Source organism: Arvicanthis niloticus, chromosome X (genome assembly GCF_011762505.2).
Source record: "Arvicanthis niloticus isolate mArvNil1 chromosome X, mArvNil1.pat.X, whole genome shotgun sequence".
NCBI classification, from domain to species: Eukaryota; Metazoa; Chordata; class Mammalia; order Rodentia; family Muridae; genus Arvicanthis; species Arvicanthis niloticus.
The window spans coordinates 62,417,532-62,561,710 of NC_047679.1; the positions used below are offsets into that span (position 1 = coordinate 62,417,532).

Below are 144,179 nucleotides of genomic sequence, written 5' to 3' on the forward strand. Positions count from 1 at the left end.
ATATAGTACCATATACTATATATTTATTTCTAGAGTTATTTTTAAATGCCAAAAGGAATTCTGTCAATATTCAATATGTTTGCATCAGATCTTCTGTGGCTGTTTGGATAAAAATGGCCTCCATAGGCTCATATATTTGCATATAGTCCCCAGTTGATAAACTGTATTGAAAGGATTAGAGTGGGCAGCCTAATTGAAGAAGGTATGGTCATATTGTGGGGGAGATGTATCATTGAGAGTGGGCTTTGAGATTTCAAAAGCTTAGGCCATGCTTATCGTCTTTCTCTTGCTACTTGTGGATCAAGATGTTAAAGCTATCAGCAACTGCCTCAGCTCTGTTCCTTGTCTACTTTTGGCCACAATGACAAAGGTTGTACTCTCTGACATGATAAGCTAGCCCCCAAATAAATGTTCTCTTTTTAAAGAGTTGCTTTGTTCATGGAACCTCTTTATAGCAATAGAACAGTAACATAGATAGCTCATAAAATTGAATTTTTTTATTTCAAACTCCCCTTTTTCAGTCTTAAATTTTAAATAATTTCTAAAATATTTACTCTTGTGAATACTTTCTTATATTTTGTGCTTATCATAATTCTTATATCATCAATGCTCAATACTACAAGTCAGTATTCAGCTTGGGAGGGATCCATAATGCCAGATACATATCTAGCAGAGGATGAGCTTATCTGACAGCAATGAAAGGGATGGCCCTTGGTCCTATGGAGGTTTGATTCCCCAGCGTACAGAGATACTAAAGTGGTGGGACAGGAGACGGTGGGTGTGGGGGAGTACCCTCATACAGGCAAAGATGGGGGCAGATATGGGATGGTGGGTTGGTGGAGGGGTAACTGGGGAGTGGGATATTATTTGAGATATAAACAAATGGAATGATTAATTAAAAAAAAAAAAAAACACCTCTTCAGGTGAGTCCTAAGACCCACCACTCTCTGTTCTTGTTTTTTCTCTCTTTATTCAGATCATTGTTAAAACTAAAATTGACTTAAAATATCTTGACTTTCATCTCTGTGTCTTCACTTTATATTACATGCTACCACTAAAGACAAGGCAACCTAGCTAGGGGAAAGTGATCCAAAGGCAAGCAACAGAGTCTAAGTCAGAGAAGGCTCCCAGTCCAATTGTTAGGGTACACACATGAAGACCAAGCTATACATCTGCTATATATGTATAGGGGACTATACAGTCTAGTTATGCTCTTTGGTTGGTGGTTCACTCTCTATAAGCCCCGATGTGTCCAGTTTATTTGGTTCTGTAGGTCTTCTTGTGGAATACTTGATTCTTATGACTCCCTCAATCCTTCCTCCGACTCTTCCACAAGACTCTTTGAGTTCAGCTAGGGTCTCTTTGTATCTGTTTTTCTAAGCTTATGAAACCTCTCAAATGACAATTATGCTAAGCTCCTGTCTGCAAGCATAACAGTGTATCATTAATAATGTCAGGGGCTGGCTCTCTCTCATGAGATAGATCTCAAATTGAGCCAGTCTTTGGTTGGCCAATCCCTCAATTTCTGCTCCATCTTTATTCCTGTACATGTTATAGGGAGGACAAACATTAGGTCGAAGGTTTTGTGGAAATATTTATGTCCATTTTCCTCCAATGAAAGTCCTGCCTGCCTACAGGAAGTGGCCACTTCAGTCTCCATACCTATCACTGCTAAACATCTCAGCTAGGTTCACTTCCATATCCTCCCAGGAACCTCCCTGTCCCAGGTCTCTGGCTTGTCCCAGAGATATCCTCCTGATTTGTCTCCCAGCTTTCTCACTCCACCCATGTTTTCTCCACACCTGATCCCCACTGTGGTTCCACTCTTTGCCCTATTCCCCACCCACTTTTCTCTCTCAACCCGTTTCTGATGTCTATTTTATTTCCCCTTCTCATTAAGAGTCAAGCATCTTCTCTTGGGCTCACTTGTTGCTTAGCTTCTTTGGGTCTGTGGATTGTAGCATGGTTGTCCTATACTTATGGCTAATATCTATTTATAAGTGACTATGTACCATGTGTATTTATGAAGCTGGGTTATCTACCTCACTCACAATGATATTTTCTAGTTTCATCCAACTGCCTACAAATTTCATGATGTCATTGTTTTTAATCGCTGTGGTACATTATGTAAATTTACCACATTCTCCTTATCCATTCTTTGAGAGACATCTGAGTTGCTTCCAGTTTCTGGCTACTATGAACAAATCTGCTATGATCACATTTTAGCAAGTATCCTTGTAGTATGGTGAAGAATTTTTTTGGGTATGTGTCCAAGAGTGGTAAAGCTGAGTTGTTAGGTCAAAGTATCACAATTTTTTTGAGAAATCACCAAATTGAGTTCCAAAGTGATTGTATGAGTTTGTCCTCCAACTAGCAATGCAGGAGTGTTCCCCTGGTACCAGACATGCTGTCACACCATGATCGTTTAGCAGAATAATGGTAGTAGGTAGTTTTCATGTATAAGCTATGGCCTCTTAGCCATAAGTTCTTGGCTTTGATAAAAGTGCAGACAAAGCCTATTGTAAGACTCAGTGTTCAAAGTTTTGGTTAGTACTTTTTGACAATGTGCAATGATGACAAATGCTCACATGGATGTGGGAAAAGGGGAAAACTTTCTTAATGATGGTAAGAGTGTAAACTGGTATAGCTGCTATGAAACCGTGTTAGATCCTCAAAAAGCAGAAATTGGTCTACCACAGAATTCAAATTTTCTGTTCTTGGGAAATTGAGTTAATAAATTCTATATTTTACTATAGAAATTGCTGCTTATCCATGTGCAGTGCTCCTTTAATTACAATAGCCATGGAATGCAAAATTTGGTACATTTGTACAATGGAGTATTACTTGGCTGCTAAGAGGAATAAATGTTCCTCCTCTCCAAAAGCTATAAACTATTTAATAATGATAATCATGAAAAATCTTCCCTTGAATTTATACAATGGAATATTATATACATCTAAAGAAATATAAAATTAAAATATCATAGGTAAATAGATGGAGCCACTGTCATTTTCAGTGAGGTTGCTCAAACCTATAAACATTAGATGTTTTCTCTCATTTGCAAATGTTACCTTTGAATTTTCTGACAGATGTGCTTCACATGGAATATTCATAGAGGACAGTGAATTAATGATGGGTAATTGGGAAGAATCAAAGGAGGGGTAGATAGAACATAGTGTTATAAAGGGTAAAGGGGATTAATGGAACAAAAAGTGTATAATAGTATGAGCAGATAGAAGAGCAGGGTAAAAGAAGGAATATGAGGAAGAATAGATGTTCTTGAAAAGGTCATATAGAAACCTACTGCCATAGAAGATTTCTAAAATATATACATATGTAAAAAGAATTTCAATTGAGTCATTTAATAATAGAACAAGAAAGACCCTGGTAGACACCATACACTAACAACTAAAATGCCTACTGCCAGGAATATATTACCTCTTGGAATTCCCATCTAGTCCCCTAGACTTCCAAACATTATAGGATCTTGCTAATATTCTTAGTTATCATGTATAACATGATGGTAATACTGTATAGCCAAAGACATCACATACATCACAAACAGTTATGTAATGCTCAGAAATCAAGCTTGTATTGATTTGGAAGCTTCATCTCTAGTGACTAGCTTTCATTGTGCTGGAAGCTGCCAAAGTTACTTTCTTTACTAAAATCCTGTGCAACCTTCCTCTGTTGCCCAATAAGGCTCTGCTTTTTCATGGCATTCAAATCTCTATATTCTCATTATGTTCTCCTTCATCATTCCTTTTATCCAACTAAATTGGGCTATTTGCTACTTTTTAAACAATCATATGTCAGCATTACTCTTTCCAGAATAAATGTACATTTTCCATTATTTATGTCTAAATTCTCCCAAATTTTCAAAGTTTTACTCATTATATTCTTCTGGATTAAGAATTATTTTTTCTGGCCCACTTTTAAATCTCTTGATCTTTTTACTGTTTTGATAGTGACTGATTTTATAGAAGTTACTATTTCTTACTGATGTAGCTATTCTTGTATTTGTTCTGTTCTACTTTGCTAATAGAATGTAAATGCCTTAGAAAGTACAAACAAGCTATCATGCATCTTTGTATATCAAAATACAGAAACTAAAGCATTTTGTGTTTAAAATTTGATATTTTGGTCTCTGGCTTAATAATCATACCTGAGTAATTTCTGTTGTATATATTCTTCCATGCATTTGTAGAACAGGAGAAATATTTTTGCTTTCTGCATTGTGGTTTTCTTAACTAAATTCCTCCCTCAGATAAATTATTTCTACTTTCTGGATTTAAAAGTTTCTTTAAACAACATATAATTATGATAAATTTTCTTACTAATTTACTTTGTTCTCTACTTAAAACAATATGAATATCTTCTTTTTTTCTATTTAAGCTTATTTCCTGCAAAATGCTCATCTGAGAGTGAGAATTTCAAAAGTAAAACTAGTTATGGATGCAAATTTTTTCTGTCATATGAAAATCTGAACCTTTTTTTTAACATTGGGAAGTTGAGTGAAAAATGTGAAAGTTTAATTTTAGCTTCCTATTTATATACTCTTTCCAGACTAAAGTATATAGCATTCTGTCAGTGTATCAGGCCATTTACCATCATGAATTATTTCATAATAAGAATACAAGGCTTTTTTTAATCACCCACAGAAAATAAAACATTTATTTATGATGTTTTTTTCCTGTCAACTGTGTACTTCATAGTATTTTTATAGTAATCCAAGGAAGTAAAGACTCCACTTTATTATTTCTAGTTTGCAGTTACTTTCTGCATTTTTCACAGCGAAATTAAACCAAGTCTTCCCCACTTTGCATGTGCCTAATCTTCGGGGCTTATTTACAATTCATTGCAATGTGACAGCGGGGGGGGGGGGTGGGGGGAATGCAGCCAGATGTAAAAGGGCTCAGCCACATTGTCAAGCAGAAGGTTTGACTTACATTTTTAAAAATGAGAGAAGAAATGAGAGGAAGAAAGAGAAATGGAAAATATTTCTTCCTCCTAAAACAAGCAGAATTCTACAAGTTAATATTTTAAAAGAATGGGGTGTTTTAGTGTAAATGTTCATCTATCTAAAAGACAGTCTTATTTTAAATTTAAATCCCTCTGAAACCTAGAGCAGTGTGTTTATAATAGAAGAACAGCGGACAGACTTGCCCTTCACTGGAGGGCATGTCATATAGTCCTCGCCTTCTCTGCAAACCCATCAGGCTGGCAGTAGTGACAGATGAACAGCTTACCATTAATTTCCCCTCTTTCATGCCTTCAATCCAAACGGTGAATATTCTCCATGGGGAAGCATCAAGGTCTTTGCCTTTATTTCTCTTGCATACTCACAGTGACTTATAAATCAAGTGCAGATAAGAAGAGAGGGCAAATATCAATCTTTATTTTTTTTTCCTGGCCTGTGCCCACTGGCACGATACTGAGCTTTGACTGAAAGGTTCTTCAAATCATCCTGTGATTCATAAGCTAGGCAGCTCTCAGGGAGGAAAAAAACAAAGAAAATGTGTGAGAGAAATTTTGTATCCCTTGGCTTGGAAGTGAGTGGCTCTGCTCATGCGGTATTGTCTCTATTCATTGCAGAAAAAAAAAAAAAAAAAAAAAAAACTGGAAAATCATCTGCATTATTTTAACATGGTTCAGAGAAAAGCAATCATTAAAATGCATTTTTAGTCTTAATATAGAGAACTAGTTAAGAAATAAAGTTTAAAAGCATTGTGTAATGCAGACTGTCCATTATGACTGGTTTATTTTATTTTAATCACTTTATTTTACATTACTGTCTTAAGAGAAATATTTCACAGAATATATTAGAAGTTGAGGTTGAGGCTTGACTGTATTCAGATTATTTTGAACAGTTTCTATTACTTTGTGTAGTATATATGTGTGTATGTGTGTGTATGTACATGCATATATATATGTATATATATATATATATATTGTATTGACACATATATTTCATATTTTGCATGGTACCTGCACCTTGTCTGTTGTATTTTCTGCTTCTCTGAAGCCACAATAGCACTTAAGTTTTAGTCGCATTGGTTACTTTATGAGTATATTTTTAAAAATATTTGAATTTAACAATATTCTTTGAAGAAAGTAGATCATGTTCCCTTTAAAAAGGAATATTTACAGTTTTGTTAGTGCATTAAAAGGAGAGAATCTTTGACATGGAACAAACCACATTAACGTCTTTAAACTTATAACAAATGGAATTACAGTTAAGAATATTTAAAAGCATCGAGTGATATGGTATGATTTTTATACTGAAAAAGCTGATATTATGATTATTAGAAAATTACAATATTATTTTCTAGCTAAGCACGAAGTGTTAATTCTGTTAAATGACTGCAAGTGTTGATGTTCAAGGCTGCCTGCTGGCCTTTTGCAGGTGACATATCTAGGGATCAGAGCTATTTCATTTTCTATCTTTTTTTTAAGGCTTCAGGCCTCAACTATAAATTACAACTGATGACAAAAGTGGAAGCTAACAGTGGCAAAATTAGGCCCAAAGGCAAAATAATTATATATACAGCCTTCAGCAGTGAGGGAGAGAGCCATCAATCAGCCCCCAATTATTCACTAGTTAATCAGCTCTGCCCTTCCTTTATTGAAGGGTTACAGTGTAATTAAGTTGGCAGCATCCTTTTAATTCATCAAACATACAACACATGGCGGTGTTTGCTGCAATTGAGGGACAGCACCTTTGTGAGTTTGACCCCTAGCACTGCTGCTGTAGATGAGGAAAACTTCAGAGGTAAGAGAGAATATTTATGCGACAGCACGGCACCAGGGTGGTGGTGTCTTCATACACAGCCTTAAGCTTAAAACAACTAACTGAACAGAACATTACTGAACACATTCAAATCCATATTCCATGAGGCATGTGGTAAATACTCACAATGCTAACCTTGAATATGTAAATGATGTGCATGACTGTGTATATTTATGGATGTGTGTGTAAATGACACATATAAAAGAAGTGATTATAAAGAGGTATAGTTGATTTCTGACATGCAAATGAGCACTGACACCTTCAGAATAGCAGCTTCTGGAGGATACCCACTTATCCCAGTGAGACTACCACAGCCCATACTGTTTTGGAGGCAATCCTGTAAACTTTCCCTGAGAGCCATTTATGTGGCACACAAGAAAATGAGACAAGTATCATTATAGCCACATCTTGTTGAAATGGCTTCATTTTATTTTTGTATTTGTTGCTGAAAATGATGCTGTTCTGTTTGTCCAGTGAATTTCAAAATGAATGTGGCCTTTTACAAAGACTATCTTGCAAAATGCACCTCTATTGAAAATGTTTTTTTTTTTTTAAGTTCAAAAACGAGCTATAATGACTACAATTAGCTTGCTATTGTCCACATGTAGATTAATCTATTGACGACTACAAAAAAAATAGTATTGGGATACTTAAGATATAATGCTGTTTCTTTACTTGGTCTCCATTATTTTCTCATGTGGTTCAAATGCTATATATACAGAATTCATAGATTCCATATCATTGTGCATAAAATACACATTTAACGAAAAATAGCATTTTGTAACTGAACAGTATCATAAATCTGAGAAATTCAACATGAAAAGATGTGGATATGTATCAAAACATTGCCATGTTTGTACTAAGGACATATAAAACACATATTTAACTTCCACATACATAATATGAGAATGCTGGAATTGCTTATTGAATAAATTGCCGGAATCATCATGAACAACATACAGTAGATGCTGCAACTTCTCTATAACTTATTTTCAGATCAATATTTTATACTTCTTATTTATGCTCACTTTTATGTGAATTTGTTGAATACTGCAATCAGATTAGTTATATTTCCTTTCATTAGCGGCATTTTAAGAAACTTGAAGACAGAATGTTCATGAGGCCCTTTCCTGACTGTCAGTTACTAGCATGAGAGCCTGTACATAATAGGGAGCCAAAAGCTTCTGTGATGAATGGACATAAATAATGCATGCAAAACTATCAGTACAGCGGCCACTAATAATAACCTAAAGATTCACTTAGGTCAGTGCTTATGTGGCAGATGTACATAATCTAAAACTAAATTAAAATCAGATATCTACAAAATTACTTAAGCTAGCAGCAAAGATATCACCGATCCCAATAATTCCTTCTCTTTTAAAAACAGCTACATCACATTTTGATTCTAAACTTTGTAGTAATCTTGAATTTTAAATACATAAATAACACAACCTGGCTTTGTCTCTAAACAATTTAATATAATTGCAATTTGCTTAACTTGGCCAGCAATATCTGCTTTTATCTTTCTAATTCATTTTATAATAATTTCTCTATACTTTTGAAGATATACAAATTGCATGTTTAGGTACTTGGTTATTTTTTAAATTGTGATAGAGTGAATATTATTCCCCCTATTTAATGTATTGGAATAATTTCTCCTTGACTTTTGATTCTCTGCTTTTCTCCTGTCCTTTGTGTTGTCTTTTATAGTTCATAGTTGTTTTTCTTTCTTCTCTGTTAAGACAGAGATTTAAAAAAAATAAACATTACAATCTATTTCCTTTTGGGAATCATGTATTATGAACTTGCCCTTATCATTTAAAGGGCAACCTTTTCTCTGATCTTTGTCTTGGTCCTGATAATTTCAAAGAAGTTTTCCATACTGATGATGTTCTGCAAGTAGCAACTTAGTTGTAGTTTTTATTTTTGTGACAATTCTGGCCTTCACAGTATATCTTGATAGGTTAAACAAAGTGCAGAATACAGTATAGGCATATATGTACATATACAATTAATATTATATATGTTATAGTATGTATATATAATGTTTTATGTTATAGTATGTATATATAATGTTAATTGTCTTTTAATATATTATTCATCATATGTACTATAATTCTGTATATGTGTGTGTATGTGTGAGTGTGTGTATGTGTGCATCCTCCAAAAATTTTGTATAGGAACCTTAAAAATATTTATATGATACTTAAAATGATTTTATCTTTTACCCAGACATATCAAGTTCCTAGGTTTTATTATATTCCCAAATTCCTATAAGTTTGCTTTAACAGTATCTCAATAAAACATAGTGGTACAAAGATGAAAGATGAACTATGAGGATGTCTCAAGAGAAAATATAACAAAAAGCAACACCTACTTTTACCTGGGTAATTCACAATAAAGGAGACTTAAGTTCTTTCTTGTCTGAGGAGTATCCATAGAACGAGCAGAGCTGATTTCTTCACTTGACAGTTGGAGTCTAGCAAAGCTAGTTTTTTTTTTTTTTAATTTGTCAGACTTGTAGCAAAACAAGCACATTTTAAAACATAGTTAATAAAATGAAATATTTGTTCATAAATAGGCAATAATGGGAACACAGTTTTACATGTTCCTTCCCAGAAGCATAAATTGGTTATTAACATAAGCTCCTTTGCGATATTGGTTTTGTTAATACAAAAGAAGCTCCAGAACATCCTCCTCCCTGCAACCATTTTCTATCCCTTAAAAGGAATTTTATATTTAATGTTCAGATTAAACTCTGTAAAATTGGTTGCTATGCAGAGGGAACTAAGCAACGAAATGATCTTCCTAAATGAAATGATAATGATTCCTGCAATGCTAAGGGTGAAACAGGTAGCAGTGTGAGGAACACATAATTTTACTGAGTTAATACCTATCTCAGAAAAAAACTGAAGAAGAAATACTGTGTAAGCTATTTCTTCAGCTTACACAGAAGAGAGTTGGACAATATATTATGATGCAGTTTGTAAATACCACCATAGACTCTGTGGATCATTAAGGAGGAATAATTTGTTTCTTTTTCTAGACATTTAATTTTATGTTTATAATGCTTTCTCTTTGCTAGATAACTGTCCTATGCCTGGTTTAATGCTGACTTGAGAGGAACAATTGGACTTGCTTTCCTTAGCCAGATACTTAATGATTTGGATCAATAGAAGACTGTTGTGGCAAGAGATAATTAAATTTGGAAAATCACAAAGAAGTATAATGGCAGATGAAAACATGTTACCATTTATATAATGCCCATGTTTCCTTAAATCCAGAAAGAAAAAGAAACCTTATTCATCCAAACGTTTCCCAAGATTTAAATATACTGTCATTCCGATCTGGTTCTGTAAATCCAACAACTGTAAGCAGCCAAACTTGGGGAAATATGGCAAGTCTATTAATCAGTTCTCATGACCCCAGTATCAGGGAAATAAAGGAGTCTTAAAGTTTTTCTCTCAGGTTTTGTTTTTCTCATTTTATTTGTTCTCTCACAGAGAAACAGTGGTTGCATTTTTGTTTTGAAGATTCATAAATTTTTTATTTCTTTTCCCCCTCTTGGGACTATGAAGTCCAACACCACCTCTTCTGGGGTCTAAGAAAAATAATATTCATATTTTAAGTGTTATAAATGGAGAACAATGAGGTCCTCAATTATTCATGATATTCAATAGTCTGATGAGTCTAACTTTTTAAGAACAAGAGTAATACCATTGGTAAATTCTGATGATTCGATTCAATTATCAAAGAACTCATATAACAATCCTGGTTTTAAACATTATCATAGTCATTTACTCAAAATGTACTCATATCTAATAAATGTATAATTCTTTGACATAGCTATTATTATCTCTCCTGAACAGGTAAATTATCAAAGACACAAAGAAGTCAAATAACATGTCTAAGGTCACAGTGTCAATTCTTACATGGAGGTAGAAATCCAAAGTCAGACATTAGGCTCCAAGATCCTTTATAAGGATTATTCTATTAAACACTTGTGTCCTACTGCCTCTTCAGAGAGGTCTGCTAAGAAACTGCAGATAATCTATATCTATGTTTATATCTATATACCTTTGATTATCTTATTAAAATAACTTTTGGAATTGATTTTCTTTAGTGTCAAAAGAAAATGTTGCTAACATTTTGATTCATATGCCAAAATATTAAATTACCACTTTTATTTATATGATACATACACATATATAGTTTACTTAACTACTTATCTCTCTCTATATATATATATGTGAAGCAATCTATTAAAAGTGAAATAGCAAAATATTGAGTAGCCAAAATCTTGTCTGTTATAGGCTAATCAGCCTCTTCACTAGCCAAATAAAATAATATATTTTTATATGTGCTGAAATGGTAGAGACTAAAATCATCTTCAAAAATGTCTTCAATTTTTTATTACATTGATTTATGCAAAATCCAAAACTGTTATCAGTATCAGCACAAAATTTATGTCAGTAATAGTTTATAGGTAAAGGTAATCATCTATATCAATTAATATAAAATCATGTATTCTTTTAATTAGCACTTAAGTACTGCATTGAGTTAATATGTATAAAACTACCTTGTTAATTGCAAAGTACTATAGAAATGTTTTTGTTAGCTGGAATTATTCTTTATGTTTACCTAATATTTCTTGGTTTTTACATATCTTTTACTTTACAACTTTCATATTGTTATACTAGTAGAATAAAGTATTAAAACAACAGTTTTCAAAAGCTACGGTATTTGGGAAATAAGTAATTATTTTCAGGTCACTGTAAGTTATTACTGATGTACACTAAGTCAGTATTAAAAATGTGTCCTTTTGCGCTATTCTACATCTAATTAATCTCACACAATACCTATATTTTTCTGCAATTCTATTGTTCTTTGATTTTTAAAACTTGTTTCTTTTTCAAATCAAAGAATTAATGTAGCAGAAATATATTGGGAGAGTATAAAACATTGTGGTAACTTAGATATTATTTCAAGAAATACTCTAAAATCATGAGACTTTCATCATTTAGAGTCAAATTTTAGTTTTAACAATAAAATTTTCATCCATATAGCACCCTATCACTATCCACTCAAGTTGCTAAACTCAAAGTAACCTTTGATTCATTATTTTCTTTTTCTTATTCTGTTCTGTCTTAACATTTTTACTTATTGAGTACCTACTATGTGTTAACCAACATTTTTAGAGTCTAAGAAGATAAAGCAGGCAAAAATCCTTCAAACACTAGAGTTGGCACTTTTGTGTTTATGCTTTACATATATTTGCAATTATTAACACATATTAATTCATGAATTAATGAGATTCACTACAATATTTTTATACAGAAATACAATGTGCACTAATTGTGTCCATTCATTCTTTTCCTTTCACTCACAAATGTACCTTTACAATTAACTTGTCAGATATTGTCTACATTCAAATTGACATTAGTTTTAGACTGCTTTTTACATAAACAAGATAATTTAACATACTTCTTTTTCTGTGGCTGGGCATGATTTCTTTATTTAATGTATCTTTTAAATTCATACATATTGCTGCAAATAATAGGATTTCGGTTTTCTTTTAATAATCATTAACTTTTTATTCTTTGAAAATATCATACATACAATGTATTTTGATCATATCTACTCTCCAACTATCCCCAAAGCCCCACCACTGCATTTCCCTCCAACTTTATGTATTCCTTTTAGTCGATTTTTTTCATAACCTACTGAGTCAAATTAGTGATATGCATAAAGCCATGGCTATGGACCTGAATAGAGATTTGTACGATATATCAATGACACAAAAAGAAAAATGACACTCCACTCTACAGAATCCATCAACTTTTAATAAATTCTCAACTAGACATGACTCATGTTAGCTGCTCTCTCACCTATGCTGATAATTTTAAATGGCTGATCTTGTGCAGGTATTGACAGCTACTTTGAGAGCCATTTCATGTCTTGTAAGCAGCATTTCATGGGGCTCTTCCCTATCATTTCACTTTTGGCTGCCTCTTCCCTAATGTTCTGAGAGCCTTGTGTGTATGTGAGGAACTGTTGATACAAATGACCCATCAACGGCTAAACACTCGTAGTCCCTTATTCTTACCACATTGAACAGTTATGAGCCTATACATTAACTACTACTCACCACAAAAAGAACATTTCATAACCAAGGTTGAAAGCAGCACACACACACACACACACACACACACACCACACACATATAAACACATACCAATTTATATATGTATGTATGCATGTATTATATATATTAACAAGAAGTTTGACTAAATTAACTTTTGGCAAGATAACAAAAATAGGTTGGCCTCTATAACTTGTGGCCTCTTTAGATATAGCTGTTATTTTTAAACCACTTTTACAATATCAGACACAAATTTCTTCCTTTAGAGCAGGTACCAAATCAAGTATAAAAGCAGTGGGTTGCCCCTGAAATACTAATGGCACTATTGGACCAACAAGAACATCTTTTTTGACAGATTGGTATTGGAATATGCAGTATCCAATGTGATTTTATAAATTGTATGTTTTAAAATTGTATATTTTAAATAAAAATATAATTATATCACTTTCCCATTTTCTTCAGCTAGGTGCCTCAGTCTTAATATGGGAATATATATATATATATATATATATATATATATATATATATATAGAGAGAGAGAGAGAGAGAGAGATAAATATATAAATGTACCCAAGTATATAAATATAATCTACTAAGTCTGTTTTGTTGTTTATATCTTTATGGTTTCTCTAATTACCACTTTATTTGACCAATTAATTAGGGTTTCATTTTGAGAAAGGTTATTTTTCAGTGGTGGTTTGAATAAGAATGGCCCCCATAGGCTCATGTATTTGAATGATTGGTCTACATTTGGTAGAATTTTTAGGAAGGATAAGAAGATGTGGCCTTGTTGAAATAGGTGTGGCTTTGTTGAAGGAGATGTGTCTCCAAAGATGGGCTTTGGAGTGTTAAAAGCCCCTTCCAGGTCTAGTGTCTCTCTCTTCCTTCTGCCTATGGATCAGGCTGTAAGTGTTCAGCTATTGCTCCAGTGTCATGTCTTCATGTGTGTTGTCATGTTTTCCTGTCATGGACTCAGTCTCAAAAGTTGTAAGCAAACCTCCAGTTGCTTAATGTCTTTTATTAGTTGCCTTAATATTGTTTTTTTTTTTTTTTTTTTTTTTTTTTTTTTTAACAGCAAAGAGTAACTAAGACAGAACTTGGTACCAGGGAGTGTCCAGGAACGTATTTGAATGCTGTAAGCAGAACTTAACTGGCTATCCTAAAAAGAGCATGGAAGACAGTAGTGCTCAGTGAAATGTGGTCTTCTTACAACATTCAACCACTTTCTTAGACAGAAAGAAGACACTTTTGTCAGGAGGTTTTCAGAGAAGAACAAAACAGTCTAAAGATAATTCATGTGGTGTTTTGACAAAGAATGTGTCTTCTTTCTGCTCTCATTCTAAGTCTCCTGGAGGCTAAATTGAAGAGGTAATTTTGGACTACTCTCATTAGAGGAGAGATTTTAAGACAACCTAGTACTGACTGTGTCACATGGTTATTAGTGATCTTTCTTATACAGCTCTACAAGGAAAAGGAACATGTGTAACAAAGAGAACTACAAAATTCAGTTTCAGGAGAAAAAAGAGAACCAGGAAATGCAATGTTGGGAGCCAACTTCTGTGATCAAGGAGATGAGACATCTTAAAGAAAGGTCTGATACTAAATGGCATAAAGGGAGTGTTACACTTGGAACAAGATTCCTTCTGCTTAATAAAGTATCACAAGTAAATTTTATGAAAATTTAATTCAACAAGGGAGATAGGATCCAACTCTAGTAGGTAGAAGAAGTTGGCAACATTGACCATATTGTTCTGGCTTTATCAAGAAAGATACAGTAATAAAGAGGTTGTAGAATCTTCCTCTATGGTTAGGGAAAACCACTGAAGCCAGGGATGTTCCTGCATGAAGTCTCAGAGAAGCCATTTTATAGCCACGATGGTCATGGACTCTCCCTATAAAAATGTAAGCATCTCTCCTATGAAATAGTTTCATTTTAATGCTTTAGTCATGGTGTCTCTTAGTAGGAATGAGAGAGTAACTAAGACTATCTCTCCCACTCACCAGTCATAAATTTTCCTTATTTTATTGCCAAGGGATATGATCCCATGAGATTTTTCCACTTCATGGTTAGCATATCTATAAGATAATACTATGCAGCCATTTCTATAAAAAATTGATTCATAGAAGACTTCCTGGTATTCTGACTCTTACAGTCAATCACTCCAACCCCTTTTTGCCATGTTCCCTGAGCCATAGATGCAGGAGCTGTGATAAGGATATTTACATAGGGGCTGAGCTTCCCATGATCTGCTGTTTCTTGCATTGTATCCAGTTGTAATTATTATGATGCCATTCTTTTGCTATAAAGAGAAACTTCTTTGATGAGGTGTAATAGCTAAATGGATATAAAGGTGTGATGTAGAATAAAAATTATGTTGGTCTAACAATGTGGAAGTATTAGGATTTTTTCTCTAATGTCAATGACTAATGATAGAGGAAGTTTGTCATGACTGTTACTGGAGTTAAATTGAATAATTCATGGCTCTTATGGGAACATTATAATACCAATAATTTCGTTATTATGGCATAACAAATTTCTTTAAAGTATATGTACATACATGTAATCCACATGTTCTCTGCCATGATGACAATGGACTAAACTTCTAAAACTATAAGCAAGCCCTCATTAATTACTTTCTGTTATAACAGTTGTAGTGATTATGGTACCTGTCCACAGAAATATAATAGCAACCAAGATGTACACCATGCTATTTTTGTTATAGTAGGTCTTCAGTATTTTTTAATATAATCTATTTTGATTTCTTTGCCTTTGCTAAGTATCCTAAAGAGATAATATCAATTCTTTATGTAGTTCTATTATTTCTTAAGAATTTTGAGATCATTGGTATTTTGATAGGCATTGCAGTGAATAGATCACCTTAGTTATCTTGGGCACTGTAATAATACTGTTTTTCAATCTAAGAACATAGGAATTCTTTCCATACTTTTGGTGTGGGACTGTGAAAGGATAGCTTGGTTCCTGGTTGAGCACAGGCTCAAACCCCAGACCCTAATGAGACGGTAGGTGTTCAGCCTTACTCCCAGACTCCAGGCTCCTGTCACATGGCAGAAGACCTCCACTGCTCAGTGCCTTTTAGTCATATAGGGCAACCCCCCTACCAGCCCCTACACTGGTAGAAGGTGTGACTACAGGCCACAGAGCCTCAAGAGATCTCCATATTAATGAGATACCTAAAGGCCAGAAGGCATAACCAATTAAGCATTCCTTCCCAGACCCTTCTTACAAACTGTATTTAACTCAGGCCTGCCCTGAGGAATGGGAGAAGTACAGCCACATCCACTTTCCACCATGACAATAAACTTTTTAAAACCATGGACTTCCTCATGTCTTTGGAGCCTGCCATGGGGAACCATGGAGAAGGCCTTTGACTACCGAGCCACTGCTGAATCTCCCTATAGAAGACTTCTCTATGTTCTCAACATGGAGGCCACCAACTCAAGCAAGCTACCTGACCCAGCCAAGCGAGTGCCATAACCATGAGTCTCCTACTCATGGGCCACTGTTGGAGCTTCTCTCTCCCTTGTCCCTTTTGGCTGCAGGCTCGTCCAGCACATATGCCCACTCTATCTCAGTTCTTCTCTGGCTCCCAGCAGCATCTGGGAGCCCAAGGACAGAGACCACTGGTCTCCCTGTTAACCACTTTGGCCCGGAGACCCCCAAACCAGGAGCTCTGGCCCTGCAGGAATTTGACTGGAGCAAACTCAGTCAAATTCCCATGCTTCTGCCTCTCTGAGCTGTGACAGACATGAAGGATCCACAATATAACCCAACAAGACCCACACCCATGCATGGGCACTACAGCCCCACCACAGACTTCTCTACTGTTCTCCAATACAGGAGCCCCAAAGACACAAGGAAGTCCATGGTTTTAAAAGGTTTATTGTCATGGTGGAAAGTGGATCTAGCTGTATCGCCCGCCTCCCATTTCTCAGGGTAGGCTTTAGTTAAATAGGGAGGGAGGAGGGTCTGGGGTAGAATGTTTAATTGGGCATGCCCTCTGGCCCTTAGTTATCTCATTAATATGGAGATCTCTTGAGGCTCTGTGGCCTGTAGTCATGCCCTCAACTTCTGGAGAGGCTGGTAGGGGCGTTGCCCTATGTGACTAAAAGGTGCTGATCAATGGAGGTCTTCAGCCTTGTGTCAAGAGCCTAGAGTCTGGGAACAAGGCCGAAAATCTACTGTCCCATTAGGGTCTGGGGTTCAAGGCCTGTGCTCAACCAAAATCCAAGCTATCCTTTTACATTTTGGTATGTGTTTAATTTCTTTTTAGTGTCCAGCAATTTCAACTTTACACAGTTCATTCATTAATATATTTAAATTTAAACCTAAATCTTTCAGTGTTTGTAGATGTTAAGAAGGGGATGGAGGGTCCATCTGGGACAGCCAGTGAGTGACACATGAGATCCCTGAAGCCCCATTGTCCATATCTGGACTTGTTCCATAGTCTGGGGGAGCCATGTGGGACCCCTAAGACCATCTTGCCTTCCTAAGGAAAACTTCAGGGACACCAAAATTAATGAGCTTGGTACCCTGCCTGACTACATGTCCTAGTTGGATCCATCCACTATTTCAGCTTCATCTGACTGGGACAACGCCTATAGATTGGGGTCTGCCTGAGGCACAGTCAACAGAGTATGGTACCCTGATCTCCACTGTCTGGCCTACAGTTCATTCCACCTTCCCAAGAACTGCTGCCATCAAGGTTATCCAGCCAACACCAAGAAAAAAATAAATGCCAACAGGAAAGTTTAAGAACACAATCAACAAGACTCAGGCCAATATGACATCACCAGGACCCAGCTATCCTTCTTCAATAATCTCTGAATTTGCAAGTGAAATTGAAGCACAAGAAGAGGATCTTAAATCCAATATTATAGAGACGATAGAGGACTTTAAAGAGGACATGAATAAATCCATTAAGGAAACACAGGAAAAAACATTCAAACAGATAGAGGCTTTAAAAGAGGAAACAAATAAATAATAAAATACAATCAAACATGTAAATGATTTGAATAAAACCATCCAAGACCTGAAAAGGGAAATGGAAACAATAAAAACAACACAGACTGATGTAATCCTAGAAATGAAAAACCTAGGAACGAATAGGAATTACAGTCATAAGTATCACAAACAGAATACAGAGGATAAAAGAGAGACTCTCAGGGGCAGAAGATACGATAGAAGAACTAATATATCAGTCAAAGAAAATGCGAAATCTAAAAAGTCCATGACAAAAACCATCCAGGAAATCTGTGACACTTTAAAAAGACCAAACCTAAGGAGGAAGAGGAGGAGGAAGAGGAAGAAGAGGAAGAAGAAGAGGAAGAGGACATTATTCCCAGCTCAAAAGGCCCCTCAAAACTTCAACAAAGTCATAAAAAATTTTTCTAAACTAAAGAAAGAGATGCCCAAAAGGTACAAAATACAGAACACCAAAGAGATTGGACCCCAAAAGAAATCCTCTTTTTGCATAATAATCAAAACACTAAATATACAGTACAATGAAAAACATTTAAAAGCCACAAGGGAAAAAAGCAAGGTAACATGTAAATGCAGACCCTTCAGTATTAGACCCAATATTAATTGAGACTCTAAGAGTGAGAAGGGCCTGGGAAGAGGTCTTGCATATCAGAGACTACACATATCATGCCAAACTACTATACCCAGAAAAACTTTTAATTACCATAGATGGAGATACCATGACAAAACCAAATTGAAACAACACCTTTCCACTAATGCAGCCTTACAGAGGATCGTAAAAGGAAAACTCCAACCCAATGAGGCAAATGATACTCAAGAAATAACAAGAAATAAATAATTTACATCATTAAAGCCAATAGAAGAAAAACAAACACTCATCTGACAGAGGGCTAATGCTAATATCCAAAATATATCAAGGTCATCCTGATAAGCCCTTAGAAACAGTAATCACAGGAGTGTTCAGAGAATTTTATTTATTGCTTTGTTTGTTCTTTGACTGCTTGTGTTTATTGTCTTGTTTATTCCTTGACTATTTTCATCTATTGTATTGATTGACCCTCAACCTAGAACTGACCTTAATACATGCATGTAATTAAAATGGTATAAAACCAAATATGAGGAGGGGGATGAAATGGGGGATCTAGGGAGGGGAAATAGGGAAAGGGGATGACATCTGAAATGTAAATAAATAAAATATCCAATAAAAAAAAGGTAAAGAAAGAAAGGGGAAAAAAGAACTCAAGAAGTTAGACTTCAAAAAACCAAATAACATAATCAAAAAATGAGGTGCAGAACTAAACAGAGAATTCTCAACTGAAGAATCTCTAATGTTCAAGAAGCACTTAAATATTCAACATCCCTAATCATCAGGTAAATGCAAATTAAAATAATGCTAGATTCTACCTTACACCAATCAGAATGGCTAAAACATTCAAACTGCAGCACTTACTGTCAAGGATGTAGAGAAAGGGGAACACTCCTCCTCTGCTAGTGGGAGTGCAAACTTTTAAAACCACTCTGGATATCATTCTGGCAGTTTCTTAGAAAACTGGAAGTAGTTCAACCTGAAAACCCGGCTCTGCTGTTCCTGGGCATATACCCAAAAAATGTTCTACCATATCACAAGGACACATAATCAACTATGTTCACAACATCTTTATTTGTAATAGCCAGAAACTGGAAGCAACCCATATATATGTCCTTCAACTGAAGAACAGATACAGAAAAGAAGGTTCATTTTCACAATGAAATACTGAGCAACTATTAAAACTGAGAACATCATGAATTTTGCATGCAAGTGGATGGAGCATTTTTATTGAATATTTTATTTATTTACATTTCAAATGTTATCTCCTTTCCAGGTTACCCTCTGGAAACCCTCTATCCCATCTTCCCTCCCACTGCTTCTATGACAGTGCTCCTCCACAACACCCACCCACTCCTACCACCCTGCCCTGGTATTCCCTTACACTGGGGCATTGAGTCTTCACAAGACCAATAACCTCTCCTTGCATTGTTGCCCAACAAGGCCATCCTCTGCTACATATGTGGATGGAGCCATGGACCCCTCCATGTGTATACTTTGGGTGGTGGTTTAGTCCCTGGAAGCTCCCCAGGGTCTGGTTGGTTGATATTGTGGTCCTTCCTATGTGGTTTCAAATCATTTCAGCTCCTCCAGTCCTTTCTTTAACTCTTCCATTGGGGATTCTGTGCTCAGTCCAATGGTTAGCTGCAAGCATCTGTCTCTGTATTTTTCAGGCTCAGGCAAAGCCTCTCATGGGATCAGGTTTCTGTCTGCAAGTACCTCTTTGCCATTTGCAATTGTCTGGGTTTGGTGCCTATATATGGGATGGATCCCCGGGTGTAGCAGTCTCTGGATGGCCTTTCCTTCAGTCTCTGCTCCACACTTTGTCTCCTTTGTTCCCCCTTCTATGAAGGACTGAAGCATTCACACTTTGGTCTTCATTCTTTTTGAGTGTCATATGGTCTGTGAATTGTATCTTAGGTATTCCGAGCTTTTGGGCTAATATCCACTTATCAGTGAGTGCCTACTACCACATAAAACCAGATGCACTGAAACTAATAGAAGAGAAAGTGGGGAAGAGCTTCACACACATGGGCACAGGGGAAAATAGAACAGAACACCAATGGTTTATGTTCTAAGATCAAGAATTTACAAATGGGACCTCCCAAAATTGCAAAGCTTCTGTAAGGCAAAGGACACTGTCAATAGGACAAAATGGCAACCAACAGATTGGGAAAAGAGCTTTACCACCTCTACACCCAACAGAGGTCTATTATCAAATATATACAACAAACTCAAGAAGTTAGACTCCAGAGAACCAAATAACCCTATTAAAAATGGAGTACAGAGCTAAACAAAGAAGTCTCAACTGAGGAATATCGAATGGCCAAGAAGCACCTAAAGAAATGCTCAACATCCTTAGTCATCAGGGAAATGCAAATCAAAACAACCCTGAGATTCCACCTCACACCAGTCAGAATGGCTAAGATCAAAAACTCGGGTGACAGCAGATGCTGGCGAGGTTTTAGAGAAAGAGGAACACTCCCCCATAGTTGGTGGGATTGCAAGCTGTTACTACCACTCTGAAAATCAGTCTGGCAGTTCCTCAGAAAATTCGACATAGTATTACTTAAGGACCCAGCTATACCACACTTGGGCATATACCAAAATGATACTCCAACCTATAACTAGCTCACATGCTCTACTATGTTCATAGCAGCTTTATTTATAAAAGGTAGATACTAGAAAGAACCTAGATGTCCTTTAACAGAGGAGTGGATACAGAAAATGTCATACATTTACACAGAGGAGTACCAGTCATGTATTAAAAACAATGAATTCATGAAATTCTTAGGCAAATGAATGGAATTAGAAAATATCATCCTGAGTGAGGTAACCCAGTCACAAAATTGAATGGAACTTAAAAATATCACTCTGAGTGAGGTAACTCAGATCCAAAAAGGTATGTACTCATTGATAAGTGGATATTAAACAAAATGTTCAGAATACCCATGATATACTCTACAAACCCAAAGATCTTGAACTAGAAGGAAGGTCCAAGTGAGGATGTTTCAATTCCCCTTAGGGTAAACAAAAGAATCATGGGAGGCAGAGGGATTGAGGACCTTGTGTGGGAGAGGTGAAGGTAAGAGGAGTAGGGGGCAGGATCATGCTCTGGGAGAGACAGAAGAGAAGCCCAGAGGACCAGGAGAATTAATGGAATTATCCTGCAGTGTGGGAGTAATTCTCTAGAAATTCCCAACTACTCAGAATAAGGGAGGCTCCCAGAAGTCAATGTTTGTGATCTTAACTGAAATGCTAGATGGCAGGGATATGGAACCTGAAGAAACAACCTTCAGTAGCCAGACAGTAACCCCATTGAAAATTAGAGTCACCAACCCACCTACAAAGCTTTTGACCCAAAATTTGATCTATCTAAAAGAACTTCAAGGACAAAGATGGAGCAGAGACTGAAGGAATGGCTGACCAGTGACCTGCCCAAATTGACACCCATCCCATGGACAGGCACTATTTTCTCACACTATTAACGATGTTATGTTGTGCTTGCAGTCAGGAGCCTATCATGGATTTCCTCTAAGAGCTTCTACCCATCAACTGACTAAGACAGATGCGATATCCACTAACAACCTTTGGACAAAGGTCAGGGACTTCTATGGAAGAGTCTATTGAAGTCCCTCAAAAAGAGGGCAACCCCACAGGAAGAACAACAGTGCCAAATAACCTGGACTCCTGGGAGATCCCAGAAACTGAGCCACCAACCAAAGACCATACATGGGCTGGTCTGAGGACCCTGGCACAAATTCAGCAGAGGGCAGTTTTGTCTGGCCTCAGTGAGACAAGGTGTACTTCGTCCTGCACAGGCTTAATGTTCCAAGGTGAGGGGATACCTGGGGAAGTGAGCTACCCTCTTAGAAGCCAGGGGGAGGGGAAGCAGAACTCTGTGAGTTGAGACCAGGAAGGGGCAGCATTTGTGATATAATTAATTAATTGATTAATTACTTACTTAATTAATTTAAAAGGGGGATGGAGACAATGTGTAGAAAATGAGAAACCTTGGAGCCCTCAGCCCTAATTGGGATATTTTTATCAATTCCTACCTCTCAGTACCCAGGGAGCTCTGCAGAAATGGAAGCAAAACCAGTGTAAGAACAAGAGGCGATGGAAGACACCAAGAAAGCAAGTCCTTCACAATTAACATGATCAAAGTTCATATGAATTCACAGAATGAGCCAGTGTGCCTATGAAGACTCCCATACTCAGGAGACCCTTCCTCAAGTCTCAGGAGATTACAAGAAACCATACCTGGATGCAATCAGTAGAGGTTTATTAGGGAAGAAGCCTGGCAGCCAGCAGTCTCAGCACACACACTCCCGCAGGAGTGGGGTTCGGCCCCAACATCCAGTCCGTGGAGCTGGAGCGTTTTAAAGAGAAAAACCACAAACCAGGGGAGTGGGGGGGGGAGGGGGAGGGATTGCCAAGGATACATAACATAAGAATAAGGAAACATTCCAGAGAAACCCACCCTGAATGGTTTACCATGTCACTGTGTCCCACCCTATCATTACCAACTATTTCAGATTAACTATCTTCCGGCTATAGCCCGACCTAGATGGCAGCATCTTTATCTGTAGTCAGGAATGTGTCTTCCTGCCTTGGGCCTCTCCCACCCATAGGTGGGCCTATTGTTTGAGGCTTGATTCAGGGGCAGAGTGTCCTTCACCTGGAATGTGTCCTGGGGTGGGAAAAATCTTACATTCAGTTCGTCATTCTGGAATCTGCACTTCTGCCTAGGTCTAAGGGCAAAGAAAAAGTCTACATATTTCATAAAATGGCCTTTATAATTTTTCACTCTACACACAGAGTCTGGAAAGGTCTAAGTCAAATTGAGTCCCATCACTGAGAGAAGTGTATATGAGCTCTCACTCCTAAATAGCTCCAATTGCTAACCATTTGCACATAAATGTTTAGTTTTCTCATAGGGATTCTCACTGGAGAAATAATCCACTGATCAGGGTAAGCCCCATACCCAACCATAGATGGCCAATATAAATGAACTCAACAGAATTCTTGAAGGTTCATTGTCTCATAATGTATTGCCAAGACTTTTTTTTTTTAAATCATATATTGTAGCTGCCTGCAGCCACGAGTAACCGGGTTCTCCTGAGAGGAAGCCTAGGAATGAACAGGAATGGAGGGCTAGAGAAACGTGGGGCCAAGACAAGTATTCTGATCAAGGCCAGAAGTTTAATAATTTGCTTTCACATATAAAGGGCAAGCCCCCCCCCCCCCAGTCTCTTCTTGGTTCAGCCCAGGGGCTGGGTAAGGAGATTGCAGTCAGGAAGGTATCAAGGCTAGCTCAGCAGGCAGTCCATTCTTCTTAGCTCAGGTAGCAGGCTCCAAGGCGCCAAGGCTGGTAATGCAATGCATCTCCTAGGTCCTACTGTTGCTTTGGTCTATTGGTAAATGACTTTGCAGGCCTGCTCAGGCCTGGGGGAAGGGCACAATATATAAATGTGTGTGTGTGTGTGTGTGTGTGTGTGTGTGTGTGTGTGTGTGTGTGTGTGTCAGGTTTTATGTTTTTATGAGATTCTTATATGTGTGAGCACGTGTCTATGTATCTATCCCTGGCTTTCACTTGTGCTCAGATTAAAGGTTTATGCCATCATATCCATCCTTGGCTGTTGTTTTCCAAAGAGAGGCAGAAAATGTGTGAATCGAAATGGGAAGAGTGGTGAGGAGGAACTGAGGGGTGTTAGAGGAGTGGAAACTATAATCCAAATATATTGTGTGAAAATACTCTATTTTTAATAAAATAAAGAGCTCTTTCCCAAACTGTTATTTTATATCTCTATTATGTTTCTACTGCACAGAATTTATTTATCTGTAGCATCTTTAGGGTTTTATATGCAAAAAAAACTTTGTCTTAAAACACAGCTAAGCAATACTGAGAGTAAGAGAAATAGTCTTCTCCAGGAAAGAGTATACTAATTGACTGTCCAATACAAAATGGTAATCTCTGAATCCAAACATGTAGGTAATTTTACTTAGACTCAGCTGGCTATATTTCTGTGTGTTTGTGTGTGTATGTGTGTGTGTGTGTGTATGTGTGTGTGTGTGTGTTTACCTAACAACAATTAAAGAGGCCATGGATTTGAAAGACAACAAGGAGGGTTATGTGGAGCCAGGAACCACTTGGAGAGTGAATGGGAAAGGGGAAAAATGTAATTATATTATATCTCAAAAATAGAAGAAAAATGAGCTATTGTAATTTTCCTGTTTCCTTTGACAAATAAGAATTTTTCTGTTCCAATTTGTCACTTGTCTATGCACTCTAGCTAAACTTTTAGCTGTCATATTAAGAGTGGAAAAATTAAAGATGGTTGCCTTGCACTTTGTTGAAGAGAAATCACTTTCTGCTCTTAGTCATTTACATAAGATGTTGGTTGTGGCTTGATTATTAATACTTTTTTCATATGGAGTTTCATTTCATGGATTTTTAGTCTTCCATGGCTATTATCATGAAAGTTTGTGAAATTTTATTAAATATATTTTTTGCCTCTATGAACATTATCTTATAATATTTACTATTCATTGTGTTTATTTTATGGACTTATTTTGTGCAATTTTCGTATCTGTGGTATTAAACCTACTTTATTTACAGTATATTCTTTCATTTCTTTCTGTTTTATTTTTTTACCTTCATGAGGTAATGCTGGCCTTGAAGATTAGGTTTTAAGAACCATTACCTCTTTATTACATGAAAGAGTTTGTTAACCATTGATGTTAATTTTGTAAAGCATTTATAAAAACATTTCACCAATATAGCAATTCAAAGATGAGCTTACCATTTATGGGAAATTTTTATTAATTTTAATAAATATCACTGCTTATTGTTGGTATAGCAGTTTTGACTTAAAGTATGCTGTGTGTGTTCAGAAGTTTGTTCATTTTTCTTTTATATTTTCTGATGTGTTATATAACTTTGCTCAGTGATTCCAAATTATGTTCAGTTTTCTGTGATATAAATATAATTAGATGTTTGTTACTTATGTATATATTTTCAATGAATCCACTGTTTCCTCCATTAATACTTTTTAATGATCTTTAGATTCTAATCATTTATTTTTTTCTCAGATGTTTATTATTTATTATCTATTTTCTTCTATTAATTTTGCATTTGGTTCATTTTCTTTGGAGTGATGTTATTGTGTATACCATGACAGTATCAAAATTGAGTTCTTATTGTCTTCACTTACAAAGTTCTGACATGAAATATACACACAATCACATTTACTTTTTGGTTCATAGGACTTTCTGAGATAATGCTACCCTCAATGTTTTAGTCTATATGATCTAATTAAGTTTACATTGGGTACGATAGAACAGCAATTACACTTGATATTTTGCCCTATATTTTTAACTGTTTTGGTATGACATTGTCATTAAAATGCTGATGCCAGCACATTGCTAGTGGGCATGTAAAATGGTACAGCTGTGAAAAGTAGTTTGACAGTAATCAAGTTAAACCTGTAATTACCATATGACCCAGTAATTCCATTTCTGCTTATATATCTAAAAGTATTTAAAAGAAATTATTATTCCCAGGCTTGGTGGCACATGATTATAATCACAGAGCTCAGAATGTTGAGCAGAATATTCAAAAATTTCTCTCAAGCCTTAGTGATATAGTGAGACATGTAACAACTAATGAAAACAGAAGTAACCCATGATAGCAAAGTGATTATAAAAATGTGAATATAAAAATTCTCAGAACATTTGCTTATAATGTTTAATATAGATATAAAACTAAAGTGACTTTTAACCAATAGGTGAATAAGTAAAATATGTTATATCTATATATTAGAGAACTTTTTTAGCTGAGAAGAGGAATGAAAGCCTTATACATGGCATACTATGGACAAATTTTAAAAATATTGTGCTAAGTGAAAGAAGCCATGTGAAAAAATGCTAAATATTTTCTATCATAACCATAAGTTATAAATTCACACAAACATAAAACAGATAAATTATTTCCATAGTCTATTACAAGTTAGAATGGAAAATAACTGATCTGTTGGTATTTGCTTTTTGGGGGGATGATATCAAAATTATATCTTCTGGCCATATAGCATTGTAAACATACTTAATTAAACTTAATTGCAAGCCAAAAGTATTAAAATTGTGACTTTTATGATATATGCATCTAAATTATGGTATACTTCTAAACCTAAAATGACTGCTGATTTATATATGTGTTAGTCTAATACCTCCCATAAACAATATAACTGGCTCTTGGATTCAGAAGTTCAAGTCTGAAGTTGTTTACATTGATTTTGTACCTATGGTTAAAAAAATGCATCATGTTGGTGGAAGTATTTGATATAGCCTGTATGCCTCATGACCAACAGAAGACACAGAGAATACTAGAAATGATAAACCAAGTATTTTCTTCAAAAATGAGGTCAATGACCTATACCCTTTAGACAGCCTCCTAAATTTTCAAACATCTCTGAAAATATCCAGCTAGAGATCAAGCACTTAGCACAAGACACTTTTGGGCTATTCCATGTTGAAAATACAGTGTTCTTTTTTATTAGTATTACTTTTATTCTTTTACAGTCCAATTACCTGGTCTATCCTCTGCCAGTTCATCATCCCATACCTTCTTCCCTGCCTCCAAGAGGATGTCCCTACCCTTTCATCCCCCGCCCTACCTGAGCCAAACCTCTCCACTTCCTAGGGCCTCCAGTCTCTCCAGGGTTAGGAACATCTCTCACCGAGGGCAGACCAGGCAGTCCTCTGCTGTATATGTGTTTGGGACCTCAAATCAGCTAGCTGGTGTATGCTACCTGGTTGGTGACTTAATGTTGGAGTGATCTCAGGGGTGCAAGTTAGTTGAGACTCTGGTCTTTCTATGTGGTCTCCCTCCTCGGCTTCTTCCAGTTTTTCCCAAATTTAGCCACAGGGGTCCCTTACTTAAGTCTAATGGTTGGCTGTAGGTATCCGCACCTGTCTCAGTCAGCTACTTGTTGGGCCTCTCAGAGGACAGCCATTCTAGGCTCCTGTCTGTAAGTACAACACAGCATCAGTATTAGTCTCAGCCCTTGGAGCATCCCCTTGAGATGGATCCCAATTTGGGGCAGTCATTGAATCTCTTTTCCCTCAATTTCTTCTTCATTTTTGTCCCTGTAGTTCTTTTAGACAGGAACAATTCTGAGTCAGAGTTTTTGACAGTGGGATGGCAACCTCATCCTTCCATTTGATGCCCTGTCTTTATACTGGAGGTGGCTTCTACAAGTTCCCTTTCCCTACTGTTGGGTATTTAATCTAAGATCCCTCCCTTTGAGTCCTGAGAGTCTCACCTCCCAGTCCTCTTGGTATAATGAAATGTAAATAAATAAAATAATCAATACAAAATAATGAAAAAGAAATAATGGATCAGATTAAAAATCTAAGATACAATTTTTTTTTTACACCAGCAGCAGTAAGAACTAAACCTGGTGACACATAATTGTTTTAATGTAAAAAACCCATAAGTGTGATGAGATAAAGAGATGGTAGCCCTCATCACACCTGCTCTGTCACACAGGGATTCTGGGCAGGGGGTGAGTGCTAGCACAAAGAAGATGTAGGACACATAATGCCACAGATGGGGACATTCTTCCTTATGCCACCTCACTGGATTCTCATTCTTCCTGATTTTGGCAATGTTCCTATGTGGACTACAAAGTGTGACAATCCACTGTTTGTTTCAATAAGCATTCTACACATATGATACTTCTATTTCTGTTCATTGACAAATTGATATTTAGAATATATATGGTAGATATTCAGCACTAAATGGTCAAATAAGAAGGTATTTGTGGGCTGGAAAATGTGAATGCTGTATGTTTAAAGAATTGCTAACACTTATTTTAAAGGAAAATGGTAAAACTTCTTTGAGACCACTTTGCTCACCCTCCTACAAAAATATTGCTATCTTACATACTATTTGTTAATTTGAACACATGTATTATGCTAGATCTTAATTTATACCTCTTACATTTAAGCATAAAATTGTATAGTATACACTGGGTATTCTTGAGCATTTCTCTGCAGTGTTTTCAAATAGTTATCACTTTCAATTTTTCCTTCAAAAATAAAAGCATATACTGATTTTTTTTTAAAAAAATACAATGTTCTGCTTCTGTTCTCAGAAGGTTTATGACAACATAATAATAAAAAATAATCCCAAAGTTCTCAAAGTCAAAATGTAATACCCTAAGTGTCATCCAATATATAAAAATGTCTTAGTTGTATGTCCTTGTGAAATCAAAGAGAAAACCATGTACATCTTAAATGTAATGTTACAAAATACATACCATCATCTAAAATGAACAAATATGAGAATAGTAAAAAATAATTGGACCTACATAAAATCAAAACCCAGACTAGAAAGTACTGTATCCTACAGTTTCATGGATGGTATGAAGAACATGTGTTGTGATGGCATACAAGACAACAGGGGTCCACACTCTGCTTATGGCTATTCACAGCTTCATTGATTCTCCCTTGTCCTGGCTTTTCCTGTTGTTTTTGACTTTTCTCAACAGAAAAATTCATATACCTGGCATCTTCAACAACCTGGAGTTCTCACTGAATCTTCATCTCACCCTCCCAGCTTCACATATGAATCTCTAAGGGAACTAGCTACAAGCATCATGTCCCTGTCAGGGGATAGGACCTACAGTTTCAGATCCTGACCCTTCTTTGAAAATTTTTTGGATTTATCCATTACTTTATACATTTTTTTCACTTGGCATATTTGCAAAATGAGCTTCATCTGTTAGACATCAAAGTGCTATCAACTTGAGCTGTAACTGGACATTTTGCATACCACTATATTTGCACATGACTGATTGGGCAGGTGAACACATTGAAATGTATACTAGGGAAACAATTTCCTTTGTGATCAGCATTTCTTCTTCTATACTCTGAAACCTGTGATTGGTAGGGACTGGACAACTTCTAAAAGACTCCTATGGCTTTAATGCAAAGAACTTGGTTTCTTTTAAACTGTATTTTAAGTGTCTTTACAAAGCATGATTTTCATAAACCAAACTTCACTCTAGATTTTCTGGAAAAACTGGAACTATTTATAGTTTTTCTCTGGATGGCCTCCAGAGACTGTCCCACCTAGGGATTCATCTCATCTGTAGACACCAAACCCAGAAACTATTGTTGAAGTCAAGAAATGCTTGCTGACAAGGGCTCTGTGAGAGCCGGATCAATAAAGATGCAGATGCTCAAAGCTAACCATTGGACTGAGCACTGGGTCCCCAAAGGAGGAATAAAAGAAAAGACTGACAGGGCTGAAGAGGTTTGTAACCCATGGGACAAACAATAATATCAGCCAACCATACCCACAAAGCTCCAAGGGACTAAACCATCAACCAAAGAGTAAACAGAGGGCCTCAATGCCCCAGTGTAGAGGAATGCTAGGGCAGTAAGGTGGGAATGGTTGGTTAGGTGGGTGGGGTAGCACCTTCATAGAGGAAGGGAAGAGAGGTGGGGGAACCTGGAAAGAGGAAAACATTTGAAATGTAAATAAATAAAATAAGCAATAAAAATAGAAAAAAATCATATTCATCTAAAAAAAAATGTCTTTCTCTTTACTCCAGATTTCCACTATAAAATTGCCTTCTTGTGGCCAGCAGTAAACATGGCACAACATAGATATTGGTTGGGCTGTTTGAAATACTTTTTGCCAAACTAATTAATTCATCACATTTAACACAGCTCATAAACTGTCTCATGTCATGAAGAACATATAGATCTTTCTTGGACTGTAACATGTATGTCTTCTGTATAATCCCAACAAATTACCCTTCTTGCAGTCTAAATCTGAAGAAACATGCTTATAGTTTAGAATATTATAAAAATTTTAGTCTTCTGATCTAATACCAGAACTATTCATTCAGCTCTACTTAACAATTTAAACCTTCTCTATGTTGTTTCTCCAAACTTTTCCATATTAATTCCACAAACAAATGCCAAAAGCTTTTGATCATATGTTTAGGCAGGTACAAGAAAGCCCTCACTACTTTGGTACCTATTTTCTACATTTTCTATATTACTGCCGTGACAGAATGTCTGATACAAACAACTTAAGAGAATAAGGATATTTGGCACTCTTTCTGAGGTTTCAGTGCAAAATTCTTTTCACCACTGATTGTGGCTCTGTGATGAAGCAAAACAAAATGACAATAGGAACATGTGTCAGACAGGATCCACGTCTTGGCAGACAAGTTGCAAATAGAAAGCAGCCAGAGTCTGATATGATCTAAAAGGCATTGCCTTATTTTTCTATTTCGTTTTTCTATTCTGCGCCTCCTAAGGCTTCCATTATATTCCAAATGAGACCCACGTAGCAAATACAAGCTCTCTTAAGAAACACTCCAAATTTGAGCTATACATGTGTGTAGGTGCCCAAAGATGCCAGAAGTGAGTGCCAAATATGTTAGAGCTGGTGATACGCAGCTGTGACCCTTATCATGCTTTGCCCCATTGAGATTTGGGTGAAACCCCAGTCCTCTTGAAGAACAAGTACACACACACACACACACACACACACACACACACACACACACACTCATATACACACACATAGAGAGAGAGGAAGAGAGGGCAGGATTTTGGATCCTTAACTTATCAACAAAATTTGAAATTCCGCTAATTGGTATTTCATGAAAAATTTGGATTGAAATGCTTTCATAGATAAATTGATAAACAAGAAGAAAAGACTAAAAGGTGACATGTGTTTCATAAATTTAGAATAAAACCCCAATATACAAATTTCCAAGTTTTATTATCAAAATAACCACATTTATGTTAAATTTGTTCAACTATTCTATCTCATTGAGGAGAATTGTCTTCAATTTTTTTTTATTTAGGCCATGGAATGCTTACTTACTTATTTATTTAAATATCATCATTTTGCATGTGTGTAAATCATATATGTATGGGAAGGTATGGTCACCCTTGCCTCATGCTATTGTGTGTAGAAGTCAGAGGACCACTCTATGGAGTCAGTTCTCTCCTTTAATATGGGTCCGAGGGGTTGAATTCAGCTTGCCAGGTCTGTTCAAGATTCACCTTTACTTACTTTCTTTGACTAAGGATAGTGATCTTTATCAAGATGTCAAGTAACATTCAAATGTTAAAACCTTGATTTAAGTTCAATTTGGTTATGATTTACAAAGTCTTGTACATGATCACATTCTGTTCTCTAATATAAAAAACATATATGCTAATATCTCTAAATTCTTAAATATTTTTAATGTTTTTGAAATTAAAATATAATTACATCATTTTCCCTTTTCTCCTTCTAGAGCTTGTTGTTCTTCCCCTTTCCTTTCTTTCTGATTCATGGCCTGTATTTTTCAATTATGTGTGTATGTGTGTGTGTGTGTGTGTGTGTGTGTGTGTATGTGTGTGTATGTGTATGTGTGTGTGTATGTGTGTGTGATTATATAGTATATGTTATTATTATAAATAAATTATTTTATAAAATACATAAATTCTCAGTTCATATATAACTTGTATATTTCTGATTTCAAGGGCTGACTTCTTGGTGTTAGATAACAAATTTGGTGACGCTTCTCTTGTAAAAACAATCTCTTCCACGATCAGAATTCCTTAGTTTTTTATATTTATTTCTTTGTCTAGAATTGAGGTCCTATGAGAGACTTTCCCCATTCCTTGTTAGCATGTCAATTGGCATCATCCTTGTTCTGGTCTTGTTTATGCAGCCATGTTGTTGAGATTTCATGGATGTAGTTCCCTGACTTTTCTAAAGGACATAACCACAGAGCAAACTCTGTTCTCCTCTGGCTCTTACAATCTTTCATCTCTTCCACTATGATCCCTTCAATGTAGGTACAGGAATTGTATTGTGGATGAATCAGTTGGGGTTAGACAACATATGGCCACTTATTCTCTGTATTTTCATTGGTTGTGGCATTTTGTAATGGACTCAATGCAAGATGTTTCTTTGATGAAAGGTGAGCCTATACTAAATAATTAGAATGTAGTTAAGAATTATGCTGGTATATTAAAGTGGCAATTGGCAGTTCTCCTTCAAGATTCATTACCTCACCGGTCCTAATTGGCTAAGATCTCTTTCCCTTACATAAGAAAATGTTGAGACAGCCGACTGGAACTCTTGATAATAAAAATTGCTTTGTACCTATCTCTATATTGGGACCCAGTTATTAACATCCATGTGTTTCAGTACCAAGTATGATTTACCTCTTCTTGAATAGTCCTTAAGTTCAAGTTCTACTAATAATTTTTACTGTTTTCATATTATGGTAATAATTCTACTCTGAAAAATATATTTTGTTTATTTCTTTATTTACATTACAAATGCTGCCTATTCCTGGTGCCACCCTCACAAAGACCTTCCCCGACGCCCTTCCCTCATACCTTTCTCTTCTGAGAGATATAATAGTTATTCATTGGATAACTATTAACAAATGGTCTTTTCTCTTTTACTTTAGTAAAGTAATTAACTTGTACTATGCTTGTTACTTCTCCCTGAAATGTGATATATAGTTACCTAATAAAATCATGAAGATCTGAAAAAACACGTATTTGGGGCACTTTTAATAATTCAATTTCTTTAGTTATTAATGGAAAAATGAATTATTTGTTATATCATTAGTGGAGATTCATAATCTGGTTTTAAAAGCTGTATTTTGTTATTTATTTATGTGCATGTGTTTGTGTCTGTATTCATGTATGAGCATATGTGTTCTGGTACTCACAGACGCCAGAAGAGGGAGCTGTGATTACAGGTGGTTGTGGTTCTCATATTTGGGTGAAACTTCAGACTCCTCAAAGAGCAGCATGCCATAACCTCTGAACCATCTCTCCATCTGCAGAAAGGCTTATTTTAATTAAATTTGACTAGTGCATTTTTACCTTGATATACCTTGGTATTTGTAACTTTCTTTGGGTATTCTTAGAATAAGATTAACCTTCCCACAGCATTTTTTAATTCCTTATCAAAGCTCAATAACTTACATTTTCTATTTTGTTTTCTATTTTGAAGCTTTTGAAAAGCTTCTGTAAACTTTTCCTGTTCCTCATTATCTTTCTTTCCCCATCTAACTGTAGAGATGTGTTTATCCTCACTAATTTGCTGTGATACTTTGTGTTCAAAGACGTTCCTTTTACTGAATATACTTTTTGGCTAAAAGGTTTGTTTCAGTTTTTTTTTTTAATTTCTTCCATTTATGACGTTTCTTTGGGAAAATATAAAAATATCTCTTTGTTTTCTTCTAGCTTATTAAATTTCCTTAAAAGACCATTTAAAATTTTGTCAGTAGGTTTACCAACATCTGGCACTTAATTTAGGTGTGGACATTGCTTTATAAAAGCATTTTTGCTCATTGGAATAACTTCAAAGAATGGAATTTTTAGTTATTTATTCTGTTCTCCTGAGTATTTGTTGGCTTATACCGATTCTTCAGAAAATTATATGATGGTTGTATATGAACCTATAGTTGCTTCTATTATTTCAACACTAGATAATCAAATTTGACTTATTGCTGAAATATGCTCAGTTCCCAAGCCACATCTCAGCAATAATAGGTTGTACTAGATATAATAGACTAGGCATGCTTCTAACTTACTGACCCTTGAACTCTACCAGAGATTTTATCCCAACTCAGAAATGGATATATAAGTAAAAAGAGTTTCCATAATATTAATTGCTACATGTACAACCCAATTTCTATGTAAGATTCTTTTGATAGCTGCCTTAATGTCTTAATGGCAGGCATGATATCTTGCACTATGCTATGTTTTATGCCTTTTGGCTCATATTAAAGAAGGAAGTTTCTTGTGCCCTAGACTAACAGTAAGCTCTGTTAATCCTTGGGTACAGAAGCATGGATATGTATTTAGGAGAAATGTGCCAAGATCCATGCATAGCAGGTAGTAGTACTGCCTAACACATAAGTGTATTCCATTGATATGAAAACTTTTGCCTTATTCTAGAAATTTTCTGTATCTCTTCCTGCATGCATTGCCTTTCTACATTTAGATGGAGAACAGAGTAGGGAGACAGTCATTTTGACCATCATGGATGGTAATAACCTGGGTTGTGCCCAAGTCTCAGAGATTCAGGAGACCATCTCTCAAGAAGAGAAGATATGTTTCTAAGTTCTACTGCTAGGCAATGATATAGGCTGAAACTTGACTCCAACCTACCAGTGCATAGGTGTCCCTTGATGCTATGATCAGTGTGGCCTCTGGCTTCAATATGAACCTTCTCTTTATACCATATACTGAATCTCTCTGAAGATGAGATTGTCTGACCACAACATTCAATATATCATATTGTTTTGATCCATATTATCAAGCAAATAGATAATTGCTCAACCCTAAGACAGCCAAAGTTGGAAGAAGGATGGTATTTGTAGTCACTAATCTGGCCTACAACATTTCATCAGGTTAACATTTGTATATTATAACAATGTCAGTGAGGTTTTCTCTAGCAATTTAAATGTTTTTAGTTTTTAACTTGATGAAATGTATAAACCTAGAATCAACTCTCTCTTCTTTTTTAACACTGTGAGCAACTTCTTTAGTATTCCTTAATTTTTTGTTTCTTATATGAAAAGTAAGACCTATGATCTCTCACTTGATTTCCTTGAGTCCTGTAAAGGAGATTTGGTGAGTAAATAAGTATTCAGCCCATTATTTAAAGAAAAATTTCAATATTCTTATTGGTTCACCAGCTTCATTGATAATTTTGAAAACGAGCCCCTGTGACATTGAATTTGTTTTGTTGCTATCATTTTTCTTACAGTTTCATTGTTTTGTTCATTTTTATTTCATTTTAGTTTTTTAGTTGTATCTAAAGTTGTATAATTTAGATTAGTGACTTTATTTTTTAGTATTTTGTGTGTTATATTGGGATTATAAGATTGATTATTGCCTAATTGTTACTGAAACAACTAGTGGGGATAACACTCTGACTCACATAGCCTCAGATTTTAACTTTCACTCTGATATTTGGTTAATAATTACAAAAAAAGTAAACAAAAATAATCAAGACTGAGTGTCATGTCTGACAAATTCAAATTTTATAAACTTTAAAGTAAATACTACTATTACAAAAAGTCTCTTTGTCAAAGATATACATGGTAAATGAGTTGAATAACATAAAATTAAAAAAAGAATTTTCCCAAACTCTGAGCATAGACTCTTCCACAGACTATTCTGGTTGAACAGACTTCTGATGCATGAACATGGTGTAGCTTGTGCCAATGGCCTGTTCCTATTAGCAGTCTTTCAACACTGCTCCCACAATAAATTGCTTAAACATCAGCTACTGTTTAAACTTTGTAATACATATGTGCCAAAGAAGAAAAGTTATGTCTAGAAAATATGTTTATTAAACTAAGACCACTATGTCCAGAAAAAAAAGGTAGAGGATATTGCACCCTAAAATATGGCCATTTAATGTTTAAATTTCTTAATACATCTTTTAGAAGGTTTCTATTTAGTTGAGTTTTACATATGAATATTTAATTAATATGAATTAAATCAATTGTATTATAGTTTTTCTAAGGGTTTAAAGCTTTTCCCTATTGCTTTTCTAACTCATTTGCAGTTTTATTACATCAAAACTATCAATGAAAGTTATAAGTTCAGTTATTTTGAAAGTTTTAGAGATTTATTTTATAGCATCATGAATAATTAAGATTCGTAGATGCTCCATGAATATATAAAATAAGAATTCTACAGAATATTTTTGAAGAATTTTTTTATATTGTTAGCTTATGATTTTGTTGATTTTCTATGTGTTTTGGCTTTCTGCATAAATTTTCTATTAGCTTGCTACTAGAAATAGAAAGAATTCATTTTATTCTTCTATATTTACCTGTTTCTCCTTTCATAATTATCACTTTATTTTATATATTCTCAGATTCTTTTGCTCTGTACACAAATTTTTAATTATATAAGATCATATCTTGACCGCAGTAATTTCTTTCATCTATACTTTAAGTTATTAATGGAGCATTACTTGTTCATGAGTATTTATATGGTATATAACCTAAATCATTTTTTATTTATTGACTATTTTTTCTTTTATTAATTAAAAAAATTCCATACAGTATATTTTGTTCATATTTTTTTCTACCCTAGCGTCTCCCAGATACCTCCAACCCAAATAGGAGATATAAAGAAGAACCAGAAAGGGTAGGGAAGGAACAGAAAGGTGACTGGAGGGAAAGTAAGGGGAGGTAATGGGAGGGGAATGGAGGAGAGGGGAGAGGAGGGGAGAGGAGGCAAGTGGAAAAAATCAGAGGCAAGGGAGGGGAGAGAAGAGGAGGGGGATAAAAGGAATGGGAGGGAAGGGATTTGGATGGGAGAGAAAGGGAGGATAGGAAAGAGAAAGAAAGGGGAGGGGAGAAAAGGGGAGAAAAGGCGAGGAGGAAGGAAGAAATAAAGAAGGAATAGAGAGAGTGTAGGAGGGAGAAGAAATTACATAGATTAGTATGGAAGCAAGAACACTATCTCTACTCATGGTGACATGATCAACTTGTGTGACTAATAAAACTGATGTGCAAATTAGAGTTATCTAAAAGGAGGGAACCTCAACTGAGAAAATGTCTTCATTAGATTGAGCTGTAAGACATTTACTTAGTAAGTGTTTTATGGCCATTGTGCGTAGTGCCATAGTAAACAACACCTCACTATGGCCTCTGCATCAGCTTCTGCCTCCAAGTTTCTGTCTTGTTTGAGTTCCTGTCCTGACTTACTTCTATGATGAACAGTAATATGGAAGTGCAAGCCAAATAAATTCTTTCCTCTCCAACATGCTTTTCTTGTTTTAATGTTTAATTGTAGCAATAAAAACCACAGCTAAGACATAATTATATAAGAATTCCCAACATATTGGCAAGATTTCTACAGTAATTCTGGAAATCTGCTATAACAAAGAAGTCAATCCATATTTTAAAAAATCAGATAGGATCTCTGTGCTATATTATTAATTCTGTTGAAAGCAGTATTAAAATCCAGAAATTATAATAATAAACCCTTTCAGTCCCTCTTGAATAGAGGACTAAAATAGTAAAGATTTCAACTCTTTATATGTTATTCTATATGAATAACTAAATTCATATCAATTTTTAAAATATGGACATTGAAAACGTTGCAAAATTTATATAAAATTTATACAGAAAGCATAAGATGTCAAACTAAAAGAACCTTCTAAACAAGACTATATTAGAGAGATGATATGAGACTTTTATTATTTTTCCATCAGGTTGAAGACATTAATCATAAACTCTGAGCCACCAATAACGAATGAGTGTCACATTAAAGAAGTAAACCAAATCTCTTCTTTCATGTCATTTAAGCAAGAGTGAGCTTATATTTGATTTCTCTATTTCATTTTTCCTGTGTTTTCTCTTGTTCATGTCTGTCTGTTCTATGAGTCTGTATCTGTGACTGCATGAAGACTGACCTGTAAATATGTCCTTGTGTCTGTGCTTTCCCTAATGAAGGACTTACCTCTACCTTTTGTTCAACACAGAAATTATCACACAGGGAAGAAATGAAATACAGAAAAATTTAACTGAGTTTTACAAGAGATTAAATCATTGGCTCCAACTGATCCCAACTGATGACAATAGCAAATAAACAAACAAATACTATCAAGCAATACCCAAATGCCACTTTCAGCAGTTGTAGATATTCATTTTATAAAATTGTGTTCAATCTATATTTGCTGATTTCAGCAAACAATCATCATAACATACACACAAACCCAGATGCATTATTCTTGGGCTAGTGAAATCAAGGTATTTAAAATATAAGGATATTGCAGCTATATATTAGCTTAGATTGTAAATGTTGATTACATGTGACATCCAAGGCAAATAAAGTTGGTTGTTACATTTTCTCTTAAAGTCATACAAACAAACAGGCTGGGTAAACAATAGGACAATAGTCTTAAGACTTAAATAACCTCAATGTGTAATATTAACTCTGGCTATGAGGTCCAACACAACATTTAAAATGTAAGAAATATTTTTTTATATCATAAAGTACTGCCACAGCATTAAAAAACAAATTATTTTAAAGGTACTGGTGGAAGGACAGATACATACAGGTTAATAAAATGAATAAAGAACTAAGAATCAGATTGTTATCTACATGATTTTTGACAACTATGTGGAAACAATTCTAGGAAATTAGATTGTTAATAATGCTAGAATAATTAAGGACTTATAAGTCTAAAGATAATTTCAATCCATTTCTTATCTCTTATGCAAAATTATCTGAAAATAGGACAGAGATAAATGTATATGATATATTAATAACACCTTTAGAAAGTAAAATCATCAGGAGCTAAACACAATTGAGAAACATGTCTTTGACAGATATATATCCTATTTTTTTTTTTAAAAGGTGGTTGCCACTCATGTCTCGGGACCTCGGTACAATTCTTAGAAGCCATGTAAAGATGAAAGAACCAACTTCATAGAGCTGTCATCTCACCTCCACACATGGCATGAAAGCCCAATCTTTCCTACACATAATAAATAAAAAGATACAAGTCCTAGCACTAAGTTTCAGTAAAAGTAAAACAATTCTGCTTTTAAAAAAGTAATAACATGAAAATTAAAATGTCTACCCTATGATCTAGGTTAAAATATTTCTAAAATATATAATATAAAATATCCAATACAAGAATATATAATGAACTCTTACAACAAACCAGAAAATAAGAAGAAGCCAATTGACTTATAAAATGAGAAAGATGAATTACAAACATTTTTATGAAAATGTTACACAAATTCCAAATAAGAATATAAAACTTTTGAACACTGGAACATCTAAAAATACAAATTTCAATGATACTATATAGCATCACATATTTAAAACTGACTGCCATTTTAAAGTACTAATGCCAAATGCCAAGCATGCAGAAAAATGTATCTACTGATAGAATATTTATGAGCATATAAAGTAGCATGTTTTATTTTATAATTTAGATTAAAGTTATTTATTAAAACTAAGTATTTATAAAAACTTACCATGCAACATGAGAACTCTGCTTTTGATCAATCATCATGTAGCAATGAAAAAATATAAATTCACAGGAAAAAAAACTGTACATAAATATAAGCAAATAATAGAATCTCCTCTTTCATCTATTATAAATGCATATGAATCAGAAATCATCCTAAAATAAAAACTTTTAGAACTTACACTATATATAAAAATATAATATATATATAGTGCATAGTTAATAATATAAATATATTATTTCTAATGATTCCTAATCAAAGATTTTATATTCTTTGAAGGCTTGAATTTGATGGCAAGTACACTTTTGTTTACTCCAACTGGAATAACATTAGTAGGTGTTTAAATAACAGTTAGTGAAGATATGATATAATTAAGAATTTCTTCACATTAAATATTTAAGTTGACATTGAATGCCTATATTATGACAGATATTGTAATTATAGAAATGTGTAAGCAAATCATTGAGTTTCTATTCATATTTCACAATCCAGTACAGGAGACAGTCATACAAACAATAATTTAAGCAATGTAAAAAGTCAAAATAGAGGTATACATTTAATGCTGATGGAACTTGTTTAGTGAAAACTGTATGGGATATTAGAAAAACCATAGAAACACAATACAAAGAAAAACAAAAGATTAATAGAAATGTTTCAGCAAAAGAAAAAAGGAAAAATAATCTTTGACTTTAGGAACCGTAAAGGCATATGAACAAATTATGAAATGCGTAACTATAAACTGGACAATAAATAACAAGAGTGAGTGAGCCTGCCTGAGAGAAACCTATATACACAGAAGTGATCAGAAAGCATATTGTATTCTCTATGATTCTGTATTTCAGGACACAGAAATTGAGTTTTCATCTTGCAAAGCCTAGTAATCATGAAAGTGTATTAGCATGACAAACAACAGAGAGGGGTGAGGAGGGACTCCACTTGTTTCAACACTGGCATTTTCATGTTCTAGAAAAGTTTTTCATCTTAATAAAAGATAAACAGAATTGCTTACTTAATATGACTATGCAAGAATCATATGTTAAAAGGATAATGTTCTGTTGATTTAAAGTCAGCCATGATGTGAGAAGGTGGGAAGTTGAACTGGGAGAGAACCAGATGCAAATGCAATGTACCACTATTTCCTTAATGACAATATGAGAATAATACATAGTTTACAAGCTGGCTCATAGTGAAGCTACCTGTGTTCTTTTAGATCCATGAGGCCTCTCATATATTTTATATTTGCATAGTTGAGGAATTTTATATTTTTTAAAATTTGTGTTTTCAGAGTTCCTATCCATAGCCTTAAGAGCTTTCCTGAAGATCAGAGCATTTACTATTTTGCTAAGACACAGATACACCCTTGCTTCCTGGACTTGTGCTATCTTTGATTATCATGGAGTCATTAACTTTGGCAGAATGGATGTTCCCAGACAACCTTAGCAGGGAGAACATCTCTTGAAGGAGGAAAATAAAGTAAATTATGTACATTATTATACAAACAAGCCCCATACCCACAGCAACCACCAGCACTTGTGGAGGCCCACATCCTGCTGGCATTGCTCCAGATGTGGGAAATCCTATCACACAGTCCCTTCCAGGCCATGCACAACTCAGCATTTGTGAGTAAGGCTGTACATGCCATGACACACATGTGGAAGTTAGAGGAAAAATTCAGATATCAGTGCTTCCTTTCTACTTTGTTTGAGAGAGAGAGCCTCATTCTTATTTTTGTGATGTGTACAACAGGGTAGTTAGACTGTGAATTCCTGAGTGATTGTCTTCCCTATACCTCCAATCTCTCCTTAGGGTTGCTGGAATTGAAGATACTAGTATAAACATGTTTGGCTTTATGTGGATTCTGAGTATTCAAGCTCAATTCTTTACACTTCTTTACTTTTGCCCTGAGAGCCTTCTCTGTAATTCTGTATCTATCTATATAATATATAGATATATTTGTAATATATATAATTATTTTATATAATTATGTAGTTTTATTTTACATTTATCCATTAGTATAGTTTAGTTTTCTTTATTATAAATTTAATAAATTTGAAAATGTTTTAATAAATATAAAATAAAATGTAAATATTATAAAACATTTTAAAATATAGCACAGATATAAACAGTAAGATGTTAAAAAGTTATTAACAATATTGTCATTGGTGAAGGACAATAATATAGACCCATGCTTTCACTTGTAGCTGGCTGAAAAATTCCCCTGGAAGTTAGGGACCGTATTCAGGCCAAACTTGAATTTGTAGCTATAAGGCTGAAATGAATTTCAAAACTAACTGCTACCATGAAGCACAGTTGGAAACTTTATTGAAGATATAGTACGAAAAATAAAAGAGAAAAAGCAGTGCTCAGAAGAAAGTATGACACAATCCAGTATGTGCTTTTCCAGGAATCATACAGGAAAGAAAGAGGTACTTAGTGTGGGTACAGGCTCCTCAGGAGAGAGTAATTAATTGTCTTAACCTTTGTCAGGCACACCCTTTAAGTAAGTAGAGTTACATCTCAAAAGGTTGCTAAGAAACATTCCCTGCTACCTGTCTTCTCTCTCTTTTGAGAAGAGATGCCTTAGGTAGCTCCACAGATGCTTTGAATGGAAGTATAATATGATAAAATAAAACCAGAAGCTACAAGGAGTTTTTTCTCTGTAAGTGAAGTTTCTGGTTTGGTTCCTAGAAAGTTGTTAGTTACCTCTGGAAAATGTGAAAGGCCACATTGGTAATTATGATAAAATTGCTCTAATGTTACTGAAGTCTTCAGCCAGAGTTTGACTAAGGGACTTCTGTACTATGTCTTCTGTCTCCAAGACTTCCCCTGCCTTTTTCTCCTGCCTACATATCTTTCCCCTTTTCCTCCTTTCCTGAAAATACATTTTTCTTATATAATAAATCCCAATTATGTTTTCTCCTCCTACTCTATCTATTTCCTCCCCATCTCCCCTCCCATTTGGGTCAACCCCCTTTCTGTCTCACATTAAAAAACAACAAGATACTGAGGGATAATATTAAAATAAATAAAATAAAGTAAAATAAACTATAGTAAGATTTTAAAACATCTAAAATACCAGAATTGGACAAAACCAACAGCCAGAAGGGAAATGTCCAAAAGAATACACAAAAATAAACAGAGACCTATTCGTTAGTATACTTAGAAATCCACCCCCTCAAAAATAACCCCACTAAACCAGAAGCATATATGTAAAAGACCTGTTGTAGACTCATGCAGGTCCTGTGCATGTTGCCTCAGTCTGTGGCATCTGATATGTTGATCGTACTGATTTAGAGAGCCTTGTGTTCTTGGTGTTCTCCAATACCTCTGACTCTTACATTCTATCTCATCTTCTTCGGGGTTCTTTAATCTCCACTGAAAGTGAATCCATGGAGACATCCCATTTAGATCTGACTGTTCCAAGGTCTCTCATACTCTACATAATGTCTGTCTGTGGGTCTCTACATTTGTTCTCATCTGCTGCAGAAGGGAGTTACTTAGACTGATAGCTGAGCAAGGCACTCATTATTTATTATAATAGAATGTCATTAGGAGCCATTTATTGCTCCCTTTTAGTTTTTAAAACAGTAATATTTTGTTTTGTCATAGGTCCCTGGTTTTATCTGGTCTTGTTTTTTTGGTCACCCAAGCACTGTTGAATATAGATTTTATCCGATTGATTGGGTCTTAACTCATATTCATTGCTTATTCCCACAAGTTTTGTGCCACAGTTGTACTAGCATATCTTATAGCCAGGACACAACTGTAGATCGAAGGGTTTATGGCTGGGTCCATGTATGTTTCTTCATTGGTAGCTTGCAGACTACCTTCCTGCATCAAAACTGCTAGCAGATTGCTGTGAAGGCTCTGTGTAGTCACCAGCTTGACTTCTACATGTTCCAAGAGCTGTGTGGGTGTTCAGTGATTTCTCTTGCCATCAGTTTGTGGAGAGCAACCTATAACCTTGGAGCAGCTTAGGTGGTTTGGGGATTCTATAGGCTGGGATAAGGCAGTGAGTGGCAGGGGAGGGAAGTTAGGAGGGGAAGATCTGTGTTATCCACAAGACATGGGTAGGACCAGGCTTTAACCAGATGGTCTCTTGTAGAGCTGGGGCTGAGACTAGGGAATTGGATTTGGAGTGGGGAGGTATCTTATATGTGGCACTTAAGACCCTGAGATTAGAATTAACCACTCATCCATTCATGTATGTACATTTATTCAAAAAAAATTTAAGATTAATATTGGTCAACAAAATCCTGTCTCAAAAAATCAGCAAAAAATTAATTTTGGTTAATTTATTGTGAGTATGTATGTGTGTGTATGTGTGTATGATGTTTGTATGTATGTATTATATATACATATGTATGTATGTATGTACATGTATTGATAGTGGTTGAGGGTGTGTGTGTGTGTGTGTGTGTGTGTGTGTGTGTGTGTGTGTGTGATTATATCCCTGTCATACACATGGAGCTAGAGCACTAATTTCTGGGGACAGTGACCTCCTTTCATTATGTGGGTTCTTAGGTCACTGGACTTAGTGACAAGTGACATAACTTCAGCCCTAAATTACACTTTTAAATTAGATTTAAATTAGATACACTGTAAATTAGATTTTATTTTATTTATAACTCTAAATTTATTTATAGACTTAGACTTTCAAATAATCTTCTGTGTGTCTGTGCTTTATGGTGTACAAGGGAACCCAGAGAGAAAAATTGACTTTAATCGAATTTAAAATCTCAGAACTAACCACACAACTCTCAGGAAACTCCTCCACGGTAAACATTAGGTAGACAGATGGCTACACCACTCAACAGTTTTACAATGGTGTTGGCTTGCCAATTTCATTCCGCCTAACACCATTTTTTTCACTGAAGAAATATTCAGAAAAACCTAGTAATGTGAACAAATAAGTTAAAATTCTTTTTAAAATTATCACTATTGGCATTTGTATGTATGTAATATGGTAGTATGTACAAGAATGCATGCACATATGTGTGTTTGTGTAAATTAGATTTTAAAGCAGAGGGTTTCTCTGTGACTCTTTTATACATATGCAGTTTAGATTAATCTTCCTTGTTTACACTATGTTATCTCACATTGTCCACCCTCATGCCTTGCTACATTGGCTATTTGTATCCTGTATTTTTATAATACATGTGTTTTGGCATATCCACCACCTAAAGAATACTTTTCTGCCTGCTAATGCGTACCATAATTTCTTTTTAACTTATAAGATTCTATAGACACTCTAAGAAAACAAATCTAAAAATTAGAAGCTTTCCACAGGTATGTTGGTGCAAATTTTAAATCTCTGCATTTAATAGGCAGAAGTAGGTGGATCTCTTTGAATATGAGGCCAGTCTGGTCTACATAGTGAGTTCAGGGTCAGCCAAAGCTGCACAGTGAAAACATGTCTCCATATATGAATGACAACACACAATATCCATCTGTCTGGAATACCTAGTTTTTGTTTTTATTTTAGTTTAAGTATATGTGTGTGTCTCTGTGTGTGTAAGTTTTAAATTTTTTCTTCATGAGCTTTATGTGGTCTGTGAGTTGAATCTTGGCTATTTCAAGCTTTTGTGCTTAAGTGGTGGTGGGAATGGGGTAAGGGGATAAAATCTGAAATGTAAATACAATATCCAATAAAAAAAGAAAAAAGTTTTAATTTTTTCTAGTATCATTAATTTGCCTGCAAATTCATTTTCTATCATAGGTGAAAAAATTTTCTTTGTGCTTACTAACTCTATTACTAACTTTATTATCCATATATATGTTGATGTGTATGCAGCTTGATTTTATTTCTTAACCATTGTGGAGATTATTGAATGTGATTAAGAACGTACCACTGCAGTAGCAAGTCTACTGAGTGACTACCAAGGGTTTGTGCCTAGAGGTGGTATAGTGAGATTATATGGTAGTACAATTTTTTAGTTTCCTGGGATAACCTTAGATAGGTTTCCAAAGTGGCTGCATAGGATTACACTTAAACCCAAAGGGTATAAAAGTTTCCCTTTTGCATATTCATAGCAGCTTTTGTTGTCATTTGTGTTCTTTTTTTTCATGTCTCATGAAGCATAGTTTATTTATTCATTACAACTCATAAACATTCAAACAAGTCTTCTACACTTTCCATACAAGACTAGGCCTTTTCTTCTATGTGTTATCAGCACCTTGTAACATGGTATTCTAGTTCTCAGCACAGAACATCCTGATCATGGCTACTACACTCTTAGCAGGTACATCAGTATTTCACATAGTAAGTTCCCAGCATAATATGATTCTTGGGCTAGTACACAGATGTTATTTTAAATCACAGCATACATTGTCTACAAAAAGTAATCATTCATGGAAAATAATTCTGACTTGAAATTCCAAATAGGGGATTGTGTGTGTTACTCTCTTCTTTGTGAATGGTAGGAACAGGTCCACCTGAGTGTGGAACTCCCAATGGTGACTTCAAAGTCATAGGAAGCTAGAGCCAGTACAGTATAAGTAGTTGTATATTGTTGAATATGTCCTAATTGTGTTGCTTTTGATTGCTTAATTCATGCCACCATTCAGCACTTGTCATTATTTTTTATTGGATATTTTATTCATTTACATTTCAGATGTCATTCTCTCTCCACATTTCCTCACTCTGGAAACCCCCTATCCCATTCCCTCTCGTCCTTTTTGCTTACATACCATTTTAATTACATGAAAGTATTAAGTTAAGTTCTAGGTTAAGGAATTATCAATACAATAGATGCAAATAGTCAAGGGACAAGCAAGACAATAAACACAAATATTTGAAGACAAGTATGGCAATAAACAAAGTTCCATGTTCACTCCCATGATCACTATTTCTAAAGGCTTATTAGGATGACCAAAATATCTGAGCCTACTTCCCTGTCTTAGCCCAAAGTCATTTTCCTGTTTGAAGCCTACTTCATTATTCTAACTTAAGATTTAGATTCCTGCCTGAAATTATTTCTTTGTTCTAGCCTAATAATTTATTTTCTATCTTGACATTGTAGTTATAACTTCAGTCACTACATTGAATAGAAACAGAGTGTCCTATTCCTTACTTTATTCCTTTGATTTAGAGCTAAAAACTTTCTTGTTAGGAGTACCTTCGCTGCATACCACAAATTTTGATTTGTTGTTTTAATTTTTATTCAATTTGGAGAACTTATTTCCTTTAACTTCTTCAATAGATTATCATGATTCAATATTTTTTCATCTACATAAGGATATGTTTTCTTGGTTTCTTTTATTACAAATATCTTGCACACTGTTATCAGATAAACTACAAAAAATTGTTTCAGTTTTGCTATAGCTGCTGAAAATTGTTTTCCTTCCCAATGTATGGTATATGTCACAGAAAGTTCCAGAGACTGATATGAAAAATGTATATTCTCTGGTGTTTCAGTAGAATATTTTGTAGATATATTATTAGGTGTATTTGATGTATAATGTTGCTTAACTCCCATGTTCTATGTCTTTCATCTAGGTTATCTGTCCATTGATGATAGTAAGTTATTGAGGTTACCTACGATTAATGTGTTTAGGGTGCATATACATTGGTAACTATAATGATATTTTGATAGATTGTTCTATTTTTCACTATGGGGTTACCATCTTTAATTTTGTTCTTTTGGGGATTTTAAAAAATATTCTTTCAATATTTTTAGTTTATTTTGGGGATTATAATATGATTATATTTATTCATTTTCATTTCTCTCTTACCTTTACTCCATCAAAATATTCTCCTTGCTCTCTTAATGCTCTCTTGATGCTCCAACGTTCGGTAGTATAGGGGCTTTTCAGGTGTTCAGAGGTCTCTATAAATTGGCTAAGTTTTAGAAGCTATGTTTAGTGCTTCACATAACTTCAGTTAACTCAGTCATTCTGGATTTCTGACGGGGTTGAAGACCTATAGTCTCATAGCCAATCCTGGCTATTTACTTTGAGAGAAAAGATCTGAGTAGATAGTTTTCAGGTGACATTCATTCTAAAGCCAAAAAGCCAGGATCAAAAGTAAGTGTTTTAGTTAGAAGAGATGACAGAGGTTCTGGTTAGTCAACAGAATGATGGACTGGGTATTAGGACTATCTTGTACCTCACTGGTACAATTAGGAATAAGTATGCTCTAATTGTATTTTGAGAGAAAAGTTTTACTTTAACAGGAAGAGAGATATGTAGGAGAAGCTAAGTGGGAAGGAGTACTGAGAGGAAGAGATGGAGTAAGGAGAGAAGATGAAGAAGAGGAGAAGCTAGGTGATGAGAGAGAGAAAGAGAGAGGGGGCATGGAGGCAGATGTTCACATGTCTCCACCAGTCAAAAATAATTTTTATATCTAGGTTGGGTATTGGGTTACACTATTGATTGAGCATCACCAAACTTATAAATCCTTTGATTAACATTTTAAAAAATTGTATAAAAGCAAAAAGGAAAGGGAGAGGCATGGGACAGGGGTTTTCTAGGGAGGAGAAATGGGGAAAGGGGATGGCATCTTAAATGTAAATAAAATATAAAATAAAAATAAATAAATAAATAATAAAAATAAAGAAGTCAAATCAACTAGAACTCAGGAAATAAAGCCTATTTCTAAGCTTTGAGGCCATTTACACGAATCAGGTAGTTGCAGACTATTTTCCATTGTATCTGTTGGGAAGGAAATAGTAGAACATTTTCACATACTTTCTGGATGCATGTTTCTTTCTTGATTCATTAATGGGAGATAGTAAAATTCAGACCAATCTTATAAAACATACATAATAGATGTTTAGTGAAGGCTAACACAATATGGAACTAGAAGTGCCAAGAAAGGGGTTACATTAGAAGGCTTGGAATCACATACCTTTCAGAAGGCTCAGTGCTTTAGAAAAGTACTAGGGAAGGCTGAATCACAACATTAATTACCATCCTATTATGAATTTGTGAATGTAAAATTATGATTCCTTGATTTCTAGTTGATTTGCTTTCTTTAATAAATATATACAAAAAATTTTTCAATATTTTTAGTTTATTTTGGGGATTATAATATGATTACAACATTTATTCATTTTCATTTCTCTCTTACCTTTACTCCATCGAAATATTCTCCTTGCTCTCTTAATGTTCATGGCCTCTTTTTGATAGTTGTTTTTACTTGTGTATGTTTGTGAGTGTGTGTGTGTGTGTGTGTGTGTGTGTGCATTCATTCTAAATATAACCTGTTCAGTCCATTTAGTCTTACTTGTATGCATGTTTTTAGGGCTGACCATTTGCTACTGAACGATCAATTACCATATTATTCTCTGGAGAAGACTATTTCTCAAGCTCTCAGTTCCTTAGTTGCCAGTAGTTGTTTGTTAAAGTTTGAAGCCTGATACTCTTTCCCTTGTATAAATATCACTTTTGTTCACCAGATATAATTGTTGTCTCAGAGGTTTACTGTTGAATAAACTCTCCTTTTCTAGTTCTTTCTGAACTTTGACTGGCTGGTTCAACTCAACTATTTTGGCTGAAACTCTCCAATCTGATTGATTTATAATCTGGCTTCTTTTAGCTTCTCACTGAATTGTTCCATTTGACCTTAAACTAACTCTAACAATCTGTTCTTATCTTCTGGCTCATTCTAATACTTTGGCTGCAACCTGCCTCTGAATTGAACTTACAGAACTCAACTGAACTAACTGAACTGAACTCAGAGAGCAAACACACAATGAACTCACCTGCACTGCACTCATTGAACTAAACTGAACTGCACTGAACTCTGCATTTCACTCTCTCTGCATTGCTCTCATAAGTCACCCCCCTTTCCTATGCTGCTCTCTTGAGAGTTGGGGATATACTATCTGTGACGTATTTTGTCAAATCTTTCTCAGATTTGTCACTTCACCTGCACCTAGATTAGATGACACTTCAAACATGGCTGCTTCCTTCTACAAACTAACTTTACCTTCACTGTTTGAGATTAAAAGTGCATGTCTGTATTCTAGCCATAGAGATCAAAGGTATGTTATTCCAGCTGGATCATATATATCTAGAGGGTCTTTGAATGTGACCACTTGCCAGAGCAACCATTTTGCTGTATTAAAACTTTACACCACTAAGAACTTTCACATGTCTACTAGTATCATCCTAGTTAAACTCCTGTTTAAACAATTATGTTGATGAGACTTTATATATGTAGTTTCTGACATTACCAGAAACCACAGTTTCATAAGAAAATCACAGAAGCTCTGGCTTTTATAATCTTTCTCTCTTCTATACAGTAATATTCTCTGAGCATTAGGTGCAGGATTTGTTTTGAAGAGGGGACTAGGACATTGGGATTGGGCTCCACAACTCAAAATAACTTTTTAGTTTTCTATGTATATACTCATTTTGTTTGAAACTATGTCTTTGTACTATGTGTGTGACTGATATCTACAGAGGCCAGAAAAGAGTGTCAGATATCTTGGAAACAGATATGCAGATGTTTGTGATCTGCCATGTAGAAGCTGAAAATGGAATTTGGGTCCCCCTCAGGAGCAGGAAGTACACTTAACTACTAAACTATTTCTCAAGTGATTAAAATCACGCTCTTTATTTTTTCTGATTAGTTTTGGTTTGAAGTCTAATTTTTCAGGTATTAGAAGTGTGACTTCTGTTTGTTTCCTGGTTCTATATTTTTTAAATATCTTGCCCATCTTTTCACCCTAATATAATGTCTTATATAAGATTATATAATATAACCTTTGATTAAGGTAGGCTTCCTGTATTTAAAAAAATCTGATGAAGTTTTCTAAAACAAGATGAGGTATGGTGCAGGACTGTTTTGTAATTGTATCCATTGAGGACTGGGATCCAGAAATCTTTGTATTTTGGTTGACTGTGTTATTCTGTAGTGTTCTCTATCTGTTGCACATAGAAGTGTCTTTGATGAGGGGTGAAGACAACACCTATACTGAGGTATAGGGGCAAGTATTGACAATGTAATTAGGGATTATGCTGCTTTACTGAGTAGTGGCTGTAGATCCTTCTCCAGTAGCCCTGATTTCACTATCACTTAGTGGTTAGCTAGGTCTCCAGTAACAACCATGGATTCTTTGTGCAGGGGAGGGGGGCAGTTTTTAGGGAGATAAATGGAAGTAAATACAGAAGAAAGAATGAGGACGTTAAAGAGGAATAGCAAGGTACATGATGAGGGAAATAGGAAAGTTCTTTAGGCAGAATGAGAGAGATAAATACAGAAGGAGGGAAAAAGTGTAAAGTACTAGTAAGAATGTCTGAAAAGAACATAAGGAATCATACTATTAAGTATCTGAGAAGAACACACACATAATTGTGTGTGTGTGTAATTTTAATGAACTTTTCTCATCTGGCATAACAATGTTCTCTCCAAGATCTAAAGACTATTTAACAAAAATTGCAATATTAGACATGAAGTCTTTTTCCAAGTTGTTAGTTAGGCATGTCTAAGAGACTCCCAAATTAGAGAGCCCCTCACTGACCCTCAGAGGTAGAAGGTAAATCTCTATTGCTGAAGATATCAAGTACTTCAAAAAGAGTGCCCAGAAGCTCCTGAGTGACATAAATGCCATCTCACTGAGGGTTAGCTTTTATGGTACCAGAAGGCACCAGGTAGTCTTCCAAAGGAAAAAACAATCAACAGTTCTAACCTAGCTATGAAACCTATTAAATACATCTAAAACCTAGATGACACAATAACCTGTATGGGTGCAGTAACAGCACAAATTTGGTGGCAGTAACCAACATCTCTCAAATTGGAATAGCCTGTTCTTATCATGGGATTTTTTTTCCTCTTGCACTTATAGACAGATATTTTTGCTGGCTATTGTATGCGAGGTTGACATATTTGTTCTTTCAGAACCTGAAATACATTTGTTGTATGTCCTTCTATATATTAAAGTTTCCATGAAGAATTGTCATTTATTCAGATGGGCCTACCTTTCTTTGTGACTTGTGTCTCCTCTCTTCCATATTTCAATATTCTTTGTTCTATATATTTCTTGGTTTTGCAGTTACATAATCAAGAGAATTTCCTTTATTGTGCAACCTAATTTGGATTCTCTATAACTCTTGTACCTTGAAAATTATATCTCTCTCTAGCCTTTGAAGATATTTTCTATGGTTTTATGGAAAATATTTTATTGATCTGAAATTTTTTCTCTGTCTTCTGTGATTATAATTCATAAATGTGATCTTTTTCTGATGTCCTAAGGGTCCTGGACATTTTTGAATATGTTTTTTAGTTAATCTTCTTTTAAACTGAATGATTTAATACCTTTACTTTTTGTTTGGATTATATTTTACCTTCCACTTAATCCATTTAATTGATGGGATATTTTAATATGTACTGAGTTTTTCATTTTGAGATTTATTTAAATTTGTTCTATGTTTAGTAATTATATATGTTTATTGAATTTTATTTTCATATTATAAGAAGTCTTCCTTATTTTATTAGATTTTTTATTCGAGAACTTATTTCCATAATTTTTAAATTTGTTCAGCCATGTCTTCTTGAGTTCTTTGGAGTGTTCATACTATTTAAATTTATTACATGAGTATTATATAAGTTGATCTCACTGGAGATTAATTATTGTTAGAAGAGATATATTGGTTATGTTTTTATTGGGTTTTGTATTTTTACTGTGAGACATGGGTATCAGGAATGGGATGACTGTATTTTGGTATGCCTTTCTACCCCATTTATGTTTAATGAACATTTGAATCTCCATTTGCTATTGCCATATCTTAGGAACATTTGGATCAGTTAGGTAATATTCAAAGATCTATCTTGGAGTCACTTGTGAATGTAATAGCTGAGCTGATCTTAGTTAATATAGAGAAAGTCATACCTTCTATCCTCATCAGCAGATACTTTGTAGAAAAAAAGTGTTCTCTCTGGTTCTATGTATGTAGAGGTTACATGTCCAGAGATTAGGGGTGGTGAAGGATAGCTATGAATTGTACACCACTCGCTTCAAGTTGTCATATGGAAAGGTCTCAAAGAGAAGAAGATGTGAGGGCTAACAATAGAGTGCACAAAGGTTCACCATAGGTCCTCAGATGGTAACATTCAAATCTCAAGTGGATAGAGAGGTAGGGGAAGCTTGTGCAAGAGATAATTCCCTGATGTTCCTGTTCCTCCTGTGGTAGGGTTAAGGGAGAGAGAGAGAGAGAGAGAGAGAGAGAGAGAGAGAGAGAGAGAGAGAGAGAGACTACCTGTAAAGCAAATAATCATCATGGTCCACACTGACAATATTAAGGTTCCAAAGTGAAAGTGAACCAGTAGTACAAGTATGGGCTCAGAATAAACCCTCATATGCTGCTATTAGGTTCCCAGAAGAGAAAGGTGGGAACTACCTTTGAAATGGTCATGTTTCTTTTTTTCTTTTTGATAATACAATAGTACTTTACTTTGATTTTTACTTCCACAATTCTACAAAACAATGCAATACTGACATTTTCTTGCTTAAAAATTTCATTATCAATGTCATCTTGTATGTTTGTATAACTATCTAATGATATTTCAATAATATGAGAATTTTTTATAGTGTAGGCTCTGGCAAACTTTTCACATGATAAATATCTACTGAGTTTGAGGGCTTTTTCTAGTCTTGAATACTCTGATTTATTTTATTAAGTCAGAATATCTGTATACTTATAAAAATTCAGTGATGGACAAACCATAATTTTTGAATAAGATAAATACCCGAGAATTAATTTGGTGATGAACAGAAGAATGAGGGAGAACAGGATATTAAGAAACTTTACTCAAAGTTAAAAACTTTAGGAGGTTCAGGAAGAAGCATGGCTACCATGTCTTATTGGACTTAAGTCCCTCACTTACAATGTATATTGTATATAATATTTAAAAAGTGTAATATAGTTTATATCCACAGTGAAAAGCGATATATAATAGAGGGATATAATATAAATATAATATAATATAAATAATATAAAAATATAAATAAAATATAATATAAAATATAAAATTGTCATAACCCAGAGTAAAAAAATTATTAATTTTTGAAAATTTTAGTTGAGTTTTGAAGACATCTGTATAAATTCTTTTGCAGAAATGTAATCCTATTATGCATACTATTCTAGAAAAAGGCTTCTTTTTTACATTCTAGTTAAAAACCAAGCTCCAGTTAAAATTTGTTCCCTATGTATTCAGTTTCACAGACTGAATATTTAGTAAGATTAGACTAAATAGACCAGGTCACCAAATCAGTTGTTTTTAGTGTAAAAATTCTGTTTTAATATTTCTCCTCTTACTGCCAGATCCTTTAGCAGTTTAATATACCAGCTGTGTAATCAACCTATACTATCTAAAACTGACGTGAAAAATATTATATTGGCTCCTTTTAATATTTTTGTGTATAGAAATGACCACAAATATACCAGTCAATTATTTTAGATGCAGGGAATTAAACCCTATAAGGCTTCATAAATGCTTGGTAAGTATTCTACCACTGAGCCATATCACAGCCCAAGTAGTCACTATTTTTACAATGTTTTAATGTATCTACAATGTGATTTGCATTGTACTAAATATTAGAAGACAGACACACATGTATTTATATCATATATTTTTATTATTACTATTATATTCAATATTGTGAATAATGCAGCTTTTTCTAAGATTCAAAACAACAAAACACATTTTGACATAGGTATTTATTTCATTTAAGTCATTTTTTCCTTTTTTTATTTTATATTTTATTTACATTTCAGATGCCATCCCCTTTCCCCATTTCCCCTCCCCAGACAACCCCTATCCCATGTCCCCTTTTTCTTTTTGCTTTTATACAATTGTTTTAAATGTTAATCAAAGGCATTATAAGTTTGTTAATGCTCAATCAGAAGTGTAACCCAATACCCAACCTAGATATAAGAACTATCTTTGACTGGTAGAGAAACGTGAACATCTGCCTCCATGCCCCCCCCTCTTTCTCTCTCTTTCTCTCTCTCATCACCTAGCTTCTCCTCTCCTTCATCTTCTCCTCTCCTTATTCCATCTCTTCCTCTCGGTACACCTTCCCCCTTAGCTCCTCCTACATATCACACTTCCTGTTAAAATAAAACTTTTCTCTCAAAGTACAATTAGAGCATAATTATTCCTAATTGTACCAGTGAGGTACAAGATAGTCCTAATACCCAGTCCATCATTTTGTTGACTAACCAGAACCTCTGTCATCTCTCCTAATTAAAACACTTAGTTTTGAACCTGACTTTTTTCTTGGCTTTAGAATGAATGTCTGCTGAAAACCATCCACTCAGATCTTTTCTCTCAAAGTAAATAGCCAGGATTGGCTAGGAGACTATAGGTCTTCAACCCCGTCAGAAATTCAGAATGACTGAGTTAAATGAAATTATAGGAAGCAATAAGCATAGCTTCTAAAATTAGCCAATTTATAGAGACCACTGAACACCTGGAAAGCCCCTATACTACCAAACGTTGGAGCATCAAATCTTCAGCCTTCTGGCCCAGAATCATCTGACAGACCTTAGTGATGCAGAATTATTAAGGGCTGATTACTCTGTCTAGGCAGATCAGTCGACTATTCTCCAAGTGTGTCCTTTTCTGGACAGTAATTTGTCTGTAGATGGAAAGAGGCAATCTTGACTAGTGGCTATCACCACACAACTGGAATAACTCCAAAGATGCTCAATTTCTTCTTAGAATCCACGACAGGAAGCTGTCAGAAGCAGACAGGTCTCTAATCAAGATGAACATTAGTATAGAAATATTTGTAACGTCAATTCTATGGGCTTCTGACATTTTGAAAACCAACTATCCATGAAAGGTAACCTGGACTGTTGTCTGTTAACTCCTCTCAGCTATTTCTAAATAAAATATGGAAAACACCATAACAGTAAACTCAAAGCCATGAATTTGCTATAGTCCCTTAACTCATAGGCTAACCGTCCCAAATCAGTTAAAAAAGTTAAAGAAGGACTGGGTCTAAGCCTTGTATTCCTAAATGTGTTATACAGGCACAATGCCCATGAGAGTATCAGTATTCATCTCACTTTTATATCAATAAGAAGCTCGTAGCAATGAAAACCTTAAAATTTGTAATCAAAGTAAATTGGTGCTATTTAAGAATTTATATCTTCATCTTGTTAATAATTGTGCAGATTTCTACCAATAGGTTATGGCTATGCAATAACTCCTAGCTAACCCTCCCTGTTCCAACAAAACCACTACTTTTCCCTAGAAAAACAGACCAATATTAACCACCTTAGTCCCCAAGCCCAGGGAATAGGGGCACTGACTCTTCTTTAACTTCTTCAAGCAGATTATGGGTGTTGAGATTTTAGAAGAGGGGTGGGGGGAAGAGTAAGTTGATAAGCCTCTGATGCTGTGTCTTCACTGAATCCCGATGGAATTCCAGGACATCAGAGGTTTGGGCAGGTCTGCTCAGTATGCTTGATGAGTAGATATACCAAGGCTGTGTATTCTGCAATATACAATTCTCAGAACAAGTTTTAGTATCAAGAAAAAAAATTTGTTTTCTAGAGGGCTGACATTTTTTTAAAGATGTTGGTTCTAACAACTTTTCTTTTTTCCCCATTTTAAAGTTGGTTGTAATATTTGCATTTCAAATTTTATCCCCTTATCCCATTCCCCCCACCACTCAGGAACCCCTTATCCCATCCCCCCTCCTTGTGCTTCTATGAGGGTGTGATTTTCCTGTTTCTATGATGCTGTTTCTATTAACATAAACTGCCTCCTAAATTTCTAAATCCTTCCCTTTGTGTTATTAAATCTCCTATTTTTCTTTTTTATTTTCTTTCTTTTTTTCTCCGTTTACCCTTTTTTCATCTCTTTTTTAAAAATTGGGTATTATATTTAACTTTCAGATTTTATCCCCTTACCCCACTTCCTCCCACCACCCAGAAACCTCCTATCCCATCCCCCCTCCTCATGCTTCTATGAGGCAGTGCCCGCACCTATCCCCCAACTACCCCCTCCCCACCCTCACATCCCCCTCCACACACTCTGTGTTCATTTATTATGGGACCCAGAAACTCCTCTCCCACAAATGCCTGACAAGGCCATCCTCCCCTACATATACTGCTGGAGTCATGGGTCCCTCCCTATGTGCTCCCAGGCTGGTGGTTTAGACCCTGGGGGGCTCTGGTTGTTTGATATTGTTGCTTTCCTCCTGGGGTCACAAACCCTTTCTGCTCCTTCAGTCTTTTCTCTAACTTCTCCATTGGGAAACCCTTGATCATATCAGTGGTTAGCTATGAGCATTGTCCTCTGAATGTGTTAGTCTTTGTCAGACCTCTAAGGAGTCAGCTATATCATGTTCTTGACTGCATGCACTTCCAGCCATCCACATCAGTGTCTTGCTTAGGTGACTGTACATGGGATGAATACCCAGGTGGAATGGTCTCCTGATGGCCCCTCCTTCAGTTTCTGTCCCATGTTTTATTTCCATATTTGTTCCCTTGAGTATTTTTGTTACTTGTTCTAAGTAGAACTGAGGCATCCCCTCTTGGTCTTCCTTCTTCATGAGCTTCATGAGGTCTGCGGGTTGAGTCTTCGCTATTCCAAGCTTTTGGGCTAACATCCGCTTAACAGTGAGTAAATACCATGTGTGTTCTTTTGTGATTGGGTTAACTCGCTCAGGATGATAATTTCTAGATCCATCCATTTACTTAAAATTTCTTGAATTCATTATTTTTAATAGCTGAGTAATACTCCATTGTGTAGATGTACCACATTTTTTGTATCCATTTCTCTGTTGAGGAACATCTTGGTTCTTTCCAGCTTCTGGCTATTATAAATAAGGCTGCTATGAACATAGTGGAGCATAGGTCCTTATTATATGTTGGAGCATCTTCTGGGTATATGCCCAGGAGTGGTATAGCTGGATCCTCATGTAATGGTATGTCCAGTTTTCTGAGGAACTGCCAGATTGATTTCCAGAGTGGTTGTACCAGTTTGCAATCCCACCAACAATGCAGGAGTGTTCCTCTTTCTCCGAATCCTTGCCAGCATCTACTATCACCTGAGTTTTTGATCTTAGCCATTCTGAATGGTGTGAGGTGGTATCTCAGGGATGTTTTGATTTGCATTTCCCTGATGGCTAAGGATGTTGAGCATTTCTTAAGGTGCTTCTCAGCCATTCGAGTTTCCTCTGTTGAGAGTTCTTTGTTTAGCTCTGTACCCCATTTTTAATAGGGTTATATGGTTGTCTGGAGTATAATTTCCTGGGTTCTTTCTATATCTTGGATATTAGCCCTCTATCAGATGTAGGATTGGTTAAGATCTGTTGGGGGTCGACTTTTACCAGAAAGTGGCTATCAGCTTTGCAGCCATCTTGAGCCATATACCCTGACATGAGACTTGGATTACAATAGCCTACAACAGCTGAACCCACTCTGATAACACTTTGCTTTAGGTACCCAGGATCTTTCCTTGGGTGTGTGAGATTAAGGATTTGTGAGATTAAAGGTGTGTGACTTAAGGGTGTGACCTACAGATCAGATTTAGAGACAAGACCTAAGGGCATGATTAAAGGTGTAACTTAGAGGCATGGCTTAGAAGTGAGTCATATAAAAGGCAAAGGCAGACGGCAGAGAGATATACTCTTTAGGGAAACTCTTTAGAGAGTACAGCTAGACTTGGGACTTGGACTAGGAAGAGAGACTGAAGAATAAATGGGATTGAATGACACTCTGTCTGGTCTCCATTCTTCAAGTCCATCCTCACTCTCTCTCTTGCTGAACCCCACCCTCGGACCTGAGCGACAGCTTGGGCAGGGAACAGGGCTCCCAAGCTTGGAGTGGAGAGGGCTGCAACATTTTTGGCCGCCCAAAGTGAGGCAGCCTAGGCCCCAATATTTTTGGTGCCCAAACAGGGATAGCTCGGGTCCCAACATTTTTGGTGCCCCAAGGTGGGACTAGTGCGGTCTCAACGAAGATCTTTTCCCAATCTGTTGGTTGCTGTTTTGTCTTATTGAAAATGTCCTTTGCCTTACAGAAGCTTTGCAATTTTATGAGGTCCCATTTGTCAATTCTTGATTTTAGAGCATAAGCCATTGGTGTTCTGTTCAGGAACTTTTCCCCTGTGCCTAGGTATTCGAGGGTCTTTCCCACCTTCTCTTCTATTAGTTTCAATGTATCTGGTTTTAAGTGAAGGTCTTTTATCCAGTTGGATTTGAGCATTGTACAAGGAGATATGAATGGATTAATTTGCATCCTTCTACATGTTGACCTCCAGTTAAACAGCACCATTTGCTGAAAATGCTGTTCTTTTTCCACTGGATGGTTTTAGCTCCTTTGTCAAAGATCAAGTGACCATAGGTATGTGGGCTCATTTCTGGATCTTAAATTCTATTACATTGATCTTCCTGCCTGTCTCTGTACCAATACCATGCAGCTTTTATTACTATTGCCCTGTAGTATAGTTTGTGGTCAGGGACAGTGATTCCCCCAGAAGTTCTTTTGTTGTTGAGAATAGTGCTAGCTATCCTGTTTTTTTTTTTGTTTTTCCAAATAAATTTGCAAATTATTCTTTCTATCTCTATGAAGAATAGATTTGGAATTTTGATGGGGACTGCATTTAATCTATAGATTGCTTTTGGCAAGATGGCCATTTTTACTAAATTAATTCTGCCAATCCAGGAGGATGGGAGATCTTGCCATCTTATGAGGTCTTCTTCTATTTCTTTCTTCAGAGACTTGAAGTTCTTGTCATACAGATCTTTCACTTGCTTGGTTAGATTCACTCCAAGATATTTTATACTATTTGTAACTATTGTGAAGGGTGTCATTTCCCTAATTTCTTTCTCAGCCTGTTTATCTTTTGAGTATAGGAAAGCTACTGATTTGTTTGAGTTGATTTTATTTCCAGCCACTTTACTGAAGTTACTGAAGTTGTTTATCAGGTTTAGGAGTTCTCTGGTGGAAGTTTTAGGGTCACTTAAGTATACTATCATATCATCTGCAAATAGTATAATTTTGACTTCTTCCTTTCCTATTTGTATCCCTTTGACTTCCTTTTGCTGTCTAATCACTCTAGCTAGGACTTCCAGTACTATGTTGAATAGGTAGGGGGAGAGTGGGCAGCCTTATCTAGTCCCTGATCTTAGTGGTATTGCTTCAAGTTTCTCTCCATTTAGTTTGATGATGGCTACTGGCTTGCTGTATATTGCTTTTACTATGTTTATGTATGGACCTTGAATTCCTGATCTTTCCAAGACTTTTAACATGAAGGGATGTTGAATTTTGTCAAATGCTTTCTCAGCATCTAGTGAGATGATCATGTGTTTTTTTTCTTTGAGTTTATTTGTGTAGTGGATTACATTGATGGATTTTGGAATATTGAACCATCCCTGCATTCCTGGGATAAAGCCTACTTTGATCATGATGGATGATTGCTTTGATGTTTTCTTGGATTCGGTTTGTGAGAATTTTATTGAGTAATTTTGCATCAATATTCATAAGAGAGATTGGTCTGTAGTGCCCTCCTTCCTTGTCTCCCTTCTGCAAAATGTCCATTCTATTCCCACTCCCCTTTGCCTCTAAAAGAGTACTGATCCAGCAAGCCACCCACTCCTGCCCCTTCTCACTGAAGCAATTTTGATCTCATTTCTAATGAAATTTCCTTTCTAACTTCCTTTTTAGTATGCTTGTTAATTTTATAAAGCAAGGTCACATTTTGTATGTTAGTTTTATATCTTTTTATGTATGTATAAAGATGTATCACATCTAAAATTCTTTGGGGGTTATCTTAGGGTTTTACTGCTCTGACAGACACCATGACCAAGGTATATCTTATAAATGACAGCATTTTATTGGGACTGGTTTACAGGTTCAGAAGTTCAGTCTAATATCATCAAGGTGGGAATATGGCAGCATCCAGGCAGACATGGTGCAGGAGGAGCTGAGAGTTCTACATCTTCATCTGAAGCCTGCTAATTAAATACTGACTTCCAGACAGCTAGGATGAGGGTCTTATAGCTCATACTCACAATGACACACTTACTCCAACAGGGCCACAGTTCCTAATAGTGCCATTCCCTGGGCCAAGCATACACAAACTATCACAGGGGTGATCTTTTTCACTAAAATAATAAAACATCTACAAACATGGATAATTTGCCTCTTTATATCTACTTCACTGATTGTATTTGCATTACTATTCTACTCTCTTTTATAATATTATTTAAAGATATTGTAAGGCTCAGGAAGTCCCCAAAGGGGACCCCACTCGAGTCACAGGATGGCGCGCACCCAAAGGACACACGAAAGACCAACTTGCTGCAAGAACACGAGGTAGTTTAATGGCGGAATGTTCCGGGCCAACATGTGTCTCAATGTAGGAGACAGGGGCATCAACCTCGTGGCTCCAGGGCCATCAGGGGCAGGCAAGAGGGCCATCTGCTAGCCACAGGATCTAGGTTTTTTTTGACAGATAAGCCACCGGACTCTTCCAAGGTCCTAGAGCTTGGGTGAGGACCCCTCTGGCGACCCCCTTTCTCTCATCAATATATAGGGTAAAAGGCTTGCTTAAATCTGGCAGTGCTAGGGCAGGGGCCTGTAGCAGTGTCTTTTTAAGAGTTTCGAAAGCCACCTGGTGTTCTCTTGTCCAGATGAACTTCCCTTTTTCTTTTGTCAAGGGATATAATGGGGCTGCCAAAGTGGCAAATCCTGGAATCCAAAGCCTACAAAATCCCGCGGTCCCCAGCAATTCCCTTACCTGGCGAGGGGTGGTTGGGGTTGGGATTTGTGTGACTGTCCGTTTACTGGCTTCTGTGAGCCACCACTGTCCATCTTTTAGGGTATATCCCAAGTATGTCACCTCAGTTCGACATAGCTGTGCTTTCTTAGCAGAGACCCGATACCCCAACTCATCTAACTCAGCCAGGATCTTCTGAGTCCCCAGTTCACAATCTTCTCGGGTCTCTGTGGCCAGCAAAATGTCATCAATATAAATGATAAGAGTCACCTGCGGGTTATTAGTGCGGAAGGGGCCAAGGTCCCGGTGTAGAGCTTCATCGAATAGTGTTGGGGAGTTTTTGAATCCTTGGGGTAACCTTGTCCACGTGAGTTGTCCGATTCTCCCACTCTCAGGGTCCCGCCACTCGAAAGCAAACAGGGGCTGGCTGTTTGGATGTAACCTCAGACAGAAGAAGGCATCTTTTAAATCTAAGACGGTATACCAGGTTTGAGTGGGTGACAATATGCTGAGCAAGTTGTAGGGGTTGGGCACTGTAGGGTGGACATCTTGTACCCTCTTGTTGACTTCTCTAAGATCCTGTACCGGACGATAGTCGTTTGTCCCCGTTTTTTTTACTGGCAATAAGGGGGTGTTCCAAGGGGACCTGCAAGGGACTAAAATCTCCTGTTCTAACAGTCTCTTAATGTGGGGGTGTATGCCCTCTCTAGCTTCCTTCCTCATGGGGTACTGTCGGACCCCAATGGGGGTGGCTCCAGACTTGAGCTCAATCACCACAGGGGGGGCCTGTCTAGCCATTCCCGTGCCCCCTGTCTCAGCCCACGCCTGAGGAAATCGAAGTAACCAGTCCTGAAGCTCCTTGGGGGGGCTTCTCTCTCTTGGTATAGCCGGTATTCTTCTTCTAGCTGAAGGGACAATATTAACGTTTGGGGTGTCTCAGTTCCCCATGACAGTTCCGGTCCAGAGGGGGCAAATTTTATCTGGGCCTTTAATTTGGTTAACAAGTCTCTGCCCAGTAAGGGCGTAGGGCACTCTGGTATTACTAAAAATGAGTGGGATACCTGGTTTCTTCCAAGATCCACTGTACGAGAAGTCGTCCACGGATACGGTTTTTGTCCTGTAGCCCCAATCACCAGCATCTTTTTATCTTGTATCTTTCCCAGAGGTTTTTAAAGCACAGAATATTCTGCTCCCGTGTCCACCAAGAAATCTATAGGGGTCCCCTCTATTTTCAGAGTTACCCTAGGCTCGGAGAGGGGAACTGAACCCCAACTTCCCTAATCTTCATTATCTAAGGACAGCACTTTGGTCTCTTTCTTTTTAGGACACTCTCGGGCTCAATGGCCCTTCTCTTTGCAGTATGCACACTGGTCTCTCTCTAGTAACAGCTGGTCTCTTTTGGGTCTCCTTGGCCCCTACCTTCTGCCGTCACCCAGGTTCCCTGTCTGTCTAGCCCTACCAGTTCCCTGACGCCTTCCTTCTCCTACCACTGCGGCCAGTATCCTTGTTAGGTTCTCTTCTTGTCTCTTTTCCCTTCTATCTTCATCCTCAGCCCTTTCTTTCTTTTCTTTCTCCTGTTTCTCTTCCTCTGTCTCTCTCTTATGATACACTTTCTCAGCCTCCTTCACCACATCTCTGATAGTATAATCTTGCAATCCCTCAATATGTTGTAACCTCCTTCTAATGTCCGGGGCGGACTGTTCAATGAAGGCCATGATTACGGAAGCTCGCTGTCCCTCTGACATAGGGTCAAAAGGAGTGTACCTACGGTAAACCTCCATGAGCCTCTCTAGGAACACAGAGGGGGGTTCAGTCGCTCCTTGCATAACCTCTCTTACCTTTGCCAAATTGGTGGGTTTTCTCGCTGCACCCCTGAGACCAGCCACGAGAGCCCGGCGGTAAATGGACAGCCGTTCCCTACCTGCTGCCGTGTGGTAATCCCATGGAGGATGGGTCAAGGGAAACCCCTCATCTATAGCAGCCTGAGTGGCAGGGTGTCCTTCATTATCTCGGATATTTTTTCCGAGCCTCAAGGAGAATCCTCTCCCTCTCTTCGGTAGTGAACAGTGTTGAAGGAGCTGCTGACAGTCATCCCACGTGGGTTGGTGGGAAAACATCAGGGACTCTATCAGGCCTGTGAGTCCTGCAGGATTTTCTGAAAAAGGGGGATGGTTAACTTTCCAATTATAGAGATCAGAGGAGGAAAATGGCCAATACTGCAGGAGCTGCAGCTCGTTCTCGCTAGTTGGGGGCGGCCCAACGGCCCTAAAGGGCAGTGCCACGGTGGAGTCAGGTCCTACAGGAGTGGCTCCATGTCGGCTCCTAGTACCTGCTGAGGGCCCCCTGTGGCCCCGGAGGCTGGGGCCAGTGCGGGGGCTGAGGTCAGGGGTGCAGGTTGGGGAGCTGGGGGGTAAGGCGGGGGCAGGAGAGTGGGCCATTCAGGGGGTTCTTCTATATCAGGGTATATCTTTGAAATGGACACCGGCGGGGTACTGGGCTTGCCTTCTTCATTCTGACGTGGTTTCGGTCTTCCTTCTGTGGAGCCCTCTCTCACAGCCAAGACCCAGGAGCTTGGTTGGCAAGGTGGGAGGAAAGGCTCGACCCACGGGGGTGGATAACGAGCCAAGTTTTCCCACACGGTGATGTATGTTTGTTGATCTGGATGTGACCCTGGTCCTTCCTGAAAAACAACTGCCCTAACGGCTCTAATGGTGGGTAAATCAAAAGTCCCTCCAGGTGGCCACCCCACATTGAAAGTTGGCCACTCAGAGGTGCAAAGGGTCCGCCAAGGTCCCTTTTTTACAACTACTGACAAAAAGCGTCCTCTGTCCCTAACGTCCGACCAATGGTCCATAGACAAAGATAAAGGGGTTGTTACAGCCTGTCCCATCTTGACAACCAGAAAACGCAAAATCAGGATAAGAACCCAAGACCCTAGCACAAAAACAGGATAAGAACACAAAACCTTATCACAAAAACAGGATAAGAACACAAGACCCTATCATAAAAACAGGATAAGAACACAAAACCCTAGCACAAAAACAGGATAAGAACACAAGACCTTATCACAAAAACAGGATAAGAACACAAGACCCTAGCACAAAAACAGGATAAGAACACAAAACCCTATCACCGCCAAACACACTCGCCCACGTTTAGTCTTATATAGCCAGCCAAATGCAAGTTCCGATGGGGCAGGTCCTCATACCTTCCCCTATAGGAGGAGTGCTTCGTCTCCTTTATTCAAAAAAATGGGCAGTCAGGCTATCCTGACTCCCTTCCACTTGGGACGTCTCCCAGATTTTTCAGCCTCAGACCTTTGGACCTCACGGTTGCACAACGGCAGCTGTCAGAACCTAAACCAGAGCCAGAAGCCAGAATCCAGACCCAAACACCGCACTCAAATACACCTCACTCACAGACACACAGACACACAGACTTAAACCCACCTCCAAGAGGTCTTCGGATGTCCTAGGTGATCATGCAAACCCTGGACGAGCTTCCCGGCCCATGCACCAAGATGTAAGGCTGAGGAAGCCCCCAAAGGGGACCCCACTCGAGTCACAGGATGGCGTGCACCCAAAGGACACAGGAAAGACCAACTTGCTGCAAGAACACGAGGTAGTTTAATGGCGGAACGTTCCGGGCTGACACGTGTCTCAATGTAGGAGACAGGGGCATCGACCTCTTGGCTCCGGGGTTTAGGGTTAATATAAGCTCGGGGTGGGGAAAAGGAGAAACTTTCGTGCGGGTGCACATGATTGGTTGTTTTCTAATTTTTGAACATCTGGCCAAACTATGGGGGTGGGGAGCAGTTCCTGCAAGTGGATGTTTATCTCTTATCTTCATTCCTGGGATGGCTCCTGTAACTCTGCATTCTTTGTTTACGGATTAACTGGCCTCTGGTTGGCAAACTGGAGGGGCGACTTTAGCTACTCAGGCTAGGGAGAAAGAATCTATAAGGCCCTTTTATATATGTTTTTCATGGGACCCATAAAATTTTCTTTTAATATCTCTTACTTTATTGATTATAACTTTTTCTAGATCTAGTATCATTTGCAATGTGTGTGTGTTGTGTGTGTGTGTGTGTGTGTGAGAGAGAGAGAGAGAGAGAGAGAGAGAGAGAGAGAGAGAGAGAGAGCATAGTCTAGCTTTGTTGGTATTTCCCTTAAAAAGTTTATTATTAGCAGAGAAGTTGCTAATTTTTAAAGTTAATATTGTCTTCCTGCTGGGGCAGACTAATAGCTGGTCTGCTTCTGGGAAGACACCATATTCAGACCCATCCCAGAGGATCTGCTGCACTTAGAGCAGTTGGTATGAACCCACCCCCCCAAGACCAGGAAGTCCCAGAGCTGCAGCTGGGAGACCAGCAGCAGCACACTAGGGACCCATCACACACCAAAACCCCACCTCCCTAATACCACTCCCCTTATTCCCCCTTCTACTGGTCCTTCATGATGGAGCAGACTCACAGTTGGTCTGCTCCCATGAAGACACCATATTCAGACCCATCCCAGAGGATATGCTGCAGTCAGAAAAGTTGATAATCCACTGTACCCAGAGCAGTTGACTCCCAGTTGGTCTGCTCCCTTGAAGACACCATATCTTGATCCATTGTCACAGATTTCTTCCACTCTGAGCCTGTGCACCAAGCAGTCCTTGGGCACTACCTCTGCAACCAATCTCACAATACCCAGAGGAAGCTGGATTCCAAGGAGCTCTAACATAACCATAATCATAGACAAGATTCAGTCAGAGACAGTGAGTGCAGGTAGCACTAGAGATGACTAGGTAGCAAAAGAATGTGAGCAACAGAAACCAAGGTTACCTGGCATCATCAGAACACAATTCTCCTACTATAGCAAGTCCTGAATACCCCCAATCCCCCAATCAAACCGGAAAAGCAAGATTCAGATTTAAAATCACTTCTCATAATGTTGATAGAGGACTTTAAGAAGGACATAAATAACTCATACAAAGATATACAGAAAAACACAGGTAAACAGGTAGAAGACCTTAAAGAGGAAACACAAATTCCTTTAAAGAATTACAGGAAAACACAACAAAACAGGTGAAGGAATTGAACAAAATCATCCAGGACATAAAAATGGAACTAGAAACAATAAAGAAATCTCAAAGGGAGACTACCCAGGAGATAGAAAACCTAGGAAAGAGATTAGAAGTCATGGACACAAGCATCACCAACAGAATACAAGAGATAGAAGAGAGAATCTCAGGTGCAGAAAATACCATAGCACACATTGACACAACTGTCTAAGAAAATACAAAGTGCAAAAATCTCCCAACACAAAACATCCAGGAAATCCAGGACACAATGAGAAGACCAAACCTAAAGACAATAGACAAAAGAAAGTGAGGATTCTAAAAGTAAAGGGCCAGTAAATATCTTCAACAAAATTATAGAAGAAAACTTGCCTAACCTAAAGAAATAGATGCCCATGAACATATAAAATGCCTACAGAACTTCAAATCGACTAGACCAGAAAAGATATTCCTCACTTCACATAATAATCAAAACACCCAATGCACAAAACAAAATAATATTAAAACCAGTAAGGGAAAAAGTCAAGGAACATATAAAGGCAGACCTATGAGAATTATACCAGACTTCTCACCAGAGACTATAAAAGTCTGGACAGATGGTCATACAGGCTCTAAGAGGACACAATGCCAGCACAGGCTACTATACCCAGCAAAACTCTCAATTCCCATTGATGGAGAAACCAAGATATTCCATGACAGAACCAAGTTTACATAATATTTTTCCACAAATCCATCTCTGCAAAAGATAATAGAGGGAAAGCTGCAACACAAGGGGAGAAATTACACCTTAGAAAAGGCAAAAAAGTAATCTTCCAACAAACCGAAAAGAACATAGCCACACAAACATAACTCCACCTCTGATAACAAAAATAACAGGAAGCAACAATCACTTTCCTTAATATCTCTTAACATCAATGGACTCAATTCCCCAGTAAAAAGACATAAACTAGTGGACTAGATATGTGAATAGGACCCAGAATTTTTCTGCATACAGGAAACACACCTCAGTCACAAACACAGACTCTACCTCACGGTAAAAGGATGGAAAACAATTTTCTAAGCAAATGGTCCCAAGAAACAAGCTGGAGTAACCATTGTAATATCAAATAACATTGACTTTCAACCAAAAGCTTTCAAAAAAAGTTAAAGAAGGTCACTTCATATATATCAAAGAAAAAAAATATACCAAGATAAACTCTCAATTCTGACTATCTATGCTCCAAATGGAAGGCCACCCATATGCATAAAAGAAACTTCACTAAATCTCAAAGCACACATTACACCTCACACAGTAACAGTGCGAGACTTCAATACCACACTCTTAGCAATGGACAGATTATGAGACCAGAAACTAAACAGAGACACAGTGAAACTTGGAGAAGTTATTAACCAAATGGATTTAACAGATATCTATATAATATTTTATCCTAAAAGAAAAGAATATACCTTCTTCTCAGCACCCAATTTACCTTCTTCAAAATAGACTATATAATTGTTAACAAAACAGGCCTCAACTGATACAAGACAACTGAAATAATCCCAAGCATCCTATCAAATAACCAAAGACTAAGTCCAGTCTTCAATTACAACAAAAACAACAGAAAGCCCACGAACAAGAGGAAACTGAACAAAGCCTACTCAATGATAACATGGTCAAGGAAGAAATAAAGAATGTAAAGACTTTTAAGAATTTAATGAAAATGAAGGCACATCATACCAAAACATATGGGACACAATGAAAGCAGTGCTAAGAGGAAACCTCAGAGCTCTAAGTACAAAAAGATAGCATACGCTAGAAATTTGACAACACACCTGAAAGCTCTAGAACAAAAAGAAGCAAATACAACCAAGAGGATTAGATAGCAGGAAAAAATCAAACCCTGGGCTGAAATCAACCAAGTAGAAACAAAAAGAAATATAGAAACAATGAACAAAACCAGAAGCTGGTTCTTTGAGAAAATCAACATGATAGATAATCCACTAGCCAGACTAACCAGAGGATACAGAGAAAGTGTCTAAATTAATATAATCAGAAAACAAAAGGGAGACATAACAACAGAAATGGAGGAAATTCAAAAAATCATTAGATCATACTACAAAAGGCTACATTCAACAAAATTGGAAAATCTGGAAGAAATGAACAATTTTCTAGATAGATAGAAAGTACAAAAGTTAAATCAAGACCAGATAAACCAACAAACAGTTCCATAACTCCTAAAATAATAGCAGCAGTCATTAAAAGTCACCCAGAATAAAAAAACAAAAAACAACAACAACAACAAAAAAAAACAGGTCCAGATGGTTTTAGTGCATTATTCTATAAGACCTTCAAAGAACACCTAATACCAATTCTCCATAAACTAGTCTACAAAATAGAAACAGGAGGAACACTATCCAATTCATTCTATGAAGCCACAATTATACTCATATCTAGACCACACAAAGACCCAACAAAGAAAGAGAACTTCAGACCAATCTCCCTTATGAATATCGATGCAAAAATACTCAATAAAATTCTCAATAACTAAATCCAAGAACACATCAAAACAATCATCCATCATGCTCAAGTATGTTTTATCCCAGGAATGCAGGGATGGTTCAGTATATGGAAATACATCAATGTAATCCACTATATAAACAGACTCAAAGAAGAAAAACACATGATCATCTCACTAGATGCTGAGAAAGCATTTGACAAAATTTAACAACCCTTCATGGTAAAAGTCTTGGAAAGATCAGGAATTCAAAGCCTATACCTAAACATAGTAAAAGCAATATAGAACAAACCAGTAGCCAACATCAAACTAAATGTAGAAAAAGTTGAAGCAATCCTTCTAAAAATCAGGGACTAGACAAAGCTGCCCATGCTCTCACTACCTATTCAATATAGTACTTGAAGTCTTAGCAAGAGCAATTACACAACAAAAGTCAAAGGAATACAAATTGGAAAGTAAGAAGTCTAAATATCACTATTTGCAGATGATATGATAGTATACTTAAGTGACCTCAAAACTTCTACCAGAAAACTCCCAAATCTAATAAAAGATTTCTGCAAAGTGGCTGGTTATAAAATTAACTCAAACAAATCAGTAGCCTTCCTCCATTCGAATGATAGCCAGGCTGAGAAAAAAATTAAGGAAATGACTCCCTTAACAATAGTCACAAATATTATAAAATATCTTGGTGTGAATCTAACCAAACAAATGACAGATCTGTATGACAAGAACTTTAAGTCTCTGAAGAAAAAAAATTGAAGATCTTAGAAAGAGGAAAAATATTCCATGCTCAGTTATTGGTGGATTAATATAGTAAAAATGGTCACAATGATGAAAGCAATCTACAGATTCAGTGCAATACTCATCAAAATTCCAAATCAATTCTTTATAGAGTTAGAAAAAGTAATTTGCAAATTCATTTAGAATAACAAAAACGCCAGGATAGTGAAAACTATTCTCAACAATAAAAGATCATCTGGAGAAATCACCAGCTTTGACCTCAAGGTGTACTACAGAGCATTAGTGATAAAAAAAACCTACATGATATTAGTACAGAGATAGGCAAGAAGAACTATGGAATAGAATTGAAGACCCAGAAATAAACCCACACACCTATGGTCACTTGATCTTTGACAACAGAGCTAAAATCATTCACTGGAAAAATGACAGCATTTTCAACAAATGGTGCTGGTTCAACTGGAGGTCAGCATGTAGAAGAATGCAAATTGATCCATTCTTATCTCCTTGTACAAAGCTCAAGTTTAAATGGATCAAGGATCTCCACATAAAACCAGATACACTGTAACTAATAGAAAAGAAAGTGGGGAAGAGCCTCAAACACATGAGCACAGGGGAAAATTCCTGAAGACAACACCAATGGCTTATGTTCTAAGATAAAGAATTGGTCAATGGGACCTCATAAAATTGCAAAGCTTATGTAAGGCAAAGGAAACTATCATTAGTACAAACAGCAACCAACAGATTGGAAAAAGCTCTTTACTACTTCTACATCTGTTAGATGGCTAATACACAAAGAACATAAGAAATTAGACTCTAGATAATCAAATAACCCTATTAATAAATGGTGTATAGAACTAAACAAAGAATTTTCAACTGATGAAACTTGAATGATCGAAAAGCACCTAAAGAAATGTTAAACATCCTTAGTCATCAGCGAAATGCAAATCAAAACAGCCCTGAGATTCCACCTCACACCAGTCAGAATGGCTAAGATCAAAAACTCAGGGGATAGAAGATGCTGGTAAGGATGTGGAAAAAGAAGAACACTCCTCCATTGGTGGTGTGATTACAAGCTAGTACAACCACTCTGGAAATCAGTCTGGTGGTTCCTCAGAAAATTATACATAGTATTACCTGAGGACCCAGCTATACCACTCCTAAATATATATACAAAAGTTGTTCCAACATATAACAAGGACACATGCTCTAGTATGTTCATAGCATACTTATTTATAATATCCAGAAGCTGAAAAGAACCCAGATGTACCTCAACAGTGGAATGAATACAAAAATTGTGGTACATTTACACAGTGGAGTACTACCCAGGTAATAAAAACAATGAATTTATGTAATTCATAGGATGAAACTAGCAAATAAAATCATGAGGGAGGTAACCCAATCTCAAAAGAGCATACATGGTATGCACTCAGTAAGTGGATATTTGCCAAATGCTCACAATACCCAAAATATAACTCACAGACCACATGAAAGTCAAGAAGAAGAAAGACCAAAGTGTAGGCCCTTGGTCCTTCTTAGAAGGAATAACAAAATACTCACAAGGGCAATTTAGGTGATAATGTGTGGAGCAGAAACTGGAGGAGGGGCCATCTGGAGACTGACTTCCTGGGGATCCATTCAATGTGCACTCACCAAATACAGACAATGATGTGGATGCCAGGAAGTACATGTTGTACAGAGCCTGATATATCTGCCTCCTGAGAGGCTCTACCAGAATCTGATATATACATAGGCGAATGCTTGCAGCTAACCATTCAACTCATCCTGGGGTCCCCAATGGAGGAAGTAGAGAGAAGACTGAAGAAGCTGAAGGGGCTTGTGGCCTTATGGGTAGAAGGACAATAATAACCAGCCAGAGTTCCCAGGGTCTAAACTGCCAGCCTGGGCATACACATGGAAGGACCCATGGCTCCAGCTGTATATGCAGTAGAGGATTGCCTTGTCTGGCATTGTCGGTAGAGAAAGTCCTTGGTCCCATGAAGGCTGGATGCCTGAGTGTGGGGAAATTTGAAGGCAGGGATGGGGGAAGTGGGTATATGGGTAAGGATACACCCTCATAGAAGCAGCATGTTGGGGGACTGGATAAAGTGTTTCTGGGGGTTGGTTATGGGGAAAGGGGATAACATCTGAAATGTAAATAAATAAAATATCAATACAAAATGAAAAAATCTTTTAAAAAAATTAGATGCCAAGGCATTTTCTACTGAGTGTCTATGGCACCCTACAACTAGGTGAAAAGGAAGAAACCACTTACTGGCATATGGTATGATCCTGATCAAGTATTTAATATGGGGAAGAGGGCATGTTTTTGTTTTACCTGCAGGATGCTGAAGGAAGCATGATGATTGCCAAAGTGATTGGTTAGACATGCTGATGCTGGGACATAGAATGATGGTGACCTGTGAGCTTTCTGAGTGTCCTGACAATGGTGACTGAAAGCTGTATTGGACATATGTTCCTGACCCATCTTTGCTTTCCTATATCCCAGATGTAGATAGCTGCCTTGCCTCAAGTTGTTAGACTTTGTGGGACAAAGAATCAAAAAGAAACGTTATAATGACTCATGTATTTCTTAAATGTGACCAGATATTCAGACTCAGTAATGGACTGGTCTAGAAATCAATCCAATATTGGAAATAACAGTTTTCATCTGGAAGGCTGGATGTGGACATTTTCAGAGACATATTTGGAAGTTACCTGAAGTTCTCTATGATGTTATGTTAGCAAGAGATAAAGTTCAGACAGGATCTGGATTTCAAACAAGTGTTAGTGCATGTATTGAGGCTCTGTTAATTGTCAACTTAAAATTACTTTTGTTTCTTCTACAGTATTTATTGTAAGTTGCATTGATTGTACACTTTCTAATTATGTTAGTGTGTTGAAAACTGGCATGTCTGTTATAAAGATCTATCAACCAGCTTTTGTTTTATTGCCTTGAGTATTACAGAAACTTGGTTTTCTGAAAAAAAGTTGCAAGTACTAGAAGTGAGTCAGGCTTTAAACAGAAGCAAGAAGGTAGTGAGCTTGATTATTGCTGGTATAACAGCTTTAATTGCATTAATTGCTAGCACCACTGCTTCTGCAATTGCTTTGACACAAGAAGTTAAGACAGCTACTTTTGTTAATCATTTAGCAAAAAAAAATGTTAATAATGTGTTGAATATACAAGAGGATTTAGATAGGCATTTGGAACATCAGATTGGTGCTCTTTAGTATATAAATTACTGGAACGAGGTTCAGAGTTTAATAGTAAGGAACCATCTCTAGTGCCATGCTGAATACCATTGAATTAGTGTTAGTTCTAAAATGTACAGTGGTAGTCATTATAATTAGGAAGATATTGAAAGATAGTTGCAATGTATTTGGCATAAGCCTAACACCTCTCTGGATGTTTTAACTTTGCATAGTGAACTTATGAATTTAAAGAATGCTGCTCTGCTGAGCTTTGATGTTGCAGATACTGCTGATAAAATTACATATTACTTCAGGTCAGTATTTTTATTTTGGTCAAGCTTCAAGAATGGCATATAAAGCTTGGTCATACTAGCCCTTCTTGTCCTGGGAATAATTTTATTCCTGCCCATCATGTTAAAGCTTGTCTTTAACAACATCAACATGTTGGCAATCAAAGTACATGGCTTAAACCTGAAAATGGACCCCCAGACAGAGGTATTAATTTAAGAGGCTTGCAAGCCAAGGATGGGTAAGATTCTACACAGATCCTTACCAACCTAAGACAAAAGTGCACTGCTTTTGATAATGCATATTCCATGATGGGTAATAAAGGCATTCTTGTCAGAATGACCTAAGACAGGCTCAGTCTTATTAATGAAATAAAAAAGTGGGATATGTGGAGAGCTTTGGCAGCTGCTTGGCAGAAATCTGAAAGTGGCCAAGGACAAGGAAATGGGCTTCAGGAATCTGACATTAAGCTAGAACAAAGAAGTAATTCCAGGCAGGATCTAAATCTTAAGCTAGAACAAAGAAGTAGGCTTCAGGCATGAAAGTGACTTTGGGCTAGGACAGGGAAGTTGGCTCAGATATTTTGGTCATCCTGATAAGCCCTTAGAAACAGTGATCATGGGAGTGTTCATAGAACTTTCCTTATTGCCTTACAGGGTCTTTGACTATTTGTATTTATTGTTTTGCTTGTTCCTTAGCTATTTGCATCAATTGTACTGCTAGTTCCTCAACCTAGAACTGACCTTAATATGTGCATGTAGTTAAAATGGTATAAAAGCAAAAAGGATGAGGGGGTATGGGTTCAGGGGGTTCTGTGTGGAGAAATGGAGAAATGGGATAACATCTGAAATGTAAATAAATAAAATATCCGATAAAAATTTTGTATTGTACATCTTCATTGAATTTGTCATTGCTAACAATTTGTAAAAATTTTTTAGTTTATCTCTCTATAAAAATGATGGTACTTACATACGTCCATAACTTAATTTCCTCTGGCACAGTTTAGATTTCCTTTTGTTTTTTTTTCTTTACTGTGGTATTTGCTAAGATTTAAATCATTATGTTATATTAAAGTGAAAAACACAAATATTTATCTAGTTCAAGATTTTGGAAGAAATGTTTTGAAGGAGGGAAGACATATGGGAGGAGATGTTGGGAGGACAGATAAGAGGGGGATTTCATACAATTAATTTTAACTTGTGAAGCTTATGGAAGTATAAATAAATTGCCATTTAACTCTTGTTTATCATAAAATAAATCACAGAATAAATTTGGTGTATATGAGTTATATATCAACAGAGTAAAGCATATAAGTGAATAATTACACAGTCAATATCACCATGAATGTGATATAAATGTGAAATATTCTTTCTAAGATCATGACTACTATTAGTGTATACACTCACATTTATATATACAGTGATTTTTAGCATGGTTACTATAAAGAAAAAGGAATCAAATATAAATAAATAGGAAATGACTGACAATTCATGTTCACTGTTGATGATATAATTACAGACTCATGTAATTCAAAAACTCCCATAAAATACTCAACTAATAAATGTATAATAGTGAGATACAGTTCAATAAAAAAGTACAGTTTTTTATGTATCAATACTATACCTTTAAGAATAAAATAGTGAGGGTGTTCCCCCAAATCAGACAGAGGGGGGATGGGATAGGGGATTTCCAAGGGGGAAACTGGGAAATGGGATATTTGAAATGTAAATAAAGAAAATATCCAATAAAAATAATAATTAAAAGGTAAAAAATAATAAGATAGTAAACATCACATCAAAAAAAAAACCTAAATAAGGATAGAAAAGACATGTACAATTAAAATAGACATAATTAGATATAATACTACAGGAACAAATGGATGTGTTATCTAAACAGACATAAATTTCTCAGATAAAGGAGTACAAATGGTCAGTGAACTTATTGCCAACACCCAGCATATTTTTCTCTTAGATAAAAGAAATCAAACTTACACAAATATTTCTTCTCCCTATTAAGGCTATTAGCATTATATGTTACTTTAAGGGTTGCTATCACAAATTCAAAAATTAACAAATTCTAGGGACTATGTGGAAAATAAAAATCTCCATTTACTATGAGCATAGTCCCCCAAAAGAAGTGAAATAAGCATTTTTCAAAAGTCAAAGAACAACATTACTATATAATAAAGCTATGCTGTTCTTGGTATACATTCAAAGTAAATTAAATCAACATTCAAAGGACATACCTGTATGCTCATGTTTATTCTCTCATTCTTCACAATAGCTCAGATATGAAATCAGCTTAGCTGCCAAAAGCACAGGAATGGATAAAAAAAATTTTAACAATAATTAAAAATGAATAATGTGATATTTACACACACACATATGATTATATGCATATATATTATTCATCTGTAAAGATGAACATAATAAAGTTGTTTTCATACAAGAAAATAAACAATGAAAATGCCATGAAAATTAAAAAATGAATATAAGAATGGGAAGTTATACAGCAGCATCTCTCATGCTCATGGATTTGTATGCTTAATATTGTGAAAAAATGGTACTTCTATTAGCCAAAAGTATTCTCCAGATTCAATGTAATCTTCCTCCAAAATTCCAATGTAATTCTGCAGAGAAATTGAAACAAATAATAGAAACATGTAGAAATACAAATGATACCGGGTAGCCAAAATGATCCTAAACAAACAAACAAAAAATTTTGTAGTTCTTTTCATTTTAGTTTCCAAGTTATGCTACAATGCTATTGTAATTAACCACCCCAACTGGGAAAAATAGACTGCTTGATCACTAGAATACATTTGTAGACCCACACATAGGAGCATACTAGTACATACTTGTTTTTTTTTAATGGAGGCCAACATTACACATCAGAGAAAAGACAGGATGGTAAGATTAGATAGTTCCATGTAGAAGAATAAAATTGAACCTTATCCTTCAACCTTGCAAGAATCTCAATTCCAAGTGGATCAAATACATGATATATTGAATACAATATAGATCATACTATTGCATATGCTTGAGCTCAATGGCATAGGTCTGAATGAACAGGACTATGATAGCACAGTCATTAAGATAATCAAAGAACAATATAAAAACTATCCATCTTAAGCGTGAGCTCACATTTTAAAATACATTATGTTTGTAAGAATGTCAAATCTTAGCAATATTGTTATCTATACTATATTTACACAAAAGAATCAATTGTTTAAACTCAATTTGGTATATTATAACTGAAGACCCCCAAACTCGGGAGACCCTTACTCAAGTCTCGGGAAGTTTCGGCCACCCACAAACTCCAAGACACCATACCTGGATGCAATCAGCAGAGGTTTTATTTGGGAAGTTGGCCAGCCAAGGTCAAACCGCGAGCTCTCTCAAGAGCAGAGTTTGACCCTGCCAGTCAGTCTGAGGAAGGTTTTTAAAGGGGTAAACCACAAACCAGGGGAGTGGGAAGGGGGGTGAGGGGTTGTCAAGGATACATAACATTAAAATAGTGGACCATTTCAGAGGAACCCATCCCAAATTTTTTACTCTTCCATAATTAGGCCAGAGCCTTTGGGAAGGGGTATGGTATGGATCTTACAATTACAGAACACTTGACAGTCTTCATTTTAACTAGTAGGTTTCTGCATTAACTGCTGTCAATTGTGGGAAGAAACTTCTCTGATGAGGACTAAGTCCTCCACTATAATATAAAATATCTTGGGGGTAAGTCTAAACAAGCAAATGAAAGACTTGTAAGATGAAAATTTAAGTCTTTGAAGAAAGAAATTGAAGAAGTTATCAGAAGATAGAAAGGTCTCTCATGCTCATGGATGGGTAGGATTAACAGTAAAAATGGCCATTCTACCAAAAGCAGTTTACAGATTCAATTCAATCTCCATCAGAATTCTGAACAATTATTTGCAAATCTTGAAAGAACAATTCTCAGCTTGATGAACCTTAGTCAGAGTTCTAATGCTATGAATAATCTCCATAACCTTGTAAACTCTTATAGTGGAAAGCATTTAATTGGGGCTTGCTTACAGTTTCATATATTTTGTCTATTTTCATCATGACAAGAATGATGGCAACATAGAGGCAGCCATAGTAACTGACAGTTGTATACCTGGATTTTTCAGGCAGCAGGAAGAGCAAGAAACTGGTCCCAACTTGAGTATTTGAAATCTCAAAGCCTGTTCCCAATTACATACTTCCTCCAAGAAGGCCACCTTCTCATCTCTGTTATATTATACCACTCTTTAATGACAAATCATTCAAATATATGAGCCCATGGGGGTCACTCTTTTTCAAACCACCACATTCCACTCCATGACCTTCATTGGCTTATAGCCACATCGTAATGTAAAACTACACTCAGTCTAACTTCAAATGACCTCATCAATTGTCTATCACAGTTTTTTTTTAATTGGATATTTTTTTATTTACATTTCAAATGTTATCTCCTTTCCGGGTCTCACCTCCTTCTGCCTCTATGATGTGTTCCCACATCCACCCACTCCTGCCTTCCTGTCCTGCCATTCCCCTACACTGGGACATTGAACCCCCACAGGACCAAGGGCCACTCCTCCCACTGATGTCCAACAAGGCCATCCTCTGCCACATATTCGGTCAGAGCCATGAGACCCTCCAGTTTCAACACTGTTTAAAAGTCCAAAGTTCAAAATCTCTTCTGAGACTCATGAAATTTTATTATAATTTTCTGCAAAATAAAAATAAAAACATTCAGACCCAGTACTTCCAACATACAATGGCACCAAATATATCTTACCATTCCAAACAGAGGAAAGGGAACATAGTGATGAATGCTCATGGCCCAAATCTAGCAGGACAAACTGAAGACTCTGTCTGACATCAAAGGGCTCTTCAGATCTCCAATTCCTTTAAGTCTTGTTGACTAAAACATACTTATTTTTCTTGGGCTGGTTATGCACCCACACTTTAGCTTTATTCAGCAAGTTTTCCATTGCTTTGACATCACCACATCTTAGGTCTTCAAGTTAATCCAGGTTTTACCTACATAGCTTCATACAAAAGACTGTCTGGGCCTTCATTTAGGGACACCCCTGACATACACCTGGTCTCAGTAGTGTTATTTAGCTATGGAAGGAGATTCTATGGCCTCTCTCTTGTTTCTTTGACTCTAATGCTAAAACCACACAGCTAGTGCTGCCAAGTACTGCTACTTGCTGGGGCTGGAACATGACCCTCTTATGCCATTTTATCTGCATCAGCTGCCTGTCTTTGATGGTTTCCTTCACTGCATAAGAATTCTTTAATTTCTTTTTACAACTTGGAAGTTTATCTGGGTGGGATCCTTTCCTGAGTTCATAAGTACCTTTATTTTACTATTTAAGATTAGGCTTTTCTTTAAACATTTTATCTCCTTGAGCAATGGACTTGGTTCTATTATATTTTCTGATGTTTCTTTTCTCCTGAAACTATATGCTTTGACTTTTCCTTGCTCAACTTGATCCATTTCATTATATTGCATTTAAGAGTAACCATTAATAATCACATGACATTGTCAATATTAGGTATTAAGCTGCCTAAAAATTTTCCCCTTACAGAGACATTAGCCAAAAACTCTTCAGTTTAAGTGTCAGGCAGACTTTTGGGGGCAAAGGCAGAAAGCATTCATATACTTTGCCAAAATATCACAAGAAATGTCTCTAGGTTACTTATTAATATTTTCCTCCTCTGAAATCTCTTGAGATAGGACATCACAATGTGGGTTGCTTTCAGCATCACTGGCTTCCATGTTTCTACTGGTATGGTCCATTATTCCCTACTTTAAGCATTCAATTGCTTTCTTAATCCAAAGCTCCAAAGTTTGAATTCTGCCAATAAGCAATAAAGTAAGGCCCGTTACAGCAATACCCTACTCCCTGGTAGAAACTTCTGTCTCAGTCAATGCTGTGAAAAGGCACTATGACCATAGTAACTCTTATAAAGAAACACATTTAATTGGGGCTTACTTACAGTTTCAGAGGTTTGGTGTACTACCAGTATGGTGGACAATATTGAGGCACACAGGCAGACATGATCCTAGAGGATCTGAGAGTTCTATATATGGATCTGCAGGCTACAGGAAGAGAAAGACACTAGGTCTGGCTTGAGCATTTGAAATCCCAAAAGTGACACACTCCTTGCATTATGACTATCCACTAATAATTACAATAAACCCCTGAAACTGTAAAAAAAAAACAACCTCCAATTAAGTGCTCACATTTTTAAAGAATTATTATGGTCGTGGTATCTTTTTATAACAATAGAAAATCAATGAAGAAAATATGGAATAAAAAACAGAACAGCAGGATAGTTAAAACAAACCATTTCCAATTTCAAGTTATACTACAAAGCTATAGTAATGAAAACAGTATGATATTAACATAAAACAAATATGTTGGTCAATGAAATTGAATTGAAGACTCAGACATATACCTATGGACACCTGATTTTTGATAAGGAAGCTAGAAATAAACACTGAAAATAGGAAATGATTTTCAATGGATGCTGGTCAAACTGGATGTCTCTATGAAGAAAAATGCAAATGGATCCATTTTGTCATCCTGCACAAAACAAAAAGTGTTTGATGATAGTAAAAATAGTTTCAAGTGTTGAGAAAAAGGTAGTCAAATACAACTGTTTTATTCTGTATTCAAACCTTTTCAATTGCAAGACCTACTTTGTTATGTGTCATTTCATCATCCAACCAAAGGGGAAAAAACTTCTTGATGGTTGTGACTTCAATTTAAATTAATATATATATATATATATATATATATATATATATATATATATACTCTTATCAAAACATTTTGAACTATGCTTATATAATCTATCAAGGGAATTATGAGTTTGTATGGTACCTGATCTATTTTTATGTGCATATCTATTTTTCATTTGATGTATTTCCAGTTTTTTTCTTTTTTGGTCCTGCCTACACTTGTGGGTGAGGAAAACTAATGACTGGTCCTGCCTGAGACCCATGTCATGACAAGAAATCCACACCTGTCAGTGCCTGGGGGGAGCCCAGAGACAAAGATAAAGACAAAAAGATAGAAACAAACATGACTGGACAAATTAAAAAAAAATCAATAAAATTATTTATAATGATACCCTGCTATGCACCTAAATAATACTTGGCCCAAATATCTTCAGAAAGGCTTCCTCTAGCAACAGATGAGAAAAGATAGCCACAGCTAAACATGAACTTGAACTTGGGTAACCCTGCAGAAGAAGATGAGGAAATATTCTAAGAGCCAGAGTGGTCTAGGATAACATGAGAACAGGGTTCAGAGAATCAACTAAACAGGTCTCAGGGGCTCACAGAGACTAAAGTGACAATCAGGAAGTCTGCATGTCTCTGTGCTAGGTCCTCTGCATATATATTATGAATATGTAGCTTGGGGATTCTGTGGGAATCCTAACAGTGGGAGAATGAGCTGTCTCTGACTCTATTTTCTGCTTTTAGGATCTTTTTATTTCTTTCTACTAGGATGCCTCATGCAGTCTTAATATGAGGAGAAGGTGCCCAGTCTTATTGCAACTCGATATGCCATCTTTGGTTGATATGTCAGGGAAGCCTACTCTTTTCAGAAGGGAAATGAAGGAGAAGTCAATCTGGGAATTGAAAGGGTTAGCTGGGAGGAGTAGAGAGATAGGAAACTACAACCAAGATGTAATATATGAGAGAAGAATAAAGAAAATGAGAAAATACATTTTCTCCTATAATATATACTATTTATCATTTTCTTTCCATGTTCTTCTCCCAATTTCTCCCCTCTTCCCTTTCCATCCAGATCCACCCCTTTCTGTTTCTCATTAGAAAAAATAGACTTCTAATGGATAATAATAAGATTATAAAATAAAAGAAAAGAAAAACTAACACATCAGAATAGGATGCTACAAACAGAAAGAAAAGAGCCAAGAAGTGAACAAGAAAAAATATATAGATGAAAGAGACCTGCTCTTTTTCATATTCTAAAATCAAGAAATCACAAAACTGGAAGCAATATATATTCAAAGGACATGTAGGGTGAAATGGTGGTGGTGGTGGTGGTGGTGGTGGTGTGTGTGTATGTGTGTGTGCATACACATGCCTCTGTGGGTGTGTAATATAAACTAAAATAAAAGTAAATATTTCTTAAAAAGCCCTTATACAGTATCTGAGACAAGGATCCTCTAAAGATACCTTTGAGTTTGTTTTCTGTTGTTCATGTACTGCTGGACATGGCCTACTCTTAAAGAGTAGTTTGTTTCCCCACACTGAGATTCATATGGAGAAAACTAAACTTTCATTTGAAAGTGGTTATTAATTGGAGATAGCTTCTGATTTAGGCATAGGACCATGTGTCTAATTCTCCTTCAGCTCCAGAATGTCATCTAATGATGACCCACACAGGCCCTGTGGAGTCTCTCTCAGTCTTTGTGAATTTATATGTTGACTTAGATGACCTTGTTTCCTTGGTGTCTTTCATCCCTTCTGGCTCTTATGTTCTTTCCACCTCCTTTTCTGAGGTTTCCTTGAGCTCTCGGGAGTGATTTGATAAATGCATTCTGTTTTGCATTTATGTTCAAAGGTCTCTAATTTGCTCTACAAGTTGTCTGTCTCTGGGCCTCAATATTTGTTCTCATTTGCTAATGGAGGAAATATCTCTAACTAATGACAACTGAACAAGGCATTGATCTATGAGTATAACACAATGCCACTAAGAGTCTTTTTATTGCTATGGCATCCTAGTAAAATAGAATAATAGTATTTGGTTTTACCACAGGTCCCTGAGCTATCAAGTCTCAGGTTCTTGGTCACCAAAACAGTGCTGGATATGGCTTGTATTTCCTGAAGTGAGCCTTAAGTCAAATCAAATATAGGTCTGCTACTCCTTCATGGTTTGTTCTACCATTGGTAGTTACTGTACTTTAAAGTGTTTGTAGCTGATTTTGTTTTTTTTTACTTGTAGCATGCAGAGTATGTTCCTATACCACAGATGCTAGAATGTAGGGTTGAAGGCCCTAGGTAGGCTTCAGATCTACTTCTCCATGTTCAGTGAGTTAAGTAGATGTCTTCAGGAATGGGGCTTTACTGTCAGATTACAGAAAACAACTTAAAGTTTTGGCAACAGTGGAGGAGGTTTTAAGATGCTCAGAAAGCTGGGCGGTGGTGGCACATGCCTTTAATCCCAGCACTTGGGAGGCAGAGGCAGGCGGATTTCTGAGTTCGAGGCCAGCCTGGTCTACAGAGTGAGTTCCAGGACAGCCAGGGCTACACAGAGAAACTCTGTCTCGAAAAACAAACAAACAAACAAACAAACAAAAGATGCTCAGAAGATCCCTTTGGTCAGCAACTCAATTAAATATACCTCAGTGCTTCATTATGTGATAAAAAAAAAAAATGCCTAGTTGGGACTCTTTCTCCTCATTGTTTTGACAATTTCACTTAAATCACCTTCATCTATGGATATATTTTAGGAAATTCTACTGTATTAGGTTTTCATGGTACCATTGACTTTAACTGTTCCTCTTCATGCTTTCTCCTGTTACCCTTCTTACCTACTTCTCACCAGTTATTCTTCCATTTCCGTTCCCACATCCATTTATAGTATGTATTCTATTTCTCTTTCCTAGGGAGATTTAACTCTATGCCTGTTCTCTGGTTCTATATATTGGAGTTTGGTTACCATTAACTTAATAGCTAACATCTATATACAAGTACAAACATACTATATTTGTATTTTGGGGTCTGGTTTACCTCACTCAGGATAATTTTTTCCTAATCCCATCTATTTATCAGTGAATTTTATGATTTCATCATTTTAAGTGCATTTTCTTCTTTTTTAAATTCTTCTCCCATATTACATCCTGACTGCAGTTTTCCTTCCATTCCCTCCTCTTAACCTCTCTCCCCTACCTTCTCTGTCCCCCAGATCCATCCACCTGTGCTTCCCTAATAAAAGATCAGGTATCCCAGGGATATCAACTAAATATGATGGCATAACAAGCTACAAATAAAATCAGGAACATACCATCAATCACATCACAGCTTGATAAAACAACCCAGTAGGAGGCAAAAGGTCTCATAAGTAGGCAAAAGAGTCAGGGACACCAGCCCCCTCCCCTGCTTCCACTGTTAGAATTCCCACAAAAACGCCAAGCTACTCAGTCATATCATATCCAAAAGACCTACATTAGACCCCTCCGGGCTCTACGATCTCTGTGAGTTCCTGAGTCTCAGTCATTTGATTTTTTGCAGGCCATGTTCTTGTGGTTTCCCTGACCCCTCTGATTCTTTCTGTTCTTTCTCGCACTTCTCTGAAGGACAATTGAGCACTGCCTAATGTTTGGCTGTAAGACTCTGCTGCATCTGCTAGCATCAGTAGCTGCATGAAGCCTCTCTGGTCTTTCTAATGATGATTTTGTTAGACTCTGGTTCTAGAACAGTCTTCAGGGAGGACAAACTGTAGGTCAAAAATTTTGTGGCTGGCTTGATGTCCCAATCCCTCCACTTGTTGCCTTTCCTGGTTACAGAAGATAGCTGTTCAGGCACTGTGTCTGCTATTACTGGGAGTCTTTGCTAGAGTTACTCTCATAGATTACATGGAGTTTCCATTGCACTAGGTTTGTACCTCGCCCCAGAAATGTCCCCCAATTTCAATTGTTTCTCTCAGTATTTTCTTCTTCCCCCAACCAACCCCACCTGCCTCCAGTCCATTGATGAAAGTTATCCAATATCTTCTTCCTAGAGAGATACTTGTATCCTCCTGTAAGACCTTATGATTACTTAGCCTCTTTGATTGTGGATTAGAGCATAATTATCTATTATTTATAGCTAATATTCACCTATAAGTGAGTAAATACTGTTTGTCTTTCAGGGCCTGGGTTAACTCACTCAGGATGATTTTTTTTCTAGTTCCATCCATTTGCCTGCAAATTTATGATATCATCATTTTAATAGGTGAGTAATACTCCATTGTGTAAATGTAGCAAATGTTTAATCTATTCTTTGGTTAATGATGGACATCTAGGTTGTTTCCAATTTCTTGCTATTATGAATAAAGATGGTATGAACATAATTGAGTGTCCCTGTGGCTGTATAGAGCATTCTTTGAGTATATGCCCAGAAGTGGTAAACCTGATTTTTGAGCTAAAAAGATTCCCATTTTTAGAAACAGCCATACTGATTTCCAAAGTGTTTCTCTTTTCCACAGCCTCACCAGATTGAGCTTTAACTTAGGTTTTTGATTTTAGCCATTCTGACAGGTATAAAATGGAATCTCAAGATTTATTCTGTTTGCATTTTCCTGATGGCTAAGAATGCTGAATATTCTCAAAGTGTTTCTCAGCCATTTGAAAGTCCTCTGTTGAGAATTCTGTTTAGACATGTACCCTACTTTTAATTAAATTATTTATTTTGTTGATGTCTAGTTTCTTTAGTTCTTTATATATTTCAGATATTAATTTTCTGTCAGATGCAGAGTTAGTGAAAATATTTTCCCAGTTTGTAAGCTTCCATTTTGTCCTATTGAAGTGTTCTTTGCCATACAGAAGTGTGTCATGAAGTCTTATTTATTGTTTATCTTAGTGCCTGTGTTATTGGTGCTCTGTTCAGAAAGTTGTCTCCTGTGTCAATGCATGTAAAGCTATTCCCCACATAATTTTACTTTTTAAAAGGCTGAGCAATACCCTGCTTTGTAAGAATGCAATATATTATGTATCTATCCATCTGTTGAAGGACATCTATGTTGTTTCCAATTTCTAGCTATTATGACTAAGCACCAATGAACACGGTTGCACAAGTATACTGTAGTAGGATAAAGTATCCTTTGGATATGTGCCCAAGAGTGGTATAGCTGAGTCTTGAGGTAAATCAATTCCCATCTTTCTGAGGAACCATCACACTGATTTCAGTAGTGGCTGTACATGTTTATATTCCTACCAGCAATGGATGAATGTTCCCCTTATTCCACATCCTCAGTGGAATGATTTTCTACTTGTTTCATTGATCTTAGCCATTCTTCAAAGTACAAGATGAAATCTCAAATTAATTTTAATTTGCATTTCTCTGATAACTAAGGATGTAGAATATTTTAAAAATGTTTCTCAGTCATTTGAGTTTTCTCTTTTGAGAAGTCTCTGTTTTGACTCATATTCCATTTCAATTATTTGTTTTCTTGATATCTAGTTTTTAAAAATTATATATATATGCATATATATATACATATATATATACATATACATAAAATTATATATATATGCATATATATATAATTGATCCTTGTAAATATTTTGGTTGGGAGACTTTTAATTAATATTTTTATTTCACTAGGGGTAATAGGTTTATTTAAATTGTTTGCCTGATCTTGACTTAACTTTTGATACTGGTATATATTGAGAAAATTGTATATTTCTTTTCAATTTACCAATTTGGCAGAGAACACATTTTTTTTTTCTTTCGGAGCACTCACCGTTGGGCGTCCGAGCAGCACCATGAGGGCCGCCCTGGCAAGTGCGGACAAGGTACAGCTACTCTGGTCTGCAACACCGTTGGAAGTCTCAAGGTCTTGCCGCTCCGCGTCCACAGCCCGGTCTGAGAACACATTTTTAAAGGTAGTTTATCTCTACCTTTTAGTTAATTTAGTTAAGAGTTGGTCAATGGTAGTGATTTTCTCAAGTAACCAAATTTTGTTTTATAGATTCTTTGTATTGTTTTTGTTTGTTTGCTTGTTTGTTGATATTTTGTTAATTTTATTCCAGAGTTTAATTCTTTCTTATCCTCTAATTTTTGTGTAATTTGTTTTTTGTTTGTTTGTTGTTGTTTTGAGATTTCACTTGTGCTGTTTATTTACTAGAGAAAGATCTCTATGAATTTTTATGTGGACACTTAGAATCACTTTTCTTTTATCATATAACTTAATCATCTTGGCTTATTACTTTTGTGTTTAATATTCTATATTAATGATCTCTGTCAATTATTACCAAAGTCTATCCAACGATACATTTTCTACAGCAATTTCACATCTTCTGCTACAAAGCCATACTTCCAAATAGTGCCATTCAGTATGGGACCATGGGGGCCATTTTTATTCAAATGAACACAACTAGGAAAGGGAATGTGAATTTCATTTCGGAGAACTAGGAAGGGAATGAATATGAGCAAAACACATTCCATGTGATTCTCAAAAAAAAAAAAAAGAAAAGAAAGAAAGAAAGAAAGAAAGAAGAGAGAAAAAAGAAAGATAGGATGAAAGAAAGAAAGAAATACAGGAAGAAAGAAAGAAAGAAAGAAAGAAAGAAAGAAAGAAAGAAAGAAAGAAAGAGAAAGAGAAAGAAAGAAAGAAAGAAAGAAAGAAAGAAAGAAAGAAAGAAAGAAAGAAAGAAAGAAAGAAAGATAGATTAGGGAAAAGTCCATATTGTTTGCCAATGACATCAACACATTGACAAAACAAAGGAGAAAAGATCTGTGAGTAATGTTTCTCCCCCAATTATGAGCAAACCTAATTTGAAAGATATGAGTCATGTTTGGAGGAAGAAGAGCTAGAAGATTAATTCATACTCTAAAATTAAACCTCAATAGTACATGTCACACTTAAAAAAGTGCTTGACAATCTTTGATGACACATTCTGCTAGCATAAGCATTGAGTCATTGGAACCACTTTAATCCATCTGAGTGAGTCAATGACTTACATACTATCTGTAAGCTCATTTCAACATCAAGAGAAGAGTGGAAGCATTCTACACACCAGAATGTTAAATATAAAAGCTGGAGCAGGTAGCTTTCAAGAGGTCTTTTTCCAGGCCTTTTCTGCCATAGTCAAACACTTGATGGAGAACATAAGGCATGCGAAGCAGGCCAGACTATACAGACAAATTCACAAGATTAGTTCTGGCATCAGGCTTAAAGAGAAAAGGTTCGTGCTCCATCAATTTGAGTGCTGAAATGAAACTGTAAATCATTTATTTGGTTTATGAAATTGCTTATAGCCCTGCAAGCATATAACTCAGATGTCACTCACTTTATCGTCACTTCTTCTGATCAAGGGACTATCTTTACCATGTATTATCCATACAGCCTTAGGCACTACATCTATACCTATTGGTCAAAAAAAGAATTGTAAAACTACCCTGTATCAGGTATAATTCTGTTGCAAGATGGGACAAACACATATTTTTGTCAATATGAGTATAGGCTACAGGATGTGTTTTGCTCTACCATAATAATAACTCCTAGATTCAAGCATGTCCCAGGTAGCTAAGCATCTGCCTTAAGCAACACTACCCCAACCTTGGGCTGCACAATGCAAGACTCCATTTTCTAGACATTCCTTTGCCTGTCATCCTTAAATAGCTCTAATAATAGAAGACAAGTGTCTCTAGACACGTGTTGCTTCTCTTTCAGCTAATAGCATCTGTGGCAGCTAGAGTTGTCTTGAGCCAGAATATTATCTCAGAAATAGGTTGTTTATAAAAATGTGTAGTAGACTTTTAACCTACTTCAGTATTGTGCTAATTTTACTGGACTGGGAACTTAGAATGTGACAGTTTGAGTACTTTGATTTCCATATGTATGGCAAAGGAGATAGATAATACCTCATATTTGATGTATTAATTACCTTTCTTGTCATAGGAAAATATATGACCCATCAACTTAAAAAGAATGAGGATTTCTTTAGCTCACAGTTTCAGAGGATTCTATTCTTTGTGGCAAAGAAGATTCAATGTCACATGAGGTTGGACTAGGAAACGGAGAAGAGATGAGACTAGAGTTAGGCTCCTTTTTCCATTTGACCACTCATTATGTATAAGTTTCAAGACAATTATGATGCTGCTCATATACAAAGTGGATCTCCCACCTTTGGTTATTTGTCACTAGAAATATACTGGCAAATATGTATTTAAAAATGTGTTTAAAAAGAACTGCCAATCCTAAGCTTTATCTTATAAAAATTATTTACTTCAAAAATATGTCTCATCAATAATCCAGCCAAATTTCTAATGAATATTAACTATCATTCATGATGGAACTGCTCACAACAAAGCAGAGCACTGTGATTAATGACAAGCCAATCAATATATCAGGATATATCCTAGCCCTATAGAGAGACTTGTGGGCCTGTTTCTAAGCACTCTTTGTTTCTGAATAACCTCCCAAAAGCATATTCAGAACAAATCTAATCTTACAGTATCCTATAAAGAGTAAAAATTGAACAGCATCAGTTGACTACTAAATTTGAATCTGTTCACCATCTGTTAATAAAGTAGTAAAACTGCCTAAAGGTATAGTGAAAATAAAAACCCTTCTTAAAATCAGTGAAAATCCAAACACAAGCAAAGTCATACACAGATAAAATAATACTCTAAAAATATATAATGCTCCCAGCATTTGGTACAAATTATTAGTTATGACAAACTGACCGGGAATTAATAAGTATAGGTGAACAATGAAACCAAAAATGTAAAACTGTTGTCTCATAGAAACCCAGTAATCTTGAAGAAAATAGAAACAAAGGTTTAAATGTCTAGCATAAATGTAATGAAAATAAAAACAAAGAGAGAGGTATGTGAGAGTGTTTGGACAGAAGAAAATGAAGAGAAAAATTATACATATATGAATACATGTATATATGCATACATACACAGACACACACACATACAGACACACACATATATATATGTATATATATACATATATATGTATATGTATATGTATATATATATATATATATATATATATATATATATATGAATTTTTAGACGAGTTATGTTTGGTTCTACCCAAGGTTTCTAGACTATTCAGTCTTTAGTTCCTGGGCCATAACAGTAGTGTTCAGCATGAGCTCCCTCTCATGGAGTGGCTCTCAGGTTAAATCAGACACTGGTTGTCCACTAAATCAACTTCTGAGCCATCATTGTCCTAGCACATCTTCCAGGCTGGATAGATATATGGTCAAAGGTATAGAAAGGTGGGGTGAAGACTCCACGCAACTCCCAGGTCAAGCTTTGTAAATTCAATGAAATGTGTGGACGTTGTACTCTGCAACGGGACCCTACTGTCAGTGTGTGGAGAGCAGCCCTCTGTCCTAGCATCAGCCTTTGTTGTTTGAGGACCTCTGCAGAGGTCTCTGGTCTGCAACTCAACTGATTAGAACCCAGTCCAACAATAGACAACCTTGTCTAGCTAGTTGAGACTCAATATCCTCCATTACTAAGAGTCCTCACTAGAATCACTTTTATAGATCCCAGGAATTTTTCACTACACCAGGTTTCTACAACACTCTCCAAGTGCCCCCCAGTTCCCATTGTCTGTCCCCACACTTTCTTGTTCCACCACCCACAACCTTGTCCCTTCCACTCAATCTCCCTTCACCCACAGTCCATTCACAAAATCAATTTTATTTTTCCTTCTCTGGCTGAACCATATGTTACTGCCAAGATCCCTCTTGTTACATAACCTCTTTGGTTCTAAAGATTATAGTTTGGGAATCATAAAAACTGCGATGAGAAAAGCCATCTTTCCGAAATCTAAGTGAAAACCTCTCATTATGATTGATTGCACAACAAAATGATAAAGGAGTCCTTTCAACATGAAAGGATATGATGTGGGTAAGCGAAAAACATAGAAAGGTGTAACATACTTTAGTACGTGCAATTACTCAGATGCAGAATTCTTTAATATTATAAAGATGTTGCATAATCCATCCATACCTATGGTATGAGTACTAAAAGTGAAATGATTTTTTTAAAAATGAAGAGATTAACATGGAAAACAAGGGACAAGAATATCATCTTCCAGTTTCTCTCTCTAAACTTTCCTATATATCCATACACACTATTTTTCAAATGTATTACTTTCCTTTTCATCAACTGTCTTTACATATGTGCATGCCTATAAACACACACATAGTAGAGTAGAGAGGAGAGGAAGGGAGAGAGAATGCTTCAGATTTGCAAGTCTCTTCAACAACATACTTGTAAAATGGGCTCAATATCACATTAAGAAAATAAAATCGATGTTGGAGAGATGGTTCAGAAGTGAGAAGTATCTATTCTTCTCAATAAAGTCCTAAGTTTCATTTTCAGCACTCATACTTGATGTCTCTAGACTGCCTCTACCTCCAACTTTAGGTAATACAGTTCTCTTTTGCCTTTCTTTGACAGTGCATTCATGAAAACATATCTCAGCACACAGAGAGATACAAACACAAACATACCCACATACTAGTAGCTGCAATGACTCAATGCAGAATTCTTTAATAATATAAAGATATTGCAAAATCCATCCATAACTTTGGTGTGAGTACTACAAGTGAAATGATTTTTTAAAATGACTAGATTAAAATGTAAGATGTGTGTGCATGCAGGGGAGGGGAGTTGGCATTGGAAGGATGATTCAGTGCATAAGAGCACTGGATAGTCTTCCAACAGACCCAGTTCAATTCCCAGCTTCTACATGGTGGCTTATACAATTTTTAATCCTAGTTTCAGGTGATCTGGCCTCCGCAGGCTTCTGGCATATAAGTGATACACAGACATACATACACAGAAAAAAATAATTTTTTAAAATTAGTTCTTTAAAAACATGTTTTATACCACAGTCCAATTTGGTTTAATCTCAACAATGCAAGGCTGGCTAAAATATACAAATCAGTAAATATAGTACACCATACAGATAGACATACAAATCACATTATCATCTTTATGGAAGACTAAAACATCTGGTTTTGTGATGTTTAGGTTTTCAAGTACTTCATATAGTCTAAATACTAAACTTTTGACAAATATATGGCTAATTAACACTTTTTCCATAATTCAGGGTGTTTCTTCACTCAAATGATGGTATCTTTTAATATATAGATTTTTTTAGTTTCATGAATTCCAATTTATTAATTACTGATTTTAATGTTCACACTATTCACATGTTGTACAGAATGTGTTTTCCTATGCCAATGAGTTCAAGCCTGTTCCAAACTTTCTACTCTATCAGATTTCAGGGATTCAGGGCTTATATTGAGGTCCTACCTTCATTTGAAATAAACCTAACAAAGAAGGGAAAGGATCTCCATAAAGAAAACTTTAAGACACACACACAAAGAAAAAATAAGAGGAAGATGAAGAGGGAGCAAAGGAAGAGGAGGAAAGAAAGGGAGAAAAAAGAAGAGAATTCACTATTATATGGAATCCATGTTCTTGGAGTGACAGAATTAATATTGTGAATATGGCTATACTATCAAATATACTCAGTTGGTGTTGTCTATAGTGCTAAACATAATATTAATTGTAAAATTAATCTGAAAACTCAAATACCACATATAGACAAAACAATTCTAACCAGAAAGAACATAGCCAGAGGCAGCACACTACATAACCTCAAACTGTAGTATAGAGCTATAGTGATAATGATAGCATAGTAATGGCCCAGAAATAGACAGCTCAACCAGTGGAATATAAGACCTGAAAGATAAACCAATGTGGTATGGATAAATAACTTTTCACAAAGGTAGAAACATCCACTCTAATGCAGACAACCTTTTCAACAGATGGTAAGGACAAAATTGGATATCTACCAACAGGAGAATTAAATTAAATTCTAATGTCTTAGCTGCAAAAAAAGCAGTACAAACTTATGTTAAAGTCTTTAGTTTAAAACTGGAGACACTGAAAACATTATAGGAATGTTTAGCACATGCATTTATCCAACAAATTTCTTAATAAAACATTGATAGCATGGGAAACAGACAAGATTTTTAAAAATCAGAAAAAAGCAATACATATGACATATTACAAGAATAAAAGACAAGAGTCACAGTATTGGTATTTAATTAATGGAAGAAGAGCATTTTATAAACTTCAACATTTTTGTTATAAAAGTAGTAATATTATGAATGGGAAGGATGTGTCTCAAAGTAAAAAATGCTAACAAACAATAGGGAAAAGCTGAGATCCTTCTTAGACATGGTGACTATCGATAACAAGTAGAGATGATTTTGTGTAAATGTGAAAGAAAGGATTTTGAAATTTTTCACAATAAAGTTTACATTAAAAAATGAACTCAGAAGTGGTTAACATATAAAAACTGACAATATCCAGAAGATAACTGAGGCACATATGGTGACATAGCCCCATATTCCCAGTATATAGCAGGCTGAGGCCAGCCTGAGTTTCAGAGTGAGTTTGAGGCCAGCTTAGATACACAATTGATGGGCACCATTTTGGCCCTGATTTCGGCCTTGTGGACAAACTCAAGCCAGGCTCGAGTTTTGAGACCTGTCTTAGTCACTTCTGTTCCGGAGTGACTCAAAAGGACCCATTTGGCCCTGCCTGTGCTCAGTTGTTGCTGATGTGGAGCTTTGCCATTGGCCATGTCAGTCACTCCATACCCTCTGTCACCCTTCCCTGCACCTTATGTCATCTCACCCTTACAAAAACCCCTCATCCCTAAGCTCTGAGTTTATATAAACAAGAGGTTGTTACATTAAAGTTGAGTTCCTGCTCCACAAGACTCCTGGCTGGGTATGTTTCTTTGGGCCGCCTACACTCACCATCCTATTCAGCCCTGGAGAGACCCAGCAGGACTGGGACTTCACTCTCCTCTCATCTGGACCTGCCAGCTGCAAGGCATAATCAAATGTTATTAATCAGTGATTAGAATTAACAAATAATATCACTATAAATATACATTTGTTTGGTAATTACTTTACAATAGACTTAGCTTACAATCAGCAATTTATCCATTCATTTGTAAATAGGTTATTAAACTGGTTCCAAATTTCAGCTATTATAAAATGTAATAGAAAAAAAAACAAAAGCTTGTTTATTTTTTACCTGTTTTTATTTGTTTCCTATAAAGAAAATCTTTGCTTGTATTATCTAATGTCTTGAAGTGTTAGCATTGTTTTATTATTTTCTTCTAGTAGTTTCAAAGTAGCATGTTTTACATTTAGGTGTTTGATGCAACTTAAGCATTAAACAAGTTCAGATATAGGGATCAAGATGCCTCAATTTATAGTTTTTGCTGAATTTACTTTTACAAGTATATTTTCTATGTTTGAACAAAGTAGGGAAAATACCACATTTATAAAGTCAATCACTGACATTTAAAAAATATAAGTTACTATCTAGTGGTGGTTGGGAGGTTTGAACATTTGTGTTACCCCAAAAATCTTTATTAAAACATAATCCCCAATGCAACAGTAATAATAGTTGGTAAATTTAGGAGATGATTAGAACATGAGGGCTCTTCTTCCTCAACAGGATTAATAGCTCATAAAAGAGCTGCAGGGAACCAGATGGGTCCTTTTTGGAATTACCTTTCTATCTCTTCTGCCATTTGAAGACAGCATTCAGGGTACTGTTTTAGAAAGAAAAAGCAGATCTTCTTTATATACTGAGCATACAGTCAATTTGATGTGATACTTCCAAGTATTTAGAACTGCAGCAAACATATTTCTATCATTTATAAATCACTAAGTGATAAGTATTGTCACAAAATATCCAAAATGTACTAAATGAAATATTTATAGAATATTTGTTATATCATATATGCACACCTTCAAAGAGCCTATTGAACTTTAATTATAATTTATATTTTACCAAATTCAGGTCATAAGATATATAATAATATTTCACAAAAATTAAGGATGCACACTTAAATATAATTTGTAAAAGGTTTAACTAACATGTGATAAATATGGAATTGGCTGTTGTTATTGTCTGTATCATCCAGACAATATATGGTCAGAGAATTAAGATATTCTAATGAAAGCCATAATAAATATATAACATAATATATATTACATAGTTTTTAATCAATAAAAATATAACAAACAGTAAACTATTATTTAAAAATAATAAAATAAGAATACAAACAGTACTACGTATCCAAAATGACCTAGTTTATCATTCTGTATTTTACATTCATTTACATTTTAATATTTTAAATTAAAGATAAAGTTTTATGAGTAACTCTGAGGAGTAGTAATACTAATTACCACTGGATGTTTATATTTTGTGAATTTGATATAAGCTGATATTCCTCAGCTTTAAAAATACCAAAGTACTATTTATCTACTTATTAATAAAATACTGTTAGTACTTATTCAAACCAGCTTTTACTTTACTTAGGTAGATGTATGAAAAGTTGAACAGATTAATCATATTTTATGTTATAATTTAGAAGAACATTAGCACAATCAATCTTTTAAAATGTATAGTAAGATTTCTTTGCATACGGTTACAGTGCTTCACAGCATATGTCTACAGCTTTTTTTGCCCATAGACTAGAGTTTGGAGTGTCAGTCACTGACAGCAAACAGTTAACTTTCATTCTTTGTCTATCATATATAGCTCACATAAGCACAATCATATTGTGTTTGTCTTTCTCTGGATGACTTATTTAATTTACCATAAAGCAAAAGGCATATGAAAAATGTTTAATATCACATGGAAGCACAAAACAAAACTATAGTTTTATATCAAATTGCACCTGATAAATGGCTGTCAACAAAATAATTTTAAAATATTGACTGTCATAGTCAAGATATGGAAATACTGGTGCTTTTTTATTCTGTTGGTAGAAATGCAAAATGGTGAAGTCTCTCCAAAAGACAATATAGAGGACACTTAAATATGATTTATTTTATGTTTAATAATGTTAGTCATTTCTTACTATAATAAGATCTACTTTATTGGATGTTACATTTAATATAATAGATTACTAGTAAAAGTGAATATGATTAAGGAATAAAGAAAAAATAATTTTCTTGTGTCAATCACACCTTTCATAAACAGAAACTACATAAAGAGTAAGGATATAATAAATTCAAAGTTGCTTCCACAAGACATAACTTTTGGCAATCTCTTCTGTATGCATGTTAATATTTGAAAGTTTATATGTTTTTATGTATATTTTGATTAAATTACATTCTCAGTATCTTTCCAAAAGCATTCTAAAACATTTCCTACCATCATATAGAGATACACTATACATTTAAAAATAACTCTGTTCAAATGATTTTTTAAAGACTGATCCAATTGCATTTTATTTTATTCAGTATATCACATGCAACATTTGAACTGTGTATAAATCAAAAACATGTTCTAAAGAATATATTAATACTAACATGTTTCAATTTTGGAAAATATCCCATATAACATTAACTTCCCACACAAGTTTCATAGACATCAACATAACAAGAAAATTGTGGTTTAAAACTATCATATTTATCTCTAGCCTGGCATGAAAATATATATCTGTAATGCCAGCCCTGGGATATACAATGAGACTATGCCTCACAAGTATTAAAAATGTGTTAATATGTAAATATGAAGTATTAATTTTATATATGATAAGCCCTAATATGTGTAAAAAATACAGTGCATAGTAGAGGATACAAAGCATGCAAATGTTATCAATAATATTGTAAATTGTATTTGTTAAGAAATGTATATGTAACAAACTAGGTTACATATAGTAGAATTAATTCTATCCAATTTAAATAACCCATATAATCTTTTAATCATTCTGTGTTTTACCTAATCTTTTCTGACATGATTGCTTTTCTGATTCCTCAACAATATTATATTACAAAATGCAACTTATTATATCAGAGTTGATACAATTGTAATACAATGTCAGGTCCTTTCCTATCATAGGCTCAATAACTTGAAACAGTCTGAAACTTTAAAAAGTCTTCTCACTTAATGGCTGCTAGGACGCTGAGCTGAACATGATTTAGCTATATTTTCAACAACCATCAGGAATGTAAGTGTTTTTAAAAATCATGCATATCTGTGCACATAAAATTGGCTAAATTTCTGTTCAGTTGAGAAAGGAACATATGACTAGTCTAAGCTTCTTGCTGACAATGACCATTACTGTGAAGTGGGGGTGGAAAGCTGTCACTGCAAATGTAGAGGGAATGCAGATCTGAAGAACTACCCTTGATGGCAAAATGCATGCAGCCTGTGCCTGTAGCATAAAGAATGCTGTCTGATGGCAGAATACATGCAGCCTGTGCCTGCAGCATAAAGAATGCTGTCAGCCCTTCAAAAGCTCAACTCGCTACAATTTTCTGAGACCCACAGTGCAGATGTGTCAGGCAGAATTTGGCCCACAGTGTTTGGATTAGCAGTAAATCTACTAATCCAACCTAATATTCAAAAGGCTATTGCTAGATCTGGGGGTCATAAATTTACACTAGTCTTTCATCATTCTAGGCCCCAGATGGCCTTAAATGGGCATAAAGAATAATGAGATCTAGGAAGACGTTATTATATTCTTAGGTCAAAATTCACAACACAATCTCTTTTTCTTTTTTTTGAGGCTGGAAGGGATGACTTCCTTGAAGTGCTAATATCCACTGTTGATTGACTCTGCAGACTACTTTCAGAGTTCACTGTATTTACTTTAGATATAAATAGTATTATTGATAGCCAGAAGCCTGTAACAACGATATCTATTCATGTGGCAACTCACCAAGGCTATTGCATCAAGTATAATGTATACTTTTGCTTCGGTTTACACTGACAGCTTTATAAAAGTATTATTTTAGCAAGGGAAAGATAAAATATGAAGTTTATCATAATTCCCACTGTGTGATGTCTATGCATCCTTAAGCTTACAGTTTCATAAATGGCTCCTTTGAAACTGGAAAGTTTTAAGAAAGCAAAAGTTTAAAATGTGTGCTTGTTTAAAACCCCTTCCACCATCTCTGGCTGAGAATACAGGTGGCCAAGCACAAGAGTTCCTGCCAATTTCTAAAGTTACACTTTTATCCACTAAACAAGCATCCTGATCCGGGTTACCAAACAGGGCACTCAACAGGAGCCCTTGGGCGTGCATATTAAATATCACTTATGCCTCTGTCTGGACTATCCACTTTGGGAAGGCTTGATCTCATTCTGTTTCACCCTTTTCCTGTGCTCTCCGGCTTTGGGTAATGAACTTTCCCTAGAGACTTTTCTCAGAAAGGATCTTCATGTAGAACAGTTGATGCACATGCTTCTATTTTAAAAGCCACATGTTCAGCACATTTTGCTTTTGTGAAATGGAATATGGTTTAAGTTTGTTTCAATCAAAAAAAAGTTTGGCTGGAAGGACTTATGTCAAAGTGCAAAAGGTTTTATACACAATAAAGGAGGCTTTTTTTCCTTCTTTTTCCTTTTATGGTCCCAAAAGGAGAAAATTATTAAACATACTCTTTTTTACCTCAACAGTAATTGCCTTATTTTTGTTTTATATAGATGAATTTATAAAGCAACTTGTTAAGAAAATACTATTGTTTTATTTATTTTGGATACAACGGAAGTATTACAACTCATATCAGGAAAACAGTCCTAGTCTCTACTATGAAACTTAATATGTATTCACAGTAAACAGTTTCAATGTCAGAATTGAGTGGATTATATAAAAAGCTCCTTCTTGGAGTAGCTGTTCTATTGTATCTGCCTGGTATCCAGGGAATTCTATGTTTAAACACCTTCCCTGAATCACTATTCATATTCAAAGAAGTGTGCCTCTTAATATGCAAAACTTCAATTTAGAAGGTGGTTGACAAAAATAATAAAGAATATGAGTGATTAATTATTCTGAATCCAATCATTATACTGAAGACAATTATAACCTAGAAAGCCTCGCATCTGGTGTTAAAATGCAATTTTTTTGTTACTCAATGCCAGTTTGAGGTTAAAAATCTTACGAACTTACTTATTTATTATCTTACTTACTTACTTACTTACTTACTTACAGGTAACAATTTACCTTTAGAAAATCAAGGATCCAACAATTTCCATTCATATATTTTCTTGTTCCATTCTCATCTTATTTTCACATACTTTAATGACTTACACATATTTTAAGCCACCTCAACATGTTTTGTATCTGTGACATGTCGCCAATGATGTTAGCATAGGTTTATTGGCTTACTCAAAAGCCATTCAAAACATAGTAGTAGAATCCATAGGATAGACACTGGGGACACATATTTCACATAGATTTTTTTGTGATCTAGTTAATAAAATAAGGTGACCATCCAGAGGAGGTTAAAAGTTAGAAATTAATTAAAAGCAGGAACTAGAGAGAGGGCTCAGTAGTTAAAAGTACCAGTTGGTCTTGTAGAGAACCCTGATTCAGTTCACAGCACAAACAGAGGCTCTTGACCATCTGTCACTCTAGTTCCAGGAGACAGAAGGCCCTCTATGGCACCCAAAGATTTGCATATACCTGGTTTACTTGCAAGCACACTGGCAAAACAATCCCAAAAATAAAGTAAATATTATATCTTTAAAAATCAATTTAAAATTAGCTTACTAAATGTGCTTATGTAAAGATGCAGAGATTATAAATTATAGTACAATTGTTGCTGTTTTCTAAGTGTTAACTTATCAAACATTTACTGAATACATGTTAGGCTACAGACATTGTTACTACAACTGACCTTGTAAAAATCAGTGAAAAGATGTGCTTAGTTTCATAAACTGATATGTGTTATAATTAGGTGACAAAGCAATGAAAGAGTAAATTTAAGTCATTTATACATTACTACCCACAATTAATATCTAAATGAGATTAATGCCTCATAAACCTTTCAGAAGGCATTACTGTAATCTACAGGTTATTCTATTTTGTTGCTCCTTTTATATTATACTTCATTTATTAAATTAATCACTTTGAACCTTAGTGGTTATGTTTGATTAGTGTGAACTTAATTCTATTAAACTCAAAGCTCAATTGAAATCTAAATGGATATGATTATTATCTTTTGAGTTAAAAAAAACAACTGGGAATGAACTCGTTGAGAGCTAGTATATAAAACACAAACCAACATAGTAAGATAGAAAGATTTTAAAAAGAAATAATGGCTTCCCCAACAGCTTCTCTCTAAATCACCTCATAAGCACACCAAAACACTTGAGAGTGCATTGTTACGGACAAAACACAAAATTCTAATGCTAGAAACATGTGGATTATTGTTGGAGTTGATCACACTATTGCTAAGGTTTCTCATTCTGGGTCCTATTAAACACCTCTACTATAGTCAGATGGCTGGGATATCAAACTGTCTTTGGGAAGAAAGCCCAGTTACTTTAGGGCTATGTGGGTAATATAGCTATGACATCTGTCAACCCTGATGATTGCCAGGAATAATAGAACCAATTTAGTTGTTAAGATGTCCCCTGGTTTCTGGTTTAATCACCAGTCTTTCTTAGTAACTTGCTATTACTTTTCTTTAAAATATAACAACTAAAGGAACTCTGTCTATTTTTCTTGTTGCCTCTTTCATACAGCGTGAAAGAGATTGCTGGGCCCTTTATGATTTTTATAGCAATGGTTAAAATTCTCCCTTCTTCATCTGTACTATTTTCAAAATTTATAAATACAGGTAACAAAATGTGCTCATTTATGCTAAGAATAGGACAGGTTGATAAGTGGATTCATATTCAGATTTATTCTTAACAGATTTAGAAAAAACTGTGTTCTTAAAGTACTTTATATCTCTTTATTTTGTATTTATGGAAGTATAATATGTTGTCAAAATTATGCAATCTCAGTAGGGGGCTTCTACCCTGCCTCTGATCATTCAGTTTCCAGAAAAAAGACACACTACTTTTATTATTAAAATAAGCCTTAATCAGCACTATTGCTGGGCAGATATCTACCTTCTGTGCTATTAGAATTTATTTCCCCATCATTAACCCCAAATTATAATTTGCCATGTTTAGTCTGAGCTGCTCTTAACTTCAATTGTCCAGCCCTCATTGCCATACTTTCATGACTCACCTAACTTATGACATCTTCCTTCTCTCTCCCTCTCATCTTTCTTCTCAGAAGCCAAGTGTGGGAACCCCATGCCCTGCTTATCTCAATTCTGTCCAGCTATAGGCTGTAGGCATTTATAATCTGGGGCAAGGTCACATAGTGTAACTTAGATCTACATGTAAATTCTCCCATCATTGGGGGCATCCAGGCTTTGGAGGGCAATATTTAACATTACAATACATAGCAAAAGACCAAACATCAACATGAAATATTTTCTGATTTTGAAGTGATACTAGATATTGTGAAATAAAATTTACAAAAGATACTGTAAAAAACATAAAAAACCTTCACCAAAACCCAAAAATGTATACACAAGTTTGAAAATAAACCCATGGGCCTTTCATAAAAATGCTATGAATACTTTTGCTGTGTCATTTGTTTTTTAACATCCATAAGTCTGTGATGTTACATGATTGGTGATTGGGCATGGTGACAGCTTATTAACTATCCACAGATCACTCACTAATTGGTAAGCTGTAATATGTCTAGGAATATTGTTGCTTCATACAGTATATGCATGAACATGAGAAGTATAATGAAATATTGTATGTCTAAGATTATTTTATAATTTATAGAATTTTCTCTATGTGAAAACATAAATATACAAGAACAAACAACTGGTAGAACACTGGAAGCAGTTCGTGAAGAACTGAAGTCTCTATAAATGAACTCTATTTTTAACAACTGGTTCTGTAAATTGTTTTCTACTACATACTTACTACTTACATACTTACTACATACTTACATACTTACTACTACATACTTACATACACATGTAAGTTAGTTCGCAAAAATAACTTTTTTCTTTCTTAATTTATTTATTCATGTTACATCCAGATAACAGACTTCTTCCTTCTCTCCTCTTATTCTCATGATCACACCCCATCCTCTTCTCTGAGAAGGGAAGGCCTCCCATGGGTACCAACCTTCCCTAGCATATCAAATTGCAGCAGTACTAGGTGCATGCTCTCTCACTAAAGTTAGACAAGGCAGCCTGGCTAGGGGAAAGGAATCCAAAGGTAAGCAACAGAGTTAGAGTCGGCTGCTACACCAATTGGTAGGAGACCCACATGGAAGCCATTGCTGCACAACTGCTACATATTTATAGGGGGCCTAGGCTTGAGCCTATGCATGACTTTGCTTGGTGGTTCAATCTCGATGAGCCCCAGGGGCCCCAGGTTAGCTGACTCTGTAGGTCTTCTTGTGGTGTCCTTGACCCCTCTGACTCCCTCAATCCTTCCTCTCACTCTTCCACAAGACCTCCTGAGCTTCACCTTGAGTCTCTCTGTATTTGTTTCCATCAGCTGATTGATGATGTCTTTCAGAAGACAGACATGCTAGGCTTCTGTCTGCAAGCATAACAGAGTATCATTAATAGTGTCATGGTTGGCTCTCTCTCAAATGGATGAAACTAGAAAATATTATTCGGTGTGAGGTTAATGCAGACCAGAAAGACATTCATGATATGAACTCACTGAGCAGTGGATAGTAGCCATAAAGTACCAAAGAACCATGCTGCAATCCAAAGACCCATAGAAGTTAAGGAACAGGGAGGGATCAAGGGAAGAAGTTTGAATCCACTCAGAAGGGAAAATGAAATAGACATTGGAGGTAGATGGATGGAGGGACCTGGGTCAGGAATAGAACTCATGTGAGGATTAGTTGAGGAAAGAGGTGAGAGGACTGGAAGAAAACAGGGAAGTTGGTGGGGGGGGGCATCTCTGGGAAGAGTTGGAGACCTGGAACCAAGTAGACTCCCTAGAGTTTATGGGAGTGATCCTATCAGTGGGGGATATAGCAGTTGATGTAGCCACCTCATGCAGCCAGGTGGGACTTTCATGGAGATGCAGATACCAACCCACCCACAAAACCTTCTACCCAAAATTTGTCCTGCCTACAAGATGTGCAGTGTTTAAGATAGAACAGAGATTGAGAGTATGTCCAACCAATGACTATCCCTACTTAAGACCCATCCTAAGGGAGGCAAGAATAACTCAGGAATCAGGTAACACAGTGAAAAACAAAATACATGACTAAAGAAATGGCTCAGCAAGTAAAGATACCTGACACCAAGGACAAAAGACAATGTTAGATTCCCAAGACCCACAGCATGGGAGGAGAGAACCAACTCTAGAAATGTGTTTTCTGACCTCCACAGGTATACATCAATTCACATAAGCACAAACTAAATAAATAAAAATGTTATAATTAAAAAAAATAAATTGTTTATAATAGAAGACAACCAAGATCATTTTGCATACATTGAATTTTTACTTTACATATTTTTTACATTTACTGTCATTTAAATATTACTACATTTAGTTGAATGTGTATGTGGGAGGTAGGTGGGTGTTGTAGGCTTATGAAATGATGTGCATTTAGAAGTCAGAAAACAAATTGCATGCATAAGTTTTCTCCTTCCACTATGTGGATCCCAGGGTTTGAACTCAGGTCATCAGGGATGGAAGCAAGTATCTTTACCCACAAAGCCATCTTAATATCTTTCTTATTGTTGTTATACTATGTATATCAAATATCACATGGTTTTCATATATACATATAAATTTAAATATATAATAAATGAATATTATATACTTTTAATTATAAATTAAATGCCCACAACTTTTTTCACATACTTTCACCATATCCTTTTTGAAGTACTCCCTTCAAAAAATAATGTTGTCATATACATACACCTATAACGCTAGTGTTGGTGTATGTAGGCATATTTTTTTTCAATTTCAAGCAATTTTTGCTTTCTGTATGATTCTTCAATATCAGAAGAATATTCAAATTTATCTTTACTTACATGTATTTAAATGTATTACCTAATCAAAAAACATAAAATTAGAACATAGAATTTGAGATCTGGCAGCCTATAACATTTTAAATCATATATTGTTAACTACATGGATATTGTTAAATGACAAATTTCAAGAATGTATTGCATCTTACATAAATATAACTCAATGTGAACTTAGCAGCAAATACAATTTTATCTCTCCTTGAAGCCCACAGCCATTAGTATACTACTATCTACTTCTATAAGTGATTTACTTTGGTAACAAATTATATGTAGAGTATTTTGTCCTTCAAGGTCTGACTCACCTCACTCTTTATAATGTCTTTCAGGTTCATCTGTATTGTACCAGACTACAGGATCTCATTATCTTACTTTAAGAATGAAAATATCCCCATGACTGTACACATCATGCTTTAGTTGTTTACCCATATGTATAAAGTTGATTAGTTTGATTATACATTGTAATACTTAAGTTAATATAGGAATGCATATATATATATATAAATGAGACTGTTTTATTTATTGGATATAATACCCAGGAGTGGGGTTTTTGAAGTAAATAACTATTACTCTAAAATTTTTTGTAGAATTCTCATTATTATTAGGAGCATTTTAACAACACTATGTTTTTGAAGGCACAAAGCCAATAACTTTCTCATTATTTTATAAGTCTTAATAATTTTTTACTGGATATTTTATTTACATTTCAGATATAATCTTCTTTCTCCCTCCCCAATCAGGAACCCCCTGTCTTATCCTCCCTCCTCCTGCTTCTATGAGGATATACCCCCACCCACCTGCCCACTCCCATCTCCTCACCCACGATTTCCCCCACATTGGGGCATCCAGCCTTCACTGGACCAAGGATTCTATTACCCACCTATGCCTGACACTGTCATCCTCCTCTACATATACAGCTGGAGCCATGGGTCCGTCCCTTTGTGCTCCCAGGCTGGTGGTTTAGACCCTGGGAGCTCTGGTTGGTTGGTATTGTTGCTCTCCTCATGGGGCTGCAAACCCTTTCAGCTCTTTCAGTCTTCTCTCTTACTCCTTCATTGGGAACCCCATGATCAGCTCAATGGTTAGCTGTGAGCTTCCAACTCTGTATATTTCAGGCTCTGGCAGACCTCTAAAGACATAGCTATATCAGGCTCCTATCAGCATGCACTTCCTGACATCCACATCAGTGTCTACCTTTGGTGACTGCACAAGGGATGGATACCCATTCTAATGGCCAGAAGCTGGAAAGAACCAGATGTCCTTCACCAGAGGAATGGATACAGAAAATGTGGTACATGTACACAATGGAATATTACTCAACTATTAAAAACAATAAATTTGAAAAATTCTTAGGTAAATGGATGGAACTAGAAAATGTCATCTTGAGAGAGGTAACCCAATCACAAAAGAACACACATGGTATGTACTCACTGATTCTTTGGATATTAGCCCCAAAGCTCGCAATATCCAAGATATAACCCACAGACCACATTAAACTCATGAACAAGGAAGACCAAAGTGTGGATGCTTTGGCCCTTCTTAGAAGGGGTAACAATATACTCATGGGAGCATATATGGAGACAAAACATGGGACAGAAACTGAAGGAGGGGCCATCCAAAGTCTCAATAATTTTAACATAGGATCTACTTTATTTACTATACAAATTAATGATCATTTTTAAAGTTTAAATTTATTTTTAAATTTTGTGCTTTATTTACTCCTCTGTCTAAGTCTCAGATCCTGTCCAACTTTCCTACCCACCTAACTTTGTGTCATTACTTTTTGTTTGTTTCCTTATCAATCAATTTCAATTTGTACAATCCCTATATTGTTGCATGTGTGCCTTCACTAAAGTATGACCTCTTTACCAGAGGGAATAGGCTTAAAGAAAATGACTATTCCTCTTCCAGCAGCTATCAATTGCCTATAGATCTTTAGCTAGGGTTGTGATTTCATGCCTAACTCTCCCCTTTCCATGCTGAGATTTTGTCTGGTTTGAACTTACTTTTACATAAGGTTTGTACATGATGTCATAATTATTATGAGTTCATACATGCGAATGTTTGATCATGTCCAGAAAACACTATTTTCTTGTAGTCATTCACTGCCTTCACTCCTTACTTACCCTTTGCCTCCTACTTGCAATGGTCTCTAATGTTCTGTACTCAAGTGTATAAAGTTTTCAGCAATTGGCTCTTACAATCATGTTATAGAGGGTAACCCATAAATTGGCAGTAGTACATGATGTTTGAGGGCTTATAGACCTCACCAGCTGATAAGTCCACAAGATATAACTCATTTCTGGTAATAGAAATTTCATATTTTAGCATGTGGTATTTTGTATGAGTATTGCCATTTTGGTTATAGGATAATTTCTTTTTAACTCATTTATATTTTCTCCTCTACATTTCCCTCCCACCTCCAACTCTAAGTTACTACCTTGAAGTAACCCTAACAGTTCATACTTAATTTTCCAGCATCTGATGGAAGTCATAAGACTCTTAATTATTTTGAGTTTCATGAAGTCCTCATATTTGTGGATGCAGAAATTGATCCTTTGAACAATCTATCTAAAATTGAGACTATTTAGCAGTTGCCCAAATAACCTTTCTTCCAAAGAGGGGCTGTTAAGCTACCCTAGTCACTTGGTGCTATATTTTTAGATCCTTTGGATTATCAGAAAGACTCCTTGCTTTCCTTTGTTGTCACCAACCGGAATCCAGTTAAAATGTGTTAGTTAAGTCAGTCTAATCAAATCTCTGATAGACAAAACAGAAGTCTTGCAAGTTGGTCCTACAAACCAAATTGTGACGTCTCATCCTTCCCACAAGAAGTCAAAGGTTAGAGTTTTTCTCTTGTTTGTTCCAATGGAGTAAGAAGGAGGGATTATGCTAGTGATATTTATGCTAATACAAGCATCCATCTTTTTGTGGTGATTTCCTGTCAGTGTGTATATACAAGAAAAAAACCCCTGCCCTTTAGAGTGCTTTTTTTTTGCACCAAAATTACTGAATAGTGTGTTAATATCTATTTTGTTTGTCAAGGAGAACCTAAATGCTGAGAGTTTCATATTTATTTTTCAATAATGAACTAAAGAGAAGAAATAGATTGCAGGTGTTCTAGAAATTTTCTGACTGGCTTTGATGCAGATCCTTTTGTATTTTGTCTAAAATGTAAGAGCCTTTAACTGATTTGTGGATATTCCTAAGTGGATTTGGTCCATGTGCTATTGTTGAATTAGTGTCTCTGTGGGTCCCAGGTGTGTCTAGTGAATTCTAATCTCATCACCTTCTGAATATTACTATTACAGACTCCTCAGTTTTCTATTTCTCCATTACCTTCCAAGATTCTATGACCTAGCATACAGACTCAAAGCAATAACTTTCTGAACTTGCTGTTGCCTTCACAGTTGCCTCACAAAGCATAAACCAACTTTAATTACACTTTTTACCTATTTATGACTGCTCCTTGAATTGGCATAGGACTTACTATGATATCATGTTTCCTTTCTATTATTAAGGTAAATCATGGTTCATTTTTATGCAAGAAGCATAAAAATATTAAGTAGTTTCCAGAGAAACTACTTAGGATAGGATATTACATTAAATTGGGGGAAAGATAATTACAATTTTGGTGAAGACAATGGCAACAGTAATGGTAAGAATTTGTCATATCAGAGGATATTTTAAAATTTGGACTAACACAACTCAGTCAAAGGACATATTGAAGGTATGAGATGCTCAAAGAAGTTCTGAGAGTTTATTTCTTACTATACTCAACTCTTGACCTATGTAGTGCTCAGGAATACCATGTCTTATATTTTCCTTTCTCTATAATTTTTCTATCATCAAATAAAGAAAAAATATAGGAAATACTAAAGCTAAAACTTTAAAAATGGTATCTAACATGCAACTATTTCAATCTGTTAGCACTTCCCAATCATATCTTTCTTTTTATAATAAAATTACTCAAAATATTGTTAATATTCTTTATTTTTGTTACACGCTGCTTTTAATTCTAGTCATAGCAATGTAATTAACAATCATGAAATATGCCCACATTTTACAGAAGTCAGTTTTATTATTTCGCCAACTACACCTAGAAGTATACTTGATCTAGATGGGATTTTTGTCACCTCATTGAATGCCAGAGGTTGTTTGTATGGTCCTGCTGTTGAAACAAGGTGTCTTGTTCCTATTTTTGTTGATCTAAGTAGAAATATGCTAAACAATTTTAATTAGATGACCATCCCTACAAGAGTTGGGTTAGTTTCTGGTCAGAAATAGAGGAATAGAAGTATCTAATTATGGGTTCAATTCCATGGTCCAATCTCTTCACAGGATTAAATTATCCATGACTGCCATTTACTCTGCATCCAATCACTTGCTTTATCTATAGCCTAAGGTGAAAATAGAAGTGAAATGGGATATAGAGGTAATGCAGAAATGCAGGGAAATAAATGTAAAGGCCTAATATATCTTAAGATAGTCAACTAGATTTAAAACTAAAAAAGATATGAAACAAATTTCCTTATGAATAGTTATGTTTATTCTTAGATATATACTGTATGGTCTTTCAGCTACCATGTTTTTTTGTTGCTATAATTTTGAGACAGGGTCTCTCTATGTAGTTCTTCCTGTCATAGAGCTCTCTATGTAGACCAAGCTAGCCTCAAAGTCACAGAGCTATGCCCATCTTTCCAACCACCCCCTGGAGTGCTGGAATTAAAGGTGTGTACTATAATGGCACATTGCAACCTACTTTTTCACCAAGGTTGCATCTGAATGCTCAAACTAATATAAATAATCATGTGATTAATTTAACCAGGAATGAAACCTGAGTGAAATTAATGTAGATATTTTTAAATAAAAAATGAATAAACAAACTAATTTTAAACCACTTAATTAGCTTCCTGGTTACATGTACAAAATTTACTATGCATTTTGAAATAGGATGAGAAAAATTATCTGACAAATCTTTGTCTGAATTACCAAATGACAATACTTTTTTTTCAGTTATAAAGTTTAATTCAAATGGGTAGTTACTGGTTAGTTTTTGTCTGTTTAATTCTTTGTTCAAGAAATGTGTCCTCAAATATTTCTTGAGAAAGTCAAACAGATATAAAGATTCTATGGGACCTAAATGAATTTAATATTTTAAGAAGTTATATAGAAAATATTTATGGCATAAAAGAAAAATAATCAAATGTATTTATTCAAAACAAAGTAGTTTGGAGCTGAGGACACTGTTCAGTGGTTAAGAGCACTGGCTGCTCCCCCATGAAGCCTGGATTTAACTGATGGCATTATAGTTCTAAGGGATCCAACATATTCTTCTGGCTCTATTGGCATCAGGAACAAAGGTGGTAAATAGAAATACATGCAACTAAATCACCAGATACATAAAATAAGATAAATATACCCCCAAAATTAAAATTCTATTTTCTTAAATTTAATAGGCAGCATAATGCAGTTGTCATGGGATTTGAAGTGAGAACCATTTTGGGTTGAATATACATTTGACAGTTTTATGTTTACATATACAGAAAAAGGAGGGAACAATATGGTAATGAAGGCTACTTTTAAAAATCACGAAATATGGACATGTCCAAGATTTCCATTTTTCAATATGATTGAAAAGCTTGTTTTATATAACTATTACAAAAATAACCATAGACTATAAATAAACAATTTAAATAAATGAAGTGAACTGACTAAAATAATTACAGAACAAACAAAACTGTCCAAACTTAAAAGGCCAATATCTCAAAGACAAGGGAAAATATTGAAGTAAGCCCAACATTCTTTGCCATTTTCACCCTATAGGAGGTGTTCTGACTTGAATCAGAATCTTCAGCTACACGCTGAGGACACAATTGTAGCTCAAAGATTTTGACAGTTTAACAGAGCTTAAGAGGTAAAAGTAAAATTAAGTTGACTAAAGCATTCTAATCTTGAAGTATAAAATCTTGGCAACAGTAAAGACATATTTCATGAACTACTTAGTAGATTATACAAAGTAAAAATCAAGAATAGTGTTCTAGAAGAGAAATCATTGCTAAAATTTTATACTAAAATTCTAAGAAAAGAAAATAACAGAAAAAAGACAAAAGAATGTTAGGGATAGATAAGGATTTGCCCAAAGATGCAATATCCATGTAATTATGTACATGAAGGATAAAAATGCAGTGGTCTTAATATAATACCTGAAATACATTTCTATATAAATATGTAGGACAGAAACTTTCAAAACTAAAAACATATATCAAGCTAAACGATCCAAACATGATTGTAAATACCTAGTGAGAAAAATATAAGATATACCTCAGCAAATCTTTACAAAACAGTTGAAAAGTAAGTGAAAAGCAGTGGAAGACAGAAACAAAACCATGAATATTAACAGATCAAAAACCAGTCAGACATAGATAAATTTTATCCTAAAAATAAGTGTCAATCCGAAATGGAATAACAGATTTTTGTGCATGTATATGGTATATGCTCACACTGTACAAGCATGTGGAAGCCAAAGGAGGATGTTGGGTAAACTCTATAATTTTCTGCTTTCTTATCATTGAGTCAAGGTCTCTCATTGAACTCAGATGTAGGTTGGTATCTCCAGTCATCCATTTCTGAACCAGACAATGCTGAGCTATATAGGCATGCCTGGAGGTACATTCAGATTCTTAGAGGAGTACTAGGGATATGCAACCAAATATTCAGTTATTTTAATCAATACGTCATGTCCTCAGTTATAGAGTTGCAAATTTCAAATAAAACAGAGATTCAAGAATTCTATATAGTATAAAAGAGAAAATAAAAGTCCTAGAGAAACAAAAGAAAGAAAATAGTTTTTAAAGGTAAAACTTGAAAACTAGTATAGACGTTCATACTTACTAAAAAAGACCTTCAAATGCTAAAAAGGTATTGAGATTAAATCATGTAAACATAGAGTAATGAAAAATATTTAAAATATTTAATTTATAAGTATAAATAAATATAAATTATAAAATGAAGTGTCATATAAATTTTACATTTTATATGTGTATAAATAAATTTATTATAATAGCATAAAGAACATTTGAATTTGGAGAACAGAAATATATATTAATTGAAATAGATTCACAAAACCCAAATGACTATAAGAAAAGAGAGAAAAAAAATAAAATGAACAAGTTTAACCACAAGATAAATACCAGATATAAATCAAGTCATATCAAGAACTGTATGAAATATCAACAACCCATATCAAAATATATGAAAAAATATGCACTAAATCAAAGGTCATATTTTTAGCAATAAGGAACAAAAAGGTTTAAAAGAAAAGGAAAAATATAAGGCATGCTAACATTAATAGGCAGAAAATCTACAGTAGTTAATGTGCCACATAAGAAAAAAATTAATTTTAAGTTCAAGGACCATTATCAGAAACAATAAAACTTTCTATAAAAATGGAGGCTTTGATTCACCAGGAAAGAAAAAAAATCGACTTTGAACACTAATATATATATATATATATATATATATATATATATATATATATATATATTACACACATATATATGTATATATATGTGTGTATATATAATATATACATATATTATATATTATACATTATCTATTCATGAGTTGATTCACAACTAGGAAGGTATATTGATAATGTTCAATTTTGTGTGTATATATACATATATATATGAATATTATTCAGATATAAAAGAAAACAAATTATGAAATTTGCAGATAAATGGATACAACTGGAAATAATCATTTTGAATGGGATGATTCAGACAAAGAAACACAAATCCATGATCTCTCTTATATGTGGATACTAGACTTGAAACTTTACACATGTGTGTTTAAAATGGAGTACTCATAGGAGGTAAGAGTAGAGCTCATAGATTGAGCATAGGCACTATAAAGGAAATAGTTATTTGTAACAAAATAATATCTTTCAGCATGAAAGCATCATTGGAGACATGAACTTGGAGTAGGTGGAACTGTATCTACAAGACCTGTAGAAGATCAAACTACAAAAAATCTCAGCATGAATGGGAACGTGTCATAAATACTACCTCTACCTCAGGTACTATTAACAACTGATTGATACTATGTGCTAAAGAAATAGTTTTCCTTAGAAATGTTATCCCTAAGAGTCTACTCATTCTCCAGCAGATTTTTCTACACCCATGAACATACAGTCAACACTAATTGAAATTCTTTGGTGACCTTAAAATATAAAAAAGTAAAGGACAAAAAAGTGGTTTGGGGATATTGATAAATTGGAGGGAGGGATAGGGTGGATTTAATCAAAATGTACCATATGCATGGGTGAAATTTCCAAAACAATGAAAAAGAATGATCCATATATTTGAGTACATTTTTCCCTCAGCTGAGAAAGCAACTGAAAATCAAAAGATACAGAAGATTTAAAAAACACAAATTATTATAATCTATAAACCTTAACTATATGCTGAGTATTAAAGACATTGTTTGAATCTATTGTAGTGCTAGTTCCTCAACCTAGAACTGACCTTAATACTTGCATGTAATTAAAATGGTATAAAAGCAAAATGAGGAGGGTGATGGGATAGGGTGTTTCTAAGGAGTGGAAATGGGGAAAGGGGATGACATCTCAAATGTAAATAAATAAAATATCCAGTTAAAAAATGAAAAAATAAAGACATTGTTTTACTTCAAAACATAGAAACCATAAAATTTTTCTAAACTACAAAAAAAATTAGCCAGAAATAAGTAGCAAAAAAATCAGAAGTTCTCTTGACCACTTTAAATAAAATGAAATATTTCTAAATACCCCACAGATACCAAAGGTCATAAGATATTTTGATCTAAATGATAGCATAATTACAATTAAAATAAATACAATGCATTGAATCATATTTTTAAAGAAATATATTGCTCTTCACTGTAAATATTAGAAAACACTGACAGAAAATAACTAGAGGTAATTAAAGATAAATAAAATTAAAAGAAATAATAAAGAGTAAAACAGAATGAAATGGATGTTATACAAAATCTTGCCGGCAAAAAGTTTATTTTATAGTAACAGCATTGATAATCTGCTATAATACTTATAAAATAAAATAATGCAAAAACACAAGCAATAGTATCAATACTGACAAAAATATATTAATTTATTGTAATTTGTGCTAATTTCCATACTAAAAGCATTATTTGCATTGTCTTTGGATTTCTTAGTATCAGTTGCCCATTATAACCACACAGAGGATATTTATAATGTGTGCCTACTGCAAATAATTCAATAAAATATTTGATGTAAGGAGTAGTCATCAGCATTATACAAGTTTCTAGGTAAAAAAGAGCTAGACTCTATCTTTTTATCAACTCTTTGAAATATTACCATTATTATTGGTAACTTCACTGCATAATAGAGAAAATCAAGGTTAAAGGAATCTTGTTAACATTGCCAATTAACATTTTGAGGATTATACACTCAAAATGCTATTTAATCCTCTTAACATCATATATTAAAAACAACAAACAAACAAGAAAAAAAACAAAAGCAAAAACTTAACAAGTTCAATGAAAACCCCCTGCCTATATTCCTAGGTAAAATTATGAGCTGCTCCATATATGGCATTATATAACATGAACATTTCTGTAATATGAGATATTTTATGATATAAACTGTAATATCATTTGTTTTAATTATTCCATAGTTTTTCACTGTCCTTGTCACAGAGTAGGTATTAAGTAATGGAAAATACCCATCATGGATTGACTGGATAGAAAGACATGGAGTTTCTTTTGAAGTTAGTTATCAATGCTTCAGCCTTGGAATTTCCATCATGCTTCATGCTTGTGTTCTCAGTCGTAATGTTATAAAAACCAGCTCTTGGTTTCTTTCAAGCCAAAGAACATGACACTAAAGGTCAGAAAACTTGATACTTATAATGGCCTTCAGTTGGCTGCCCTCTGAGAGGCTATGCCAGCGCTTGACTAAGACAGATGCAGATCTTGACAGCCAACCATTGGACAGAGCCCAGTGACCCCAATGGAAGAGACAGGGAAGGACTGAAGGAGCTGAAGGGATTACAACCCCATAGGAAGAACAACAATATTAACTAACTGAACCCCTCAGAGTTCTCAGGGACTAAACTACCAACTAAAGAGTACACATGGGTGGGTCCATGGTTCCAGCTGCATATATAAAAATGAATTGCCTTATCTGGCATCAATGGGAGGGCTGGCACTTAGTCTTGTGGAAGCCTGTTTCCCCAGCCAAAGGGGATGCTAGAAGGGTGAGGTGGGAATGTGTGGGTGGATGGGAGAGTACATTCTTAGAGGCAAAGAAGAGGAGGAAGGGACAGGGGGTTGCAGAAGGAAGACTGTGAAAGGGGACAACATTTAAAATGTAAATAAATAAAATAATAAATACAAAGGCAAATGAATAGAATCAAATTTTGTCATAGTTTAGAATGACCAAAAGACATAATAGGTTTTGTGTGTATATATGTCTATATCTATCTATATCTATATCATCTATATCTATATCATCATCTATATTTATATCATCATCTATATCTATATCATCATCTAGATCTATCTATATATGATCTTATTTACACCACACAAACAACTGCAAGAAGCTGGTATTCTCATGTCTAGTTTTCACTGATTCAGTAATTTTTCATTTAAACATAAACTACCGTAGAAATCTGAAAAAGAAGAAAGGCTCAAGTGTGGATATTTCAATCCCATTAATAAGGGGGAACAAAATCATCATAGAAGGTAGAGAGTGCGGAGATCTGGGTGGGAAAAGGGAAAAGGTTGGGGAAAAGTCTACAAAATCAGCCATGGGGGGGGAGACAGGAAAAAACCCAGAAGGTCAGGAGAATGAATGGAAATATGCAGCAGCGTGGCATGGAGTTGGGGGACAGGGAACCTCTAGAAAGTCCCAGATTCCTGGGATGTGAAAGGCTCCCAGGACTCAATGGAGATGACTTTAGCTAAAATGCCCAACAGTGGGAAGGTAGAATCTGAAGCAACCACCTTCAATAGATAGACAAGGCTCCCAGTTAAGGCATGGAGCCAACAGCCCATCTTCAAAATTTTTGACCCAAACTGGATCCTGTCTAAAGGAAAGCCAGAGACAAAAGGGGAGCAGAGACTAAAGGAAAGGATATCCAGTGACAAGCCAAATATGGGATCTATCCCATGCACAGACACCAAACCCTGACACTATTACTGAAGCCATGTTGTGCTTGCAGACAGGAACTTAGCATAGCTGTCCTCTGAGAGTTTTTACCAGCAGCTGACTGAGACAAATGTAAATACTTACAGCTAACCATTGGATTGAGGTTGAGGACCCCTGTAGAAGAGTTAGAGGAAGGACTGATGAAGCTGAAGGAGGTTACAACCTTATAGGGAGAACAACAGTATCGACTTAGCCAGACCCCTCAGGGTTACCAGAGATAAAGTCACCAAATAGAGAGCATACATGAACTTGTCCATGACTCCCAGCACATATGTAGCAGAGGACTGACTTTGTCTAGTCTCATTTGTAGAAGATGCACTTAATCCTGGAGAAACTTGAAGCTTCAGGGAAGGGGAGGCTGGTGGGGGTGAGGTGTGGATGGGTGGATGGGTGGGTGGAGGAGCATCATCTCAGAAACAAATGGGAGGAGGGTTGGAGTGAAGAACTCAGGGATGGACTAGGAGGGGGGAAATATTTGGAATGTAAATAAATAAACTAATTTAGTAAAAATAACAAAATTATTCACAATTTAAAGATCCCTTGTGTCACCCTCATTCATATCATGCATCATGTCTTTTTCTTACTGCACATTACAGTGGGGTTCTTTAAGATCATAGATCTATGTCCCTTCTACTTTTGAGCTTTATACAGTTTTGCTATTCTTATAATGCTTTCACGCCTACTCAAAATTACTTCTACTCATCTTTATAAGTCATAGCTTAAATTTTTTTACAGAGTATTTTCTTCATTGTCCCCAAAACATTTTCAATTCATCATAGTATAATTACTCTCATAATTAGACATTTGTATTTTTTCTTTAAGGGATTTACAATAACTTGAAATTTATCAATTTATATGGTTTGCTGACTTCGTTAAAAATATTTTTCTTCTCATAGATCTAAACTTAAAAATGATGAGTTTCAGATACTTCATTTGCATCTGGTAAATAGTAAGAATTCAGAAAACACATGACAAAAGTAACAAAATGAGTCCTTCAATCAAATTGGATTCCTGATTCTTGAGAAACACTACTTAAATAATACTTTTTTAATGATTAAATTCTCAATTTGATTATGTCTCAAGAAATGAATCACTCAGTTTTTCTATTAGATAAATTCAGAATTCTTTCTAATTTCACAAGATTTGTCTGAAGTAATGTTTCTAGTCAAAATTACCTTTGTTTACTTTCTGTATCAGTAGATGGTAGGATATCATATTCTTGCTCCTCCTGTTATATTGTATTTTGGATTACCTTAATAAATAAAATAAATATATACACTGGTATTTTGGATAGACAGGATCAACAATACAGTTCTTAGAAAATAGTGAATATTATAAATAAAATTAAATAAAAGGCAGAATAAAAAACATTGTCCATATATATATATATGTATATGTATATATATATATATATATATATATATATATATATATATATATATATGCTACCTCTCACCATCACCCTTGTTTCTCCATACAAATCACATACACACATACACACACACACACACACACACACAACTTTGACTATAATTCCTTTGGAAATTATATCAGCAAAAAGGATTCATTTTTAATCCAATGTTTTTAGAATTTGAATTCTATCAAAAATGTTTCATTACTTTATTATTATCCTTTCCAAAAGGATGCTTATTGAAAAATAAATAGTAACAGACTTATAAGAAAGATCTACTAAGAAAAATATCGAGGTCATCACATTTTAAAAACAAAAAGTAAAGGTCAGTTTAGTGGGAATTACTGTTTCCTGATGTTTCAAAGGAAATGTTGAAGTTAAGATGACATTGACAAATTGCCACTATTTATTTAAATGGTGTAATGCAATCTATCAGTAGTTCTACAATCTGCATTTTTGAAGCAGTTGACCTGACCAACTAATGCAAACAAGTTAGCCTCTTGGGTTCTAGTTGTATTCTATAGGCAGTTCAATATTGTGAGGTAGCATTATTTGATACATAAATTCTAGCATCACATGCATCTTATTTAAAACTAATGATAAAATTACAACATACTAATTTTATATGCTTGCTAATAATCATTTATATCTATTATAGGTTGAAATATATTTAATGTTCAAGCAAGATTACATATATAAACAGAATATGTTTCATTCCAGATATTAGATATTAATAACAGTTCTTTTCATTGCCTCAAAAGATAATTCTTTTAGGTTAAAAGTATAAATCCTTAACCAACATCATGGTATTGTTTCATCTTCCTGATTATTGCAGTAAACAAAAAATTTAAGCCTAAGGAGAGAAAAATAATCTAAATATGTATAAGATACAATAATTCTACAATTAATTAAAATTAGTCAAAGAATATTTTGTTATACAATTAATTGACCATAATCTATAAAAATATATACTTTTTTTCATCCTCAAAGAAAATGGTCAATTATCAAGAAATAGTTTAACAATTGAAGGCTCATTTTTACTCAGATACTATGTTGTTCTTAACAGTCAGCCTTACATTCATCTGTTTGCAAGACTTATAGATAATTAATCAAAATGATAATGGTGTTATACACAGAAAATCAAATTTTAAGGACTTATCTTTCAAGATATCATAAATAATAATTCTTTAACTATACAGTATATCTTTGGCAGTACTGTTAAGACCTCTAGAAGAATAAATATTGAGAAGGTAAAGTACATTATGAAAGAATAATGAAAGTTTCTTGTTTTTACACACATAGCAATGTCAATAAATATTACTTGCATAAGTTTTTATTCTTGATTGAAGATTTACATTATATATATATATATATATATATTTAGACAAATAGAAACATTTTTCACTACTATCAACATTGTTATATATTACTATAGAATTTTGTTGAAATAACTCATTGTTTTTAATGGACTTATATGTTATCTTTACTTTCTCCCTTAATCATTCAAATTCCCAATGTTATGTAATTCAATTCAACTTATGACTAAATAAATATTTTGTAAAAATTATATTATTCCTCTTTTTTCACATCTTCGCCATCATTTGCTATCATGTGCATTTTGATTTTAGCCATTCATATTGGTGTGAGGTGGAATCTCAGGGTCGTTTTGATTTGCATTTCCCTGATGACTAAGGATGTTGAACATTTCTTTAAGAGCTTCTCAGTCATCTGAGATTCCCCAGTTGAGAATTCTTTCTTTAGCTGTGTACCCCAGTTTTAATAGGGTTATTTGGTTCTCTGGAGTCTAACTTCTTGAGTTCTTTGAATATTTTTGATATTAGTCTGTAGAGTTGTGGGTCCTGTGTCTGCTCTACCAAACAGCACAACCTCTTGGTAAGGCAGGATACCAGGAGTTTGACTACATTTACTCCACACTGTCTTGGAATTGGTAGCAGTTGTGGCTGGGAGTGCAGAGATAACTTCTACTGGAGATTAGACAGTGGCTCTGTAGGGTCCCCAAATTAGGTCCCGATGACAAGAGACAATCCATGGTTTTAAGGCCTTTATTGTCATGGCAAAAAGTGGATGTGTAAAATCCTGCCACACTTCTCAGGATGGGCCTGAGATTAAATAGCTTTTTCAGGGAGGAATATCTGGGAAGAAAAACTTACCGTCTATGCCCTCCATTATCAAGGAGATCTGTCTTGAGCCTACCTGACTTGTGGCCATGTCCTTTTTCTCATCTACATGTGGTGTTGCCCTTAAGTGACTGATGGCCACAAATATATGGGGGATTGTGCCTAGTGACAGGGCCCTGGTGCCTGGGAACAGGCAAAGCTCCTACAGTCTGTTAAGTGTCTCTGGGGCTTCTAGCCTTAGCTCAACTGGGGACCAGGCTACCTTTTATGGTCCCACATAAGTCTTCTATCAGATGCTGGGCAAGATGTGGAACAAGAGGAATACTCTTCCACTGATGGTGAGACTACAAGCTGGTAAAACCACTTTGGAAATCAATCTGGTGGTTTTCAGAAAATTAGAAATATTTCTACCCTAAGACCCATCTATACCACTCCTGGGCATATACCCAAAAGATGTTCCAAGATATAACAAGGACACATGTTCTTCTATGTTTATAACAACCTTATTTACACTATACAGAAGCTGGAAACAACTCAGATATCCCTCATCAGAAGAATGGATACAGAAAATGTGGTATATCTATACAATGGAATACTATTCAGCTATTGAAAACAATGGCTTTATAAACTTTACAGGAAAATGGATGGAACTAGAAAATATCAACCTGAATGAGGTAACCAGGATACAAAAGAACACACATGGTATGCACTCACTGATAAATGGATATAAGCCTAAAAGCTCACAATGCCCATGATACAACTCACAGACCACATGGAGCTTAGGTGGAAGAAAGACCAGAGTGTGGATGCTTCAGTCCTACACTGGGGGGGGGAGGAGAGGATGATCATGGGAGGTAGAGGATGGGGGAACCTGGAAGGGAAAGAAGAGGGGGAAATAAGGGGACAGTATTAGATACTGGAGGGGATGAGAGAGAGGTATAGAGGGTCCAGGGAAGCAATAGGCTCCCAGGACCCAATGGAGATGACTTTAGCTGAAATGTGCAGAGAAAGGGAGATAGAACTTGTATAGACCACTTCCAGTAGATAGCCATGGCCCTCAGTTTCTTGAGGGATGGAGTCACTCACCAATCTCAGTTTTTAACCTAGAAATGTTAATGTCCAAAGAAAAGACAGGGACAAAAAATTGAGCAGAGGCTGAAGGAAGGGCCATCCAAGGACTGTCCTACTTGGGGATCCATCCTATCTGCAGACACTAAACCCTGACACTGTTGTTGTTGCCAAGAGGTCCTTGCTGACAAGAACCAGGTATTTCTTGGGAGGTTCAGCCAGCAACTGACCAATACAGATGTGGATTCTTGGAGCCAACCATCAAACTGAGCTTGGGGACCCCAGTGGAGGAACTAGCAGAAGGACTGGAGGAGCAGAGGGGGATCACAACCTCATTGGAAGAACAATGTCTACTGACTTTACCACCCAGTGCTTTTAGGGACTAGACCGCAAACCAAAGTGTGTACAGGGAGGGATCCATGACTACAGATATATATATATATATATATATATATATATATATATATATATATATATATATATATATATATATATAGCAGAAGATAGTTTTATCTGACATCAATGGGAGCAGAGGCCCTTGATCTTGTGGAGGTTTGATGCCCCAGCATAGGGGGATGCTGAAGCAGTGGGGCAGGAGAGGGTGGATGATAGGGGAGCAACCTCACAGGGCCAAAGAGGAGGGAGGAGAGGTCAGATGTGGGATGGGGTTTTTATGGAGGGATAACCTGGAAGTGGGATATAATTTGAGATGTAAATGAATGGAATAATTAAATAAAAAAGAAAGAAAAAAAGCAATAATTAGGGGCTGGAAAGATTGATAAGCAAGCAGATGGAGGCTCACAACCATCTGCAATTGCATTCAATGGCCTCTTCTGGTGTGACAGCGACAGTATGCTCATATACATAAAGTAAATAAATATTTAAAAAAGAAAATAAAATTACATTAAAAGAAAATGATTAAAAATTTACATTCTTTTCTCAGTAAAAACTTAAAAACAAGCCCAAAATAGAAATGTGTATATGTATATTTATATGCCTGACTTTAGTATATGATTATTTTATAGTAATAAATTGCCATAATATAATTATAGATGCATTATTGTATATCAAATTCATTGCTAACCATTTTCCATGTATGCTTACATTTTATTTTCACAGCCACCCTATGACTCAAGTTCTAATTTTTATCCCATGCTACATTTTTCAAAAGCAGATAGTAATATGCAAATTCTTGGTATTATGATCATAATCATAGAAATAGGTAGTACTCAAATATCAGAAAATAGGTTTTTTATATAGATTCACTTTTCATCACTGTTCCCTTGGTAACCCCCCTCCCACAATTTTCTCCCATATTCTTCCCCTTTTTCTCTAACAGGGTGGAGGCCCATCTGAGTATCCTCCCACCCTGGCACATCAAGTCACTGTGGAGTTAGGCCCATCCTCTCCCACTGAGGCCAGACAAGCCAGCATAGCTCAAAGAACATACCCAAAGACAGGCAACAGGTTTTTGGACAGCCTCTGCTCTAGTTGTTCAGAACCCACACGAAGACAAAGCTAAGTATACACTACATATGTGTGAGGAGGCTTATGTCCAGCCCCTGTATGCTCTTTGGTTGGTGACTCAATCTCTGAGAGCCCCAAGGTTTCAGGTTATTTGATTCTGTTGGTCTTCCTATGGAGTTCCTATCGCCATTTTCGCCAGCAATACTTCCTCCAACTCTTCCATAAGAGTCCCCAAGCAACATCTACTGTTTGGATGTGAGTAACTACATCCTTCATAGTCAGCTGCTGGGTGAGGCCTCTCAGAGGACAGCCATGCTTGACTCCTGTCTGCAAGCATAACAGAGTATCATTAATAGTGTCAGGGATTGGTGCTTGCCCATGGGAAGGCTCTCAAGTCCCTGCACACACCTGTTCCTGAAACTCCCCCATTTCTCTTCCCATCTCCTCTCCTACTCAGTTTCCTCCCTCCATCTACTTTTTATGACTATTTTATTTCTTCTTCTAAGAGAAATTCAAACATCCTTGATTGTGCCTTGCTTCTTGTTTACCTTCTTTGGGTCTGAGGAGTATAGTGTGGGTATCTTGTACTTTATGTTTAATATCCACTTATAAGTGAGTACATGCAATATATGTTCTTATGTACCTGGGTTACCTAATTCAAGATGATATCCTCAAGCTCCATCCATTTGCCTGCAAAATTCATGATGTCTTTATTTTTCATAGATAAATAATATGCCACTGTGTAGACCTCCCACATTTTCTTTATCCATTTTTCAGTTGAGGGTCATAGAGGATGTTTTCAGTTGCTGATAATTATGAAAAGCAAAAACAAAAACAAAACAAAAAAGCATGTCATATACATACTTGAGCCAGTGTCTTTGTGGAATGGTGGAGCATCATTTGGATATAATATATGCCCAAGAGTAGTATATCTGAGTCTTGAGGTAGAACTATTTCCAGTTTTATGAGAAACTGCCAAATTAATTTTCAACTTGGTTGTACAAATTTTCATTACCACCATCAATGGAGGAGTGTTCCCCTTGCTCCACATTCTCATAAGTAAGTGGTATCGCTTGAGTTTTTTATCTTAGCTAGTCTAACCGGTGTAAGATGGAATCTCAGACTTGCTTTGGTTTGTATTTCTCTGGTGGATAAAGATGTTGAACATTTTTTTAAGTGTTTCTATTCTATTTGGGATTTCTGGGTTGAAAATTCCCTGTTTAACATTGTTCCAAATATTTTAATTGGGTTATTTGTGCTGTTGGTGTTTAACTTCTTGAACTCTTCACAAATTTAGGATATTAGCCCTCTCTCAGATGTAAGATTGGGAAGATCCTTTCTCAATCTGTAAGCTGTGGTTTTGTCTTATTGACAGTGTCCTTTGACTTACAGAAGCTTTTCGGGTTCATGAGGTTCCACTGAGACATTGTTTAATCTTAGAGCCTGAACCATTGGTGTTCTGTTTATCTAATTGCCTCATGTACCAATGTGCCCTAGTCTATTTCCCACTTTCTCCTCTATAAGGTTTAGTGTCTTCAGTTTTATGTTGAGATACTTGATCCATTTGGACTTGAGTTTTGTGCAGGGTTATAAGTATGGATCTATGTCCATTCCTCTACATGTAGACATCCAGTTACACCAGCAAAATTTGTTGAAGATGCTTTATTTGTTTCATTGCATGGTTTGGATTCTTTATCAAAAACTAAGTGTCCATAGGTGTGTGGGTTTATTATTGGGTCTTCAATTCAATTCCATTGATCAGTGTGTCTATTTCTGCACCAATACCATGCAGATTTTATCATTATTGCTCTGTAGTAGAGCTTAAGCCAGGGATGGTGCATCCTCCAAAGTTCCTTTATTATTCAGGACTGTTTTGGCTATCCTGAGTTTTTTGTCTTTCCATATGAAGTTGAGAATTGTTATGACAAGGTCTATAAAGAATTGTGTTAGAATTTTTATTAGAACTGGATTGAATTTGTAGATAGCTTTGGTATGATGTCCATTTTTACTATGTTAATCCTATGGATCCATTATCATGGGAGATCTTTCCATCTTCAGATATATTCTTCAGTTTCTTTCTTCAGAGACTTAAAGTTATTGTTCTACAGGTATTTTACTTGCTTGGTTAGAGTTACAGCAAGGTATTTTATATTATTTGTGGCTATTGTAATGAGATGTCATTTCCCTAATTACTCTCTCAGCCCATATCTCATTTGTACAAAGGAGGGATAGTGATATTTTGAGTTAATTTTATATCCAGCTACTTTGCTGATGATAGCGTTTGTCAGCTTCAGGAGTTCTCTGGTACAGTTTGGGAATTAATTAACTATTCTGTCATATCATCTGTGAATAATGATAGTTTTACTGTTTCCTTTACAATTTCCATCCCCTAGATTTTCTTTAGTTGTTTTACTTTTTTGTTAGGAATTCAAGTACCATATTGAAGAGATTCAGATTTTGTTTATTTGGATACTCTCTATCTCTCTGTGTCTTTTGGTTAGTTTGGCTAAGAGTTTGATTTTCTCAAAGACACAATTCTTTATACTGTTTTCTTTGTTTCTAACTGATTAATTTCTGCCCTGATTTTATTTCCTGCCTCATTCTCTAGAGTCTGCTTGCTATTTCTTTTTTTCTAGAGCTTTCAGCTGTAATTTTAAATTGCTTTTTGAGAACTTTCTCATTGCTTTATGGAGGCATTTAGTGCTATGAACTTTACTCTTAACACTCTTTTCATTTGTGTTCCATAAAATTGGGTATATTTTGCCTTCATTTTAATTTAATTCTATAAAGTCTTTAAATTATTGTTTTATTTCTTCCCTCACTCAGGAATCATTGAGTAGATAGTTGTTTAATTTCCATGAGTGTGTAACCTTTCTTCTCTCTCTGTTTTTGTTGATGTGAAACTTTAGTCCATGGTGGTCAAATAAGATACACAGCATTATTTAAAATTTCTTGTATCTCTGGAGGCTTGCTTTGTCACCAACTATATGATCAATTTTGGAGAAGGATCAATGAGGTGCTGAGAAAATAGATTTTTGTTTTGATTGGGGTGAAATATTCTATAGATGTCTGTTAGGTTCATTTAAGTCATAATGTCTGTTAGCTTTATTGCTTCTCTGTTTTGTTTTTGTCTGAATGACCTGTCAATTCATGGTAAGACTGAGGTTTTGAAATCTTTCACTATTTAATGTGGGGTTCAATGTGCAATTTAAGCTTTAGCAATGTGTCCTTTACAAATATGGGTGTCCTTGTGTTTGGGGCATAGATCTTCAAAAATAAGATGTCATCTTGGTAGACTTTTTTCTTTGATGAGTATGAAATGTTCTTCCCTGTCTATTTTGGTTAATTTTGTTTGAATGGCTGTTTTATTAGATATTAGAATGGCTACTTGAGCTTGTGTCTTGGATCTGTTTATATGGAAAACATTTTTCCAGCCCTTTACTTTGAGATAATGTCTTTCTTTATTGCTGAGGTGTGTTTCTTGCATGCAGCAGAAAGATGGATCCTGTTTTTGTGTCCATTCTGTGTCATTTATTAGGGAGTAGAGTCCATTGATGGTGAGAGATATTAATGACCAGTGATTGTTAATTCCTGTCATTTTGATATAGGTTGTGGTAGTGTGTGTGTGTGTGTGTTTTCATTGTTTTTGCTGGTATGCAATTACTTGTTTTTTTGTGTTTTTCTTTGATTTAGTTGTCATTTGGGTTGGAGATTTCCTTCTTATATTTTCTGTTGTGCTGGATCTGTTAATAATGTTTAAATTTAAATTTGTCTTGAGATAACTTGTTTTCTCTATCTATGATGATTGAGAGTTTTGCTTGGTAAAGTAGTCTAGGTAGGAAACTGTTCTTTTTCAGAGGCTTCAAGATATCAGTCCAGGCTCTCCTAGCTTTTAGAGAATCTATTGAGAATTCTATTTTATTTTTGACTCCTGAGATTCTTTCTTCCATCTCTTGTAATCTGTTGATGATGCCTGCATCTGTTGTTCCTGTTCTTTTTCCCTAGGTTTTCCATCTTTAGGATTCTACCAGTTTTGATTTCTTTATTGCTTTTATTTCCACTTTTGGGTCTTAATCAGTTTTATTTACTTCCTTCACCTCTTTAATTGTTTTTTCCTGTATTTCTTCATATTTATTTATTTCTTCTTTAAGGACCTCTACCTGTTTGACTGTATTTTCATGTATTTCTTTAAGTGATTTGTTTCCTCTTTTAGGGCCTTTATTATTTTCCTAAGACTGTTTTTAAGGTCATTTTGTTGTGTTTCAGGTGTGTTAGCATATCCAGAGCTTGCCGTAGTAGGAGAGCTGGGTCTGGTAATGCCATATTTCTCTGGCTTTTGTTGATTGTATTATTATGCTGGCCTTTAGCCATGTGGTTTTCCCTAGAGTTGGCAGGCCTGGTATTCTTTATGGCAGCAGGACGACTGTGTGGTACAGGTAGAGATGATAGTCCCTGATAGCAGCAAGCCTCTGCAGTTGCAGGCAGAACTGTTTACCCCCAATGGCAACAGGCTTCCTGAGATGCAAGCAGAGCTGGTAGCCTCTGATTGGTCCAGGCCTCTTGATGTGTCTGGTGGTAGATGCCCTCCCAGGATGTAAGCAGAGCTGATAGTCCCTTATGTTTGCAGGCCTCTTGGATTGCAGGTAGAGGTGTGGACCAGACAGTGGAGCACAGAGAGGACAGGGCAGACTTGCTGGAAACCCAGAGACCAAGGACTTGAAGCCTGGAGATCTCATCTGATTGTCCTGGGTCAGAGCTGTGGCTGGTAGAAAATGTTAATATCGGTACATCTGACAGTCTATTAATATCCAGGATATAGTAGAAATGAAATCAAAGAAAAAAGACTCAGGGAAATAACTCATCTATTTAAAATATGTATTATGCATCTAAACATAAATTTCTTAATAGAAGAATTGAAAATGCCTAAAAACTTCCTTAAAAGTTATTCATTATCTTTATCAATTATGATAGTTTGTGTGGGGAAAAAAAGGCTTGGGGATCCCACGGTTCCTCCTGCCATGCTGTGGGTAGTCCGCTGGGAATGCTCTGGGTTTCTCCAGCTAGAAGTTGGGCCCGGCTGTTCATTAACTAAAAGTCTCTCCCTGGCTCCACACGGTTCCTCCTAGCGGCGCAGCCCCAACACACGAGGAAGCCCTTGGGTTTCCAAAACTGGTTTATTCACATGGCGGATCTTGGATGGATCTGGATGCATCCCCCCAAACCCAGGATCGACCTGAGTTAAAAGGGGAGGGGAGAAGGGGGAGGGGCTGGGGAGGAATGTTTAATCGGCTCCACCTCTGGCCTTCAGGTACCTCATTAGTATGTAAATCTCTCTAGGGCCTGTTCACTCCTTCCACCTGTGTACATGACTGAAGGGTGGAGGTGGAATGGAGATTAGACCTTGTGTTTGGCCCAACAAGTTTGTATATTTTTGGCCCAGGGAGTGGCATTATTAGGAGGTGTGGCCCTGTTGGAGGAGGTGTGTCACTGTGGGCATGGGCTTAATACCCTTGTCTTAGCTGCCTGAAAGCCAGTCTTCTCCTAGCTGCCTTCTGAAAAAGATGCAGAACTCTCATCTACTCCAGGCCCATATATGCCTGAATGCTGCCATTCTCCTGCCTTGATGATAATGGACTGACTCTCTGAACCTCTAATCCAGTCCCTATTAAATGTTGTCCTTATAACAGTTGCCTTTGTCATGGTGCCTGTTCACAACAGTAAAATCCTAAAACACCAAGCAATTAGGTAAATTGAAATTAAATGGCTATTCGATTTTACTTCACTTCTGTCAGAATGGCTAAAATCAGCAACACAACTGACAAGAAATGCTGATAAGACTGTGCAGAAAAAAAATGAAGCCTTGTTCACAATTTGTGGGAATGCACATTAGTGCAGGTACCCTGAAAATCATCATAGAGAATTCTCAAAAACCTAAAAATAAATCTTTCATAGGAATAGCTATTCCACTCTTTAGCATGTTTAAAGGATTCACCATTTTACTCCACAGATACCTGATCAGTAACGTTCAAAAATGACATATTCACAACAGTCAGGAAATTGAAATGACCTAAATGTCTTTCAACAAATGAAAAGATAATGAAACTGTTGCTTGTATATACTTGTATTTAAGACTGACTACTTGTGGCTGAATAACCTATCAGGAGCTTGCTCCTGGAGAAAATAATTCTTTCAGCAACCATTGATTGCCTGTATCTCTTCCTTAAAGGCCTTGGCATGTCAACTGGTATTCTTATTATATCAGTCTTATTTAGTCAATCATATTGTTGAGATTTCATGGGTGTAACCTCTGTGTCATGTCTAGAAGACACTAGCAGAAGATGCCCTGCTCCTTTGACTCTTAGAATCGTTCTCCCTCTGTGGGAAAAAAATATGGTTGGGGAATCCAGGGTTCCTCCTGCCATGCTGTGGGTAGTCGGCTGGGAACGCTCTGGGTTCCTCCAGCTGAAAGTTGGGCCAAGCTGTTCATTAACTAAAAGCCTCTCCCCTGCTCCTCATGGTTCCTCACAGCACGGCCCCAACACACAAGAAAGTCCTTGGGTTTCCAAAACCGTTTTATTGACATGGCGGATGGTGGATGGATCTGGATGCACACCCAACAAAACCCAGGGTGGACCTGAGTTAAATAGGGAAGGGAAGACGGGGTAGGGGTTATGGAGGAATGTTTAATTGGCTCCACCCTCTGGCCTTCAGGTACCTCATTAGTATGTAAATCTCTCTAGGGCCCATCAGCCCTCCATCTGTGTACAGTGGAATGGACATTAGACCTAGTGTTAGGCCTGACATCCCTCCTCTTTCACAATGTTTCTTTTGCCTTCAGTGAAAGGGTTGACTTGTAGATGTAGCAATTTGGTTTATGAACCCTGTGGTGATTTATTTTCTGCATTTTAACCAGTTGTACATCTCTGTAACATTCTCCATCTGCTGTACAAAGAATCTTCTTTGATAGTAGGTGAGAACTACACTTATCTGCAGGTATAAGAATTAGTATTTAGATTGCATTTAGATACTATACTGATTTAGGAAAGATAAAGTAGTAGGTTATCCTCTAGCCTCCATGTCTAGGCTCTAGGCTAGGATTATAGTACCAGGCATAAAGTCCCTCCTATAGAATAACCCTTAAGTCCAATTAGCTGTAAGTAACTTCCAAAAAGTAAGTACCACTATTTCACTATTACAGATGTCTTACTCTGTGGCTTATTGATGTGGTTTGCAGCTTTATAGCTGGGTAGGACTATTAATTGCTTTTGTCTGTTGCCTAGCATTTTTAATACTGTGAGAACCACTCTTCTGGGAGGAGGCTTAAAGGTCAGTTCTAGTTTTATTCCTTCAAATCTTGGTCCAAAGTCAAATCTTGGAGTCTTCAGCAATAAGGTCTTAACTTCAGATTCTGCTTACCAACCCAGGGCAATGAAATATCCTTTATTATGTATATACCCTGACCAACAACTGAAAGAGAGGTTTCTGGTACCTGGCACTGGAAGTTTCACTCGATATTCTACAGTTTTGTGGTATAACTTTTTTGAGTTCATAAAGCTGTATAGATTTTTAGATTCATAATATTAATAATTATTGCATTTATTTATGTATGTATACATATTTATCAATATTTAAGTAACCATATAAAGTAATGTTTTACTATGGTTTCCTCAAGATCATTTGTGATATCTCTCCTTCCTGCCTCTCCTTTATTTAATTTCCTGTGTGCTAGTGCATTCTCCGTTGGCTGTAATGTTAAATTTTTACCACTCAGTATTTCCAATAATCACTATAGTAGTAAGGCTTTCCTTATAGAGTAAATTATGAGTCAGGTGAAATAATGATGATTTTTTATGAATATATATATATATATATATATATATATATATATATATATATATATCAGACATTATTGGGCATTTTTTTCAGGTAAAATTTTGGTCTACCTGTTTAAGGAATAAAGAGTTAAACTTCTTCAGCTAATGTCTACTCTTCCCTGTCAAGATATATGCACAGAATATTTATTCTATTATAGTCCACCTTTCATATTTAGATTTCAGTCTATTTTATTTATTGATTGCAATCTCTCTTACATATAATAATTTAGGTATAACTTTTTAGACTGAGAATATTTCTAGGTCTGAATGATTACCAACAGTATTGTTGGGTAAACTACTAACATGTTAACAAAGAATAATGATTTATAGGTACTTCATAACAGTCTTCAGACAACATACAACTTTACAAAATAGTTTCTGTGCCCTTTAGGAATTTAAAGCCTCATTAGAATATTAAAACTTATACATTTAGAGACCCACCTGTTGCCATTAGGCTGTAGAAACACAGAGGCTCACCTTCTGACACACAACACATCATTGGAGGAGGAAAGCATACAGAGGCCTGCTATGCAGTATGGGCAGGAAAGACATCTAGAGACATGCATGTCACCACATGGCATGGGTACACAGAGGACACAGAGAAGACTGCCTTCTGCCATGTAATGTAGCATGGGTGGAGCAAGACATTCCGAAACCTTCCTGCTGCCACACCACATGGGTTGGCTGAGGAGAACACCCACAGACATGCCAGCTTTGTGGCCTGTCCACAGCCAGAACCACTGCAATGTTCAAGTATGTGGTGGACAGACGGGAGAGAAGAGAAGTGGAATAGTTTAAGAATTATGAAGAGAGATGGTATTGGAGACTTGAAAGGAGCCTAGTCTAAATAGCCAGCCTTGCCACTTGAGGCCAAGGTGAATTCTTAGCCTGTACTGCCTCTGAGAGCCATGTGTAGATCCTTGGCCATGCAACAGCAGGGGGTCTGTTTCTATATCCATGATTCATATTACCACTCAGACCATGCAGACACCCATGATCTGGGCAGTTGTCTGGGTCCAGGTAAATGTCCAAGGGCTGTGGAGAACTGACTGGCCCCACCCTTTACAGGCTGTGACAGTCTGCTCCACCTCTTCCTGGCTGCAACACTCAGGAGTAAGAGGGAGAGCTGATGCTATCCTCTGTTGGCTGGGGCATTGGTTGAGCCAGGCTTGACAGTGCTGAAGAGCTTGCCCTAATGATGTGAATACCTAGGAACTAGCAGGATATCAAATCTGTGCTCAGCACTGTATAGAGTACATGGAATTGGTGCTTAATAGGCCCTTGAAAGAATACAAGCAACAAAATCCAGGGTAATATGAAACTTTTAGAGCCCTACTACAGCAAGCCCTGGAGCGCCTAACTCAGTTCACACACACACACACACACACACACACACACACACACACACACACACACACACAGAGGCACGCAAAGAATATGACCATAAATCCAATCCTATAAGGATGATAGAAGACTTTAAAGAGCAAATGAATAAATTTCCTAGACAGGTATCTTGAGACTATGGCATCTCCAACTTTTTGGGGTCTCCAAGGCAATCCAGGCTTTAATCTCACAGTTTCACCCAATGGCCTCTCAAGGCCAACATGCAGGGACACTCCTGCCACATCCCTGGCTTCAGCAGCTTTCCTTAGTCACAGTTGGAGATTTCATAACCATTTTTTTTTTCTATTCTTGACTCTAAAGCCGGAACTATGTGGCAGATATGCCAAGTTCTGCTGCTTACTGGTTCTGGACATACCCCCCTTCTTCAATTATAACTTCATCAACTTTCTGATCTCTCTGGTTACCATCACTGCCTAAGTTTGGCTGCTCTGGAGCTCCATATGAAGAACAGATTGGCCTCAGATTCAGAGATCTGAGTACCTCTGCCTCAGGAGTACTGAGATTAAAGTTGTGAACCTTCATACCAGGCTCAACCTGGGTGGGTCTTTGTCCTGGGGTCTCTACTCTCATTATTCCATTTAACATCAGTTTTTTTAAAATCTGGTTATCCACTTTGAACACAGGATTTAGCTCCATTCCACTTTTCAGTGGCTCTTCCCCTTGCCCCCAGAACTGTATATTTTGCATTTTTCTTTGCTCAGTGTGCTTGTGTTCATTATAGATCTTCATATGAGATCTATCATTAATCACAAAAGAGTGACACATCAGAGTCAATATGAGGCTGTTTTGAAATTTCTTCTCTTGGTGCAATTAATCCAAAACTCTTCAGCTTTGCCTCAGACAGACTTTTTGACAAAAACAAACAAAAAAAAACCCAAACAAACAAAACAATTTTATATCACAAGAAAGACTTCTAGGCCACAATTAATATTCTCCTCTGAATCATCTTGAGTTGGGCCTGTCAATCACCTTCAGTACCATTATCTTCCAGACTCATACTAGTATGGCCCATTAAGACATGTTTAGAGCATTCTACTGCTTTCCTAATTCAAGGTCCCAAAGTTCATATTCTTCCAAGCAAAGTAAGGTCAGGCCAATCACAGCAATACCCCCATCCCTGGTACCAACTTCTGTCTTAGAGTTTCTATTGTTGTAGAGACAACATGATCACAGGAATCACACAAAGAAAAATATTTGGGCTAGCTTATAGTTTAAAGGTTTAGTCCATTATCATCATGGCAGAAAATATGGTGGCATATAGAAAACCGTGGTCCTGGGAAGGTAGTTAAGAGTTCTACATCTTGATACACAGGCAGCAAGAAGTAACATTTAAGGTAATGTTGGCTGTGTTTTTGTCTTATAGATCCTTTATTATGTTGAAATATTTTCCCTCTGGTCTTACTGTCTCTAGAACAATTATCATGAAATCATGTTTGATTTCATCAAGAGCTTTTTATGTTATTTTATTTAGAGTATTGGGCATTTTTTCTTTAGGTCAGTATATATTGTTTATTATATTTTTTGCCTTATGTATATTGTACTAAACAGATACTTCTAAAATAAAACCAACTTAGTCATGGTGAATAATCCACTTGATATGCACTTGTATTTGGTTTTCTAGCATTTTATTGAGGATTTTGAATTTGTTCATCTGTGATATCAGTCTGTAGCTTTGTAGGATTTGTTTGTTTTGTTTGTTTGTTTGTTATATCTTTACCTCATTTGGGTATTAAAGAAATACTGGATTCATAGGCTGACTTTAAAACTTGATCCTTCTTTTGAAATAGTCTCATGATTGGTTGTATTTCTTCTTTGAAAATATGGTATAATGCTGCTCTGAATCTTTCTGAACTGGATACTCACAGTTGAAAAGTTTTTGTCATTTATTCAATTTCTTTATTTGTTGTGGTTATGTTTACATTGTTGGACTCTTCTTGGTTCAACTGAGGTAGATTGTATGGTTCAAAACTTTATCTATTTCTTTTAGAATTACCCATATCATGATGTAGAGATCTTTACAGTATCCCTTATAATATTCTGTGTTTCTACAATGTCTGTTGTACTGTTTCTCTGTTCTTTTCTGATTCTGTTTATTTGAATCATCTTCTTTCTTAGAGTTAGTTGGATCAAGGATGTGGTGGCTTGAATAGGTATAATCCCATAGATTCCTGTGTTTACTTGGCCTATAAGGAGTGGCACTATTAGGAGGTTTGGCCTTGTTACAGGGAGTGTGTCACTGTGCTGTGGACTTTGAGGTCTCCTATGCTCAAGCTACTCCCAATATATAATACACAGATTTTTCTGATCTCAAAGGATCAAGAAAGAGAACTGGAAGCTCCTTTTCTAGCACTATGTCTACACTGATACTGCTATGATTTTCATCATAATGATAATGGATTAAACCTCTAAAACTGCAATCCAGCCCCAGTTAAATGTTTTATTTTAAGAGTTGTCTTGGTCATGGTGTCTCATCACAACAATAAAACCCTAACTAAGACAAAGGGTCTGTCAGTCTTATCTTCTCAAAGAACCAGCTCTTTAAATTCATTAATTCTGTGTATTACTTTCTTTGTATTTCATTAATTTCTGCTTTGGTTTTTTATCATTTCTTTTCATCTACTGGTATTATTTGTTCTTTTTTTCCAATTCTTGAGTTGCATTATTAAGTCCTTCATTTTTTTCTTTTGCTGAGCATTTAATGTAGACTCTTATAAACTTAGCGTAGTGTTTGTTTGTTTGTTTGTTTGTTTGGTCAGTTGACTTTTTTGTTTGTTTGGTTAGTTGGGGTTTGTCCCAGAAATTTTGTAGTGTTGTGTTTTTAATTTTACTTAGTTCCAAAAATGTTTTTAAAATTCTATCTCCATAGTCATGAATGAGCCACACTGGTGAGATATTTTCTTGATTAGTAACTGATGTGGAAAAGCCCAGCCCAGTGTAGAGAGTGCTATAGTGTCACCCCTGGGTAGGTGAACAATATTTGTATGGCACCTAGAGTCATTTATGTCCATGACCAAACCCATTTTACCATTAGAGGATATAGGGTTGTCCATGAATTTTGATGCCACCAGAATCCATGTTGATGTCTATGGTCCATTCCAGAAGCATTGGGGGAATACATGGTATATGCTGCTACTGAGTAAAAGGGGCAAAAAGCTTCTTTGCAGTGGTATTTCAGATGACTGTAGTCTCATAGTTGAGAATGAAGGACATAGAAGGCTTCTGTGACAACTTCTTCACCACCTCTGGCCCCTCCAGAAGAAACAGTCTATTCAGGAAGTCATTGAATAGAATGCTTAAATATTATGATATGGATACTGAAATGTACCTCTTCATTTATGGCTTCTGGAAGCTGTCGGGATTGTGAAGGACTCAGTTTTCTTTAAGTGGATTACTACTGAGCATTTGACCATGCTCCAGTTACTAAATAGGCAACACAAATTGGACTTGGTATTATTTTTCCTTTATTCCCCTTCTCTTGTCAAATCACACACACAAACAGACACACACACACACACACACACACACACACACACACACGCATACACACACATTTCATGTTGAACTCTATTAGTTTATACAATTATCTTCATACATGCATGTCTGGCAGCTGTGGAAGGGTATCCTGGTTCTTGGGTTGTAGGTTCAGCCACGCCCCCAGAACCCAGGCTCCTGACATGAGGTCTAATCTCCATTCAACCTGCACCCTTCAGTCATGTAGGACAGAAGTGGAAGGCATGATAAACCAGCCTCAGGCCCTAGAGAGATTTACATACTAATGAGGTACCTGTGGCCAGAGGGTGGAGCTAAATAAGCATTCCTCCCTAGCCCCTCCCCACTCTTTACCTCCCTATTTAACTCAGGTCTGCCCTGGATTTTTTGGAGGGTGCATCCAGATCCATCCACCATCTGTCATGCCAATAAACCCATTTTGGAAACCCAAGGATACTCTCATGTTTGGGGACACACCTTGAGGAACTGTGGAGCCACAGCAGCCAGGCCTAACTTCCAGCTGGAGGAACCCAGAGCATTCCTAGCCAACTACACACAGCCTGGAGTGAGAAACCCTGCATTCCCCAGCTGTTTTACTGACACATGCACATTACATATTTGAAATTTTGGATGAACAAAAATCAGTTCAATTGTGAGATGTTTGAGGAGCTAAAAGTACTTGCTGCTCTTCTTCAAGAGGGACTGGCTTAGGTTCCTGGCATTTAGAGGATATCTAAATGCCTTATTCTGAAGTCTGCAGGCACCAAGGACATAGGAGGTGCACATACATTTTTCATGCAGGCAAATTTAGAAAAAATTTCAAGTAGAACTCTGAAAATTTATATATATATATATATATATATATATATACATATATATGTATATATATATATATATGTATATATATCCTGCTTGATATGTGTTTGTGTGTGTGTGTGTATCAAGCAGACTAAGAACCATGTGAACTTGAGATATTTTAAAAACCCATCCAATTCAGACAAAAATAATTAGAGTAAAATAAAATAAAAAAATAAACAAATAGCTTCGCACACATATGTAAGAACATTAAATAAATAAATATTCATTTGGGGGCTATGGGTGTCTTCCAGATGGCACAGAAAAAAGAAAGACTTTGAACGACAGTTTAATAATAGATGAAAAATCACCTAAAGTTTAAAATATATTATATCTATAATGTATTATGGACAAATTATGAAATATATAAGACCAAGAAAGAATTCTAAAATTGACAAGGGAAAATTCCAAGACACATTTAAGTGAATTCATGAGTAGACTCATAGCACAATCAGAACAGACCTGTTATACATGAAGAGAAATTAGATAACATATTCTAACTGCTGACAGATTATCTTCCCAAGATACAACCAAAAATAATTTATTGAGCAAAGCTATTCACCCAAAATGAAGAGAAATGTTTTTCAAGAGAAACAAAAATACAAACAAAATATGTTTATCATAAAACTCACCTTGCAATCATGATTAAAAGAGTTCTACATTCAGAAAAATGTTAAACAAAACTACGATTATGAGAATATTTGCAAATATAAAATTTATGTGACGAGCAGTTACAATGATAAATTCAAAGTGTCAAAACTTTGAAATTAAAATAGATAAACACTAGAATAAATTATATGAAAACTAATGAAATAACTGTAGGAAAGAAACAAATGATATTCAGAAAACAAAAATAAAATTTGCAAAGTAACAGGAATATATAATAAATTGATAATAACCATGAATGTATAAAATTCCACAGACTATATGAATAAGAAAAATAAACTGGTTACAAGAAGCTGACATCATCATCACTAAAGCCATACAGAATGTAATTTTTTTAAAGTAGAAGAATATTCATCAAAAGAAGAAAAAGTGAGCAGTGTGTATATATAAGACAAATTAGACTTTAATTACGTCCTTGAATATTTTGCCTGCATTTATGTGTGGATCACCTGGAATTGGAATTATAGATGATGATAAGGTGTCATGTGGATGTTGGAAATTGAACCATTATCCTCTCCAAGAGCTACAAATGCTCTTATCAGCTGAGCCACTGCCCAGTCTTGACAAAACAGACTTTAAGACAAGTGTACAAAGACAAATACTTATGTAATATAAATAATTTATTTCAATGAATTTGTATTCATCTAGTACTAGAGAAACCAATCTTATATATCAAACAAAAGAGCTAAACAAAGAATTATAACCCAAAGAACAATAGTGGAAAATTGCAGACATCAGTTTCATCATTTGCCAAATCATCTTGAAAAAATGAACGTGAACACAAGACTGAAAAGAACACAATTAACAGATATTTAAAGGGTATGTCAATAAGCAGGTGAAGCAAACACATTCTTTCATCAGCATATAAAATGTTCCTGAAGACAGACTACAAATTAGGCCAGGAACAATTTTAACATATAAAAACATGAAATTTATATCTTTTCTGACCACAAGAGAGTAAAAGCAGAAATCACCTGTGATTGTTAATCATAATTTTAAACTTGGCTGTGTTAGAAGATGCCAAGTGGAGAGACTCTTCAATGTATTTTTAGAGAGGGTTAAATCACTAATGATCTTAATCAATAGGTATAACTATAAAATTTTTACATTTTTGAAGAGATTACTAGGATTTGTTGAAACCTAGTGTGTCCATGAGGGCTTACATTTGAAGAGGACCATTAGAAAATATCACCTAGGGTATTACTCAGTGGTGAAATAGTGGGAGTGAATATAGGCTCAGAGAAAAGAAAGCGCTTGCTTATATTTCTAGAAAGCAAGTACAAAGAGATCCATATTAAGAAGATTGGAATAAATACCTAATCTTTGGGGACCGATAACTTTGATTGGCAGTTTAATTAGATCAAGAAATGCCTGGGGCATTGATGAATCACACCTGTGAGCTTGTTGGTGAGGGTGTTACAAGAGACAATTAACTGAGAAGGGATGACTCACCTCTGAGTGAATAGCATCCTATGGGCTGGTTACATACACTGAAAGAAAAGAGACAAAAGGCAAAGCCAGAAGAGTAACCACATTTATGCTCTTTCTGCTTCACTGTTTACCCAGGTGTGAGCAAGTATCTTTGTGCTCCTGCTACCCTGCCTTTCCTACAGTGATGAACTGTACCCTCTCAGATTATAAACTAAATCATATTCTTTCTCTCTTAACATTTTTGTCAGGTATTTTATAGCAGCAAGAAGAAATACAGCCAACAATAATCTTTAAATCATATGTGGTGTCACATACCCAAAAGCATCAGAAGTGTTCAGAAAATTATGAAATCATCTTGTAACAATAACAGAAATTATCTGACAGCAGTCAGTATAGACAAACTCTCAGGTAGAATGTTTAACACTATTATTTAACTAAATTTAATGAGTTTGGAAACAGTAAAATACTTTAGTATCCACAAAGAAAATTTATCATGAGTTTGAAACAATTAAAAAAAACCAGAAAGAAATTCTTTGGCTGAGCACTATCCTTGGCAGAAATTAACATTTGATACATTATTACTTTTCATATTACTGTGACAAAAAATATCTGACTAAGGCAACTGAAGGAGAGAAAGGTTTATTTTGGCTCATGATTTGAGGGCATAATCCATCAAGCTATTGATTGCATGGCAGTAGCAATATGAATCAAGATCATGCATGCTACATTTACTATGAGGATACAGAGAGATAACCTCTGGTGCTTAGCTCATTTTTTGTTTGTTTGTTTTGTTTTGTTTTGGATTTTGAGGGTTTTTTCTTTTTGTTTTGCAGTCTGAACCTCATAAAGTGTGTGTGTGTGTGTGTGTGTGTGTGTGTGTTTGTGTGTGTCTGTATGTGTGTGTGTGTGTGTCTGTCTGTCTGTGTGTCTGTCTGTGTGTCTGTGTGTCTGTGTGTCTGTGTGTGTGTCTGTCTGTCTGTGTGTCTGTCTGTGTAATGGGAGCTCGTTAACTAAACTCAGGTAGAAAATCCCTTATACATATTCTCAGAGTGTTCTTTCCTATATCCTTCTGTATCCTATCACTTTTACAAATTAATCACAAACCCACAATTTCTCAACATTAAAACATATCACCTTTTAAAAATTGTTTTATTTACATTCCAAATGTTGCTCCCTTTCCTGGTGCCACCTTGAAGAGTTCTTTACCCCACCCCACCCCCGATTGCCTCTGGGAGGGTGCACCCCCACCAAACTTTTAAACCATATTCTTCCATCTCTCATACCCATAGGCTCATAGCTATTCCTTAAGGCAAAATAACTTCATGAGTTTTTATAGTCTTTAAAAATTCCAAAAATGCACAATTGTGTAGATCTTTCAAGCTTCATTAACACTATCAAAAACTTCTCACAGAAAGGCCCAGATACTTGTTTCCTAAGTAATTTCCGTTGCTGACCAATTGACAGTATTAGACTAAAGAATCAATGATCTCAAACACAAGATGTTTGCAAGTAAGCATTTGGAAACAAATAAAGATAAAAAGTGAAGACAGATTACACAAACATTCTAGTATAGTTTTCAAAAGAAAATACTTGGATATTGGTGTTTTAAAAGAATATGAAAACATTGAAGGGTTAAAAATTAATCAGGAAATTTTTGAATTCTAGAAAAATTTGTCAATGTACAAGGGAGGGTTAATATAAGCAGTTAAATTTACTCACTCTATGAGAATATATATACAATTTCACAAAAATGAAAAATAAATGAAAAAATTTCCAGGTTATAAGAAAAAACACTTAATATATAAGAATGCACAAACTTTTCCTTTGTTTTGGAAAAAATCTTACAGTCCAGGAGAAAATGTTACTGATATTTTGCAAAACTTCAAAACTTTAAATGGATATAATTCAAGATGATAGCATCCTTTAACTCTAAAGAATATATAGTGAAAGTAAATTTGTAGTCTAAGATATTTTCTGCAAACAGAAGACAAGATTAGTCATACTTCTCTTAGATAAATGTAAAATAAACTTTAAACCAAAGGCAGTTAAAAGATGCAAGGACTATTATATGATTATAAAGCATACATCTCAGCAAAAGAAAATAACTCTAGATAATACAAGTATCAGAACTTCATTTACAAAGATTTTAATAGACCCAAAAAGATAGGTAAAAACCAATGCAATAAATAATTGGAACTTTTAATATCCCATTTTTGGAAACTGTCAAATAATCTAGATAGAAATCCAACAAAGAAATAGCCTACAAACATTTATCTTAGTTATAATGTATGTAGTAAACATCAATAGAATGTTATAGAGCATCACATTCAATGACTAAAGAATACACATTTTTCTCATCAGCTCCTAGAGTATTTTGCTGAGATTAAGTATGTGATATGTTATAAGCAAGAATAAGAAGCATTTTGTATATCTATTCTGTATATAATGTAATAGCATAAGAAATTGATAACAAGAAAACCTTCAAAAATACACAAAAACATATAAAATTGCATTTTAGATATCATCTCAATCATGAAAAAGGGCGAATTGAATTTAAAAAATTCCTAACTCAAATGTATATATAAATATAAGTAATAAAATCTATGAGAAAAATATGAAAAATGGAAGTTCATAACAATTAATAACCACATCAGAAAGTCTAGTATAAGAAAAGGCAATACAAAGGAGATAGGAAGATAAACAAATAACACTAAGGATGTTTGAAAAAGCCTTGAGGGGTACCATTATCTTATGTTTGCTTAAATCACATGTAACACACACACATACACAACACACACACACACACACTATTAAATGAAGTTATGCCATTTGGACTGAGAATGCTACCCCACGAGAAAGCTATAGATTATATGACAGGCACAAAAAATATGCTTTAGAATGGTGGGCCAGGCTAGTCCAACAGACTCTAAAAACAACATAGACTATTGCTGATGCCCTTAGTTACTTCCTAAATGACGAAGTTAAGTCCCAATTACTGAAGACATTACATACTTTTGAGACAAAGCTAAGCAGATTCTAAATGAATCTGTCCTGAAAGACAAATTCTTGAGTTTGTTACAGTATGACCTGCCAATGGAGAAAATTAAGCTATAGACTTACCCAGCTGTGACACTTATGAACCACAATGACCAACATAGCAAGATATCACTAAGGGTGCACTAGTGGCCTTCCTAGATTAGAAGCTAATAGCTGTCTAGTAAGATGTAAGGCTAGCTTAGCCAGGGGGAAATAATACTAGGGTATTAGAAACCTAGCCAAATACTTGCGGCTAGTGTGGTGATGGATCTTAAAGTAGAATTTACTATCATGGCTTTGGTAAGCCAGTATAATTCCTAGTTACATTCTCAATACTTACCCTTACATCTATGTGTAAGTGTAGCTCTTGCCTCTCATTAAGGAGTCTTCTCTCAGATATATATATATATATATATATATATATATATATATATATATATATATATATATATATCTGCATTGCAGAAAACCACACCTGAGACAAAGGTAATATCATAGAAGATTTCATGGAAGTGTTGTAAGAGCCATAGGAAGAGAAAGTCAGCTGTGAGATTGTGTCACCTAAAAATGACATGGATGCTACACCAATAACTCAACAATATAGCCACCTAAACAAGACACCATCAATAGACATGGTAAACTGTAAGGGTGAAATCACATGCCCCATCCCTAGACAAAGAAGTATAGGAAAAGAATGACTGCTGAGAGAGGGAGAAATAGATTCCTGAGCAGTAGCATGCATAAATTCATTGTTCTCCTGCTTTCTAATTATGGATCTTATGTTAATTCCCCTGCTATGACAGACTGTGTATTCAACTGTGAGCCAGAATAAATTTGTTCTCCTTTGAGGTGATTTTGTGAGAGTATTTTATCACAGCAATATGAAAACTATATACAAAGATGTGATCAAGCATCTATTCCCCCAGACAGACTATCAAACTAGGTAGCAATTCTAAATTCCAACTTTGTGAACCAGTGAGTTTACTGTAGTTGTTGAAAGGAGTATGGAGAAGTTGATACTGAATGGCAGCATAATCACTGAAATTTAAAAAACAAATCCCAAAACACAACTTGGAGATGACTTACAAGAGCCATATCCCTGGACATTGCCCCATTCCTTTCAAGCAGTTCAACAGATTGCGTGGATAGTGTCCTGTACAAAGCCTGTCAGAGAATCTTCCAGCTGGGTCTACTAGTCAAAACCTCTTTTTCCAACACTTGCTTCCTGATTTCATAAGTTTGGGGAAATGCCTCATAAATCTCATTAGTTTCCGGTTCTCAAGATCTCTAAGGTAGTTTACTTCCTGAGATTTATGAACTTTCTCCCTAAAGGAAAGAATACCTTCAATTTGGAATAAATTGCTACAAAATACTCTACCACTTCTGTTTGTTAGAGTTTCCTCTTTTGTGATGTATTTTTTTTAGCCTTGGAGTGGCAACATAGATGTTCAATTATGCCTAAACTTTGAGCAACTATATTACAAAAACAGAAATGTGTTCATGAATCTCTATGGCATACTTCTCATTGTAAAATTAAGTTTCTTTCTATGATCAATTGAGGTTGACAGTCCCATTGATCTATTTGTATAAACACAAATATTTAGAAAGCCATTTGATAAGAACATTACATCCATTTTACAAGGCAATGTCCATGGCTTCTCCAATGGGGTCTATGACATGACTAGACATAGATTTTTGTATTTGCTTACAGTACCAGATGTGAATTCCCTTATATGAACCAGGCATTTAATCCAAACAGAAAGCAGGTGGTTGTGCCCTTAATAGTCATGTTACATTTTTGTTAGTGAGATCCAGTTGTCTGGCATGTTAATACTATATCATACAATATTTATAGTGAGGCAGAATTGTTGATAACAAATTCTTTCCCAGAAAGCCACATGACAGCTTCCAGGATGATGAAAGCAAACTAGCATGGAGTGTATTTTCAATTAGTCCTAGTTTGATTTCTTCATGTCCTTCAGTTAAAGTATGTAGTGTCTTTAGCAATAGGATCTAACTATGTAGTTTGGGCAAGTAACCAACAGCAGGGGTGATATCTTCATCCGGCAATGGGCTATCACATAAGGTTCTAATTTTTGTTGGATTTTGTTATATAGTCTTGTACATCTGTTGTTCTCACAGAGTTGACCAAGTACTTGCAAGGTCTTCTTTTCTCACTGAGCCATTCATAAAGTGAGGCATTTCAATATAGTTCAACTGTAATTACAGAATGTCAGAAGCCAAGTCTCTTGAGTTACTATTATCAATGTAGTTTTTATCTCAGTTCACTGGCTACTTTTTCCCCACCCCCACCCCTCTTGTTTTATTCTCATCACATGATGTCAGTGACTATGTGCATTGGTATGGTTACTCATGCCCTTTAGTGATCCTACTTATACCATTTATATACCAGGAATCTACAGGAATGGGCACCATCCCTTTTAACACTTTATCTGCCTTAGCTATTGATCCAGTCACTGAAAGGTGCTCGGTGGCTCAAACAAAACAAAACAAAACAAAACAAAAAAACCAAACCAAAACAAAAAAACAAAAAACACTGGCCCTAAGACAGCCTGTATTACATTAGTGACTGGGTATACAGACAATACACCACTTATATAAATATTTATATAGTTATTGATTTTCTGCCACCATAGGAACAGGCTTTATTGAAAGATGATTGCTGAGATTTTATTCTAAAAATGTTACCTATAGGCTCACTTCTTTGTCCCCAAAGGGTGGTACTGTTTGGGAAGATTGTAGAACCCATAAGAGACAAAGCCTTGTTGGTGGAAGTATATCACTGTGGGTCATCCTCAAAGCTTTATTTTCCTACTTTACTTCCTATTCACTACCTGCTCCCTGGGTATGGAAGCAATGTGACCAGTCAGCCTCCTGTTCCTAACAAAATGAACTGACTTCATGATGAAATTGTAAACCAACATAAAGCTTTTTTTCAGTATGTTTGATCATGGCAACCGAAAAATAACTAAACAACCTTCCAATGTAATGTTTAATGTACTGTTTTTATTGTTATACAGATGGGACGAGTGATAGATTCCATTTACTGCAGTGCTTTCTATATAGCTAGAAATTGCTGTTCTAAAAATATATGTTGAGATTCTGTACCTTTTCATGATGGGGTTCAAAACTGTATTGAAACAACTTGGTTAGGCTGTTTTATTCACACCTCTGAGGTATAGATTCATAAGCTTATGATGACTTTTAACAGAAAGGGATAATGGGAAAGAGGAACAAATAGCCACACATCTGCTTAGCTTATCCTTTGAGGATAGTGGCTTATTCAAAAGGCTCTTAAGCCTTTTTTATCCTAGTTCTACATGACAGCTGTGGTGATTTAAATGAAAATGACCCCCAATAGGCTCATAGGGAGTGGCACTCTTAGCAGGTGTGGCCTTGTTGTAGTAGGTGCTGCCTTGTTAGAGGAAGCATGTCATTATGGGTGGGCTTTGGGGTTCTGGAAGCTCAATCTAGATTCAGTGTCACCCTTTTCCTGCTACCTGCTGATCAGGATGTAGAACTCTCAGCTTCTACATCAGCACTATGTCTGCCTGAGTGCTACTGTGCTTCCCATAAATATTTCCCACTCCATTTCATGATGACAATGGACTAAACTTATGAACTGTGATCTAGCTATAATTAAATCTTTTCTTTTATAAGAATTGCTATGGTCATGGTGTCTCTTCACAGCAATAATAACCTAACTCAGACAACATCTCTCTTTATCAAGTTATATAAAGAGTAGGTAACTTTGCCAATCATGGTAATGAGTGAAATCCACTATTTACAAGAATATCTGCAGCTCTTTTATATTATTATTATTATAGAATTTTTAAGATATCTTTGTTAGATACCATATACATCTTATTGTATCATAATACTCTCAATCATATAATAATTTTACACCTCTGCCTAGGCCTTGAATCCCCTTGAATTCCTGAGGATACCTATCATTCTGGCTCCTTGAGATGTGCCTGTAACTTTTAGAAGATTTAATAAATTTATAAAGCAGGCTAGAGAGATGGCTCAGCAGTTAAGTGTACTGACTGATCTTCCAGAGGTCAATTCCCAGCAACTACATGGTGGCTCATAACCTGTAATGGGATACAATTCTTTCTATTGGTGTGTCTGAAAACAGCAACAGGGAACTCACATACATAAAATCTTTAAAAGAAAAAAATCTATAAAGCATTGAGAGGTTAACATTATGTAACAACATATTTTACAGAGCCTGAACAAAATATCTGAAGAAACACTGTCATACATTCTTAATAAGTGTACATTTTTTTCTAGGACAGAAAAGAAAGAAATGAAGGAAGAGGCGGGGAGGGAGGGAAGGAAGGAGAAAGGAAGGAAGGAAGGAAGGAAGGAAGGAAGGAAGGAAGGAAGGAAGGGTATCAAGATCTAACATAATACAGAAATGTTTATCACTTAGTTCTTTCATCAAGAATGTTTTTGGATACCATGGAATGAATAAAGAACACTACCCCAATCTAGCAATCATATAATTCATGGACATTTTTCCTGAGCCTTCTAGGTTCCTTAATCTGGCAGGCTAAGATACATGAGATGCAATAAAACCATTCTATATCCCATCACTCCTGATGGTATCAGTCTAATTGTTCTATACTAGCCAGCCTGGCTCAGACACAAGTACTTTCTTCTAGACAATAATGACTGTTATAAGATCCAGATCCTCAGTTCATACAATATGGAGAAACTTTAATCCAGCAAGTTGGCTCCTCTGGCAGGGGATCACATTCAAAGACCTCTAAGGTCTGTATGACCCAATTGGAATGAATTTCCCCTGGCTGAAATACAGACATAGCCGTAGTACACACCTTTAATTCCCAAACAATGAAGGTAAAGTTAATTTGTAGAAAGAAGCAACCATACTTGAAAGGGATGTCTAATCAGAGAAAGATTTGACAGAATGAGTCAAAGATAGGATATGCCCAACTCTCACAAGAACAGCCAGGAAATAGTGGCTACTTAAGAGGACAGCACAAGAAAGAGACCCTTTTTTTTTCATTTATTTATTTATTTGTTTGTTTGTTTGTTTTTCTACACTACAGATTTTATGCCCCCACCCTTCAACTGTTCCACATCTCATACTTCTTCCTCACCCCACAGTCTCCACAAGGATGTCCCCACCACCTATCCCCCACCCAACCAGAAATCTAAACTCCCTGAGGCCTCAAGTCTCTTGAGGGTTAGGTGCATCTTCTCTGACTGAACCCAGACCTGGCAGTCCTCTGCTGTATATGTGTTGGGGGCCTCATATCAGCTAGTGTATGCTGCCTGGTTGATGGCCCATTGTTTGAGACATCTCAGGGGACCAGATTAATTGAGACTGCTGGTCCCCTTACAGCGTCACCCTCTTCTTCAGCTTCTTCAGCC

General features: G+C 35.9%; 1 protein-coding gene across 1 annotated transcript; it reads left to right on the forward strand.

Moving 5' to 3' along the window:
• The first annotated feature begins 64,657 nt into the window (after nucleotides 1–64,657).
• On the forward strand, nucleotides 64,658–103,240 carry LOC143435568 (uncharacterized). Its single transcript, XM_076918741.1, has 4 exons — nucleotides 64,658–64,885; nucleotides 83,942–84,024; nucleotides 85,501–85,676; nucleotides 103,016–103,240. The coding sequence occupies exons 1-4, from the start codon at nucleotides 64,833–64,835 to the stop codon at nucleotides 103,061–103,063; spliced, it is 360 nt and encodes a 119-aa protein (XP_076774856.1). The 5' UTR covers nucleotides 64,658–64,832; the 3' UTR covers nucleotides 103,064–103,240.
• Nucleotides 103,241–144,179: the final 40,939 nt, after the last annotated feature.

Bases quoted from the DNA above. Each gene is read 5' to 3' on its own strand.
- LOC143435568 (XM_076918741.1), top strand. From the start codon at position 64,833: ATGGCGTGCACCCAAAGGACACAGGAAAGACCAACTTGCTGCAAGAAC. The intron at 64,886-83,941 runs GTAGTTTAATGG...TTTGTCTTTCAG, and splicing joins ACTTGCTGCAAGAACACGAG to GGCCTGGGTTAACTCACTCA. The intron at 85,677-103,015 runs GTAGTTTATCTC...AATGTCTTTCAG, and splicing joins CTGAGAACACATTTTTAAAG to GTTCATCTGTATTGTACCAG.